At 40.1% G+C, this 122,994-nt stretch overlaps 2 protein-coding genes across 3 annotated transcripts; one reads left to right on the top strand and one right to left on the bottom strand.

The window, feature by feature from the left end:
* The first annotated feature begins 3,993 nt into the window (after positions 1–3,993).
* Positions 3,994–61,341, top strand: WASHC4 (WASH complex subunit 4). 2 transcript variants are annotated; one of them, XM_046646197.1, is made up of 33 exons: positions 3,994–4,104; positions 6,921–7,060; positions 7,976–8,029; positions 8,126–8,191; positions 8,947–8,992; positions 9,450–9,517; positions 12,354–12,436; positions 14,010–14,052; positions 14,513–14,616; positions 16,409–16,529; positions 17,869–17,992; positions 18,099–18,226; positions 19,065–19,225; positions 23,209–23,335; positions 27,359–27,484; positions 29,627–29,734; positions 30,266–30,412; positions 30,542–30,621; positions 31,788–31,893; positions 32,459–32,575; positions 33,722–33,890; positions 34,167–34,321; positions 40,994–41,068; positions 41,349–41,453; positions 43,725–43,859; positions 45,501–45,609; positions 49,389–49,455; positions 49,922–50,008; positions 52,757–52,904; positions 55,223–55,319; positions 55,938–56,134; positions 56,742–56,841; positions 59,058–61,341. In XM_046646197.1, exons 1-33 carry the CDS (start codon positions 4,044–4,046, stop codon positions 59,123–59,125), a joined length of 3,522 nt encoding a protein of 1,173 aa, XP_046502153.1. In that variant the 5' UTR covers positions 3,994–4,043; the 3' UTR covers positions 59,126–61,341. The 2 variants fall into 2 exon arrangements, with proteins under 2 accessions (XP_046502153.1, XP_046502154.1); XM_046646198.1 differs by lacking the exons at positions 3,994–4,104; positions 6,921–7,060; positions 7,976–8,029; ... (1 more) ...; positions 8,947–8,992; positions 9,450–9,517 and having other exon boundaries at positions 12,377–12,436; positions 14,501–14,616.
* A 3,448-nt stretch (positions 61,342–64,789) lies between these two features.
* On the bottom strand, positions 64,790–118,788 carry APPL2 (adaptor protein, phosphotyrosine interacting with PH domain and leucine zipper 2). The gene is made up of 21 exons (XM_046646199.1): positions 118,568–118,788; positions 111,914–112,012; positions 101,210–101,269; positions 100,602–100,673; positions 96,253–96,340; positions 93,236–93,277; positions 93,032–93,108; positions 92,138–92,284; positions 86,819–86,901; positions 83,043–83,201; positions 81,390–81,578; positions 79,899–79,941; positions 79,760–79,816; positions 79,574–79,662; positions 74,657–74,815; positions 74,438–74,490; positions 72,653–72,827; positions 68,441–68,477; positions 68,100–68,240; positions 67,246–67,293; positions 64,790–65,930 (listed from the first exon to the last, which is right to left on the bottom strand). Exons 1-21 carry the CDS (start codon positions 118,619–118,621, stop codon positions 65,796–65,798), a joined length of 2,007 nt encoding a protein of 668 aa, XP_046502155.1. The 5' UTR covers positions 118,622–118,788; the 3' UTR covers positions 64,790–65,795.
* Positions 118,789–122,994: the final 4,206 nt, after the last annotated feature.

Raw genomic sequence — 122,994 nt, 5'->3', positions numbered from 1 at the left:
TTAAATCTTTAAAAAAAATTTTTTAAATATGGTGAAAAAACATAAAATTTACCCTCTTAACCATTTTTAAGTATATAGTTTAGTGGTATTAACTACACTCACATTGTTGTGGAACAGCTCTAGAGCTTTTTCATCTTGCAAAGCTGAAACTATACCTACCGATCAACTCCCCATTTCCCCCTTCCCTCAGCCCCTAGCAACCACCGTTCCACTTTCTTTTCCATGATTTTGACTACTCCAAATATCTCATGTAAGTGAAATCACAGAGTATTTGTACTTTTGTGACTGGCTTATTTCATTCAGCATAATGTCCTCAAGGTTCATCCATGTTCATGCATGACAGAATTTCCTTCTTTTTCTTTCTTTCTTTCTTTTTTTTGGTGAGGAAGATAGGCCCTGAGCTAACATCTGTGCCAATATTCCTCTATTTTATGTGGGATGCCACCACAGCATGGCTTGATGAGAGGTGCTAGGTCTCAGCCTGGGATCTGAACCTACAAACCCTGGGCTGCAGGAGCACAGTGCATGAACTTAACCACAATGCCACTGGGCCGGCCCAGAAATTCCTTCTTTTTAAAGGCTGAAAAATGTTCCATTGTACGTATATACATTTTCTTTATCCATTTATCTGTGGATGGACATTTGGGCTGCTTCTCCTCTTGGCTGCACTGAAAATGGGTGTGCAAATATCTCTTTGAGATGCTGCTTTCAATTCCTTTGGATATATACTCAGAAGTGGATTATATGGTAATTCTAATTTTAGTTTACTGAGGAACCTCCATATTGTTTTCCATAGAAGCTGCACCATCTTACATTCCCACCAGCAGTGTACAAGGGTTCCAATTTCTCCATATTCTTGCCAACACTTGTCATTTTCTTTGTTGTTTTTTTTTAACTTTTTATTAAGATTATGATAGTTTACAACCTTGTGAAATTTCAGTTGTACATTATTGTCAGTCATGTTGTAGGTGCCCCACTTCACCCTTTGTGCCCTACCCCCACTCCCCCTTTCCCCTGGTAACCACCAATCGGTTCTCTTGTCTATATGTTAACTTCCGCCTATGAGTGGAGTCATACAGAGTTGTCTTTCTCTATCTGGCTTATTTCACTTAACATAATACCCTCAAGGTCCATCCATGTTGTTGTGAATGGGACGATTTTATCCTTTTTTATGGCTGAGTAGTATTGTTGTTGTTTTTTTGATAGCAGCCATCCTAATGTAAGGTGATATCTCATTGTGATTTTGATTTACCTTGCTCTAATGATTAGTGATGTTGAGCATCTTTTCCTACGCCTGTTGGCAATTTGTGTATCTTTTTGGGAAAATACCTGTTCAGGTCCTTTGCCCATTTTTTTAAATGGGGTTACATTTTTTTAATGGTTGAATTGTAGGAGTTCTTTGTATATTCTGAATATTAACCCCTTTCTCCAGATATATGATTTACAATTATGTTTCTCCCATTCTGTAGGTTGCCTTTTCACTCTGTTGATTGTTTCCTTTAATGGGCAGAACTTTTAAAGTTTGGTGTAGTCTCATTTATCCATTTTTGCTTTTATTGATAAAAATTTTTTTTTTAAGATTTTATTTTTTCCTTTTTCTCCCCAAAGCCCCCCAGTACATAGTTGTATAATTCTTCGTTGTGGGTCCTTCTAGTTGCCGCATGTGGGACGCTGCCTCAGCGTGGTTTGATGAGCAGTGCCATGTCCGTGCCCAGGATTCGAACCATCGAAACACTGGGCTGCCTGCAGCAGAGCGCGCGAACTTAACCACTCGGCCACGGGGCCAGCCCCAATAAAAATATTTTTGAAGGCATTGAAGACCTAGGACACTGAGGATGTGAGGAACTGAGATTCAGGAGGGACGGTCCGGAGAGGTGAGCTTGACATTTGGCACCACATTTCACCTCAAGGCATTTGCTGATTCGTAAGTGGCAAACTGAGACTCTAAGAGGCTGAGTAGCAGAAGCCGTAGCTGAGAGGTTGAAAAGCCTAGCAGAGGTTTGGCAGGACCTGCCAAGCCCCCCTGCTGAGCTACACCGTAGGATTAATGTGATATGGAAATAGACCAGCCCTCACAGAGACAGAAACACAGCTTTGAATCAGAATAATCCGAGACTGGGTTGAAGAAATCTGCTCTAACAGCCTTCCGGAAGAAATGGTATCTTCCTCTCTGGATGAAGATAACATCATTCAGAGCCTTAACTTATCGCTATGATTTTTCATGCATGAAGACTAGGATGCACTAGAAAGTTTAGCAGGTATATCAGGAAACAAGACCCAGTGATGGAAAATCAAGAGAAAAAAACCAAAGCAGCCAATAGAAAACAGCCCCACAGGAGATCCAGGTATTGGAATTATCAGCAGACTTTCTGTATGTACAGGGCTGGGTAATAGGACCTCAAAGATGCCCATGTCCTGATCCTCAAAACCTACGAATATCTGACCTTCCATGTTTAAAGGGACTTTGACTATGTGATTAAATTAAGCATCTTGACATGTGGAGATTATCCTGGACTGTCTGAGTGGGCCCAGTGTCATTACAAGGGTTCTAATAAAAGGAAGTCAGGAGACTCAGAGTCAGTGGTAGATGTGATGACAAAAGCAAGAGGTTGGATAATGCATGAAAGCTGAAAAAGGCAGGGAGATGGGTTCTTCCCCGTGTCTCCAGGAGGATGCAGACCTACCAACACCTTGATTTTAGCCCAGTGAGATTCATCTTGGATCCAACTTTCTTGTCTGCCTGTTTTTTCATAATAATCTCTGCATCTAGCATGGTGCTGTGGTACCTAGTGGGCACTCAAATATATGACCTTCCGCAGATTCGTGGGCCTCAGGGAAGGCTCTTCAAGAGATCTTTTACCTGCTTTGATTAAGTTATTATTTTGGTTCCTTTTAAAGATTAGAGAAGTAAGATCTTAATAAATTCTCATTGTTAAAGATTAAAAAACACATAGGTACACACAACAAAACTTGAAAATCCACTTTCTAACCGCCAGCACATACTCCTTCCAGTTGACCACTGTCCTTAGTCCCATTTGAGTTCTCTTTCTATGCATTTACATGCACATATGTACATACACGTTTATATAAAAATATAAATGTAACCACAGATACCTATTATTCTGCAACTACTTCCCGTCACTTTCTCATGCCTCTATGAATCTATTTCATTTCTTTTAACAACTATCTAGTGTTTCATCGTATGGATGTATTAAACTTTATGTAATTATTCCTTGTTGATGCACCCCTAGATCATTTCCTGTTAGTACCTATTAAAAACCATGCAGCAATGAATATTGCTGTGCAAATATCCGTGTACACGTAGAATTACTGGGTAACACAGATCCCGATTCGCTGAAAAGCCAGTTCGCAGGTGGGAGCATTTTAGAACACTTAACCAGCGCTTCTTCCTTCCCCCTGGCTTTTTAAGAGGAGGGGGTGGAGAGCCGGTGAGCGCAGGGTAGGCAGAGCAGTAAAATTCCTCGCTGGGGTGTTCTTAAAGTAACTTCTCCTCTCTCACAGCGGTTTTTTTCTCAAGAACAATCCGCACAGGACGCGCAGGACGAGAGCGGCAGGCACTCCGATGGAAGCGACAGGGAGGGCAAGAAACACCGGCTTCTTGGAAGAAGCGCCTGGACAGCGACTTCCTCGAGGACCACGCCTTCCTGTTAAGCCCTCCCTCCATTAATTTTGTCCCTTGAGGCCAGACTGAGGAAGCAACACTCCAGGTATTAAAAATGGCCTCGAGACAGCAGGGCGAAATTGAAGCTATCGCTGTGGCATGAGAAGAGAAGTCAACAGTGGCGAGGCCCCAGCAGGAGCGGCGGACACGGCGAGAACAGCCATGGCGGCCGCCTCCGGCCACCGCGGAGGACTCGCTTTCCCAGCGGCCCCCGCGGCTCGCAGGGGCATTACGGTCAACCCGCCCTCGCGAGGGGAGGCGGGGGTGTGGCCGGAAGTCACGTGGTGTGACAGCCTCCGGGGTGAGGCGGCCGTCGTCGCCTGGGCTGGTTGGGGCTGTGACTGTGGGAGGCGCCGGGGTGATGGCGGTGGAGAATCTTTCGCCAGACTGGGAGTTCGACCGCGTTGACGACGGCTCACAGAGTAAGGGAGCGGCAGGGGTGGCCGCCCCCGGCCCGCCTGAGCCCCGGCAGCGCTCCTGCGGGAGGGCTCTGCGTCGCGGTGGCAGCTCAGCCGTCCGGGTCGGGACCCTTTCTGCCCCTTGCAGTGGGAGAGGGATGCGCTCTGGAGCGTGACTTTCGCGGATGCGGGGTCCCGCCAATGGCGGGTCAGGCTGGCCCGGTCAGGGCTCGGCGCTCGGGGCGGTGACTCTCCTGGGGAGCCCGCGGTCCCCGTGCGCGGCGTCCACTTTCCGCTGCGCGGAGGGAGGCCGGGCGGGGCGCGTCCATGGAGGCCGAGCAGCTCGGGGAGCTGAGGCCGGCCCAGCCCCTGGCCTCCTGGGGGCTTTCGCCAGATCCCTCGAGCGTTCAGTTCTAGAAGAGGCTGAGCTCCGGGTTCCTGTTTCGGTTTCCTGTTTTTCTTCTTTTCCTCCCAAACCAACTTTTGGAAGTTTGAGCGTGTTTTCCTTCCCGTTCTTAGTACCGTAGAAGATAGCGAAAGAGAACCCTTCACACGGTAAAAATAAACACGTGAATGTCATTTTATCTCCTTCCATGCCTTTTATTTGCGTTTAGTGGTATTTTTAGGGATGTCCTGTAGTTGCCATTGCAGCCAGAAAGGTTTCAAACAGTCCAACAGATCTGTTGCAAATTTTGCTTCAATAAATCGAATTGTCTGATTTTAACTTAGAAGTTCAGCCAAAAGAATCTAACAAGTTCAGTTCCACGCAGCAAAATTTAGAGGCCATCTAATTATTTTAGTGAAACTCTAAGATCAGTAGAAGTTGGCAATCTGTTTCTTATTTTTGGTGATATTAATCTGTATAAATGATATAAGAGATATTGGGATATACCGCTTGTGAATTAGTTTTTTTAGTGCGTTTTCTCCAAAAGCTGAATGTAATTTTGAAAAATCACATGTGAATTTTGCTGAATTTTACAAAGACAGACTCATGTACAAACTTACATGTAGTTAGGTTTTATTAGCCTCTCAAAGAAGTATGAGCTTAATTCAGAATGGTTTGTAGTTTTTCACAAAATGTTCCATGAGATAATAGCTCTTATGCAGCATAAAAAACAATCTTGGTGATGAGAAAATTCTTTAATTTTTTTTTTATGGAGAAGATTCTGTGTTTACTGTTATAAAGTGAACTGCACCTTATCATGTATGACGTTTAATGGACAAAGTCCCCCTACTCTAGTATCTTCAAAAAATTGGGATGTAAATATATTATTGGGTTTGAAAATGGTTCAACTTAGAGTAAAATGATCTGATTCACTCAACAGACGGAGCAGGCACCCTGCTAGGTATTAGAGATACGAAGATAAAACAAGGAATGCCGTGTGTTGGAAGAGAGAAGCATGTAAAGAGGTGTTTGGAATTTTACTCTTGAAGAATCTTACTCAAATCTCTTTATTTTAACTTTTACCAATTTTACACCGATTCATTATCTTATCAGCAAGGAACTTTGATGTTATTATGGATTATGTATTGCCTACTACTTTGTGAATTCTCAGACCAAATGAGTAATTTATTGGCGTGTTTTTCTAGTGTTGTCATTAAGAACTCATGTGACGGTTGAATGCAGCTTTCGTCATTTCCCACATAACTGAGAATTAGACATGTCCTTGGGATTCTGACAATGTTACGCGGTTTTTAATTTAAGCTGTAGAGAAGAGAAGACTTCTCTGTGTCTGGTTTTCATTAACTTTTGAACTAGACTGTTTTTCAGAATTGCCTGGATTAGTGCTATAATGAGATAGGAACACTGATCGACTAAACTGATCCACCTGGTTCAGAGCGTTAGCTGCAAACCAAGGCAGAATGGGGAGCTAGGTCTTTATCCTTAAAGAGTCAGAACGTACTGTGTTGTGGTGGCTTCGAATTACTAATTTGAGGAGAGTAAAATTTTACTTTTTTAAAGAAGGCAAAGATTGAAGAAAGTTATTCACATCAATAGAAGAAACTGAGTTGGAGTTGAATTTGCTGCCTTTGAAATAAGTAGGGAATTCTTATGTATAAGGTGGAGTGTTTACTTTCATTAATTTTGCTAAATAGGGCTACCTTTCTTGTCCAGTTTATTCTAAGGACTCTTTAGAGTCATCTGTTAATGTGTAAATTCTGTAAAGAACAGCACACTATTCTGTACTTAGTATTCTTTACTGGCTTTTCCAATTCTATTATGATAGTTAAATAATTAAAATCTTTGTAAATTTTGGGCAACAGAGGAATAGTATTCATTATGATGAAGTAAGTCTAAACCCACTTTAAAAACAATATTTAGGTGTATTTTTAAACGGTTTACTGTGTATAGAATTAAGAATTATGTTTTAAAACTTTACTTCTATGACAACATAGAATCTGTGTTCTGTGACAAGATTTTTGCACTTGATTCTGGTCTTGAGTCTTTTTTTTTTTTGCAAAAAAGTTGTTTATGACTAAAACAGAATCAGGACATCGAGTTGCATGAGGCATATTCAGGTTGTTTAAAAGCTCTAGATTATGGGGTAAATGGGATAGTGACTTTTTCGTAGTACTTTAAAGTTATAGTCTTAAGATGGTATCCCTGTGTGTGGTGACACCTACTGCTTTGAAAATTATTTCGTCTGTCTGGAAAAGATTGAAAGCTGAATTATTGTTTAACTTTGAAACTTTATTTTCAGGAAGTCCAGACATTCCAAAGTAATGCATTTAACAATGCTTACTATCTACTTTGCTGTGACTTTTGAGATTATTTGAAGTAAACATCCTGTAATTGATTACTTGTTCTTCTCACATGCTGTTTTAAAATTTAAATTTAGAAATTCATGCTGAAGTCCAACTGAAGAATTATGGGAAGTTTCTTGAGGAGTACACGTCTCATTTGAGAAGAATTGAGGACGCACTAGATGATTCAATTGGAGATGTTTGGGATTTCAATCTTGATCCTATAGCATTAAAGGTTTGCTTTTGTTTTTTAATTTTTGTATACATTTTCAGGACATACTGTATCTTGAAAACCTAATTGTTAAAAATGGAACATATGTTTTTATTATTTGGAATCTAGAAACTTAGAGAATAATTGCTAATTTTCTTTCCTCTAAGCCGTGCAGGTGTTTTTGCTTTTGAAGGAATGACACAAACTGAAAGCTGTTAGTGTCCAGGAATGACACAAACTCCAACTCTTTGAGCTAGCCTTTCTTTTTCATCATCAAGAACAAGAAGAGGGTTGGAATAGAATGTTCAGCCTTTATTTGTTTCTTATTGAGGTTGTTTTACATACAGTGAAATGCATAGATTTAAAATATACTGTTCAATGAGTTTTACCAAACACATATACCATGTAACTCTTATCGCAATCAAGATAAAGAATATTTCCATCATTTCCTAAAAGTTCGGTTATGCTATTTAGGGGATCTTAATGTGCGAGTAATTTTTTAATGTGTAAAGTAAGTCATCCTGCTCTCTTCCATTTTGAGGTAGTTCTGTCTTGTTTTATCTTTGAAACTGTTGCCTGTTACCACTTAAATAACTAATGTTTATTGAGCATTTATTATGTACTAGACACTGTCTTAAGTCACATATTGACTTTTAAATAAAAGCTGTCCTGAGATTCATTCACATAGCATACAATTCTTTGGTTTTAGTGTATTCACAGAATTGTGCAGCCATCACCAGAACCAAGTTTAGGACATTTTGCCACCCCAAAAAGAAATCCCATACCCGTTAGTAGTCACTCTCCGTCTGGGATGGAGCTAGTGCTGAGTACAGGGTCTAACACAAGTTCACATAGAATAGAGCTAGTCTCAATTTGTCTATTTAAAATTGCAAGGGTTTTTTTAAAATTAAAAAGTGTTCTTTTCCTTTGTTTCTATAGCTTTTGCCTTATGAACAGTCTTCCCTTTTGGAACTCATAAAGACTGAAAACAAGGTACAGATTCCTAAACCTAAAAATCCATTTTTTAAATGCTTTGGTTATTTGCTGTAATTTACTTTTCTCTTTTATGTTTTTTACTCATGAAACTAGGTCTTAAACAAAGTCATCACGGTTTATGCTGCACTTTGTTGTGAAATCAAGAAATTAAAATATGAGGTAATTATTTGTACTCTTAAGATGTTAAAAACATGATTTGAAAGCAAATAGGTGCTTACATGTGTACAATGTGTGTAAATATTTATTGAATGTTGAATGAATTATTTATTTAAAGTAATAGTGACTACCATTCACAGAGTACTTAACTATGTACCAAACACCATGCTAACTAACCCTCTTAATACTTCTAGCAGCCCAGGGAGGTACATGAAAAATAGATGAGGAAACTGAGGCTCAAAGGGGGTGTCACTTGCCTCACACTTTGCTAGTGGTAGTAGTTTGAGTCTGGGTCTGCATACCTTCGAAGTCTGTGTTACCTGCCATATATACTGAATGTCTAGTTATAACTGACTTTTGAAAAAAGCTTTGAATTTTTAATATATTTTGTGTTTCCTTACCCATGACCCATTAAAACTCTGGTGGATGTTGGTAAACTTCATTTTTTTCCTCTACCTTTTTGATATTATATGGTTGTTTCTTATTTCCCATGAACTAATGGGAGGATGTGAGACTATTACAGTGGTCAGATAACACAAAGTAAAGCCTAAAGAAATCAGGAAGTAACTTTGAGTATCTTTGGTACTCTAAAGATAAATTGAGTTTACCTGTATTGTAAGTAGTTTTGGAATTTAAATGAATTTGTATGTAAGTGATGTCGTCTTCTGCTTATTATTTAGTATGGATAACTAAGAGAGCTAAGGAATTTAAAAACAAAACAGCAACCTTTAAAATTACTTTATTTTTTTTTTGAACAGGCTGAAACTAAATTTTATAATGGCCTCTTATTTTATGGAGAAGGAGGTAAGTTTTACAATTTCACGTTGTAATGTTGTGATGGCTTTTTTAACATTGAAATGAACAAAAAGTTACCAGTTGTAGGACTACCATGGTTATATAATGTATTAGTGTGAGAAAATAAGCCTTCAGATTTTTTGTTGGTTTGGTAAACAGGTGAAAAAACCTGAGTGACAAAACAGTAGCAAATTCTCTAAAATCTATTTGTGATATTTTGGTAAGTTACAAAGCACTGTAGGTGGATGAGAATTTTCTTTGAATTCATTAAATGATGAAACAGATGGTTACTTCTAATTGTGTGATTAATGATTCTCGTTTTTCTCTTCAGTATAAAAATTCTGTTTTCAGTACTGTGGAGATTAAAGATGTACTAATGAATAAAAATGATTTAGTTTTCTTTTTTGGTGTTGATTGATTTTAAATTAAAAAATTGAAATATGATTCTTCATGTTGCCTTTTAAAGCTACAGATTCCAGCATGGTGGAAGGTGATTGCCAAATTCAAATGGGGAGATTTATTTCATTCTTACAGGTAACTGGTTTTTACTTTTTATTGAGATTTTTCTTTGAAAGGTTTGAGTAAATTACACATAATAATCATAATTAACAAGAATTCTTCAAATGCTAAGAATGGTACTGTGAGGGTAAGACACTTAGTTGGCACTGAATTACAGATAAGGAGATCATAGTTCCTACAAGATTTTTACAGCATTTTTAGAGAAATTAGGATCAAAGTAAGTTTCTTTGTATAACTTCATTTACGAACAGTTTGTCATCGTGCCTTTTGGAATAATTTAAACTTTGTGCTAGGTAGGAAAAGATAATTCATGTCAGCAAAGTTGTTGATGGAGATGATTAAGCTGTTAGTGAGCAATGATGAGGTTGTACGATATGACGAAGCAGAAATGGGAGATAAGGAAAAGGAATCCGTAATCCTGTCTGCCTTCTGATCATTGGGTATGAGATTTCATACATTTCACTGAATCAAGCATGCTGGTGTAGTGTTCAGATCTGTAATATCTTTACTACTTTTTTTGTCTACTTGACCTACTTGGGAGCAGTTTGTTGAAATCATCCTCCATTATGGTAGATGTCACTCGGTCCAGTCCAGAAAACAAATCACACAAGTTATTTCAAAAGAAGAGGCTTAATACAGAGAATGGGTTATGTGAGAGCTGGAGGAAAAACTTGGAGGAAAAAGGGGAGCAGTGAGGTCATCCAGAAGAAGCAGATTCCACCTCTACATCTAGGAAAAAAAGGGCAAAGGTTAGGGTTGCCAAAATCTGGGAGCTTGGAGGAGGAGCCCTGTGGAATTCAGTGCTCATACCTCTGAGGAAGCCATGCTGCCTGGCTGCTGCTGGTCCCTCCGAGAGGGCAATATGAGGCTGGTTCTGTAGTGTAGAAAGAAGCTGGAGGCTGGAGCAAAGTGCCCTTGCAGTCCTGCCTGGATCGTGTCGAGAAAAACAGGAAGGGGTAGAAACCATGTCCTTTTCCTGCCTTCTAGTCTCCTTTGAGTGCCACCTGTTGATAGAACCTGCCAGGAAGCCTGCTGGGCAGGAGTCTAAGAAATAGAATTTGTAGGGTCCCAATGAATGTGTCAGTTTCTTCCTCTAGTTTTATCAAATTTTGCATTTCTTATTTTGAGGATATTTTATTTGGTACATTCAAGTTTAGAATTGTTAATCATTTCTGATAAATTGGATCTTTTATCATTATTTGGTGACCTTCTTAAGCTATAATAATTATACGTATAACTATATAAATGTATATTTAACGTACAGTAATGCTAATAAAGTCTTTTTTGTCTGATATTAATATCACTGTCCCAGCTCTGTTTAACATTTTCTTGATTTATCTTCATTCTTTCAATCTTTTAGTGTCATTATGTTTTAGTTGTGTTTCTTTAAAACTTCGTATATCTGAATTTTGCTTTTTTTACAGTCTGAAAAGTCTGTGTTTTAATTGGTTAATTTATTCTATTTCTGTTTCTATCTTATATAAATAGTCTTATATATCTGGACTTGTTTTTGCCTTTTTATTTTGTGCTTTCTATTCTGCATTTTCTGTTGTTTTGTCTGCTTCTATTAAACTTTAGAAATTTAGTAAGTGTAAATCTAGAGCTGTTTAGGTAAAATTGAAATACATTTATTTTCATTTTCAAAAACCTTAAATTGGTTTTGGATTTCACTGACAGCTGCATAAAATTCCATTTGTAAACATTCAACAAATGTTTTATGAGCCTAGCGTGTGTTAAAAACTGTTCTTGGTGCTGGGGACATAGCAGTGCACAAAATCAACAGAAATTCCTGCTTTCATAGAGCTTAAAATTTAGAACAGCCATAGGTTTAATCAGGTTTTAAATATTTTAGGATGCCAGCTGTTTCTATAGATGTACAGGTGGAGAGCTTCTGCAAAGAAATTTTCAGGAGGTGTGGGATATGGTAGATGCAAGTTAATTATTTAGTGACAAACATATTGCTGAGATAATTTCACTTGCTGTGTGCCAAGCCTGTTTATAGATAAGGTTAAAGGTAATAAACATTTGAAGTTGTTTCAGAGTGACTTTGGGAGACCCCTTCCCCTCATTGTCATACTTTCTAAACTGGCAGCTTTTGAGCTTCTTCATTCATTCGGATGTTCATTCATTTATTCAGTTAATAGGACAGAGATTTATTGAGAAGTAGAGGGTTAGCTACCATACTAGGCAGTGGATATTTAAAGAAGGAATGAGACCGTCTCTGTCATTTAGGAATTATGTGAGTAACTAAAACCTAAGACTTAAAATAGATATTAAGATTAAAATATAAAAAATATGTAAAAAATATATAAAATATTTATTACAAAATATAAATAAATAGATATTAAGGGGCCGGCCCGGTGGCACAGCGGTTCAGTGCACACCTTCTTCTTCGGCAGCCTAGGGTTCGCCGGTTCGGATCCCAGGTGCGAACATGGCACCACTTGGCATGCTGTGGTAGGCCTCCCACATATAAAGTAGAGGAAGGTGGGCACGAATGTCAGCTCAGGGCCAGTCTTCCTCAGCAAAAAGAAGAGGATTGGCAGCAGTTAGCTCAGGGCTAATCTTCCTCAAAAAAAAAAAATAGATGTTAAGATTAAAATAAGATGTTAAGATTAAAATATAAATGAAATGCTGTGGGTCAAAGAGAGAGAAATGACCTTGGGATGCAGGAGCTGAGTTGAGAATTGATTGCTGGAGGGATGCTTAAAGTTGTCTGGTTGCAGGGTTAACTGGAGATTTTATTGGAAAACTATTTTGTTTTTGTTAAGCATTGTTACCATAAAGTTCAGTTAGAAATGGTGACGTTTTAAAAGCAACTTTCTAACATATACTCAACTTGTCGTTTCAGGAACTGTCTTGTTTTGTTACGAGGTGCTATGAAGTGGTGATGAATGTAGTCCATCAGTTGGCTGCCCTCTATATCAGTAACAAGTAATGGATTTTAGAAATAGTTTTGCATTTATAATAGAGATGCAGGAAATGTTTTTCTAAAACTAATTACCTGATTAGTTCTTTGTTTATTCATTCACTTATTCAGCATTCTTTGAACATTCATGGTCTTTCAAACACTACTTGATGTGTATGATACATAGGTTAAGATGACAGACTTTCTACTGTGGTGAATGAACTCATCATCTGTCTGAATGAGAATGTTGACAGAATAATCTTAAAGACATTTGATTATATAGAAAAAGGCTAATAAGGGATTCGTACGTGCACCGTGTTTCCTCTCCTAATTCCTTTCCTCTCTCCTTTACATTGAAGGTTCCCTGGCTCGTTAGAATCCCATGAGACTTTTCTTAAACTACAGAATCTTGGGGAGTGGGGCTAGGGAATCTTCATTGAAAAAATGTTGTGAGTAATTCTAATGATCTTCCAAGTTTGGGGACCACTCCCCTAAATCAAGAAAAATGATCAAATTTTCATAGAGCCCTTACTATTTTGACTACCATAAAGTGACATATCACATTTGATTAATACTTTATGCTTAAAATTTTCTCCATTTGCTATTATAACCTTACAATAATTTTGTTTAGGCATCTGACTAGGGATTCTCAATTATGAGATGAGATCACTGAGGCCCAGAGGAATATTTGCCTACATTCCATAGCAGTTTAGGTACCATTCTTTTGATCGCCAGTCCATTTATTGTTCTTCTTACTATACCATGCTGCATCTTAACTCTCTTTATAAACTGGAGGACTGTGTTAACTGTTTCTCATTCTCAGGTTTTTTCCCTTGGCCAGGTGTTTATTGATGTTCTGTCCTTGTACTGAAGGCTCTCCTCATGGCAGAAGGGAATGAGAGCATAGCTCCCCCAACCCCTGCAGTACCTGCCCGAGAAAGATGAACTTATTTGAATTTTGTGTTTAATTTTTAAAATATTTTATCCTGTAGAATATCTGTATGAGCTTTGATATACAAGTTCTATCTTAAATTATTTATTTACTGTTGAGTAAATTGAATCTCTAGGAAGTAAAATTGAATTATCCCAGGGCTTTTGACTTTGGTATAATCCTAGTTGTATGCATTATTTTTCAGTATGGGTGAGAACTTAGATATAAACCTGACTAAAGAGAAGACTAGTTCCAAAACACCAGTTTGGGTAGGAAACAAAGATTCTAGTAGGGAATTGAGAAATTCTAATAGTTTAGAGAAAAATGAATATCGGTTTTGTTACTTCTCTACCTCCGTCCGAAGCTAGATCCTTAGGTTTAAATGGCTAAGGTTATTCACGGGCCATATGTTGTCATAGTCCTACCCAGTGAGTTGGGTATAGGCAAGGATAGCCCAGACTTTGTGTGTGCAAATTAGTTCCCCTCTTGGGAAAGTGGAATATGGTGGTAATTCCTTGGTTCTCTCAAATTTTAGTGACTAAAGTCTAAATAAAGATAACCATTTTAAAATTCCAAGAGCTTCTACTGCTGTGTGTTTTCTTTAAAATAAAAATGAACTGTGACAGAAAGGAGAATTTTTTTTTAACTTGGGTGTTATTTTATTACAGGATTGCACCCAAAATTATAGAGACAACTGGAGTTCATTTTCAGGTAAAAGTAATTTAACTTGACCCGTAAAACTGTAATTTTTACTATATTTTAGTTTGGAGTTTGTATGATTGGAGAGTACAATTGTAGCAACTCTTAATGGATATACGTATATTTTTTTGCATTTATTCTCTTTCATCTGTGAAGTTGATGAGGCATTACTGACCCACTGTTGGTGTAACTCTTCGCTTTTCCCAGTCCTGGCCCGATGCGGCAAGTGGTCTCTTTGGAGAGTGGAACAGATACCACAATTAAGGATGAAATATTGGGCGAAGTGTTTCTCTATTAAAGGCTAATTTTTCCATCTGAGGATCAGTTATTTCATCTGTAGCTTAATACACTGATTTGCCCATTGCTTTAACTAATTTAGAAATTAGATCAAGTGTGTTTAACTTTAAAAATCCACATGAAGCTTAACTTCTAACTAGTGGTTAAATGATAATCATTAAAGGTTTTTTGACAGACAATGTATGAGCACTTGGGAGAGCTACTAACAGTTTTGCTTACCCTGGATGAAATTATTGATAATCATATCACATTGAAAGACCACTGGACTATGTACAAAAGGTGAGACAATTAAAATAGTTAAAATATTCTCTTACTTTGTGGTTAATTATTAGTAAAGAGTAAATAAATATAAAGAGTGCAGATTATTTAAAAGACTTGGAGATCTATATTTAGAAGGATCTCACGAGTGTTTTTACGGAGACAGTAACCATTCTTTAATTGCAGCTGGGTTTGTTTGAGAGTATGATATACAGAGCATCCTAATTCTTAAAGTGTAGTCGAGTGTTAGTTTGAATACCTTAGGGTTCAGATTTATTTTTTTCTTGGGTTCTGTTCATGTAACAGTTGTTTTTCCTGAGCTTGGTTTTATTTCATTGTATACTCCAAGACTTTTAAGTCAAGATGTTTTATTTTAGTCAATTATAAGTATTTATTAAATGTATCTAGAGAGAACCAGGTATCTGAATTTAAGATGATATAAAGGGGCATGATTAGAAAATTAAATATATCAAGATTGTTTTTGTTCAAACTTTCAAACGTGTACAGCCAAACAAGAAATACGAACATAAAATTTTGATTTCTGGGAAAATTTTTTTTTTAATTATTATTGTTTTTTATTGAGTTATTGATAGGTTACAATCTTGTGAAATTTCAGTTGTACATTAATGTTTGTCAGTCATGTTGTAGGTGTACCACTTCACCCTTTGTGCCCACCCCCCACCCCACCTTTCCCCTGGTATCCACTAAACTGTTCTTGGTCCATAGTTTTAAATTCCTCATGAGTGGAGTCATACACAGATTATCTTTCTCTCGCTGGCTTATTTCACTTAACATAATTCTCTCAAGGTCCATCCATGTTATTGCAAATGGAATGATTTTGTTCTGTTTTGCAGCTGAGTAGTATTCCATTGTATATATGTACCACATCTTCTTTATCCATTCGTCTGTTGATGGGCACTTAGGTTGCTTCCACGTCTTGGCTATTGTAAACAGTGCTGGAATAAACATTGGGGTGCATAGGACTTTTGGGATTGCTGACTTCAGGCTCTTTGGATAAATACCCAGTAGTGGGATGGCTGGATCGTATGGTAGTTCTATTTTTAGTTTTTTGAGGAATCTCCATACTGTTTTCCATAGTGGCTGCACCAGTTTGCATTCCCACCAGCAGTGTATGAGGGTTCCTTTTTCTCCGCAACCTCTCCAACATTTGTTGCTATTAGTTTTAGATATTTTTGTCATTCTAACGGGTGTAAGGTGATATCTTAGTGTAGTTTTGATTTGCATTTCCCTGATGATCAGCGATGATGAGCATCTTTTCATGTGCCTATTGGCCATCAGTATATCTTCTTTGGAGAAATGTCTGTTCATGTCTCCAGCCCATTTTTTGATTGGGTTGTTTGATGTTTTGTGGTTGAGTTGCGAGAGTTCTTTATATATTAAGGATATTAAGCCTTTGTCAGATATATGACTTGCAAATATTTTATCCCAGTTAGTGGGTTGTTTTTTTGTTTCAATCCTGTTTTCATTTGCCTTGAAGAAGCTCTTTAATCTGATGAAGTCCCATTTGTTTATTCTTTCTATTGTTTCCCTTCTCTGAGAAGGCATGGTGTCTGAAAAGATCCTTTTAATACTGATGTCAAAGAGTGTACTGCCTACGTTTTCTTCCAGAAGCCTTATGGTTTCAGGTCTCACCTTTAGGTCTTTAATCCATTTTGAGTTTATTTTGGTGAATGGTGAAAAAGAATGGTCAATTTTCATTCTTTTACATGTGGCTTTCCAGTTTTTCTGGGAAAATTTTTAATTTAAGAATTTATTAGGCAGACTTACGATCTTTCTCCTGATCTTCCACAAGGTTGCTGAAATCTGTCCATCACAATCCTTCCAAATTTGGAATTCAGGAAGAAAAACTGAAGCCATTTGAAAAGTTCTTGCTGAAGTTAGAAGGACAGTTACTTGATGGAACGATATTTCAGGTGTGAGAGCTGCATCGGGCTATCATAAATGGGCGTATGTTAACATGTTCACCGGTTTATGGCATACTGTTGAATATGTTTTTGTTTAAAAGTGCTGTGGCTTAACACATTGTTGTGTACTAAAATATAATTATTTCAGCATCTAGTAGCAAACAAAATAGTGTAGTAGTTTTATTTGGGGTAAGAGTTTTTTTTTTAATTATGTAACAAGATAAAACTATTCAAGGATTAAGATCTAAGCAGTCGTGTTAAATATCGTGTTTGTTGTTTTTGCCCTCTGCTTTGGCAGCCCGGGGTTCACAGGTTCAGATCCTGGGCGTGGACCTATGCACTGCTCATCAAGCCATGCTGTGGCAGCATCCCACATACAAAATAGAGGGAGATTGGCAAAGATGTTAGCTCAGGGCCAATCTTCCTCATTAAAAAAAAAAAAAAAACAACTCTATTTAGTTCGTCTAGGCTCAGGGAATATAATCTGGATCTGCACAGTCCAGGTAGCTTCTAACTGTGTTTGGCTGTTTAAATTTAAATTAATTAAAATAAAATAAAAAATTCACTTCCTCTGCCACACTAGCAACATTTCAAGTGCTTAATAGCCACATGTAGTCTAATCATTATACTGTACACCTTAAGTTTACCTGTGTTATATGTCAGTAATATCCCAATAAAGCTGGGGGAAAAATAGCCACATGTAGTTTGTGGCCAACCATCATATCAGCACAGATGTAGAACATTTCCATCATTCCTGAAAGTTCTGTTGGACAGCACTGCTTTGGGTCGTATCCACCAGAAATTGCATTATATTCCATGTAAAATCTGCTTCAAGGTCACCTTTATATTTTACGTGATCATGGTTTTTGCAGATTGATCCCAACTCTTGTTTATATTAACTATTAGTCCATTAGATTCAAAGGGTAATGTTTTTTGTCACTGATTCCTTTTCCAGGAGACATTTCTACACATGCTGTAATCAAATGCTAGGAAAGTAATTGTAAACAGAAAAAGTAAATTCTACTCTCAGAAGTGCAAAGTAAAATAATAAAACATGTTTTCCAGTGCTTCATCACATGTGTCTTCTATATGTCGCTGAGCATCACTGTGTGTACCTCTTCCTGTAGAATTATAGATTTTTGGTTCAGTTTGATTACTTTCACATAACTGATAGTCAAATATGTGAGTACGTAGACATTTTCCATTCAGAAGGATTTAGATATGAGAGCTTCAGTGTTAGTAAAATTAAAATGATGAATGTAGAAGTTTATCACGTACTCTAGATTTAAAGCTGTTTATTAGCTTATTACTGAGAGTCTAAATTTCCCTTTAAATGTTTCCTGTCTAGGCCTGTATAGAACAGCAGTTTGATTCTCTCAATGGAGGAGTGTCTGTGTCAAAAAATAGCACTTTTGCTGAAGAATTTGCACATAGTATTCGCTCAATTTTTGCTAATGTAGAAGCCAGACTTGGTAATGTAAAATGCATTCTTTTGTTTTTGTTTATAAAATTTGCGTTTCCTTAAAAGCAGAATTTTACGTGTATTTGTTCTGTTTCTCTCTCATGTTATTGTCTCAGGAGAACCGTCTGAGATAGACCAGAGAGACAAGTATGTAGGGATCTGTGGACTCTTCGTGCTGCACTTTCAGATTTTCCGAACTGTTGATAAAAAGTTTTATAAGTCTTTATTGGACATTTGTAAGAAGGTAAGAACCTGGAACTTTCATTTTTTTCAGTTGCATAGAGTAAAAAGATTTTGGATAAAACTGGATATTTTAAAATGTAGTTATTCCTGCTTACAAAAATAATTTTTGTAATACTAATATTTTGTAACAATAATCACAAAAATAATATCATTATATTCATTTTTTAAGTCCAAGCATTCCAGAAATAAGTAGCCCAGTAAATGAAAATACCGTATACTTCCACGTCATATAAACCTGTATTAGTGGATGTTTTCCCAGGTTTTTTCCTATATGTTAACTTTCTATTACTGTTACTACTTTTTCCTCTTTTTCTTTCTCTTCTATTCTTTCTCCTCTTCTCCCCATTCATTCTCATTATTGAAGTAGAAAAAATTTAAAATTTTTGAATTCACATCCATGATGTGGCACCTGATTTCAAAATTGAAAATTTAGTTTCTAGAATCAAGTGATATGTGACTATGAGAATCCAGCCATTTTTGGTATTTGTTTTTTTACTAACATAGAATGAAAGTCAATGTCATGAAGATTCAAGTTTCTATTTGCTTTTTGCGTATTTTTATTCATCTGAAAAGCCATGAGAGTGTGTAAATGTGTGTGTATGCATGTGTGTGTGTTGTTTAATATTTAGGCAGAATAAAATTATCGTCGTGCTCCACACCAGATATAGAAATGCCTTAACTCTGTGCCACAGTAAGATAATTTGTCCCATAATATATTAGTATTTTTTATGATTATTTTTTCTTGAAATAGTCTTCCATTTTGTACTGTAGAACTATCAAACAGCTTATTGTTTGGCCTGCATTTAATGATTTCCCTCTCCTTATGTTCACTATTTCAGGTACCAGCCATCACTCTAACTGCTAATATTATTTGGTTTCCTGATAATTTTTTAATCCAGAAAATGCCAGCAGCTGCCAAACTTCTAGACAGAAAAAGTCTTCAAGCCATTAAAATACACAGAGAGACTTTCCTCCAGCAGAAAGCTCAGTCACTTACCAAGTAGGTTTTATAAGCACCCATAATGAAAATATTTAGATATTTTGTATTTTCAAATCTATACTGATTCTAAATATATGGGAAGCATTTGAATGATAAGATCAAATGTACTTACTCACTACCAAAGAAAAGATTGGACAATCTCTAGGAAATTTGTTTTCTAGGAGCTTTTTTTGTTTTTTAATGTTTTAGGCTTAAACTCAATTTAAGGTTTAGGCAAATTATACCTTTTGGAGATATATATGCACACATATACACTTACTTTTTATCAGATACATTAAATATTTTTTGTCTAAAGTAAAGTCTTTGCAGTAGATGTCATTTGATGACGTTAAAAACATTGTGTGTCCACGATTCACTGATGATTTTTGGAGGAGTTGACTTTAATTTGATGCACTCCTTTCTTTTCCTTTATTTTTGTTTCTATGAAAGCAGTGTTTGCACATAGTTAAAAAGTCAAAAAGTGCTAAAGGTTTAAAGGGAAAAATAATTGTCCCCTAATTTCCCCGCTGTACCTCAGTCCTCCCTAAAAGAACGCTTTTAACTCTTAATTTATTTTGCTATTTACATCCTTATTTTTTGTTTAACTCTTATTATGTAAATTTTCAAATATACACAAAAGAGAGAAAGTAGTATGAAAAGCCACAATGTTGCATCACCTAGCATCGACAATTCAATTTATTGCACATTCTTACTTGAGTACACTGCTAAAATCACATGGTGATCTGGGTGAAGATTTTAAGTGAAATGACTCAGGATTCTGCCACTGACCCTGTGCTAGACACAGTTTTTATCTGTGACATGGTTAAAGGGTAATAGAATACTTGCCGCCTTCTGTTGATCTTTACTTTCGAGGGGAAGTTGGACCAATGCTACATGGCGGGGGAAGGAAAAATATGTCTGTAGGAGATCCCCTCAGGCATCTCTTAGGCCTCTCAAGTGCTGTGATTAAAGTCAGTGGAAAAGGACGGCTCGGTTCAGGCAGGACTACTCACGGCAGAGACTTCAGAGATCTCTAATCCATTCTGAAACAGAGTTGAGGAGGGATAAAGATGGAAGTTTGCATGTAGGTTGAAGAGTTGAATTCAGTAAACAGGGATCAGGTTTAGTAGTGATAATTAAAAAAAGATGTGGATATTTTAGTTATCAGAGGCATAATATTCTTTCACAGTGTGATACAGTTGCTAAAAATGCCAGTATCTACTTAGATTACATTAGTAACGATACCCAGGTTATGGAAGCTAATACTTAGAACATCTAGCCATGGAAATTGGTAGTTCCATTGAATTCTTATTGGTCAGGTCATAGTTGATGTTTGATGGTACCACTTTTTAAGAGAGCTACAATCTGTAGCATCCCTAGCTGAAGCTGAACAGGATGTCAGAAGATCTGAGAACTCTGCCCTTTGAAGACTCACTGAGGAGTCTCTGTATAGTTTGGCCTTTAAAAGAGAAATCTGAGGAATGTTATGGTGGGTTTCTTTAAATATTTGAGGGGCATTCAGGTTGAAGACGGAACTAATGTCTAACATTTGTCTAATATTTGAGAAGTTGCGGGAGTGACTGAGAACTGTCCCAGTGAGGCCTGAGTTCATGATAGAAGTGAAAAGGAGGCCATATGGCACAGTTTCCCTGTACCCACACTACTCACTAGACCCCAAGTGGCCAAGTGCCCCAGCTGCCTCCTGACTCGGGTCCAAGGTTTGTAGGTTGCTGCATTTTTCTTTCCATTCACAACCATTTTGATGCTGGAAATACTAACTTTAGAGGATAGAGGTGTGAACCTTTGTTTCAAACCCCCCAGTTGACTTAGAAGTGTTGGCACTGTTAAATGCTTTGTATTGGTGCAGGAGATTTTTTTTCCCTTAATGTTTTTTCTGTGCTTTGAAATGAAGCTGACAATCTGACGACCCTTGGCCATTTTTGGACTTTCTTTGCCAATTAACTTGATTTTTAAAACTTGAAGCAGTTTCGTTTTTATGTATTTACAAGAGACGAAGATTGTCTGGTGTCTGGAAGTAGGAGTGATGAGTGGAGTGACAGACAGGCCGTTGCTTTATCTTGCATAGTCTGATCTAAAACTGAGGGGATTCTCTTGACCGTGTATTAGCCTTCTTCATAATGTTGTCGACATGATTGCCATCAGGGTGCTCTGTATTCTACGCCTCTTCCTTCTGTCCTTGCTCAGGACCTTTCTGTCCCCTTCTGTACATCGTATCCTTGCTGAGTCCTGATCGCAGTCACCTCCTCAAAAGTGGAGGTGTTACCCTAGGACCACGCTCTTTCTCTGTGTTTCAGACTTTTAAATGGAATCATCCACAAGTCAGATAATGCGTTTTAGCACCATTCAAAGTGAAGCCAAAAGTACAACTATTGATGTCTTCTGTCTAATGGAATCCTGGCTCAGCAGAAATTATTTTTCTCAGATTTGATGCTTGGGTTTCACCTCCTGAAACACGTTTATTAAAGATTTTGGCATAATCCCTCTTCAGACTGAGTTCTTGAGATTGTCAGATTGATGGCAGTGTGGCTAGCCAATAAACCACCTCAGTGTGGGATTCTAATCTTAGTCAAGTGGGTCTCTTCAGTCCGTTGCCCTGAAGAGCTATCCTGTAGCTGATTCTGACCAGCAATAATGGGACATTTCTCTACCCTGTCTAACTGAAGAAGGTTTTTTAAAAAGAGTTGGTAACATCAGATCCCACAAGGGGAATTGTCCATTTTTTTCTTATGGGCTAAAAGTTCCCATTTTGAGTGATTTGAGACGCATTGATAGAGTGGTTTAGTGTTTGTAATCAGCCTGCATAGTAGAATTATATTATTAATTTAGTCTTTCCGGGTGGGAGAGCTTCCTAGATTTGGGCCTGAATCTTGACTTGGCTGCATACTAGTTGTATGATCTTGGGCACAATACTTAACTTTCCCTGTGTCGGTTTCCTCTTCTGTGAAATGAAGATCATAATACCGACGTCAGAGGTTAATGTGAGGATTGAAGGAGGTACTTTGTGTAAAGTGCTTAGAACAGTGGCTGGTATATAGAAAGCTGTTCAATAAATGTTGGCTTTTGTATTCAGATTCTGACCACTTTCATTCTCCCATTCTAGTTCAAGCTGTCAATCTCTTTCTTCTGCTTTATCATAGTAGCTTCCTAAGTGGTTATCCTGTTTTTATCATTGTCCCCTTTATAGTTTATTTTTAACATATCAGCCAAAGTGATATTGATCCTCTTCAAAGTTAGATCAAATAACACTGCTCAAATCCTCCAGTGGCTGTACACTGAAGTCTTTAACTTCCTACAAGGCCTTACACAAATTCCTTCCCCACTCCCTACCTTTCATACTCTCCCACTCCCTCACCCCTGCATCTCTCTGATGTGCTTTTCTCTTCTCATCCCTTCTTTCTCTGCTGCAGTCATACTGACTTCTTTGTTATTACTTGAATATGCCAGACGCACTTCCTGTTTTAGGATGTTTGCACTTGTTATTTGCTTTCCTAGAATTCTCTTCTATTACGTATTTTCATGGATTACTCATTCATCTTCAAATATTAACTCAAAATCACCTTTTCCGTGAGCCAGCTTTGATCACTGTGTTTAAAATTGTACGCACCGCCTAGTCTTTATTTCTTTTCCCTGCTATGTTTTCCATAGCACCTATCATCTGACATTTTACAGGTTTTAATTACTGATTTCTTTATTATACAGCTCTCCTTTCTAGGATGTAAGCTTCATGGGGACAGGCATACTTGTCTATTTTGTTTACTGCTGGTTTTTGTTTTCAGTACTGAGAATCAGTGCCTAGCCTATATAGGCATTCAGTAAATATTTATTGAATGAGTAAATTGTATATGGATATATGATACCTGTATTTTGAAAACCAGAAAGGTGAAAAATGCTGCTGCAAGGAAACATTTTATCCCCACCAATACGAAGAAATGGAAGGAAATTTCGTTCCCATGCTGAGTAACCCCAATATTTTCCTTTGTTAGAGATGTACAGTCTTACTACGTCTTTGTGAGCTCGTGGATGATGAAAATGGAGTCTATTTTATCTAAAGAGCAGAGGATGGATAAATTTGCTGAAGACCTCACCAATAGATGTAATGTTTTTATACAGGTAGTTGCATCTTCTTACTTAGAATATTTTGGGAGCCATTTCTTTGTTAATCCAATGTTCAAAAGTTACGCTTTGAAAAAACAGGGAAGGATAGGATATGTTTTTGTTTTTAAAACTGAAATTGATTTGGTTATGTTTGGATCTATGTGCTTATTAATTTAGATTTTCTAATATATGCATTTAAATCCTACATTCTCTTCAAAGCATAACTTTTTTGTTATATCCCATAAATTTTGATATGGTTTATTTCCATTATCCTTTAGTTCAAAATATTTTAAAATTTTTATTGTGATTTCTTCTTTGGTCTATGGGTTATTTGGAAAGATATTTCTTAATTTCTAAATATATGAGGATTTCCTAGTTATCTTGTTATTAATTTCGAGCAACACTAAAATAATTTCGGTATTTTGAAATTTGTTGAGATTTGCATTATGGCCCAGCCTATGGTCAATATTGGTAAACATTTCATGTACACTTGAAAAGATTGTGTAGTTTGCATTTGTTGGTTGTAGTATTCCGTATATGTCAAGTAGGTCATGTTTATTAATGATTTTGTCTGCATATTCTATCAGTTACTGAGAGGATTGGGTTAGAATCTCCCACTATTGTGAATTTGTCTGTTTGTCCTTGTAATTCTGTCAGTTTTTATTTTATATATTTTGAGACTGAGTGTGTAACATTTAGACTTGTTATATCTTCCTGGTGAATCAAACCTTTTATCATTATGAAATGCCCCTTTTTATCTCTAGTAATGCTTTTTGTCATAGGTCTCTTGCATGATATTACTATAGCTATACCAGTTTTCTTTTAGAAAGGGCTACCTGGTATATCTTTTTTGATCCTTTTACTCACCACCTGTTTGGCTCCTTGTATTGAATGTGTGTCTCCTGTAGGCAGCATACATTTTCTTCCAATCTGATAATCTGTGTTTTATCATTAAACTGTTTTCTGTGTATGTCATTACTGATGTCTTTGGATTTAAAACTACCTGACTAGTTGCTTCCTATTTGTCTCACTTGTTCTCTGTCCCTTTTCTTTTCCTTTCTTGCTCTCTTTTGAATTGGAATACTGTTTTTTTTAGTGGCTACTCTAGAGATTTTAAGATGCATCATTTACTCATTCAATTCCAAGATAAATTAGTAGTTTTATCACTTTCCAGGCAGTGTAAGCTTCTTAAACTCCTTTAATTCTGTTTATCCCCCTCTCAACTGTGCTGCTGTAGTGCGTTTTGATTCTCTGTGTGTTTTAAACCTCACAGGCGCTATTATTGCTCTTGTTTTTCCAGTCAGTCTTCATTTAGGTTTACCCTCATGTGTACCCATTCTGTTGCTTTCATCCTTCCTGCATCTCTTCATCCTTCTAGTTGTGGAATGCCTATTAGTATTTCATTTAAAAGGACTTTCTTTTGATGAATTAGCACAGTTTTTGTCTGAATATGTCTTCATTTCAACTTCGTTTTGAAGGCAGTTTTACTGCATATAGGATTCTAGGTTGTCAGAATTCCACCCCCCTACCAAGCTTTTAAAGGTGCCATTTTATTTTCTTCTGACTTCCTCTGTTTCCGTTGAGAAATGACTGTCAGTGTTGTTTCTTTTTCTGTGTGTCTGTCTGTAATTGCTTATAAGAATTACTTTTTGGTTTGTAGCAATATTACTTTGATGCACTTAGGTGTGCTTTTCTTTGTGTTCGTGCTGTTTCTGGAATTTGTGGAAAATTCTCAGCCATTACCTCTTCAAGTACTGTTTCTGTTCCATTCTCTCTCTCTCTGTTCTAATTCTTTTTTCAGCTATGTCTAAATCTACTGTTAAACCTATCTATTGAGCTCTTAATTTTAATTATTTTACTTTCCAATTTCTTTTTTTAAGTTTCCAGTTCGCTTCTGAAATAATTTTTATTTCCTTTAACATATTCAGCAGAATTATTTTGAAGCCCATGTCTACTAATTTCATTGTCTGGATGTTTCTATTATCTATTATTTCTCTTGTTTTTGGATATGTTGTCTTTTGTATGCCTGGTTATTTTTTAGAGAGTGCTGCACATTGTATATGAAAACTGTAGGTATGATTTGAAGATCTGGATGTTATTTTTATTCCTCCAGAGAGGATTTATCTTTGCCTTTGGTATTCAGCTAGTCTAGAACAACTGGTAACACAGATCACCTCAACCCAGTCATGGATTGAGATGACGTGAAGGGGGACCTAAATCCTGTGATGGCTGGCATTTTCTGGCTCACCTTTCCTTTTTAGGGGGTGTGTTTTCAGAATCCAGACCCAGAGCCTAGGTGTCGCACCAGGACTCCCTCCCCTCCTTGAGGGGCCATGAACTCTTATTTTTATCCCTCTTCCCTTCCTGTGAGTTGTTGAAAGATATGTTTGGCTTCTGTCTTTAGTCTCCTCTTTTGGAATTGGGCAGATGCCTCTAAGGGAAAGCAGCCTCAAATGCCGGACTCTCTTCTCTGGGATTCTGTCTTCTTCCAGATCTTGGCCTTATGTTTACTTACTCTTTTTAGCTCTTTGATGCCTTCCAAGAGATTTAAAAAATGTACTGCACAGATTTTCTGGCTGTTCTCAGTGGGATGATCGGACCAAATTATTTATTCTGCCATTAACAGAAAGAGACCCCAACCTGCATCTTCCCTATTTAGATTTTTAAAATACATCCTTCATAAATTACTGACTATCTGGGAATGATGTGATATTGGCCCATGAGTTCTGTACCCACCCTCCCTTCCCCCCCCAAAAAGAAACTGCCTCTTTCTGCGTGTCTTAGAGTTACTCCTTTGCTCGTCTTTGTTCCTGCTTTTTAACTTTTCCCATTGCTGTGCTAGGGCCGAGTCTGGGGTAACAGTCTGTAGCTGACAAGGTAAGACTGTGGCTCTTTCCTGAATTTATGCCCCAAGCTTTGGTCTTATTGTCACTTTTCTTAGGATGCTACCCTCTGTCTCTCGATTCTCTTAATTTAGCACATCTCTTTACCATGGAAGTTTTATTGGTCCAGAGAAATTCCCACCTCCCACCCCACATTGAGTGTCACTCTTGTAGTGAGCCACTATTACTGATGGGAGAATACTTTCTCTCTCCCCTCTGGTAGGGCAGGAGAACAGGGCTGAGAACCACTGGCACGTATCTTCAGCCCCAGCTCCTTGGATGTGTCCACAGTAGCGTAGGTTAGGGTCGTCTCTAAACTGTACGGCTCTAAACTGTATCGTTCTTTGGTCTTTTGTAAACCAAAGGCTCTCTATCATTATCTTTGAGTTTCCAAAAAGGAGCTAAATGAGAAAACATTTGAGAGGTAGTATCCTTTTTCCTGTTTTCTTATTCCATACTGTTTCCCTGGGTTTAATAGCACTAACATTTTTTTTCAAACTTCATAAGACCCGAGTGCTTCCTTCATGAATAGAAGGGTGGCCGAGAATCTGTTCTTATTGGGCTGGAAGGAGGAAAAGTCTGATTAGTACCAGTGTAGGCAGAGGACATGCCAGCAGATGGACAGTGGGTTTTGGCCTAGCTGAAAAGGAAAGGGATTGGCTTGACTGAGAAAAACCTTTGGATATCTGTACTGGCCGGAGAGCAGCTCTCTTTCTCCTCAGTTTTTAGTTCCTAGTTCCTGAGTGCTTTGCTCTTGTCTTAGGCTGCAGCAGGTATAGGAGTCTTATTCTCTTGCCTCGCAGGTAAGATAAGGATGAATAGATGCCTTCCTGATAGCCAAATCATTTCTCTGAAGGTTTTCTTTTTTTTATGGAACGATTCCTTAACTATGATTATACACTATAATTTCAACAGTACTAAACTTTTGGTATCCAGTCGCTTAAATAAACTTAAGGGCTGCTTAGAAACTTAACTGCTGTATATAACATTGTGTGAGGGAGAGTATTCAAAATCTTAAGAGCTGACTTTAAAAATGAACTTTAGAAACACTAGTTATTGGCGAGTTGAGGAATAATTATTATTACCCAGAGATAGAAATTTTGAAGAAATGGAACCTCTTCTTGTGATCATAATCAGTTTTATTTTGTTTTTATAGGGCTTCTTATATGCATATAGCATTAGTACCATTATTAAAACCACCATGAATCTCTACATGTCCATGCAAAAGCCAATGACCAAGACCTCAGTGAAGGCATTATGCAGGCTTGTCGAGCTTCTCAAGGTAAGTTTTAGATTGTTTTACCTTGCCATTATAATTGAGAAATGACCCGGGCTTAAGTTAGGATGGTCTTGTAAGATTTGACTTCTTGATTATATGGGAATAAAAAAATTATGAGAGGGCCCGGCCCCATGGCCAAGTGGTTAAAGTTCACGTGCTCCACTTTGGTGGCCCAGGTTTGCAGGTTTGGATCCTGGGTGCTGACCTACTCCACTCAGCAGCCATACTGTGGCAATGTCCCACATAGAAAGTAGAGGAAGATTGGCACAGATGTTAGTGCACAGCTAATCTTCCTCAAGCAAAAAAAGAGGAAGATTGGCAACGGATGTTAGCTGAGGGCAAATCTTCCTCGGGGGAAAAAAAATTATGGGAGAGTGTACTTATCTCTCAGTTAGATAAAGGAACTAGCTGTTGAAAGAAATTTCTGAGTGGCTTTCTATGAATGGCCAATATATTTAAACCTTATCAAAAGCTAACATGTAGTGAGAGAGAAAAGAAGGAAAATGAAAAGGTTAGCCTAAGTATTAGTGAAGTTTTACTCATGGAATTTTTAAGCGTGTTAAATGAGTTTTAAAAAAATAACCATGCCACATTATCTATTATTTTATGGTGTTCAAATGCATATGAAGCTAGTCAACATGAGACTATTTATTTTGTAATTTAGACAAAGTGCTGTAATCTTGTGGTTTGAATAGTAGGCTACTTTTAGGAATGGTCAAATAAATTAACCAGAGTATACTTCTGGAAATATGGTAAAATGTTTCTTAGCATACTCTGTGTAAATTAAAAAAATAAAAACCCTTGTAGGCAGGAGAGACCACTGAACCTTTTTAAAAAATTGAAATTAAGATTTGTTACTAAATTTCTGCTAATAAGAGCTTTTAGATTTGCTTGGGAAATAAAGATTTTTTGGAAAGTGTGCCTTTGGATTTTTAGCCTTTTTTTCTTTACGATGTATTATCACTTACATTTATTTTTTATGAAATATAAATGCAGAAGTGTATATGTATAGATGCAAATATATCTAAAGTGTAAGCATAAGTTAAAAAAATAATAATAAACACTTAAAAACCCACCATCCCACTTGAGAAATAGAAGGTTCCCTCTATCTTCAAAGCCCCCTGTGTTGTCCCTCTTGGTTGCATCTTGTCCTGCCCTGTCAGAAGAAACCACTGTGCTGAGTTTTAAGCTTACCACTTCATTGTTTTTCCTTTTTAGTTTATCACATATGGAGGAATCTATAAACCATTTGCTGTTTAGTTATATATGTTTTTGAAGTTTATGTTAATGGAGTAATACTTCATGTATTCTTTGACTTGCCTTTTTCTTTTTTTACTCAAAATTTTGTACTTGAACTTCTCCATGCTGGGATGAGCGGTTGTAGTTCATTCATTTGCATTGCTGTGTAGCTTTCCCGTGGATGGAGTTTGGGTCGTTTTGGGTTTTGGCACTGTAGACAGTGTTGCCATTCTCGTACATGTTTCTTGTACTTGTGCAAGAGTTTTTCTGAGGTATTGTATACTTAAGAGTGCATTGCTGGGTTGTGTGTTACGTACACGTTCAACTTTCAAAATGATGCCAGATTGTTTTCCAAAGCAGTTATCAGTTTACATATGTCTTACAATATTTTAGACTTCCTGTTGTTCCCCATCTGGCCAACATTGGTATTATCAAGTTTCTTTTTTTGTTTGTGCAAATAATTAGGTGTGAATGGTTTTGGTTATAATTTTTAGCGTTCGTTTCCCTGATGGTTAATGATGGTATCTTTTCAAATATTTATTAACTGTGTCCTTTTGTGAACAACCTGTTCATGTCTTGTATTCAGTTTTCTATTGGATTATTTGCCTTTTTAAAAAAATCTTTCATTCATTTGGCATCTTTATATATTCTGAATACTAATCCCTTCTGTGTGTCAGATATTTTCTCATACATTGGCTTGCCTTTTAATTTTCTTTATAGTGGCTTTTGATGAACAGAAATTCTTAATTTTAATAGAGTTGAATTTACTAATCTTATCTTTTATAGTAGTGCTTTTTGCATCTCATTTACAAATTCCTTACCTAGTGCAGGGTCATAAAGATATCCTATAATTTTGTCTAAAAATTTTCAGTTGACTCTCACAGAATTACTTCTGATTCTCTTTAGGCAATAGAGCATATGTTCTACAGAAGAAGCATGGTTGTGGCTGATTCAGTTTCACATATAACACAGCACCTTCAACATCAGGCTCTTAATTCTATTTCTGTGGCCAAGGTATGAAGGTTATTATGTATTCAGCTTAATTATATTATCTTTTTAGTTTGCTCTTCTGTTGTTTTGTATATGTTTTCTAGTTCAGCCTCTTTACTCCATTCCTTCAAACAATATTCTTGCTCATTTATCTTTGTGGTATTTTATAATTTTTGCTTAGAAGGATCGAGGTTATCTTTACACTGAACTTTCAGCATGTAGTACATTAATGCACCTTTCTTATAAAAGGACATTATATGTAAATCACATTAAGAAATGTGATGCATCTTTTTTTCAGAAGTGGTTTCCTTATTAAATTAATATGGAAATTTTAAAGTATGCCTGATACATTTGCTGTCCCTGACAGTGCGAAGCAATAATGTTACAGAAGTAACGCACATCACATCTGAAGCTCGATGGGGAAAGTGTTTGTCTGATAAGCTTTATTAAATTGAATCCTGGAAAAGAGAACCATGAGGCTTTTCTCCTCACTCTTTTGTTATTGCCTCAGAAATAAAGCTAATATTTCTTGTTTTCTCTTCTTTTATCTTTAAGAAAAGAGTAATTTCTGACAAAAAATATAGTGAGCAGCGTCTTGATGTGCTCTCTGCTCTAGTTTTGGCTGAAAACACTCTAAATGGACCAAGCACAAAGCAACGACGACTTATTGTGTCCCTGGCACTAAGTGTTGGCACGCAAATGGTAAGGGTGTTGCTATTACTTATAGACTAAAAAGGAGACCTGAGGGGTCACAGTTCCCTTGTTACTGACCCAAGAAACCTGTTCTTGCTTTGCCTGCAACTTCTCTGCCCTTTTTCCTCTCCCTGATAGAAAACATTTAAAGATGAAGAACTCTTTCCACTTCAAGTAGTCATGAAAAAACTGGATCTTATCAGTGAACTTAGAGAAAGGTAAGTAGAGAGATGTAATGATACTCAAAAGATATGGCTAATAGGAACATTGCGGTTCTTTTTAGCATAGCGAGAAAACAAATGTAATCCAGATGGACTCTCAGTTCTTCCCTAACTCCTTTAGCATGACCAAAATGAGACTGTGACTAGGGATCGTATTTCTGTAGCTTTGCGTCTACAGTAAGGATGTAGCTTCTGGAAGAACTAACATGAGAAAACACGATGTAGCCCTGAGAGCATCAGGCAGACCCTGATGCTTATTGTGATTTTGTGTTGGTTATCTCTAGCGGACTTTTAAATTGCTACTTTCTAGCAAGGCCTCACCTATTTGTGAGAGACTTACACATCCATGTCACGTAGTCTTCTGTAACTTAATTTTGAGGTATGAATCTGAATTACATTGTTGGTGGCCAGTCACTAAGATGAATTAGTTTTTAGAAGGCTTATTTTTGTAGCTCCTTATGGTTTTATTGTTTTCTTTTTATTGAGTTAGCAGTAAATTTCTTGAAGAGAAAATGAGTCTTCTGAATTTTGATTCCAGCTGAATTAAGGTTACAGCACAGTTTTCATTTAATGCTCATATTTATAACTTAGTTTTTGTTTTGAGAAGCTGAGATTTCTGTAGTTAGTGGTATTTTCACTTTCTATCCTTGGAAGAAATGCTGAGCCTTCTTCATCATAAGATATTTAATGATCATTTTGTTGCCCCATAAAGTGTAAAATAGTCACTTGCAAAGATCATAGATGAATTCAGTGTGACTGGTTTTCTTTTTGGTTACACTTTTTTAAAAGATTCTGCTTTTCAACTTTGAGAAGAGTAAAATGGTGCATCTGATGCAAGTATTGAGTCTAATATCAAATAATATTAAAATAAATTTATTGTAAACTCCTCTATTTAAAAGTTATGTTGTTTTTCAAGGATGCTTTAAAACTAAAGCATATGTACAGAATTCTGACGATGTCAGGTATTTGAGTATTTTGTTACCATGATTCACTTTAAAGAGTATTTATTTTGTGGCTTTTCTATACTAATTTTGAGTTAAGTAATGTAGGAAATGCAAAAATGACTTAGAGCTCTCTCCCTAATGGTGTATAATGTCGTTCTTTGTATTCTTTTTTGGGGTTGCTTCATTTTTGGTCCCACTCATTGCTACTTTACATTGTAGAATCCGAACACAGTGTGACTGTTGTTTCCTGTACTGGCATCGAGCCGTCTTCCCAATTTACTTAGACGACGTGTATGAGAGCGCTGTTGATGCCGCCAGACTGCATGTAAGTAAAGAACCTAGAAAGAGCAAACTCATTTTTTATTCATTGAACACACCTTTCTAATTAGTTTGATTGAAAAAAACCACTGTAATATTGACTCCTAATGCTGTTTTGTACAATGCTATGCATATTCGGCAAGCATTTATTCAGTCTGTAGTTAAATTTTATATTAATGTCAGTGACTTAATTTTAATATATTTAACCCTTCCCCTCATATTCCTCATCATTCTCACTTCACTTGATTTTAGTTTATATCACCGTATTCTCACATTTGTGTGTCAGCAAGGTAGATGTTCTTCAGATCTTTCTGTTTCTTTATGGAGATAAGTGTATTTCAGTGCTCAAGATAGAAAAGGATTAGTGAATGGGAATTTTTTGTATATTTAAAGTATATGCTTTAGACAATAAAATTGGACTCTTATTTAGGGAAAGTAAGACAATAGTGTTAAAAACAATTCACTTTCAGATTGAGGTTTTGTCTTTCAAGATGATAATTAACCTTTGTAATATTACTGAGATTAGAGATGTGGTTTTTCTAAATTCACGTACATTCTCATTTTCTCCTTAGTACATGTTCAGTGCTTTACGTGACTGTGTTCCAGCTATGATGCATGCAAGGCATTTAGAGTCCTATGAAATACTTCTGGATAGCTATGACAAGGAAATTACGGAAATTTTAAATGAGGTAACATCATATTTGAGATTGAAAAGCTTAAAACGTGTGTTTGGAAGCTAATGTTTGGAAAAACTCTTTGGATTGAAGCAGGCTTTCACTAATTTAAAAGTATTACTTATAAATCACTGTGTAGAACAAAGGAACTATTTTTAGTCACAATATCACCTTTGTGCTAAATTGGCCTTTAATTCCTAATTTTTATATCAAAATCCAGTCTAGGAATTTGGAAGTTTTTTTACTTTAGTAAATATTTGAATTAAAGTTCTGTTTATTAGGAAAATGCAAGTGCGTCATTGGTTTGAATATTGCGTGCTGCTAATGGTAATATGATTAAGGCAACTTAACTATAATATTTTATTGAATTTCATTTGGAGAGCTACTAACTAAAGAAAAAGTTATATATTTGAAAGAAACAATTTGAATGCAGTATAATACTTCCCTCCCTGTTTTAATGAAGTGTATATTATAAACACCAATATCTTTCAAATTAATTTTCCATCTAGCAATATTTTTATTTGGAGGGAGGAATGGAAAATGAATAAACTTCATAGAATAAGCCTGTTCAATTGTGATAAAATTATGAAAAATGTTATATAATTTCTTGTATTAAGTATTCTTATTTAGTAAATAAGATATGTATCTGGCCCATATTTAGAACTCCATGATAAACCAGCAAAGATGATTAATTTCATTACCTTTTTAGTTCAATGATTTTTGTGATTTTTAATGATTGTTACAAGGAAGCTTTTTTAATTACCTCTCTCGCATGCTCTCAGGACCTTTCCTCCTTTGTTGCTGGTTCCCATGTTTTATACTGTATATTGTATATTCATGTTCCTTGTAATTAAGTCGTCAGATATTAGTTTTCAATTTTCTTTTCAAAGGTATTAAAGTATTAATGAAAATCAAAGCTTAGAACTTATCTAACTGCTCCTTGGTCAAAAAATAATTGGTTAAATGGAGAGCAAAGTAATTTTCACTTTCCCAATAAAATATTTTACCATAGAGTATTTATTTAGACTCTTAAACAGGTTTGACAAATCTTTTCATCATTGCACTGATTAAAAACTAAAGGTCAAAGCATAGACATCTACAGAAACAATTCAATTGGAATAGTATTTTGAAAAATTAAGGTATCAATTGTTTTGTGAACAGCATTTGCTGGACAAGTTGTGCAAAGAAATAGAGAAGGATCTGCGGCTTTCTGTGCATACTCATTTAAAGCTGGATGACCGAAACCCTTTCAAAGTCGGCATGAAAGACCTGGCCCTTTTTTTCTCTCTGAATCCAATTCGATTTTTTGATCGTTTCATTGACATTCGGGGTGAGTGTTCTGCTTTCCTTCGTAGAGTCATATTCTCTATCTTTTTGCCCTAACTATTAAAGAACAAAAAACAAAAATGAAACTTGGAGGGTATCTTTTTTTTGTATTAGTTCATTTATTCTTAAGTCCTTTTTGTTTCTTCTTTTTTAATTTGCCAGCACCTTATTTTAAAGGAAGAAATTTAATGTTCAGAGACAAGCTGTTTCCTTTTTAGTTTCATTTCTCTTCTTTTTGTACTATTATATGAATCAAAAATTTTTTGGATTTCTTTTGTAGCTTATGTAACTCACTACCTAGACAAGACTTTCTACAATCTGACAACAGTAGCTCTTCATGACTGGGCCACCTACAGTGAAATGAGAAATTTAGCTACTCAGCGTTATGGATTGGTTATGACAGAGGCACATCTTCCTAGTCAGACTCTGGAACAGGTAGAGTATAAAATGTTTCCAGCACAGTGATTGTAGCATACAGTATTTCTTTAAGAAATCTTTTTCTTTTTACTTTATTTAGGATATGTTTATTTTTTTATTTTATTGAGGTCATGATAGCTTATAACATTGTGAAATTTCAGTTGTACGTTATTATTTGTCAGTCACCATGTAAATATGCCCCTTTACACCTTATACCCCCCCAACCCCCTTCCCCTCTGATAACCACCAGTCTGTTCTCTTTGTCTGTGTATTTGTTTATCTTCCACATATGGGTGAAATCATATGGTGTTTGTCTTTCTCTGTCTGGCTTATTTTGCTTAACATAATACATTCAAGGTCCATCCATGTTGTTGCAAATGGGACGATTTTGGTTTTTTAATAACTGAATAGTATTCCATTGTATATATTTACCACATCTTCTTTATCCATTCATCAGTCGATGGGCACTTGGGTTGCTTCCATGTCTTGGCTGTTGTCAGTAATGCTGCAGTGAACATAGGGGTGCATAAGTCTCTCTCTGTGTTATTGATTTCAAGTTCTTTGGATAAATACCCTGAGTGGGACAGCTGGGTCATGTGGTATTTCTCTTTTTAATTTTTTGAGAACTCTCCATACTGTTTTCTGTAGTGGCTGCACCAGTTTGCATTCCCACCAGCAGTGTATGAGAGCTCCCTTTTCTCCACAGTCTCGCCAACATTTGCTGTTTTTTGGTAATTATATGGTAATTATAGCCATTCTAACAAGTGTAAGGTGTTATCTCATTATAGTTTTGATTTGCATTTCCCTGATGATTAGTGATATTGAACATCTTTTCGTGTGCCTGTTGGCCATCTGTAGATCTTTGGAAAAATGTGTATTCGTATCCTCTGCCCATTTTTTGATTGGATTGTTTTGTTGTTGTTGTTGTTGAGTTGTATGAGATCTTTATATATTTTGGAGATTAACTCCTTGTTGGATATATGATTTGAAAATATTTTCTCCCAAGTGGTAGGTTGTCTTTTCGTTTTGTTCCTGATTTCTTTTGCCTTGCAGAAGCTCTTTAGTTTGATGAAGTTCCATTTGTTTATTTTTTCTTTTGTTTCCCCTGCCCAAGTAGACATGGTATTAGAAAAGATCCTTCTAAGACCAATGTCAAAGAGTGTACTGCCTGTATTTTTTTCTAGGAAGTTATATGGTTTCAGGTCTTACCTTCAAGTGTTTAATTCATTTTGAGTTAATTTTTGTGTATGGCAAAAGACAATGGTCTACTTCCATTCTTTTGCATGTAGCTGCCCAGTTTTCCCAGCACCATTTGTTGAAGAGACTTTCCTTTCTCCATTCTATGTGCTCCTTTGTTGAAGATTAGCTGTCTGCAGATGTGTGGTTTTCTTTCTGGGCTTTCAATTCTGTTCCATTGATCTTGTGCCTGTTTTTGTATCAGTACCATGCTGTTTTGATTACGATAGCTTTGAAGTGTGTTTTGAAGTCAGGGATTGTGATGCCTCCAGCTTTGTTCTTTTTTCTCAGAATTGCTTTAGCTATTCGGAGTCTTTTGTTGCCCCATATGAATTTTAGGGTTCTTTGTTCTATTTCCGTGAAGAATGTCATTGGGATTCTGACTGAAATTGCGTTGAATCTGTAGATTGCTTTAGGTAGTACGGACATTTTAACTATGTTTATTTTTCCAATCCACACGCATGGAATATCTTCCATTTCTTTATGTTGTCCTCGAGTTCTTTCAATAATGTCTTATAGTTTTTATTGTATAGGTCTTTCACCTCCTTGGTTAAATTTATTCCTAGATTTTTTTTATTTGAGTTCATAATAGTTTACATCATTGTGAAATTTCAGTTGTACATTATTTCTTGTCTGTCACCACGTAAGTGGTGTGGTGTATTTTCATTTGTCTCCAGATATTTTTTGATTTCTCCTTAATTTCTTCAGTGATCCTTGGTTGTTAGTAGCATCTTGTTTAGTCTCCACATACTTGTCACTTTCCCAGCTTTTTTCTTGTGGTTGATTTCTAGTTTTGTAGCATTGCGGTCAGAAAAAATGCTTGATATGATTTCAGTCTTCTTAAATTTATTGAGGTTTATCTTGTTTCTCAATATACAGTCTATGTTTGAGAATGTTACGTGTGTACTTGAGAAGAATGTGTATTCTGCTGTTTGTGGATGGAGTGTCCTATATACATATATATATATATATATATAAAGTCCATCTGGTCTAGTTTTTCATTTAGTTCCACCATTTCCTTGTTGACTTTCTGGTTGATATATCCATTGACGACAGTGGGGTGTTAAGGTCCCCTACTATTGTGTTGCTGTTAATGTCTCCTTTTAGGTCAATTAATAGTTGCTTTATGTACTTTGGTGCTTCTGTGTTGGGAGGAGCATATATGCTGTGCATATATTTTTATGTTATGTCCTCTTGGTGGACTGTCCCTTTTATCATTATATACTGCCCCTCTTTGTCTCTCATTGCCTGTTTTATCTTGAAGTCTACTTTGTCTGATATAAGTATGGCAACACCTGCTTTCTTTTGTTTGCCGTTAGCTTGGAGTATCATCTTCCATCCCTTCTCTCTAAGCCTGTGTTTTTCTTTAGAGCTGAGATGGGTTTCATGGAGGCATCATATTGTTAGGTCTTGTTTTTTAATCCATCCAGCCACACTGTGTCTTTTCATTGGAGAACTCAATCCTTCTACACTGAGAGTGATTATTGATATAGGAGGGCTTGATGCGGCCATTTTATCACATGTTTTCCGGTGCTTCTGTTTTTCCCTTGTTTCTTGTCCTGTGTATTTTGGACTGCCAGTTCAGTTTGGTGGCTCTCTGTGATGGTTTTGTCATTATTTGTCATTTGTGTCTCTGTTCTGATTTTTTGTTTAGTGGTTACTGTGAAGTGTGTATAAAAGATGTTGTAAATGAGGTAGTCCATATTCGGATAGCCTGTTATTTCCTTAGTCTAAGCAGTTTCCGTGCCTTTCATCTTACCCATCTAAGTTATTGTTGTCACAACTTACTCTGTTTTGTATTGTGAGTTTGTGGTTAAATGAAGTGATCATATTTATTCTTGATGTTTTCTTTCCCTTTATCTTTAATGTTATAATTGTTTGCTAACCTATTCTGATAGAGAGTTACAATTTTCTGATTTTGTCTGCCTATTTATCTCCTTGCTCAAGCCTTTGTAAGCTCTTTCTTTCTTTCTTTTTTTTTTTTTTTCAGGTAAGAGGGCCTTCTTGATCATTTCTTGGGGGGGGGGGGGGGGGGGCGTGCATCTTGTGGTGATGAACTCCCTCAGCCTTTTTTGATCTGGGAAAGTTTTTATTTCTCCAGCCTATCTGAAGGGTATTTTGCTAGATAGAGTATTCTTGGCTGAAGGTTTTTGTCTTTGAGAATTTCCAATATATCAGTCCACTCTCTCCTAGCCTGTAAAGTTTCTGCTGAGGAATCCACTGAAAGCCTGATAGGAGTTCCTTTGTAGTTTATTTTCTTTTGCCTTGCTGCCCTTAATAGTTGTTTTTTGTCATTGACTCTTGCCAGTTTTACTAATACATGCCTTGGAGAAGGTCTTTTTATATTGATGTAATTACAAGTTCTTTTAGCTTCTTTTACTTGTAATTACAGCTTCTTCCCCAGGTTTGGGAAATCTCAGCTATTATTTCTTTGAACAAGCTCTCTGCTCCTTAATCTCTTACTTCTCCCTCTGGAATATCTATAATCCTTATGTTGCATTTCCTAATTGGGTAGGATATTTCTCAGAGAATTTCTTCCTTCCTTTTTAGTCTTAGTTCTCTCTCCTCCTCCAGCTAAAGCATGTCTACATTTCCATTTTCTAAATTGCTAATTCTGTCCTCCATAATATCAGCTCTGTTATTTAAGGACTCTAGATTTTTCTTTATCTCATTCATTGTATTTTTCATCTCCAGCATTTCTGATTAGTTTTCCTTTATAGTTTCAGTCTCTTTTGTGAAGAGTTTCCTCTGTTCGTTAATTTTATTCCTGATTTCATTGAACCGTCTTTTTGCGTTTTTTTGTAACTCATTGAGTTTTTTTATGATAGCTACTTTGAGTTGTCTGTCTTTTAGATTGTAAATTTCTATGCTTTCAGGATTGATTTCTGGATGTTTGTCTTTTTTCTTCTGGTCTGGAGTATTAATATACCTCTTCATACCATTTGATAGGGTGGATTTGTACCTCTGAATAGTGATAGTATGTGGTTGCAGGTTCCACCTGCTACCATTGGGGGCGGGGTGGCACAGGAGCTGGGTGTTCTGAACCTGCCACAATCCCTGTCAACTGTGCCTATCCAAGCCTGGGCCACTCCTTGGGACTGCAGGGGCCCTGTGGGCTCTCCCACGAAATGGGAAAGTGATCATGCAGGGGTGCAGAGCTGCCACTGCCTGCTCCCACAGTCCCGCTGAGGCATGCTCCCACCTTCGGGGCCGCAGTGGTAGTATAGGCGTCCTCAGCAGCTTGGAAGGCATTCGTGAAGGTCCTCTGCCGCCTCTTCCTATGTCACACCAGCCATTGTTCTTGGTGGGCGGGGCACCCCCTTTGTTTCCAAGCCTGGGCCTCTCTCTGGGGACTGCGGTGGCACTGTGGGCTCTCCCACTGGATGGGAAAGTGATCATGTGGAGGTTCAGAGCTGTGCTGTCTGCTCCCACAGTCCCGCCAAGATGTGCTCCCCGCTTCCAGGGCCACAGCGGTACTGTGGGTATTTACGGCAGCTGGAAAGTCATCTGCCTGGGTGCACAGATCCACCACTGCTGCCTACTAGCTCCTACCAGCCGTTGTGCTTGGTGGGCAGGGCCTTCCCACTGGGTCCAATCCTGGGTCTCTCCCTGGGACTGTGGCAGCACTCTGGGCTCTTCCACCACGTGGGAAAGCAATCGTGCGGGGGCCTGGGCTGCTGTCCCCTGTTCCTGCAGTTGTGCCAAGGCACACTCCCGCCGTCGGGGTTGCAGTGGCGCTGTGGGCACTCTAGCTGGGAGAGCAATCACATGCTGCCCGGGGCTGCTGGGGAGCCGGAGAGTGCTTGCCTGTCTCCACTGCCTTCCCAGGGGTAGTCCCTCCACCGTCAGATGTAGAGCTGCGTGGGTCTCTCAGGCATGCTGATGTGCTGTGTGGGTATCCTGTGTTGATCAATGAATGTTTGTTTAGTTGTAGTTCGAAGGGGAAAAGATAAAGGGAAGAGCTTACTCTGCCATGTTGCTCACATCACTCTCAGTATCTGTTTATTTTTTGAGGAAACACTTGCTGTATAAACCTCATACTTGACATAAAAAATTTGACCATGCTGATTTGCTTTTTGAAAGAATTTACCACAGGCTTCCTGTTTACACTTCACCATTTGTTGAATGTTTGAAATATATGTAGATTTAGATAAAGCTTTTCAGAAACATTGGGATAGTACGGTGACTCCTGCAGAATTGTGATAAGTTTAGTTGAGGTCACAGTTAAGGATTTTAAACCTACATTTAATACATAAACTGTAATATCTTAGGAAAAATGGCTAAATTTATGTGATTATAAATGTATTTCTTCTCAAAATGAGTACAAAGAAGCATTTAGCTTTCACTAATTCAGTGAGCTAATTTACAATGTGGCAGTATTTCATGAGTCCAAAAGTTTGTTTTCAGTTAATTTGTATGTAATTCATTCTAAGATAATCCAGATAATGTTTGCCAAAAAACTTTTATTCAGTTTCAAAATCTGAGGATCCTAATTTTTCCTTCATCTTGCTGCATATAGGGACCATTTCTGGGATCAGTTTGTATATCCTTTCGTTCACTTCTTTATACATTTAATGGTTACTGAAAACATGCTGGGCACTGAACTATGTTTCGGGATACAGAAATAAATAGAAACAGTCTCAGCTCAGGTACTTATTAGCTTATTGGGAGAAAAAATGAGGAAACACATTTTTAGATTAAAACACAAGAAAAACTATAATAAAAACGTAATCAAAGGGGTATTGTGATGCTCCTTTGAGCCCCAATTAGAAAAGCTGTGGAACAATTTATACGATACCATTAGGTATTAGAGTAATAACTGCAGAGTGAAGGATTCTTAATAGGTAACCTGCACGTTGTAGGTGGTTTAGTGCAGTTGAAGGCAGCGTCAGGACAGGAGTTAGATTCTAAAATCACTGGGTTCTGCCTCTTCAGAGTTGGACCTTGGAGAACTCCCTTAGCTTCATTTTCTTCATCTGTGGAATTTAGAAGAATAATGCCTCATTTTTTGAGAATTACATATAAGGCACTTTGCACAGCACCTGAAAAGTAGTATGTATTTTATAAATCTCACCACATATCTTGACTACTTTTTGGAATCTGGCCCTTAGTTTACTTTGTAAGAAAAACAGAGACGATCCTTGGGAAGACAGACAGACATATTCACAGGGGTAGTGGGGAAATCATGATGAGTCATGGATCTTTGAATAGTTAAACTTAACTGTTCCTGTCTACACAGAAGGGATAAGATGACAAGCAGCCAGGAGGTGGTCCTGATTGTACACCTCAGAAAGGCTATTTGAACCTTTGATGTCATACCTTTTGTAGAGTTCTTTAAAATAATTAAAAAATACCGAGAAACTTAATATAGTGACTTACTGCTTATATGAATACAAGTCTAACTGATTGTCTGAAACTAATAATAATAGAACTTATGTATGGATTGTTTTGTAGGGCCTGGATGTTTTGGAAATTATGAGAAACATTCATATATTTGTGTCTCGATACCTCTATAATCTCAACAATCAGGTGAGTGAGTTTTAGACTTTTTTTTCATGTGGCTAGATATATAGTAGGAAGGCTGAGGGGCAAACAGTTGATTCTCAATAATGAAAATTAGTAAACCAAAGCAAAAAATAATTGTTTAGAGATCATCTTGCTAATTCTTTTGCTTTGATGGTATTATCTTCTTGAATGACTTTCCAGTTAAATTATCTTTAATGAAACAGATTCTAAAATTTTTTTGGGTAACTGACCAATGTTTGCTATGGGTTATGTTGTTATTTAGCCTAAGTTTGTTTCATTGCAGATTTTTATTGAACGAACAAGCAATAACAAACATTTGAACACTATTAATATTCGGCATATTGCTAATTCAATTCGAACACATGGCACAGGAATCATGAATACAACAGTAAGAACCTTTTTCGGGTTTGGGTGGGTAATAGACTCCTGTTTAATTTGGTATTTTGGGAAATAGTTTTCTCATAGAATGTTCTGGTAAATGTACACTACTACCTGTTTATACCTGAATTTCCATTTTTCTGGTTGATATAATTAAAATGCCTGGCACTAAAATTGTGTTGGATGTGATGGAAGCTCTGTGATACAAAAAGCACTTTAGAATATCTTACCATAAATAGTATTGGAGATTTGAGGACATCAGTATAAAGATAGATATCTGTGTGGGTTGTCTGATATTCTCTGAAAATTGCTTTTGAAAGCAAATCATTGATAGCAGTTCTTTTTTGGGGGGGCTTACTAATTATTTGATATCCATAAAAATAGCTTACTAAAATTATTTTGAATCTTCTTAGAAATAGGCATTCAGTCACTTGAGGGAATCACTTGAATGCTCTTTTTCCTTCTATGGGAAAAGAGAAGTCTTTGAATTTATCTGGTTTTCAGGACACACTTCTCAGAAAGAACAATGTGAATGCTTAAATAGTAAAATATTATGAAGCATGTTTTGGAGCAAGGAAATAGGGAGAAGTTACGTGACTGGAGAGTCACACAGGGACCATTTTTGTATACAGTGAGGGAGCCAGTGAAGTATTTGCGCTAAGTGATGTGATTGGAGCTGTATTTTAGTAGTTAGCAATATAGAAATTAGAGACGGAGGGAGTCAACGTTTCATATTTAAAATAGGGAGTCACCTGTGTAGGGATCATGTCTGAACCTTTCAGGATAAATAAACTCTCCTTTGACCTCATCTATCAGACACTCATTCATATAACAGGTATAATTATGAATGTATTTTATGTGTCTCAGGCACTGTGCTGGGCACTTGGGTGAGAAAAGCAGACATTTCCCGCTCTGATAGTAATTACTCTCTGGCAGGGGATATAGTTGTTAGTCACACTAATGAATGTAAATTCCTGGTGTCTGAGGATGAGAAAAGTGAGCACAGATGAACAAGATCAGAGGCCGGTAGAGTTACCCACTGTTAAGAGTGGGAAGGATAAAGAAGAGATACTGTTACTAGGAGATCAAGAAAAAGCGGTGTTTACACCACAAAAAAAGTTCTGAGAAAGCGCTCATTCTGTAAGTGGGTAAATGAAGACTGCTAAAAAGGGCATGCATTTGCCAAAGCAGTTAGTCACATTTGAGGGTGTGGGGATGGAATTTAGTGCAGGGCCTCTGTCTGTAGTTCAGAATTAATCTTATTCATGTTATTTTGGCTTTAATCTCAGCCGAAATCCTACTTTTTTGGGGTTTTCTGAGTCTGGGTCAGGGCCTTTGTTATTCATTCTCGGAGCACCCACACTTCTCACTTTAGAAATTATTGCAGTTGAGGTTTAATTTTATTGAACATAACTTGTTTAAAATGTCTGTCCCTCCTGCTAGAATATAAACTTCACGATGACAAGGACCATGTCTAGCATGAGAGCAGGGACATTGCCTTGCACGTCAGAGGTGCCCAAAATATTTGTGGATAATAATTGAGTGTTTACTGTCTTCCTTCAGGAGAGTTCAAAGAGCAGCATGTTTCTTACTTGAGTATCACCTGGACACGTGGATTAGTACTAAGTAATCTTACAGATGGAGGAACGTAGAAACTTCTGACTGTGGTTTATGGCTTAAAAGTAGGGTGTTGAATCTGGTTTCGTGATTCTCACTACAGCATGTGGTCTATTATGAGACTATTTGCTATTTTTTTCTTTCTCTTTTTCCTTTTGTAATAAAAATATTTGAGGGGAGTTTATAGAAAGTTCTGTAAACTTGGGCAGTGGGGAACTTCATTTATTTAAGTATTTCTGGTCCAATATGAATTATTTATTTATTTATTTATTTAAAGATTGGCACCTGAGCTAACAACTGTTGCCTATCTTTTTTTTCTTCTGCATTATCTCCCCAAATGCCCGCCGGTATATAGTTGTGTATCTTAGTTGCAGGTCCTTCTAGTTGTGGCATGTGGGATGCCACCTCAACATGGCCTGATGAGCGGTGCCAGGTCTGCACCCAGGATCCAAACTGGCAAAACCCTGGGCCACTGCAGTGGAGCATGCAAACTTAACCGCTCGGCTACGGGGCCGACTCCAACATGAATTATTTATGAGTATTAGACTTTTTAAAGTCTCATATAAATTAGACTTTATTTAAATAGATAATTATTATTCAGTAACATTGATATAAATTAATTTTTATGTTAACTTTTCCAATTTTTTTACTTTTACTTTTATAGGTTAATTTTACCTACCAGTTTTTGAAGAAGAAGTTCTATATATTTAGCCAATTTATGTATGATGAACATATCAAATCCAGATTGATTAAAGATATTCGGTTTTTCAGGGAAATCAAGGACCAAAATGATCATAAGGTATTTTACACATTTTTTTAAGGTAGTTTGATTCAAGTTTTGAGTATATAGCAAATGTTTATATTAAAATTCATTATGAGGATGTCTGCTGGGGTTTTAGTTTTCTTTATTATATTTCACATCATGTCTCCTAGATCTGGCCTACAAGTTCCTTATATTTTCCCTTAGAGTTTCTTACTCATCACATCCTCTGTAGGCTAAGTGTAAGGGAAAATTGAATGATCCATGTAGCCAAGTGTTCCTTGTCTTTCTTTATTTTAAAATAGTACAAAAGCAATACATGCTCATTTTGAAACATTTAAACAATATAGAGTGCATCGAATGTCCTCCTTCGTTTCTCTTTCCTCCCATTTCCATTTTCTGGAGGCAATTGCTGTTAAAAATGTAATGTGATGCCTTTCAGATCATGTGATAAGCATAGGTATTTGCACATACGTATTGCTTTTTTCCTAATAAAAATGGAGTAATACTATGTATACTGTTTGGCAGTGTGTTGATCATGTCAGTACATACAGACGCCCCTCATTCTTTTTGTGAGCTGATGGTAAGGATGTATACCGTAACTTACGTAACCTTCTCCTGCTGACGGGCATTTAGGTTTTCCTGATTTTCAGTGGTACAAACAGTGCCACAGGTAATATCCTTGCACATTTGGCTTTGTGTATTTAAAATTAGGATACATACTGCCAAGTGCTCTAAAAATACTGCACCAGTTGACATTCCCAACTATAATTGATGAGAATGCTGATTTTCCTTCACCCTCCAGGCTGAGTTTTCGCCTAGAGAAGTGAAGAACTGTCAGTGGTAACAGACAGAGGCCCGTAGCCATGTGGGTAGAGAACCAGCAGGCTTAGGTGGGTTTCGTATTTGATTTGCCACATCTAGAACTATTTTAATTACCCTTCTTAAGTGTCACCTAGTTCTAATCTTCTTGTATACCAATCGGTAGTTCTCTTCAACGTCAGAGCAGCAGAATATTACTTTCTAGTAAAATAATTAAGAAAATTATAGAATTACCGTTGTCAGTAGAGAATTGTATTAACTACCTCATTTTTATTGGAACAAATTAGTAGTATTCAGGTAAATAAATAATCATACTATTGTTGTGTAAGAATTGTTTCCATTTTTATTAATGTAAAATGAGTAATTTCCTAAGTCATTTAATCAGCTGAGACTTGAAAAATCTTTTTTTTTTGGTCATGGCAACTAAAAATTGTAGCTCTGCTGATGTGTGTTATTTGGGAAGGAGTGTGTTTGTGTAAGTCCCTATTACCTGTTCAGCCCACGGAAATGTGCTCGCACATCTCTGAGCAAATGTTTCTAGGAGGAATTGGTTTCTTTTGTCTGTCTGATAGAATAGGTGGGTGTTGGGAGACTAATAATGGTGATGGGAATCTTAACTTTGTTGGCATTAACAATTATTCCCCTTAGCTAATGTCAAAAAGAAATTTAATTTATATTGACCTTGAACATTGGTGGGTTTTGTGCAGTAAATTTTTTGTCATTAGACTTGAGTGATTTTTTTTAAGCGTAATGGAAATACAAAATTAGGAAAGTGGTAGTGGCGTGCTTGATTTGGTGTGCATTTTATGCTTTAGGAAGTCTTTATTAACAAAGGTAGTCTTTAAATTATCTCTCTAGTATCCTTTTGAAAGAGCAGAAAAATTCAATCGAGGCATCAGAAAACTTGGAATAACCCCAGAGGGACAAAGCTACCTTGATCAGTTCAGGCAGCTCATCAGTCAAATCGGTGAGTTATTATGAAAGTGTTGGGAGATAAAGTACAAATCTCGATACTCTGTCTCATATTAAATATCTCATATGAATAAACAACTTCGTATGTGAGTGTCTGAGTTCAACTTTATTCCACTAGAGTAGTTTTCTTACCAAAAGTTTTTCAAATGTGAGTAGACTCTTCGTGCAGAAATAATTGATAGACTATGGACTAATATAAGTTAAGTAAAACCTCTTAAATTAAAAATATATTTAATAACTAACTCATCTCAAAGACTATAGTCATAAAAAATAGTCAACTGGTAACTATTTATTGGGTACCTACTCTGTTCTCAGTACTGTTTTGGGCTTTTAAAAGATGTTCTTTCAAGTTATAGCCTAAACGCAGAGGTATAAAATATTTATGTGAAAAGTTAATTAGTATTAGTTAATAAGTTACATATAAATTTAAAGATGAAATATTAAACATTATAGTTTTTCTATGATATATCATTTCATATTTCTATATAATTTCTTGATTTTTCCTTCTGCCTTACAAGTAGAACTTGTCTTCTGAAATGTGTTATATTTAAAAGCAAGAATGCAGTTAAGAATAATCATAGATTAACAAAACTTTATACATGTTAGAGCTTTCCACATGCATTCTCTCTATTAGTGTCCTCACAACAGCCCCCTGAGAGAGCGTGTAATCACCACTTTAAAGATGGAAAAAGAGAGACTCAGAGAAATGAGTAGTGTTGCTCGCACTTAAACCAGGGTTTTCACCTCGGAGTCCAAAGGTGGTGTAAATTCTTCACAGTTGTAGACACCAAGCAATTAGTAAATTCTTCTTGAGTATAATTTGGTAAAACTATGCCTCCTGAGATTCGTTCGTTCATTTATCAAACATTTGCTAAGAATCTATTAGACAAATATTCTCCTAGATGTTGAGGATACAAATAGCCTTTGTTTTCAAGGGGCTTTGAATTTCCTCGTAGGAAAGGTTATAAGCATTGAGTTCTGGAGTCCAGTCATTGAACACTAGCTTAAGTTTTATAAATTAATTGGTTTACATAGAAGACATTTTTATTATGTGTTAGTACAAGAACTTAGCTTTACCTTTGTAAATTTTTTATTTTAAACGATTTAATAATGAGGTATTGTCAAATCAGTACTATTTACTTCATGGAGACATGTGATGTCATATTACATTGTAAACTTCTGGAGCAACAGTTCTTAACCCTTTTTTGAGAATCTGATGAAAACTGTGGGTTAATTCCCCCAGAACAGTGCCCTTATGCACACACATACATGATTTTGCATATAATATACTGGAATTCAGGTGCTTAAAGTTAGAGTCCATGGACCTCAGATTAAGAGCTGTTTTCTAGAGCGTTGTTGCTTAAAACTTTATTTATTCGCATTCACAATATTAGAGTTGTTTCCTCTTATGAATACTGCCTGTACTATTGTTTCATGTTTTTATATTTTTTACAAATACAATAATCAGTAAATCATGAGTTTAGTATGCCTGCCATTTTTCCCATAATACACATCAAGATACACATTTTCCCCCTAATAGACAAAAGATTATAATGTCGCTTCAGTTGCCACCAGGATGCATTCTACAATTGGAGAATGTTGTCCTTTTCACTTTGTTCCGGCATTTTATTCTTTATTCTTTTCTTAGAAAATATAAATTCTTTATCTCTGCTTATAAAACAGTGTAATGTGCTCTTGAGTCTGTTGAATATCTTGAGAAAAGAAGTAAGGAATTCGGAGCAAAGTGAGAAGCCCTTCTGTCTAATAACCTGCCTGCTGGGAGAAGCATAGCCACACCAGCATTACTGAGCGTTGACTGTGTGCCAGGGCTGTCTGGGTGCTTTCTGTGCTCTAACTCATGTACAACTCACGGTGCCGGGAAGGAAGTAGTATTGCCATTCATCCATCCCACAGGTGTTTACTGAGGACAACAAATGTGGTGATATGTATGACAGTAAACAAAGTCTCTGCTCCTTTAGAGCTCAATTTAACAGATGAGGGGACTGAGATAAAAAGTTTATAAGTTGGCATAGGTCTTACAACTAAACAGTGGCAGAGTCCAGATTTGCACCCGAGTTGTCTGGCTTCAGAGATTTTGCTCTTAAGTGCTGCTCTGTGCTTGGCCTCTCATTAGCACATTTTGGTCGGCCAGATATTGGACTAACAGTTTGGAGGACAACAACGAAACTAGATAATTGAATTTTTTAAAAATGCATATTAAAGAAACATTTTACCATCATCTCTCATATTGGGACAGACCTTAAAATAGATTCAGTGATACCTACCATGAGGGTTGTTAAAAACATCAGATAAGATAATGTATGTAAAACATATATTACTGTAATGATTGTGAAATGTTAACTGCTTCTTACCTTTTGTCTGTTCTTTCTCCCAAGTAATTTCAATTCCGTTGAGCAATATATGTTGGAATTCCTGTTATGTGCCAGAACATGTTAGCTCTCGGGATTATCATGGGCCTTGCATTGTTTAGTTGGAGGGAGACGCAAATGAAGAGATGTATGATATGTCAGTGATAAGTGCTGGGTAAGGAGATGAAATGGGGCTGGGCAGTGCTATTCAGTGATGCTCAGGGAAAGCTGTAAGGAGGTGACATTTGAGCAAGGACCTAAATAACTTGAGGGAATAAGCCATGTGTATATCCAGGGAAAGAGTATTCCAGACAAAGGCAACAGTAAGTGCAAAAGCCCTGAGTTGGCTTAGCATTCTTGGGAGTAGTCAGGGGCTAGAATGGAATTAGTGAACACCTGAGTGGTAGGGTATGATAGCAGAACGGCAGCAAGGGGTGCGATCGGACAAGGCTATGCTGACCATGTAAGGAGTTTGGATTTTATTCTGTGGTGGAAAGCCATTGTAGAGTTTTCAGAAAAGGAATGATAAGCTCCAACTTAGTTTTAAAAGAACCACCAGCTGCTACGTAGATAAAAGATTAAGGGGTTGGGATGCTGGAGGTGAAAGGAGGGAAATCAGGAGGCCATTGTGTATTGCAGTGGTCTGGGCCAGAGATGGTGGAGGTTTGGAATAGGATAATAGCTATGAAGGTGGTGGAAAGCGGTTGGATTCTGGCTATATTTTGAAGACAGAGCCAACATAATTTGTCCATTGATTAGACAGAAAGTGTGAGAGAAAGAAAGGCTTGAAGTCAGAGATGACTTCAAGGCATTTGGCCTGAGCAACTGGAAGGATGGACTCAGTTTCTGAGATAGGAAATAGAATTGGGAGTGAAGATCGTGAGTTTGACTTGAACATATTAAATTAAAAATTCTTCCTAGTTGTATAGGTTTAGGCATTGGATAAAACCTAGAGGAGTAGTCCAGGATGGAGACAGATATAAATTTAGGAGGCATCAAATAAAGACTTTTTGATATCACTTTCAGCTTTGTGTGTGTGTGTGTGTGTGTGTCAGAGAGAGAGAGACAGACAGACTAACACTCAGTGTGAGAGGGAAGAAATTATTGATATAGCAATTTTAAAATGTTTGATTTTTTAAATGTAGTCAGCATTTAATGAATTTAGTTTATGAAATGAAAGTTAGATTTTTTTAAATATTTACTATAGATGTATATAAGTATGTACATTTATATTTTAAGCACACAAATATTTTTATGGAGCAAGAACTGAAGTAAAGTACAGCAGAATCTTTTGGTACTTAGGAGTGGAACTTGGTAACTGACTGCTATATATAACGGTATTCCTGATTATTAGAGTTTAGAGTTACTTGTATAAATATCTGATTTTTTTTGTGTGCTTTTTAAGGTAATGCTATGGGCTATGTACGAATGATAAGATCTGGTGGCCTTCATTGTAGCAGCAATGCCATTAGGTATGGATGCAAACATTTTTGCCTTGTTACGCCTTTTAAAAATTTTATGTTATGTAAATCTGTCTTCATTGTAAGTAATATTGTAGAGAAGGTTATTTTTCTTATTGCTATATTTTGAGATAAAATATGGAAGAAAACTATTCTACTAGTTAAGTTTTTTTCTCCTTAAATTTTAAGACTACAGTAGACCTTTGAAAGTCTTTATTTCTCTTAAACTTATAGTTAATTCATCAGTATGTTTGTGAATGGTTCTAAAGATCACATGATTTTAAAGGTTAAAATTTGTTATTCATATCTAAAATTATCTTTTAGAACTAAAATGGTGATACTAATAATATAACTGAAATGCAAATTCTTTCCAAATATAGAGTTGAAAAATTTAGAGTCCTACGTACCACTTTCATGTGTGTGTCAATTGCACATAGTTAACTTGCCTTAATTATTTCCTTCCCAAATTCTTATGTAGATTTGTTCCTGATCTTGAAGATATTGTAAATTTTGAAGAACTAGTAAAAGAAGAAGGTCTTGCAGAAGAAACATTAAAAGCAGCAAGGTAATCTAAGTTTGGAGATTTGAAAAGTGTATGTTTATATAAAACATTAAAGAGAAGGCTAGAGGGTAATATATAAACTTATATGTCAGTGTTTTTATTATACAAGTTACGGTTTCAGTTTATGAAATATAATTTTTTTTTAAGACTACAGTATTCTGAGATCTTTCCAAGTTCACCAAAAAGGGATCTTCTAGAACATGCTGTCTAATATAGTAGCCCCTAGCCACATGTGGCTTTTGGGCACCTGAAATATGTGTGGCTGGTCCAAATTGAAATGTGCTAATCTGTGAAGTGCATAACTGATTTTGAGGATTTAGTATTAAAAAATGAATACCAGACATCATTAATAAAATTTATTCCACTTGTTTCTGTTTACTTTTTTTATATTTCTGCTTGCCAACCTTGTTCTATAATACCAGTCCTTCATTTCACGTAATCTGGAGCAGCGCTGTCCAGGAGGGTAGCCACCACCACGTGTAGCTGTTGAACACTTGAAACGGGGACTGAATTTCAAGTTTTATTTCTTTAAATTTAAATAGCTAATGGCTCTCTTATTGGACAATGCAGATCTACAGATTTGAGTCAGTAGTGATCTTGGAACATAATTGAAAACTTGAGAGAGGTATGCAGAATTGTTAAGAAATTCTTTAGAAAACTCAGTTTTATTATTAGTAATTATAGCAGTTGTTGAGTCAGGCATGCAGAGGCACCCTGGACACAGTAGAGACTATGTGAATATCAAAAAGAATAATGGTAGACGTCAGTTATAGTATAGTGAATAAAACAAGACCCTCGAGTCATTATTGATAATAAGAAAGGTTGGAGGAGCAGAGGGAAAGTCCCTTTTTACAGGAGCTGATAAGTATAGAAGCGATGAGAAATTTCGGAAAAAAAAAAAAGTCACTGCTCTGTAACCACCATTATAATACTTGAAATCAGACAGAAACCATCAATGGATTCTAAAACATTTTTGGAGAACAGAGTATTTGTTCACTATCAAAAATATTATCCCACAAATTGCTTATTAATCACAAAGGGAGAAACTATACTCACGCTGGAAAGATAAGTGATCAAACTTAGCATCACCGGTAACAGGGCATACTGACATTATGTGGCCTCCTGATGCAATCTGATGGCAAGTGCCTATATTGTATTCTTGCCAGAAATGTTTACTCTGAATTTTTGTGAGGAAACCATCTGAGACATCCAGAATGTGGGCATTCTATGAAACACCCAGCCTAGATGCTTAAAAAAACGTCATGTGAAAGACAAAAAAGGCAAGGAGACTACTCTAGATTAGGAGACTAAAGAGAGCTAAACCAAATGCAATGGTTGATCCTTAATCATATGCTAGATAAGGAAAAAATTAGCTATAAGGGACATTGAGGGGATAATTCGGGAAATTTGAACATGTATATTAGATAATACTATATTTTATTTTTGGGTGTAATGTACTGTGACTTTAGGAAAATGTCTTGGTTCTTAATAGATTCATACTAAAGTATTTATGGGCTAAATGACATGACATCTGCAACTGTTAAAGGTTTCAGGAAAAAAGAAAACAAATGTGGCAAAATGTTAAAAGGTGAATCTAGCTGAAGGATAAATGGGTGGTCATTATACTGTATTTTAACTTTTCAATAGGCTGGGAATTTTTTAAAATGAGAAAATGAAATATACTGGAAAATGTGTGTGTACGTTTTTATGAGACTAAGGCCCCAACACAGATGATTTGTTCTGAAATATCCTCTTAGAGAGCTTAGTTCTTTGCCAAATAGAGAAGCTGTGTGCAGTCAATAAGCTATTTGAAATCAAGGTGCCCTGAAACGATTAAAATAGTTTGTGGCTTGTATATCAAAGGAGAAAATCAGACCTCTTATTAAATGATGTCATTCATTTAAAAATTGATGACCTTGAAAAAATATTTTGAAGCGGTTCAAGGAGGTCAGAGAGTGGGTTAAGATCTCCAGGGCGAAGCTGTCTGTGCTAATCGCGAGGTCCAAATTTGTGCGAGGGAATGGATGCCTGACATCAAGTGGAGGAAAGTTCATGGCAGGTGAAGTGAAGGAGTTGTGGCGTTACGATGATGAATTGATTATCTAAATACTGAAGACTGAAGTGAGTCTTCCAGAATCATGGGGGAGAACTGGAGCAGGTGTCATAGTCTAGGTCACTGAACATGGCAGTGGTTAAGAAGGGTAGGAGACGCCTTCCTTGAGGGGCGCTTGGGCAGTGGGATCGTGAGTCTCGAGGGAGAGAGTTCTCCGTTGCAGTGGTGGGGGGTAATAATTCGAAAGTGGCGGTAGCCGTACATGAGGGACAAGGAAGGAAAAGCAGCTCATGTTTCTGGAGGTTGAGCAGGAGGCTAAGTTCTTTACATGTAAAGAGCCAGGTTTCAGTTGATGTAAAGAGGTGTAGAAGCAGCGTTAGTGAAGAGATTTAAGATGAAGAGGAGTTTATTTACAATGAAATGGAGTTCTGCAGGGCTCACTGCGGGAAGAAGCAGCAACAAAACTCTTACTTTCAGTTCCAAGATGCCCTACGATTCTGTTTTAAGGCCTAAGTTGTATTGATCAGCTCCCGTTCACAAGAAAATGAGTTCATGATGAACTCCAGGGAAATTTACTTAGAAATGTCTTATAATATTTCGTACTTTTGAGTGCTCTCATCTCAGCCGATGAGAGATGGATTTTAAAAACCATACATTTTTTTGAGAAAGGAACTCAATAAATAATTTTTGCATTTTAGGCATCTGGATTCAGTCCTCAGCGATCACACAAGAAATTCTGCCGAAGGCACAGAGTATTTCAAAATGCTGGTCGATGTTTTTGCTCCAGAATTTCGAAGGCCAAAGAATATACATCTCCGAAATTTCTATATCATTGTTCCCCCTCTGGTGAGTATTTTTAGTACCCAAAATGAATTTTTTAAAAAAGGTATTAAACATATCCAATTTCTTTTCAGCAGGAAATGCACACAGACTATATTACTGACTTTCTGGTTATAGATAAAACTAAATGTGGACTCAGTGAATATGGTCCAGAATTTTTACCTCTTAGCTATGCAGAATGAGACTTACTTATAGTTAAGATAGATGTTTACTTGTTAGTAACTTCCAGAGAAATCCTAGTGTGATTTAAATTACTCAAGTATACACTATTTTATTTTATGTATATGTGTATACACACACACACGTATACACACATAGGCATATACGTATACATGCACACCATATAATCTTCAGGCTGCATTATACCATATAATCATTTTAAGTGATTCCTGTAGGCTGCCTTCAACTGTTAGAGTACAGTTATTCCTAACACATCTCTGATAAGCATACTGTTGGAGGACAACTCCTCTCTACTCAGCAGTAAGTACTCACAGCTAGACTAAATTGTTAGTGCTTTCCCATTATAGTATGTAGTGTTCTCTGCTCTCATTCTGTAGTTGCCATCTAAGAATAGCTCAAGTTACCCAAAATTGCATTATAAAAACAACTGTTACAGTGGAGAAAAAAGAGTTAAGAAATTAGAGAAGTATATACTAGTGATGTTATTTTTCCCTAAAAGTTTCTGTAATAAAGCTGTTTTTTAAAACATTTGTAAATAGACAACTTTAAAATCTAAATATCACTGAGTAGATGAAACTGTTGATTACATCACACTTTCATCAGGAGTAATAACCTTTCGTATTGCTGCCTGAATTGTTAACACATATCTTCTTACATATTATAATCATTATTATCCATAGAAAGTAGCTGATGGTCTATAGACAGCTTTTTTCTGTGTGAATTTTCTTTTCTCCTGTTTTTTAAATAGATTTATTGTTAATGCTCTGTCATCATAAGTGTCATAACTATGATGTAGCAAAAATGTCCATATTCATCTGGTAAGCATTATCTTTTCATCTTCAGACAGTGTTAAACTGGAGCCCGTCTGTCTTAGTTACACTCTCATAACAGTGTAGTGAACTTAGGGTGAGTTCTCCTCCTGTTTCTGTAATTTGAAGGGCGGTGTACTCAAGCCATAGTGCACAGCAGCAGGGAGGCGTTTGTGAGTTTGGGGAAGAGGGGAGTTTTGCAGGGCAGCTGTCAGAATTCAGTGAGTGATGGAGAAAACAAGATGGATTAAGAGCACTTCAAAGAAGTATAGGACACTATTCTTGTGCTTGAGTTTAGATCTAATTCCAGAAAAAAGACAAGCATAAAGGAAATATCTAAAAAATATTTCAGTAACAGTTGATAAAGATGTCACAAATATGTGATTAAATTGCCAGGGATGTTTTGTAGGCAGTAAAAGTGAAACTTGATCTCTTGGTACTTACCATACGGTATCATCGTTATTTTTAAACAGGTCTCTTTTCCCTCGAGAGCTGTGCTATCCATATGTAGCCACAAGTGGCTACTTAAATTAATTAAAATTTTATAAAATAAAAATCCAGTTCCTCAGTTTTACTAGCCCATTTCAAGTACGCAGTGGCTTTTTGTGGCTAGTGGCCGTATTGGACAGTAAGGTACACAGCATTTCTATCATTGCTGAGGATGCCGCTCTAGAGTGTGAACTCTTTGATGGTATTCATTTTTTTATTGTAATTACTTAGTAGTGCCTGGATATAGTAAGCTTCAGTAAATCTTTGTTGAATAATGATATGATTAGATAAAGTATTTTGGAGGAGCTGAATTTTTAGGGATGCGATTTTTTGGGGGAATTCATTTATCCGAATGACTACTAAGCATTTTTAACCAAGAATATGATAAATAGTATTTTAGAATGAATTGGGTGGGCGGAAGTAAGGACTGCCATGCTTAAGAGCACTTCTGCCTAAAGTAAAAAGGTAGCAGGCCTACTTTTCTGACTCCAGCTTTCACTTAGAGTATGGCTTTGGGCAAGTTGCTGAACTGCAAGGCTCGGTGTCCTCATCTGTAAAATGTGCATATTTTATAATGAACTGTGTGCAAGGCGCTGTGCTTGGGTGAAGTGGCGGTTGAGGGCGTGCTCATACTTAAAGGACTTGGAAGGAAGACCCATTAAGAGACACTTGTACAGATTGTGACCTCGCCAAGAGCCTATTTAGATGAGGCGAGTGTTTCAAATCAAAAGGACGGGAACCTAGAAGAGATCCTATTTATAATTTTTGAAATATCTGTTTTAGAAACTAGATTCTGAAGAGTTTTTAGCAAAGTCGTTTCTCTAATATGTTGTTATGTCTTTTTAGACCCTCAACTTTGTAGAGCATTCCATTAGTTGCAAGGAGAAATTGAATAAAAAGAATAAAATTGGAGCTGCTTTTACTGACGATGGCTTTGCCATGGGTAAGCTTCATGGAATTGTTTCCCCATTAGTGTTATGTTGACCTTTTAATGGACTTTTAGAACCGTGGTTGAGAAGAGGGCTGTGTGGTCTGGGTAGGTTTGGTTCTCCTGAGCAGCGCTTGCTCAGCAAGTTGTATCTTTTAGCTGGGTCATCTCATTGGTACACTTGTTTTCCTTCATTTGTAACCATCATTCACGGCCCCTTGGTGAGGCGACTCACTTAGTCTAGTTGGACCTAACATTCAGGCTTTGTTTTGCTTGTGTTTTACGGTTTGAGCATCTGTGTTTAGTTTCCCTGTAGCTTCCTCAGTTGCTGTCTGTGTAGCAGCGGAGGTTTTTCCCCACCCTCACAGCCATATGTTATCTCCGGGTGATTTCTATGTTATTTTTTTTCCTTCTTAATTGGCTTATTTTTAGCTCTTTATAGTTTCCTATGTTTTTTCTTTTTTTCTTTTAAGGAGGAATTAAACCATGTTGCTAAGCTTAACATTCCTTTATGCTGTAAAGTCTAATTTGAAAGAAGATTCATTAAAAATGGTTAGCTTAATGTTAGGAGTTATTGGTGGAGTAACTTCTGTACTCATCGTAATTTAGCTTTGGTTTTGCTAATGACTGCAGGCGTGGCTTACATTCTGAAGCTTCTGGATCAGTACCAGGAATTTGACTCACTCCACTGGTTCCAGTCTGTTAGAGAGAAGTACCTGAAGGAGATGAGAGCAGTTGCTAAGCAACAGAATGTGCAGTCAGCTAGTCAAGATGAAAAACTTCTACAGACCATGAATCTCACTCAGAAGCGACTGGACGTCTATCTCCAGGTTAGAGGATAGTAACAGTTAAATCTGCGTTGACTTTTTGATATCCATTACTTCTTGAAATCTGAAAAAACGTAAATCATATGGAAACTCTCATTTTAACAAGTGAGATGAATAGTGGTAATGAGACCATTTTTTAAAAAATTTATTTATTTTTTTGCTGGGAAAGATTCACCCTGAGCTAAACATCTGTTGCCAGTCTTCCTCTCTCTCTCTCGTTTTTTGCCCTCCCCAAAGCCCCAGGACGTAGTTTTGTATGTGCTGGTTGTAGGTCCTTCTAGTTCTTCATGTGAGCTCCTGCCCCAGGATGGCTACTGACAGACAAGTGGTCTGGTTCTGTGCCCAGGAACTGAACCCCGGCCACCGAAGCAGAGCATGCCGGACTTGAACCGCTAGACCATCAGGGCTGGCTCAAGAGCATATTTTAAAATGAATGCTATTTGGAAGCTGTTTGACTCAGATCTTAAAAATGGATGGATTACTTTATTCAGTTTCTGATTTAAGATTTCCAGTAGAGCTTGTTAGAAATAATGAAAAAGACATTAAATATGATTTTTATGTTTTGCTATAATACTTTCATCTTTTATTTCAAATTTTTTTATTTACTTAGGAATTTGAATTGCTCTATTTCTCACTGAGCAGTGCAAGAATTTTCTTCAGAGCTGACAAGACTGCTGCCGAAGAAAACCAAGAAAAGAAAGAGAAAGAAGGTCAGTGAGTGGCTTAAATTTGGAAAGACCAATAAATTTTTAATAGTAGGCACAAATGCCTCATTTTACCTGATCAGACTTCCAGCTTCCTTTCCTTTTTGAAAAATAATACAGATCTAGAAATGTCTTTTTAAAGAAGTAAAGCCTGTGTGGATTATTTGTAAAACGGAAAAGAGATTGACATAGTTTCTGCATTTCCTTCTGGGGTAACGTTCAGTTTCATCTTCCTAATTTAGATACAATTTAACAAGCGGAGTTCTTTTTCTTTCACCCTCGGCCTGTATCAGATAAGAAGGAACAGATTAGAGGAGGAACAGTAAATGTTGCTGAAGGCAGAGCTGCTGATGACTAGACTTTGACTGAATGAGATGGGAGGGGATGAAGGCAGCGTGAGAAAGTAGGGGCTGTGTAAGTGTCCTAGGAACCAGCTCCTGCCCTGCTTCCCGGCCAGGCCTGCAGAATCAGTGCAATGCAGCCATAACTGATGGCCCTGCGCATGGACTGGAGTCATTAAGGAAAGGATCTGTCCATTGTATTCTGCGTGTAAATTGCTCAGCCTTTCATACTTAAGGGCTCCCGTGATACATTTCTCTCAGATTTGAAATTTAGGAACAGTCATCTTCCCTGTGAGGAACAGAGGTTTCCTTTTTGCTGTTGTGGAAATTTTGTAACTTAGGTTTTCCTCCTCGCTTGGAAGCTCAAAACTAGGGAAGGCAACTAAGTTGACACTTTTTATGTTTGCTCTTTTTATTTTAAAGATTGGCACCTGAGCTAACATCTGTTGCCAATATTTTTTTTCCCTTCTTCTCCCCAAAGCCCCCCAGTACATAGCTGTATAGTCTCGATGTAGGTCCTTCTGGTTGTGCTGTATGGGACGCCGCCTCAGAATGGCTTGACGAGCGGTGCTAGGTCTGCGCCCAGGATCCGAACCGGTGAAAGCCTGGGCCGCCAGAGCAGAGCGCAAACTTAATCACTTGGCCACGGGGCCGGCCCCATGTTTGCTCTTTTTTAGTTATATTTCACAAATCAAGACATAAAACTTAAATTTTATAAAACAAAATGTTTTTATTAATCTTGTCAGTTAAATTTTAAAATACTTTTTTTACAGTGTTGAACAGAGGTGATTCATTTGGGTAGACCACTTCTATCAGCTACTTGATTCCCTGATCCTGTTGCATAAATTAAATATTACTTATTAGTTAGGAGCATATGCAGGCATCTTTGGAATCTACACTGAGAAAGTAATTGTGTACTTGGAAAAGGATTTCAGACTGTTGTCTGGAAGATATTCAGTATTTATTAAATGAAAATATGTATATATTATGTTTGGGTTCATTTTTAAGGCTAAGATAATATTTAGCAAAGCCACTTGGAAGAATTTGAGTTGGTATAATCTAAATTGTGAAGAAACTCAAGTTGTTGCTTAGGTTCTGCTCAGGCATTTCATGATGCCAGAACCTTGTCTCCAGCCCAGGTGCCTGGAAATACTCTGCAGGTGGATTGGGTACTTACTTTAAGGCCTGCAGCGTTAAGACAAAACAGACCCACCTTTCAGAACCCCTTGCTTTGGACCACTGTTCTTAAGGAACTCTCTGGGGTTCTGGTTGATGTTTATCACCCACATCCCTGGGTTCTTCTGTTTTAGGACTCTATTGTAGCTAAAGTTTTCTCAGAGATGTAGTCAGAGTTTCTAGATACCTTAGTCAAATAATTTTTCTCTGTTAATGAAATATGTGCATGTGAAATTTTCCACAAAAAACCAGGAAGTCATTGTATGACAATCATAGTAAAAGCTGTTTTTCAAAATAAATAGAAATGGGAAGTTTTTATGGGCAGTTTTATATGTGAATTTGGAGCCACGTTTCATGGTAAGAGCAGTGCACTTTAACAGTGATTTCCTGGCCCGGCTGGGGAACTGGCTTAGGGGGAGAATATGTCACACGTGCACCGTGAAACCCCACCCCAGATGCAGTTCTGATCTCTCACAATTCTACACCCCAATTAAGAACCAGTCACAACATTACATTTGCAATATTTAGATTTTTAAAAAATTAAGTAAACTAGATATAATTTGTGATATGAGAGAAATATTGGTTAGATGCAGCATTTTCTTAATTTGAAATTTAGCAATACAGCTCTTAATTTTTTTTTCTTCTTAATTCATTTTTTTAAATGAACATAAACATGTCTATTGTTATTTTCACTCATGCTTCCAGAAGAGACTAAAGCAAGCAATGGAGACCTGTCCGACAGCACTGTGTCTGCAGATCCTGTGGTCAAATGATAGTGATGGTATGCGTTGCCCCTATGAAATCATCACAACTGTGTCAGTACTATTGCCAGTGAAATGGATGTTAGTAAGCTATGATGAAGTGTTTCCTAGGCCACATCTCTGGAAATATTTAGATGTTGCATCTCTTTAGGGCAGTGCTCGAAAGTTAAGTCCATTCTTCTTCCAAAGGCTTTACTTTTCAAAGGTTGAGAGTGAGATTTTAAAACTGGATTTTCCCCCGGACTTTAGGCCAGAAGATGGGCGTGAAAACACTGATTTGAAGTGAAGTGAAATTATAAAAGGGCCAATCCAGACTCCTAAACTGCCACCTCAGATCTCTTGTATTCTACAGGAATGTTTATAATTTGTATTTGCATAGGTCTTTGGTCTCTATTTGTGTCAGTCTTTGGAAATTCAATGCATATACTGTGTAGAGCCAGTAAATGTATGTTTAAACAAAAGGATTGAGCCTGAAATTCATGAAGCATACATATCAATATTCTTATAAAAGGAATATATGAAGATGGTTTTGGTTCTAGAGGCACGAGCGTGTTCTGTACCCTCCATGTACAGGATGAGCTGACTCACTGTCAATTTCACGTGACTCACGAGGGCTGCTGCTGTCTTCGCTGAGACGTTCTGTAACTAGTTTACATTGCTTCGAGAGCATTTAACCTCCAACCGTTGCTTTAAACTTAAGATTTACTTAGTACTCGAGATGAAAGAAAATTCAGATAAAGCCATAGAGTCCTGCTTGAAGCTTCATTTTTGGTTGAAGGCACTATGTATGATATCAAAGAAAATTGAATGAATTCCTATTTCTACATCCAAACTCAGGTTTCTTCTACATTAGGTTGAATTGAAATCTTGGTGATGGTTCTGGCAGACTTCTTCCTTAAACCAAGTATAATCTAAGACATCAGATTAAGCACTGTGCAGCCTTTTAAAAAAAGACCACTGTGAGAATAAAGTGCTAAAATAAACTAAATCATTCACTGATTTAAAAAGTACAGAAAGATTTTGAGTAAATTTAGTTCCCAGCAAGCTGCTAGCTTTATTTTTGTAAAGATTATGTCAGTTAAGAGTTAAATGGTTAATCATAGCCTATAAACTTTTAATATAATACAATGATACTTTTACAGTGAAGACAAGAAAATTTAAAACTGTCCGTGTAATACTTACATCATTTTGGGAAATACTTGATTTTTCCATTGCACTCACCTATTAAGCTTTTCTTTGGGGAAATCCTGCAAATAATTCTAACACTGTCGTTTGATTTCCAGCTTTGGGAATGGGTGTACAGTGCCCTGTGTGTGTTCCTGGGTAACGCTCAGGGTAACTTCCCCAGCCCAAGGTAAACACTTTCACTGTTGAAAGTCAGAAGAAACAGGATAGGGAGGAAATGTTTGTTTATTATGTAAACATGACTTAGAGAATTCTGGACAATGGATGGATTAAAGGCATTTAATATTTGTAATTCAGACTAACTGTAGAATTGGCCCTAAAGCATGCTGCAGAATTAATAATTTATATCTTCATTATTATAAATGTTGATATTAATGATCTTGCATTTGATTGTGTCAAATTCGTCACCATTTCATAGCAACAGTATTGTTTTTTGTTTTTCTTCTCTAACTTCCCTAAAATCACCTCCTTTAATAGGGATAGAAATTATAATTAGAATCAGCTATCTCTTTTATCCCCACACATCAATTATTTTATCAATACTAGATAAGCATTCACATGATGACTTCATGGATACCTACAACTGAGAAGAAAGTGACAGAAGATTATTTTGACTTTAGTTCAAATCATGTTCCTCAGTCTGGGTAAATGATACTAAATTCACATATTTGAAATAAAATCTCTGAAAAGATTAAGCATGTTGAAATGCTATGAAAGTGGAGAGCAACAGCGCTTGAGTGTTTCACACTGAAGTTAATGTACACATCTGGATGATGGTTTTCCTTGCTAAATAACATACTGTTAATATTTTCACTTTTTTCAGACATACTGTAATTTAAAATTACTATGAGCACTTGTAAATTCACAGAAAACTTAATGTTCAAATCTCAGGAATTAAAGAGTAACCATAGCATTGTCAGTTCTAATTAAATTTTGTAAATGGCAAGTTTGTTACCTCACTTGAGTGGGGCTTCCCTCTCCCCAATTCTAAGAGAACACAATATGTATAATAAAACATTAATAAATACAATTTCAAAAATTTACTCCCCCTGTATGCTTATGTTCAAAATTGAATGTCTTAAACTGGTAGTTCTTAACATTAACCTTTTTGGAGTTCCCTTTAATAAAATATATGGAATTTATTTTTAAAAAATACTTGCATGCACATAGGCAAAAATTTCAAGTATAACATTGGTATTGGCTCCTCTCCATGTATCCCAGTTGAAGAACTTTTGTTTTCTTTCCTTTGTACATTCTTGATCTTTCTATTGCTTGCTATTTTTAAATAAAAAGAAACCAGATGAATGTTTAATTTTAAATCCTAATCCTGGGATCATTAGTTTGCAGTGTTAAGTATTAGAAACAACTGTAATGCCATTTGAAAACATGAGTTGAACTGAAACAATCATCATCATAAGTGAGACCCTTTTAAATATCACACTGAAGAGACATGAGCCTTTAAATATTACACATTGTTCTTGGTGCAGTCTAGTTGCTGCTCCTCTCTCCTGAGGTAGTAAAATTCTAGGTGTGTGGGAAAGATGAGTTAATCCCATCACATACATCAACATGTTACTCATTTATGCTGGGTTGGCTAAATGTAAAAGGTAGACTTTAGCCAATTTTAGTAATTTTAGTTCTTTTTTCAGCTAAAGTTGCAGAAGTTTCCGACTGACAGTATTCCTTATCCTAAGGAAGTTTTAATGCTATAATTTTTTTTTTTAATTTTAGGGACAGTTTAACAGGTTGTCAAAGATTTCAGTTATAAAAAATCCAGAATAAGTGGAAATCTATCTAGAGAGATTAAGTGAAGTCATAAGACTAAGCAGTCAACTCAGAGATGGTGATGGCAAAGTTAGAATTTAGTTTATACAAAAAGTTCTTATATATACTATATAAAAAGTTGGTTTGGGCAAGTATATGGATATTTTCCTCTATTTTTAATAGTTTGGCTTTTTGTAGCACCTGCCTTACCTGATAGCTCCACTTGTTCCTATAGTGGAGACGTACTCAGGAAAGTAGATGAAATGTATCTTCCAATCATGGTAGATCTGAGGTCATAACTCTGGGATCATCTTTAAGACTGTACATTCTATAATGTATCTAAGATGTGTGTACTGAAGAGTTCGTTAGTAAAGCCCTCATTATCATTAAAGAGAGGGGAAAGAAGTTAACACTTTTATACCCAGAAGCACCTATCTATATCAGATTATTACAGTAGTTAGTCACTTCAGAATCTACACAAAAGGTAACACAGCATTAAAGATGCACTTTGATATAATTACTGAATATCAGGATGATCTTAAAAGGTGAATGTATTGAGAGAAGCAGTGGAGATTGCTTTGTCTCTGGTTTGCTCTCTGTGCTTTACATATAGCACATAATGGTTAGAAGCATAGACTCTGGGGCCAGACTGTGATCTGAATCCTGATTTGCTGCTTACCAGGTTCCTTAACCTCTCTTTGCTTCATTTCCTCAGGCATAAAATGACGTAATAGTATATAGCTCATAGATTGTTTGAGGATTGAGTTAATTTGTGTAAGGCATTTTATTAGGAAACAGCAACTGCTATAAATATTAGCTCTTATTACAATTACTCTCATAGGCTTAAATGTACTCGGCATATAATTGTTAGCTGTTCACTAGTACTACTTTTTTAGGTAGAAAATTTTGAAGATAGTCTGTGTTTGACTCTGAGTGGGTCCCCTAAAAACGATTCCCTTTTAAATGCCTCAGCTAAGTGTAGACAATGTAAGGCAGGTCCTGCTCGCCCCTAAAGACGGTGGTCTGACAGGTGGCCAAACAACCAAAGGCAACGCTTGGCAGTGAAAATTGGTGAGGAGAGCTGGCTAAGGTGGTGGTCCCATTTTCCGCCCTCCCACCTTTCATTTCCGTGGCGCTTGGTAACTTTTCAGGGTGCTTTCATTGTATTAACACACATTTCAGGAAGCTGAGAGGAAGGGCAAATCACCCACTGTTTCTGAATTTAAAAATTATTTAAAAGTATACAACACATGTGAAAGGGTGTAGGATGTGCACTAGAGAATAAAAATACAACACTTGGGTCGCCACCACGGAGGTTCAGCCTATTCCTACCATCTTAGATGCTCCCTTTTCCACCCGAGGAAACCACAATGCAGAATTTTGGTGGTAGCTATTCCTTGCTTTTCTCTAGTGTTACAACCTATCTATATTTTTCTAAATAATATATTGTTTTGCATGTTTTTTCAAGTTAATATAAATGGACTCTTACCATATGCTTTATGAGTTCTTTAATTGAGTGCTTTTCAAGTTCATTCATGTTGATATATATAGCGTAGCTGATCTAGTTTTCCTTCTCTAGTATTACATGAATACAGAGATATTTTATCTCTTCTGTTGATGACACTGGGGCTCTTTCCCAGTTTGGGATACTGTGAAGAGTGCTGCTGTAATCGTTACTGTGCATGTCTCTGAGTATGTGTGTTCAGAGCTTCCCCAGGGTGTGTCCCCACAAGTGAATCTGCTAGGTGGCAGGGACTACAAGCTCACTGGGCAGGATGCCAGCCTGTCCTCCCTCCCAGCAGTGGGCCAGAGTCCTCACTGTTCCCTCTCGGCCAGCAGTCTGGTGAAATCTAGTATCTCAGTGTGGTTTTCATCTGCATTTCCTTGATTATTAATTATATGAGATTGAATATATTTCTGTTTAAGAGCTCTTTTTATTTTTTAGTCTATGAAAGGCCATCATGACTTTTTCTATTTTTTTTTCAATTTATCTTTTTCTGATTGTGGGAATATTTTCTATATTCTGGATACTAATTTTTGTTGGTCATGTGTGCTTGCTAATATACTATGCTCAATTTTGTGTTTCCATTCTTGTGTTTTTTTGAAGTCGGTTTCAGTGTATTGGATTTTTTTATTTTTCTTATGATTTGCATGCTTTGTGGCTTAGTTAAGCTACACATTTTTAATGAAAAATTTAATTTTTAAAAAAGTTGATTTCAGTTTGCAATAATATTGTTCATGACTTGAGATTCTTCCCTTCTCACCCTGAACAATTCTAAACAAGAATATGAAATGCATGGGACTTTGGCTCTTACAGATGTCAGAGAACTTATTGAGCTAATATTATGACATACAAATTTCTAAGGCATTAGTTAACACTGAACTAGTAATTTTATGGTGTACCATCTCATACAGGCTTAGAACAGCTCACTGTCTCTCTGATGGTGTACATATTATAGAGTGGATTCCTCACATGGGCCCTGTTACATTAACCTAATTTGGGGTTGCAGAAGTTGTTTTAGTAATCTTTAAAAGCAACCACTTTTAAAAACTTGGCATTGAGATCACATTATTCTACTCATGTTGAATAGAGGCACTTTTTATAGTGTATCTTTTCTGCTGTGATTTCATTATGCCCTAGTTTTTTGGAAATTAACTATTAAAGCCACAGAACTGACTTTAGTTTTCTTCCAGGGATATTCTAGAAAATAATCACAGAAAGCAAAAGAAACAGAATGATAGTTTTTATTTGCTAGCATTTACTGCTAGGTTAATTTATGACAGAGACAGTGATATTCTGTTGTACTTGGTTACAATTAAACATTGTACCAATTCAAGATCATTATACTTATTTCAGGGGTAGGACAGCATGGTGGAGTGGGCTGGCATGCCAGGAACTGGATGTGTCAGTGTGGAAACGGGAACTTTAGACCAGGCCCCAGGACCAGCTGTGCTTCAAGTGAGTTTTAAAATTAATTGGTCCCTTCCTTGAGGAGGGTCTGGCTCAGAGAAACAGGAACTGGTGGAGCTGCACCCTGTCCATGGTGACCCACCACTGGAAAGCGTATCGTCTAGAGGACCATAAACTTAGGAAGGCTGCTTCATTACGATGACTAAGTTAAACAGCTGCGTTACTCGTCCGCTAGTCTTGTTACTGCGTGATGTCTGGAGTGCGCCTCAAAACTAGACCTGCACATCTGCTAGCGCGCGAGCCTCGGAGGGCTCGTCACCTGACTGTGCCAATTAATGCCTTCAGGTCCAATTATGAGATAAGCTTGATTATAAATACACAGTTTTCAGAATGACAGGCACTTAAAGCTGAAGTAAAATACAAAAATAGATTATATTAATAGGAAATATTTAGTGTTTATCAAGTTATAAATCTAGGCTTTTGCCATTTTTAAAAAAGGATACTGGAAACTGAAGAAATGACATTTAAATAAAGTGAACAATGTATTTTTTCATAATTTCATTCTGAAGGCTGAACAATGCAATCTAAGAATAGGACTTACCACAAAGCACCTAAAATAACATTTGTAGATGGGTAGGAATGTTGTCAACCATTTCTTACTGTTGCCCTCCCAAGTCTCAGTATCAAGGCATCGAGGGGACATCCCATGAGCGACTGTCAGCATTCTGAAACCAGGGCGTGTGCCTGCATATCAGAGAAGTTGAGACCCTTAAGGAGGCAGCTCTCCTTGTGGGGTGCTCTTCCCCCGAAGGGGCAAGAGAGTTAGGCTTCAGATTCTGCGCCTCTGTTTTCACTTGGGCTTCCATCAGTGTCATCTGGTGGATGGTTTAACAGTACATATTTTCCATCATTGGTTAGTGGTATGGAGAGCATTAACCGAGCCAATGCTTCTGGATCCTGAAGTTACGGGAGTTTAAGAAGGAAAAAAGAAAACGCTTAAAATGCACTTAAAACCCCTTTGGCGTGGCTTTCATTATGTGCTGTAATCTAGCTTCATGCCTTCTGACTCTGTCTATGCTGCCTTCAGGTGGGTCTCCTTGTTTCTCTGAGAAAACAACTGCATAACCTCTCCTAGAACCCAGGCCAAGGTTTTCCTGAGCCAGAATATCATTTACATAGCCAAGTCATAATCATCTGCCCAGAGAGGGTCCAGAGAGGAACTTCTTTACACCCCCTTTGTCTCCTATGTCTTCAAACGCCTGTCTTTTCTCTCAGTCTATACCGAGAGTTGGCCAACTGGGGCTCTTTGGCTCACCACTTGTTTCTGTACATAGTTTTATTGGAGCACAGCCATGCGCATTCATTTACGTACTGTCTATGTAATGTCTGTGGCTGCTTTTGTGTTCTAACAGCAAGGCTGAGTAGTTGCAACAGAGGTGGTAAGCCTAAAATGTTTACTGTCTGGCCCTTTACAGAAAAAGTTTGCCAGCTCCTGATCTGTATCCTGGCTTGCAGTGCCTGCCGTTATTTCCGGTCTTAGTCCTTGCTCCTGTGCCCTCCTCGACAGACTAGAACTGCACTAACGTGGTACCCACTAGCTACATGTTACTATTTAAATTTAACTTAAGATGAAATTAAATGAAATTTAAAAGTCTAGTTCCTCAGTCATACTAGCCACGTTCAATCTGCATATTAAACAGTGCAGCTGTAGACCATTTCCATTATTGCAGAAAGTTCTACTGGACAGTGCTGAATTAGAAGCCCCCTGGGGCAGGAACTGTATCTGCATCTGTCTTGCTCACTGCTATAACCCCAGGGTTTTTCTTATACAAACTTGGCTCTCAAAAATTTGTTGGGTGAATGACAGATCGCAAGCTGCTCTAAGACAGGGAGGTCTGAGAGTCTAGTTGGCAGCTGACGTCTGTCAGTGCTGCTGGGCCTGGGCCCGCTCGGAGGAGGAAGGGCTCAGAGCACAGGGGACGCACTAAGTTTGTACCATCTTCATTTGAAGAAGGAAATCTAGCCAACAATAACAAGCAAAAAAACTGATAAAGTAGGAGCTGCACAGTGATATTTATTAAGAGCTCCATATTTGTTACCATGACTGTGGAAGTAGCTGATCAAAACTGTCTGGTGGTTGGAAGGCTTAAGAGGAAATCCTAACCTTGGCCACACTGCCCAGTGAGCACCATTTCTCTTTCTGAGAGAAATCTTAGTATGTGTACAGGTATCTTTTGAGTAGTCGTTAAACCAGCACTAAAATGCACCTTACCTTCTGAACCTCAATGATTTCTTTTCCCAAATTAATAGCATAACATATCTGCAAAAGACAAGAAAAGTAGTGTTTGGCAAAGGTAGAAAAGGATAAAGAACCTCAGAAAAAACGTGATTATGGAAGTACAATGAGGTCACTGTCTGCTCACATCAACATGGGGACAGAGGACCTGGCTGTAGCAGACTCATCGCTCGGGGCTCTGAACATTGGCGTCCATCTGTCCTGGTCTCCTGTTGCCAATGTGTGTACAAAAGACCCCCAGGTAAGTGACAACTGGACTTATTCCAGTGTTTCAAATTCTGCACGGGACATTTTTCCCTTCTCTCTTAACTGTATTTAGGCACGAAGTGTTCATACACACAGTGGCAAACAGGCACTTCCTGAAAGAAGGGTTGATGAATTTGATGAATTCTAAGTAGTGAATGCAGTCAGTTTTTCGTTTTAAACCAAAGACCACCTCAGATGTACCTTCCTGACGTCTGCCACCTTGGTTTACTCTCTTAGACTAGATTTTCTCCACTGTAACTTTTGCTTTAAAAGATTTTCTAAGAAGAAAACATTTGAGGGGAACTGCTTTTAACATTTCCTGCTATCTCTACTAAACAAGCGTATCTCAGCACTAAACAACTTCTGATCTATTCTGGGTGGTATGTATTTTCCACAGGGAAATTTTACTCCAGTCAGTTTTCTTTCAGTGGGGCCTTCCCAGAAGGTGGTATTATCTAAACTCCTTGATGGGGACATGCAGAATGGTAAGCTAGTATCCAGGGGGGTGGTGTAGAAAACTCCTGTAAATATCTCTGTTTGGACTGAGATATTGTGGAATCTTAAGATGAAAAAAATGTCAAGACCTTTTCCCCTTCTGAGTTGCTTTCAAAAATGTACGTGCTCAGAGACTCTCCACCTGTGGATTCGGGCATGCGGACCACAAAGCCCACCAGTCTCTTGTTTTCTTGATGAGCAGCAAACTGGGTGACACTGCTAAGTTCAAACTGGAAAAGATAGGAATAGATTGAATATCAGACAACAGGAATTAAACAAAGTCATTCGCCATGGAAAAAGTCATGAAAAAAGTGCATTAGTTACCAAATCATGGCAGATAAAATTTATGAAGTGCCTACTTTGCATTTAAGGTGGCTGCAAAGGTGAGTTACGGAGTGCTCACTAAAATAGCATGCATGAGGGTACTTACATTGGCCCTTGTTACTTGAGTCTGAGGATCTATCAACCTGAAATTTGAAGAGATTCATTAAATCACATCTGTTGGATAACCTTATATTGTTAGAAGAATTTGTGCAAGTTCAGAATGAAATCACACAAATACCCTCCCAATACGAAAACATAAGGCCTGGGTGAGGCGAGGCAAGAACTCCAGGTGACCATCCACAGGGAGCATTTGCCATGTTTCTGCCTTTGTTGAACCTGTGTGGTTAAAGCTCAAGGTGTCTAATGGAAGAGTATAGCCAATAGAGAATTAATTTTGCAGTATTTTAATGCTTTGTAATTCTCAGTCGTTCTGCTGTATAACATGGACGGGTCCTATTCTGTATGGCCGCCTCCTCAACCAACATTCACTGACTACTGTCTTCTTTCCCTGAAGTGCTAGGGTGACTGATTCTTCCAAGAAATTTTTTTTTTTTTTGAAATAATGGAGTAGGGGTGAGAGAATAGTGAAGGGATTTTAACAAAACTCCATCAGTTCGGGTGTAGGAGGAGTATGTTTAACAACATTTTAAGCATCATCTAATAATTAGGTTGATGTATATTGGAAAATAAACTGGATTAGATAATTTAATGCTATCTTAGATATAAATTTCTACTTTCTAACACATGGTTTAGGTAAGTTATTACTGATTTGCTATAATTTTTATAAGCGAAAGCAAAAAAATCTATTTTTTTTAAAAAATGGGTTATTCCATTTAATTAAATGTCCAGAATAGGCAAATCTATAGAGACAGTAAGCTTAGTGGTTAGTGGCTGCCTAGGGCTGGGTGGGCTGCAAGGAAAAAGGGCATGCCTGCTAATGGAGAAGGGTTTCTGGGGTCGGAGCGTGGGGTTGTGATGAAAATGTTCTCAAACTGGTGATGGCTGCACAACTCTGAATATACTAAAAACATTTTAAATGGGTGAATTGTATGTCATGGAAGTCATATCTCAATAAAGCTGCTGCCCCCCAAAATGGTTACAATTTGAAATACGTGCAATTATACTTATTAAAGCATGGGATTTACAATCAGAGGGCTCGAGATTGAGTTCTAACCTGGCTACTCGCTTTATGATCTAGTTGTGCAAGTCACCCTGACTTCTCTCAGCTGCTGTGTCTGTAAAACTGGGATGAGAAACCCCACTTCGAAGAGATGGTTCAGACAATGAGAAAATGTGTGTGGAATTTTAACTACAAAGCTAAATAAATGTTATTTTTATTTATATCCCTATTAATAGGTATGAATTTAATGATTTTTAAAATACACATCATAAACAATTTCCCTCACGGGATAATTTTCTTTACTTAGGTATTTTGTAAAAATTTTCTGTAAGTGAAAACTTACAACATGCGTATCATATTTTCTAAGTAACTCTTAAAAGTTTGCTGTCTAAATCAGACAACCTGGATTTTCCTCTGAGATCTGATTTTCTGCGTGACTTCTAAATAGTGTTAAAACCTATGAATTCCACAATGGGGGCTGTGTGTGTGCGTGTGTACTGTGATGAAATACACCTAACATAAAATAGACCATTATTGGCATTTAGTCCATTCACAACACTGTACAAACATCACTAGTGGTGGAAGATCTTCATCCCCTCAGAAGGACACTCCAGACCCATTAGCAGTCACTCCCCATTCCTCCTTCCTCTTAGCTTTCGGCAACTACTAATCTGCTTTCTGTCTCTGTGGATTTGCCTATTCTCAATATTTCGTGTAACTGATCATACACTATGTGGCCACGTGTCTGTCTGTCTGTCAGCATAATGTTTTCAAGGTTCATCCATGTTGTAGCATGTACTTCATTCCTTTTTAAGGCTGAATAGTATTCAGGTATGGATAGACCACATTTTCTTTATTCATTTGTTGATGGCTAGCTGGATTGTCCCCACCTTTGACCTCTTGTGAATAGTGCTGTTCTGAGCGTTGGTGTGAAGTTGTTGTTTGAACGCTTGTTCTCAGTTCTCTTGGGTCTCCACCGAGGAGTGGGATTCTACGGTCAGCTTACGGAGGAACTGCCAAACTGCCAGATCCACACATACATTTACCTGACCTTCCCACAGTGACTGAATATTTTACATTCCCACCAGCAATGGGTTCCAATTTCTTCACATCCTGGCTAACACTTATTTTCCTTTAGAAAAAAAAAAATTATAGCCATCCTAGTCGGTGTGAAGTGGTGTCTCCCTGTGGATATGATTTGCATTTCCCTAATGATACTGAGCATCTTTTCATGTGCTTGTTGGCCATTTGTATATCTTCTCTGGAGAAACGTCCAAGTTCTTCATCCATTTTTTAAATTTTTTTTGTCTTTTTGTTGATTTGTAAGAGTTCTTTATAAATTCTGGATACTACACCTTTATTAGATACATGATTTACAAATGTTTTCTTCCTTGCTCTGGGTTGTCTTTGCACTTTTTTTCATAGTGTTCTTTGATGCACTGCAGTTTTTCAGTGCTTTTACGTTTATTTACTCTGATCTTTTTAGTGGCGATTATAAGAACAATGAGCCAAGGGCTATAAAGGTCCAGGACATATTTGGAGAAAAGCTTTAAATAATTATAAGGTTTTATTCATAAGAACCCAATTCTCAGTATAAGGTTTATAACAAATGAAAAGTCTGTTTTAATGAATGGAATAAACTATATTCTGCTTTCTGCCAAAGTCCTAGTTAACCTTTTTGAAGCTAACATTTATTGAATACTTTCTCTGTGCCACTCGTGGGTGTAAATATTTTACATGCATTAACTCACTTATTCCTCATGACAACACTATGGGTATGGATACAGTTATTTTCATATTACAGTTGAAGAAACCAAGGCACAGAGGTTAAATAACTTGCCCAAGGTCATACAACTAGTAAATGCCAAAGCGGGGAATAAACCTAGGCATTGTGATTCTAAAGCAGTGCTGCTGCCCCACAGAAATAGAGTGTAAGCCTCATACATAATTTAAATTTTTCTAGCAGCCACATTAAAAAAAGTGAAAAGAGGGGCCGGCCCTGTGGCTGAGTGGTTAAGTTCACACGCTCTGCTACAGTGGCCCAGGGTTTCGCTGGTTCGCATCCTGGGTGCGGACATGGCACCACTCATCAGGCCACACTGAGGCGGCATCCCATGTGCCACAACTAGAAGGACCCACAATTAAAATATACAACTATGTACTGGGGGGATTTGGGGAGAAAAAGAAAGAAAAAAGAAAAGAAAAAGAATATTGGCAACAGTTGTTAGCTCAGGTGCCAATCTTTAAAAAAAAAGTGAAAAGAAACAGGTAAAATTAATTTAATATCTTTGTTTAGGGGCCAGCCCAGTGGCGCAGCAGTTAAGTGTGCACGTTACGCTTCAGCGGCCCGGGGTTTGCCAGTTCGGATCCTGGGTGCAGACATGGCACCGCTTGGCAAGCTGTGCTGTGGTAGGCGTCCTACATACAAAGTAGAGGAAGATGAGCATGGATGTTAGCTCAGGGCCAGTCTTCCTCAGCAAAAAAAACCAGGAGGATTGGCAGCAGATGTTAACTCAGGGCTAATCTTCCTCAAAAAAAAAGGTCTTTGTTTAATCTAATAGATCTAAAATATTACCAGCTAGGCATGTTATTAAATATAAAAATGAGATATTTTGCATTCTTTTTGGGGGGTAGTATGAGATCTTAGACATTTGGCATGTATTTTCCATGTAAAACATCTCAATTCAGACTAGTTATGTTTCAAGTGCTAGCAACTCTTACTAAAGCCTGTGCTAACCATGGCTGGACAGCCGTTCGCCATCATTCATAGACATCTCATCACCTGAGACCCCAAATCATGGAGTTGACATCACTTGGTTTCTTTATTTTGACGCCAGCAAATATTAATCAGATTTTCCCTGTGGCGGTCTAGTTATCTCAGGCAGGTTCCTGTTCTGTTTTCACAACTCTCAGAAATGAAAAACAAAAAACCTTCCATTTTTAAGTTCTGAGATACAGAGAGCAACTCTAGAGTGGTGGCATCTTTATGAATAGCATTCAGTCACTACTAAATTTCTAAAATTCTTATCTTTAAGGGAGCATCTTCTATCCTTCTTATAAAATCAAAACGTAGAAAGAAGTAGGGCAGAAACAAGAGCAGCATTTTCATTTACTCCAATCAAATATTCTTGCATGAACATTCTTAAAAGGGGAATCACACGAAGCTGTAAGAAAGTGTGGAAATGAAAGTGAGCGCACCTCAGAGTTTGGCTGGTGACCATCAGGTGGGTTTCCGTCATACGGAAGATGTTGTGAATGGCCCGAGCAGCCAGCACTTGTCTCATCGCTTCATAAATCACTTCCGCAGTGCTGTCGGTGTTAACTGCCATCGAGCCCAGAAACCGGACTATAAACATCTGCTGCAAGAGAGAATCTGCAAAGGGCATTTTATGCTGAGGATCACAGTCACCTCCTGCCTGCTGCTGACCTGCACACCGGCAACAGGTGCTGGTCTGAGAACAGGCTGAAGACCTCAGGTTGGCTTTGCTCTCTATGGAGCGCTTTCTACCAAAATTTCTCAAAACTCCGCTTTCACAAACCCCAAAGTGCCAAAGCTCGGAATCTGTTTGGAACTACTTCGTTAGACTAGCAAAGCCCCTCTTTTTCTTCCTTTATAAAGTGAAACGGGGGCAGATGAACATCCTTCTGGCACTAAAACTCTAGGTAACTTCATGTAGCTGGCAGTATATGCATCTTATATTTTCTCTGAAAATAAGAGCTTTTCCACCAGACAAAAGAAAATTCATTACTTTGGCCCACTGATAAAGTCCTCTTCCAGAGGAAAATTTATTTGAAGAAAGTCAGACTTGATGTTGGATCTCGTTCAATTCATACATGTCATTTATTACTGAAGGGCAGTGATGGTATTCCATAAACTGATGGAGATCTCAAACTAAAATAAGTTGCTTATTTGATTCTAATCAATTTCCAGTATTGGTTTCTTGGTAATGGCAGATAACCTGCTAAAAATGAATAACAGCAACCATAATTGGAAGATCATGAAGGTTTAAAGCTTTTTTCCTATAAGAACAATAATTCACTTATCCACCATTTTAAACTAAGAGGCCTACTTTTTCCTCTCTTGCCCTCGTTAGTATCCTTGTCCCTAAGAATAAGGGTTAAAAAATTTCTGAGGAAAATATAACTGATCGAATGTTATAAATGGTTACTCCCATGTGAAGACAGATTTCCCAGTTTGAAAGTTTATGGTATAGACTGTTTACAAACAGTGTGGACAGTATGAAAAGTCAGCTAGATACAAGTGGAGAGTCAGATTTGAGACACAGCCTATTAACATATTTTTTTTTTGCCTAAAGCTATAAGGAGTGCCAATTCTTAAGTCCCACTTTTAAACTTAAATAAGTGCCATTTCTTTCTAATGATACTCTTAGGCTCTAGTCATGAAACTATTAAAATGAGGTCCTGGCAGCACGTCTAGCTGCTAAGTTGCCTCGGCTGGAAACTCAAGCTCTGCTCTGGGAGCAGGAGGCCTACTGGGTGTGTGCTTGTGCACCTTAAGAATAGAAACCAAACATTAAAAAGCTGAGTATGAACAAATTAAATACCATTTATTCAAGTCGTCCTCAAATTCAAGAATGAGTTGTGTTTTTGGTTTTGTAGAATGAGATAGCATATTTATGACTTACCCGAACTGTATTTTAATGTGATGATTTTATCCTCTTTGAATCTGTTTTGTAGTAGTTTGACACCAGATTTAGATGTGGCATCATTTCTACACAGGAGCTACAAAAGGGTATGGACGTGGCTAATGATACAACACTTGTAGAAATCTGTCAGTTTATCCAAGACTTGCCCTAACTGCACATGTCCTAATGGTTTTCACAGAGAACAACAAATATGTGGGTCATGATTTCAGTTCAAATTTCAAGTCACAAATCTCTAAAACATGACCTCACATCTTATTCGAAGGCCCTGGTCATTTTGTGTGGAGGAAAGAATAAGCACACCCAGCGAGCCGCTTACCTTCTGCTTCTGGAAACGTGTCATCCTCAGTTTCACCGAAAGGGTTGACCCGCCTAGGGCAAGAAGCAGAGTCAAACCATCCTGAAAGTTTCAGCTCAAAGGACACTTAAAACTTGAACTCTAAGTCAGGATGGCAGCAGTCTTTGGAGGCGGGTGGGGACAAAAAAGACGTCAAATTTCATTTCATTTCTCCCAGTGGTAAGCTCCCCTAGCCCATACCTGCCCCCTCTGTTCTGGTCCAGGAATTCTGTAGCAGGAAGCACAATATCAAATTGAATAGGTGTTCCAGGTGCAATTAGTTGTTCAGGTTCAGGTACATTAACTGTTGTTTTGGGAACAATCTTGTCATTTTCCATCTCTGAATTTTTCAGGTTTTGGCTGGAGTACAAAATAGGAGGGGAAAAAAAAAATCAAATCCCTCTTAACCTATGCCTTAAAATCAAATGACCACATGTTGAATGCTGATGTGACTTTTACAAACAGACAAGGGAGAAGATTTCAATCCTTCAACCCATTCTACAAATAAATCTTCGAAAAATGTCATTCACATCGTTGGTTATAAAATCCTTCAGATCTCCCCACTTCCTACAGTCACTCTGCGGCACAGCATTCTGCATCGTGTTCGACTACTTACTCCATTATCTACTGGTTTGCTGTTTGTATCTTGCATTTATGAGGGCAGGGGCTAGATCGTACTTATTACTTGGGACGTAGCAGGCATTGAAAACGTTAGCTGAACGAATGCGCCATCCTGGCCTAGCGTTGTCGCCACCTGCTCTGGTTTCTCCTGAGCCCCTCCCTCCCCACTCCCCCAGTGCGCCCTCCACTCGAGCGACACCAAACACATGGCACACCGTTCCTCGTGTCTCCATCTCAGTCCCGCTGCTTACCCAGTCTCCCGTGGTTCGAACGCCACCTCCAGTTCCTCTTCGCCCCTAAGCCTTTCAAGCCAGTCTGACCCTCTCCCTCCTCCGACTCCAGTGGTTCCTCTCAGTAAGTCACAGGGCCAGTCTGTACCCTATGTGTCTCCTGAACTCAGCACTGTGCCCACACACATTGCTACTGAGATGGTGGCACATGAAAGTAGAGCACCATCTGTATCGTGATTCATCACGTGCCACCGTGTTTCTCTCTTCGAGGGTCAGAATGACGTACTTTAACTTCGCACATTTTTATCATCTTTTCTCCCCAGCTAGAATGTAAACTCCTTTGAGGGGCAAAGAATGTCACAGTATTTTGATTTCTTGCATTGTGTGGACTATTAAAAGGCTCTCAGTATCCTTCTGTTCATCTGATATTTTGTGTATCAGTATTTTCATATCCTCAGGTAGGCCAATAACTAAATAGATTACATGAAACTACTTTATAGTGCCATTTGACAAATGAGCATACTAAATGGAAAGTGGACAGAAACATAGGCTGGGAGACAGTCACTGCAAGGAGAGACCATTCAGTCTAACCTCCATCATTAACAGAGAAGGAAACAGGTCTCTAGAGAAACAGTAATTCTGAAGGCACGCAGTTAACTGGTGTGTGAGTAGATTAAGAACTGAGGTCTCCTGACTGCCAGTATAGTACCTTCCCGTGATGCCACACTGCCTCAGTAATCCAAAATGGCAGACTCACATCTGTATTTGATCCAACTTTAAGGGAGGAGTATGATTTAGTAAGTGGTAAGCACTGGAGGAAGGGATGAGTAGAAGCTTAAAGGGGAGGAAGCAAGTCCAAATTTTGACTCCCCAGAGGGTCTAAGGGGAGATAACAAAGATAGGATGGGCCAGGTTGTAGAGGGCCATGGCACCATCAGGTGGGGTCTGAACTTGACTCTATGGTATAGGGAGCCACCGAAGATTCTTAACAGAGGCGTGACATGATGTAAAGCATCACCTGTGATCTCTATGTCACCAACTCTAATGGACACTTTGTGATCATCATCCTACTTGATCTCACAAAGCATCTAACATAAGTGACCTCTCCTTAAGACTCTTCTTGGTTTCTGCTGATGCCACCACTTTTCTTGATGTTTCTCAGTATCCTTTTCAGGCTCCTCCTCCTCTACTCCAAACGCTGGCGTTCTTTAGGATCCTGTCCTAGGCCCCACTCTTCTCCCTCTCCCTAGATGACCTCTTCCACTGCCACTGTCGTGGGAGTTCTCGATTCATATATGCAGCCCCGACACTTTCTTTGTACTCCAGACTTGTGTCAGTTGACTACTTAACATGCTGGAATGTTTTACAGGCCTCTCAAACTCATCATGTCCAAAAGTGAACTCTTGATACCCACTGCCAACTCTTCCATCTCTTTAAATACCACCACCATCTGCCCACATGCTCAACTCAGACTGTGGTCATCCTTTGATTTGTGTTTTTCTCCCACTCCACATCTCAGATATCACAAGTCCTACAGATTCTGCCTCCAAAATAAGTCCCAAATCCATCGACTCTGTCTCCTCTGCCGTGGTCCTAGTTTAAGACGCCATCCTCTTCGCCTGGATGCTGCCACAGGCTCCTCCCTGGATACGTACATGCGCAGCTCTGTGTTCTGTGTCCTCCACAGTAGCCAGAGCCGACCCTGGAAAATCAAGTGGATCATCTCTCTCTCTGACACACGCGCCTACGTGCCTCTCAGAACCCTTCCACAGCTCCCCAGGCTCCTGACCATGACTTCCTTCATGATCTGTCCCTGTCACCCTCCCTCCCCAACCTCATCCTGCTCCAGCTCTCCCTTTACCCACCATTGTCTAGTTATCCTGGTCTTTCAGCATCTCAAATACGCTCTTTTCTGCCTTAGAGCTCCCATAATTGCTACCAGGAATGCACTGCCTCTGGCTGTTTGCAAGAGTGGCTACTTCTCAACTTTTACTTCTCAATTTAAATATTATCTCCACAGACAGGCCCTACATAGGTCTCTCTTTACTCTCCACAACACCCCCCTTGTCTTGAACATAATAGCACTTTCCTCAATTTCAACTAAATATTTGTTTACATTTTGCCTGTCTTCCCCCACAAGTCTGTAAGTTTCATGACCTAGCCCATGCCTGGGCACCTAGCGGATATCGACAAACATGTGCTGAATAGCAGGATAAATGAATGAATATTAGATAGGTAATGCCTGAAGAATGAGGGAAGGCCACACATATTTGCTTAGAAGTGAATGGCAATTTGTTCCCAAGAACACAGTTTCTTTGCTGCTTTCCCCACTGTCATCAAAACATTTTTTTATTCTTAATGAGTTGACTCTAAGAAAGAGAGTACCCCTCCCCCCCAGAGATCTGGGACCATCTGGCAGCCACATCTGTCACTCTTCCAATATCTGGGTTGATTCAGTTGGCTGGCCAGAGTCATTCTTTTTTTCAGGGATTCTTCTGTGTCCCTTCTGTGGGATCCTTTCTGTCTAAGAATGCGACTTACTCATTCTAGAACAAGGAGAAAAATCCGTTACTGAATAATTAGATCTGAGCTGCAAATTATTTTTTAGAAAACCAATCACACCTCCTAATTACTAACACTAAACTATACATTGGCACCCTAGAAAGACAGCATATTAAAGCTGGAAGGGGCCTTAGAGGTTGTCTAGTTTCTCATCTTCTTATGTCACAAAGTTAGGAGACAGAGGCCCAGAAAGTTGACTGACTCAACTCAAGGACATCTAGCTGTGTTCAAGGCAGAGCTATTATCCGAACGTCTCTTAACTCTGAGTCTAGTTTTCTCCACAGGGCCCATCTACCATTCTTGTGGCTTTACAAAGAGGAGACAGACACATTTACCCAGGACAAAGCTCAGAGATTAGCGCCGCTGGCTGATCTTTATTCCCATTTCCATTCATATAGTGCTTTCCTTAGAGCCGTGCTTCAGAAGCACGCGCTGTGTGAACTGTGAAACCCTTACATCACAGCACTGAAGTTTTCTCAGACGTGTTGTGTCTTTCCCATTTTTATTACCCTTGCTCAGGTTCTCAGGTTCTATTTCACAGCTACTATTACAACAACCTCCTGTCGGGTCTCTTTGCCTTTCCCTCATCCCCGCACGCCCCATCCAGTCTATCCTATATAGTGCTGCAGAACCACCTTTCCGCTCTGGTTCTGATTATGCCACCCCTTGGCCTAAAGCCCTCAGTCCTCCTCCATGCCTGTAACTCCTAAGCAGAGCACCTAGTTCTTTCACAATCAGACTCAAACCTAGCTTCTGGCCTTAGCTTCTGCTGCTGCTTCTGTGAACCCACGGCAGGTGTGTGAACACTGGCTCCACACTGCACAGCACTGAGACCCTCAGAAGTCATTTAACCACCCTGAGCTCTCCAATGGCTTTCTTCTGGACTCAGTAGATAGTATCTGTAAAACAATTCACGGGGTTCTTTCTACACTGAAAAAGAGACACCAAATATAGTCATAATTTTAATTTACCCTTTGATGCCATGCTTTCATTAGCATGAAAAGTAATACAACCCTCTATTATTTAACCAAATGGAAACTCCCATTAAGACAAAAGGTAGGATTCCTGGAATAAATCCTAAAGCAGTATTCAAAACAAAAGAAAAGCCACATGGATGAAAATGTTTACAATAAATGATAACAGCAAACAAAGGAAGGGAGACAACCTAAATATTCACTAGCTAAAAATAATAAATGATGGAATAGTGTGTATAGTCATTAAAAGGAATAATCATAAAAAAACTAAAAATATAAAAAATATATATGTGAAAATGCAAAATAAGCACAGTATGTGTGCAGATAAGGCCTGGGCAGTAACACAGACATATAAAGGGTGATTTGGTTCCTTATTTTAAAAATTTTTGTTTTGATTCCCTAATTTTGTTGATGCTGACAGAAAATGTGAGGAAAACCCCTGACTAGCAAGCCCCTCGATGCAAGTCCTGTTTGCTCAGACTGCACAGCACGGCCCAGTGGGAAGGATGTGGATGCTGAAATGGACAGCTTTGAATCCTGGCTCTGCCCCTCATCTGTGGTATGAACATGGGCAAAATATTCACCCTTTCACAGCCGTAGTTACGGCGTCTGTAGAACAGAGCTGAACAGTACCCCTGGGTGGTTTGTGAGGATGAAATAACAGCTGGTGTCAAACTCCTAATACATAGTTGGGCTCCAGAAAAACTAGTTCTCCAGTGTCCTTTAGTTACCTGGGGCGCGAGCTTTCTTGCTTTTTTCCATAACTTGTAATGGGAGTCACTGCTTGGAGAGCTGTCTGATTCAACTTGATGGCGACTGCCTAGAAATCCACAGGCAACATGCTCAGTCCCAGGAGGCGCCTGCTTACCTTTCAGACTGAGCACGGGGCTGAGGCAGGGAAGGCAGCTGTGCATTACCTCTGGGTTGTCGGTCAGGTAGATCTGTCTGGAGATGTTGTTTATCGCACATATCCACTGCAGAGGACATTAAAAAACCTGCTGAATCCCCAAGTCACCCACTCTACTAGGAAAGAAGTGCAACAAACAAAACCTTTACCTCTTCATTTTCCTTCCTGCTTTCTGCCTGGAGGATTATTCCCCTGAAATAAAGTGCATCTAAGTAAGTGCTTCTCAATCTCAGCGACTAAGGATTACTCTACACAAACTGAACTTGGCTGGTGTCCCGAAGGGAAAGGGTCAGGAAGGTGGCATGATGGGAAGGAAAGAAATGGGGGTTCTGGCTCTGCCGCTCATTTACTGTATGATCGTGGACAAACACTTCCTTCCCCTGGGGCTCAGCTTTCTCAACTATCAAATGAGCAGGCTGGACTCAGATCTAGGAGCCCAAGTAGGTGATTCTACAGTGTGGACCATCTTGTTGGCCCTCTTAGATGATCCAAGGCAGCCAGGGCGCCGGCCCAGCCGCTCTCTCAACCACAGCCAAAGAAGGAATTAGCAGCCCTTACACTCCTCCCCGAGAACTCAAAACTCTGCCCATGGAGGGCAGGGAATGGGGTTGGAGACAAATACTACTGCCTGACCTTTGCAAAGGCTTAGCTCTGAAGGGGCTCCACAGCTGCTAGTTCCTTTGCTCCTCGTTTCTGCAGCAGGGGGAACATGGGTCTGACCCCTGTCTTATATCTGAGGAAACCGAGGCCCAGAGGAGTGACGTAACTGCCTGGGAGCATGACTAGAATCCAGGCATCTTCATTCCCACCTCTTCTCCCATCGCCTGGGAGGAAGGATGACGTCTAAAACTGCTCTGCCAATCTGCCAACACAATACCAACACTGCCGCCACCTCTCCTGAATGTGCTATTGTTCAAATCAAATCTCGACTCAGAACCCCAATGTAGAGAGCAAATGCAAGTAACAGCTCACTGTAGGACTCTCCCCCAGGCAGGTGAACCCTGGAGCACCTCATGGGGCTCTGAACTCCTTGGAGCACAGTTTGAAACCACTGCTCTAAGTGACGGGGGATCCCACTGGGATGGCATCTACTGTGAAAGACCCAAGGCTGCTACTTCAAAAGCATGAGCTCCTCTGGGCCCCTGAGGGTCACGGGATATGTGGGGACAGCATGCTAACCAATGACACTGCTAGCTGAATGCATGGTTCACATCTCCTGCCTCAGCTGGAACGACGGGCTCCTCAGGCAGCTTCCTTACCTACTCCCCCCTCACCCCTGCTCCACCATACTACAAACACAAATGCTTGTTTAGCAACAGGCAAGGAGGAGCCACAGCGTTCTCTCTGAGAATCTGTGTGGACAAACAGCTCCTTCTACTGCCATCTTACACACATAGGTCACCTCTTCTCCGAAGCCCCAGACAAATCCTCCCTGGGACTCCTGAAATAAGGCAGGTTGGATCCCATACAGGTCACGTGTGATTGCTTAAAGAGAACATAAAAACATCCTCCCGAAGGTCAACAGTACCGGATGGAGCCTCTCCCATGGAGGGCTGGCACGGAGGAATGAGCTACGAGGCCCTTGGCAGGGTGGAGGCACTACACTTGTTCTCCTCCCCAATAAAACCCGGGTGGCATACGATTTCCCATTAGGCGTGGTGATCTGGAAGCAGTAGCGTCGGTCTTCACAATCCACTGCCATCACTGAGCAGTTGTCCAGGTCCTGGATCAAACCTCCGGCCACGGCTCCCCTGGGCTGACACATGAGGTTCCCGCCTTGCGTGAAGAAGTAAAGTCTCTCCCAAGTGGTGGTGACCAGCCCTGTTTTACTGTAAGAAGTGTGTTTTTAAAAGGCCCATTAGTACTAGAAAGCGGCACCTCAACATCTTGCTGCCTCTTTATGGGTATTGGTGGCATTTTCGAAATAATTCCCTTATATTAAAGCAAAACTGCTTTGAAAACAATTCAAGTACAAAGAGTAGCAGAAGAGGTCCAATTTAGCTTAAATGATCTGGGAGATTCTGGGATCTGCTCACACGGGAGACACCAGTCCCACAGCCAACTCCCACGTGTGGGCAGGATGTGCCTACCTCCAGTGAACCAGACTCTGGCTTCTACCTGATATCTGGAAACAGAATTAGTCCATCATCATTACGAATGGAAAACATGGAAGATCATTTCTCTAAGACATGGAGCTGAACTGCTCTAAATCTTATCAGAGGCCCTAGGATCACCGTGGCCACAGCACAGAATCCTGGGGGCGTTTACGAGATTCAGTTTTGCTCAGCTGGATGTTATTCTTGTTTTGTGAGCTGCTTACAAGAGGAAAATCCAGTAACTGGCAAATAACACCAGAACCTGGTGGAGTTTTGTCTCTGTACAGAACGAAAGGAGACATTTGGCTTGTGATCTCAACAAGCTTACAGCTCTTTGAAGAGCTCTACCCTGGGAAGAAAGCAGCTGGCAATTCCTCTTACAGATCCTCTATTTGGGGGATACCAAATATATCTACTTCAGTCAGTATTTACTGAGTACCAACTATGTGCAAGGCACTAGATTTCCCACCTCACTAATTACAATAATTTCCAAAAATAGTAATAGCTACCATTTGAGTGCTTACTACCTGCTAGGAATTACCTCATTCAATCCTTGCAACAGCTTTATGAAGCAGGTGCAATTACCAGCTCTAGTTTATGGCCATGCAATCGAGGCCCAGCCAGGGGGTCTGACTGACACTGAAGCCGAGTCTTCACCAGCCCTGAAAGCAGCCTCCCTCTGCTCTTAGATGCAACTGAACCTGATCATCCCTTTAATTCAAAATGGACGTTTAAAGACCTGAATGTTAAATATGTGATTCAGTCTATATGAATCCAGATGACTCTGAAAGCTTCCCAGCCCTCAGACCCTGGCCTTGATGGCTCCCACCTGTCAGGGGCCTGGGGCAAGGGGAGGGGCAAGATGATAACTCTCAACGGTCCAGGAGGATGACAGTGAAGAGCAGTCTGCCTGCAAATGGCCACGGTGACCTGGGACGTGGGTGGCCTGCCCCTTGGAGTTCATGCACTGGGTTCTTACTCACGTGATTGTTTCAAGCCCATCTCTCAGTGCTTGGGGACCTGGGCCCAGAGGCTTCCTGTGTCCCAGGCAGAAGGGGTGCTGGGGTGCTGTGGTGGGCGTTCTTCCCGCAGCTCAGCCACCCCTACCCTTTAATGGGGCGCTTCGCTTAGCAGATGCTCTCTAGCCACTCCTGGGGAAAACAAATTTGAGAAAGAGGGCGGCAATGGCATTCTTACTTTCTAAGATTAAGGTAACCAGCCTTCTGGATGAGGTTCCTGTTGATCTGTGGTGTAGACACATCAAAGTCTGGAGTGTAAACAGATTCATCAACAGAAAGTAATTCTTGCTGGGACACACGCGTCTTTTCCGCTTCAGCTTCCTGTTCCACCTGAATGCTTAAGACAGAAGGTGACAGGTCAGTCACTCATCACTGGCCGACCCAGCACTGCTGAGCAGCAGATGGCAGCACCGTCTCCCACCGCTTCCTGCCTTAGGAACGGAGCTGCAGCCTGCACTGGAGCCACGACTCTCCACTTTATCTAACTTCCGCCCTGAAAGCTGGGATCATGGGGGCTCAAGTGTGCACTACCAGAAGTGTTTATGTGACTGTTCTTTTAAATAAGAAATACCACTAGACAACGCCTGAACCCAGTCAAACAATTTCTCTGCTGACAAAGTGGTAAACGTGCTCAGAAGTCTTGAAGCAAATTTTAAGAGAAAAACAATGAGGAGCCCATCCTCAGGGGCTGCATGTGCAGGTGGCCTGTGAGGAGGCTGGAAAGGAAGGAAGGAGGGAACAGCAGTCATTCCTGCCGCGACCCCGCCCCTTGGTGGAGACGGCCACCGGAGGGAGGAAAGTGACCAGGAGGTGGTACCAAGATGTAACACAAAGCCTAGGGCAATGCTTTTCCTTTGACGACAGCCACACAATGGCCCCAAGACTGCAGGGGCTGGCTAGCCAAGGGCTGCCCACGCACGTACGGGGGTAAGTGGGCCAAGATCTGGGCTTTTGTGTGTGCGCGCGCTGAGGTGTGGAAAACCCGGAAGCTTCAGCTTGAAATAAGCAGCTGCCCTTTCTCCCTACAAATTGAGGCCTCAATAGCCACCCCCTGCCAGTGGTGACAGTCTCGGTTATAAAGTCCTGAACACACGGCCCATCCATGTGAAAGAGCAAACTTTAGAGGCATTGCTCCACTTCTGCACTGTGTTAAAGGAGAGAAGGCTGAATGACAAATTTAAAATCAGAGGAAACCCTGGGGGCCAGCTAGTCCACAGTTTCACAGAGTGAGCTCCTCAGGATTTTCTCTCAAAAGGCTTCTTTAATTACATAAGTTTGAGCTTGTACATTCCATATTCTCCTCTTGGAGAGTCACAATGCACACTGCTGGTATCTTGTTTAATGCAGCTCCATGCAAGCAGTCAATCTAAGTTAATTTGGCTTTTCTGACATTGGAATGGAATGACTGGGCACTTCACCACTGGTGGCCTTTGGAGAGGCAAGCTGGAGCACAAACCTCACGAGCTTAACCTGCTTGTCACTGCCAAGACTGAGAGAATGGAAAGAGAGAAAAACGTTAAGCAGGACAGGAGGTGGAAGGAGGGAGCCCAAAGTATACCAAACCACTGAAGCTTTCGTGGGGGAGAAACCTCCGAGGACCTGATGAAAGGTAAGGACTGTCTCCCCTAGAAAAAGACTTAGATGCATCTCGCTCACAACTTCAGGGAGCTTTCAGTCACTGCCTCTCCCTCCCCTCCCCAACCGTACAGACTCAGCTTCAAAAACTCCGAGCTAGTCCAAGGCTCCCGAGAACTCAAGGAACAGGGTAGAAAAGTGACTGCTTTCAAATGGTTCTCTTTGAAGATTAAAAAAAAAAAAGCATGTTTCATGTAATTAAAAAAAGGAATATATATGTATATAAAAAAAGAATATATATATGTGTGTGTATATATATATCCCCCCATATACATATATGGGAGCAGCAGCAGGAGCCAAGAAAAAAGGCAGAAGTGTATCACTGTAGGGTTAGGAACTGGAAAAAGAGCCAGTTCCTGGCTCTGGGGGTGGTGGCAACGGCCTTGCCTGGGTTTAGGCTGCCTCTGAATCCGCTCACATCTTGCTACAGTAGAGCACGGGGCACGCCCCTCCTAGGGCAGGGAGTGCAGGGCTCTGGAGCCACCAGTGGACACTGTTCCTTGGCCTCTCTGCACTGGCTGGCTGCTGACGCGTGGCAGTGTGGCAGCAAAAGCACCTCGTGGATGGAGAAGAGCGGCAGTCCTTATCTATCACCAATATAAACCTGCAGTGACAGGACAATTAGAATTCTTACACTGAATGCTTTAGTGTTTGAACCAGGAGGTTAAGTGCCCCCAGGCTCCTCTGGGAGCCCCGCCTGCTGTCTGTTGTCCCCGTAATGAAATACGCCTTGTCAAGCAGCAGAGCGACCTCACACACCTGGACCCAGCCCTCGAGAGAAGGCTGTGCAGCCAGGACCTTAACGCCCGGAAGTGTTAGAATGGCTGGTGCCCCACTTTGGTTGGCCTAGTAACCACTCACAGAAATGCGACAAGGAAAGAGGAAATAGGCTCTAGGATCTGCAGAAAGAATACACCATAGCATCTCAAAAACAAGCATAAATGACCCACCTCCATTAATAAAAAAATCTAATACATAAAAAAAATTTGAAGCACAGATGGTTCTCCCAGAACCATGGAAAAGCATGGAATTCTGAGTTAAAGCAGGATAAGAAAGAGACAGTGAGAGATTAGGGACAGAGGGCTATGAGAGAAACTGAACAGGCTCCCTTCTTTCACTCTCTCCTAACATTCCCAGGGCTAAGGATCAAATCAAAAGCAGGAAACTGAACTCGGACCCCACAGACGGCTTTCTAGCGTAGTTCCAAATCCAGCCCGCATCCCTCACTGCGGCCGGTGGCCAGAAGGAAATGGCTCAGTGATGCTCAGGAGGGAGTGTATGCTTTCATAAAGTACAGCCCCCCCCCAACTTTGTATGAACGCTCAGCACTGGTTTTCCATGGGATTCATTCTTTATTTTCAGCATTTTAGGTAGACTTCTGCCTAAATAAATTCCATTGGTTTGCCTTCTTAAGGTATTGTGAAATGCACATTCTAAAGAAAATAAGCAACTTTCTCTTCATTTTTCCACACAAGATAATATACTCATATTTCCGTTTTGTATATTTACTTATATATACATGCACACATACAGAGAGACATATTTCTCTACTTCAAAAATCCTAACCAGCACTCAAGGAACTGCAGGTCTGTGGTTTAATGAAAAACGCCTGGCACTGGGGGGCCTGGGAACCTCTTCCGGGCTCACCACCATGGAGGCGGACGGCAGGCGGCACAGGGAGTCAGAGCAGCCAAAGCATCAATTACACGGTGGGCAGGACAATCTGAAGAGATGATCTTGTATTTTTTTTAAAAAAGCACTTGCCAGGCTGAACTGCAGTTTGTTAAATTAATTCAAAGAAGGCTTTATGCCTCATTTATCTATTCTAAATGTGATGGTGAGCATTTCCTGAAAAGTTGCAGCATTGCTGGCTGCCAACCCATTAGCTTTCAAAGATAAAGCTCTTCTGAAGCCTCTTCTAAATCCACAGCAAGTCTAAACCGGACTCATAGGCTTCTAACATGTGAAACCTGACTAGACAAAAGGAGACCCAAAGAACACGAACTTGGACATAATGGGAAAGTAGCCCTGTGGACATTTTCACCTTTGATTTATACATAATCTTTTCCCATAGTGGGGAGGACTCTGAGCTCCATACAAGTTGGGAACTGCAGAAATCATTATTTTTCAACCACAGTATTCACAAATACTGACACATTCATTGGCAGCTAAGAGGAGGGTGCTGCTTCTGAGAGTTTATGGAGTGAACAGGGGCTCTGGGGGACCCTGGGCAGTCAGAACCCTCCCCACCGCCCGGAGAGGCTGATTCAGCAGGAAGGGCAAAAGGCACACAAGATCCAAAGTGGAGGGCAGCATTACCTTTGAACCATGTCTGCAACGGAGGATAAAAAGCTGTCCATACTTTGGTTAAACATCTCTGCTCCCCTCTTAAAAAAGTTAATCTGAAAGATATAATTGTGATATTCTGAAAATCATCTAGGAAAGGAGATCGATGAATGCATTAAATGTGAGACTGACAGCATGGGGGCGGCCCACACTGGCTGGCTGGCCCCTCCTTGCTTGCAGCACTCACCACATCCCTACTGAGCCCCCTCCACACCCCAAGGCTGAGAGCTACTCCCAAAGCCCCAAGTGCATCTGTGGCAGGTGGATGGCGAGACCCAGCTATCGAGCTGAAAGGCCGTCAATAGCAGGAATAACGTAAGTTAACTGCTTGGTACATACCAGGTGCATCAATAATGACTAGTGATCACTATTTTTTTTTTTGAGGAAGATCAGCCCTGAGCTAACATCTGCCGCCAATCCTCCTCTTTTTGCTGAGGAAGACTGGCCCTGAGCTAACATCCGTGCCCACCTTCCTCTAGTTTATATGTGGGATGCCTGCCACAGCATGGCTTGCCAAGCGGTGCCATGTCTGCACCCGGGATCCGAACCAGCGAACCCTGGGCCACCAAAGTGGAACATGTGCACTTAACCGCTGCGCCACCGGGCCGGCCACTCACTATTTTTGACATTATCATCATCAGCTTTTTTTCTGTGTGAATTCTATATAGTAAGTTTCTTAAGAGCAAGGATTAGGCCTTATTCATGTTTGCATCTCCAGAGGCTAGATGGGTGTGTGACACATGACACGCACAGCATCAGTAAGACACTGACAAGCTCAAAATGGATCAAAGACCTAAAGGTGAGACCTGAAACCATAAGGCTTCTGGAAGAAAACGTAGGCAGTACACTCTTTGACATCAGTATTAAAAGGATCTTTTCGGACACCATGCCTTCTCAGAGAAGGGAAACAATAGAAAGAATAAACAAATGGGACTTCATCAGATTAAAGAGCTTCTTCAAGGCAAATGAAAACAGGATTGAAACAAAAAAACAACCCACTAACTGGGATAAAATATTTGCAAGTCATATATCTGACAAAGGCTTAATATCCATAATATATAAAGAACTCTCGCAACTCAACCACGAAACATCAAACAACCCAATCAAAAAATGGGCTGGAGACATGAACAGACATTTCTCCAAAGAAGATATACTGATGGCCAATAGGCACATGAAAAGATGCTCATCATCGCTGATCATCAGGGAAATGCAAATCAAAACTACACTAAGATATCACCTTACACCCGTTAGAATGACAAAAATATCTAAAACTAATAGTAACAAATGTTGGAGAGGTTGCGGAGAAAAAGGAACCCTCATACACTGCTGGTGGGAATGCAAACTGGTGCAGCCACTATGGAAAACAGTATGGAGATTCCTCAAAAAATTAAAAATAGAAATACCATACGATCCAGCCATCCCACTACTGGGTATTTATCCAAAGAGCCTGAAGTCAGCAATCCCAAAAGTCCTATGCACCCCAATGTTTATTGCAGCACTGTTTACAATAGCCAAGACAGGGAAGCAACCTAAGTGCCCAGCAACAGATGAATGGATAAAGAAGATGTGGTACATATATACAATGGAATACTACTCAGCTGTAAAACAGAACAAAATCATTCCATTTGCAATAACATGGATGGACCTTGACGGAATTATGTTAAGTGAAATAAGCCAGCAAGAGAAGGATAATCTGTGTATGACTCCACTCATATGAGGAATTTAAAATTATGGACTAAGAACAGTTTAGTGGATACCAGGGGAAAGGTGGGGTGGGGGGTGGGCACAAAGGGTGAAGTGGTGCACCTACAACATGACTGACAAACATTAATGTACAACTGAAATTTCACAAGATTGTAACCTATCATTAACTCAATAAAAAAAAGAAAGAAACTGACAAGCACTTGACGCAGCCCGCAGGACATTCTCCAAAGTGAAGCCTACACTGAAGGCCACCATCTGACTGACTCCATTCACCGAGCCTTCTGTGGCTCTGAACGCAGCCTGGACAGATGGTGACGTGGCTGAGATATCGCAGAGGGAAATGGGCTAAAGACCCCTACAAAGCTCTTCCAACCCTGCTATCAACTTAAAGGGGATTGTGTATGTGAAGGACACAGCAGGGCCCTGGCACTGCAAAGGTGCTCGACACAGGTGAGGTCCCTTCCTGTTCCCCAGGGTTCTCTGATGGCCACTCTCTGCCCAGGGGAGAGTGGCCCTAGGAGATCTGAGGGCTATACAGTTCGAAAATGAAAACTGCAGTGGCTGGCTTTGTGGGGACCGACAGAAGGAATTCCTTACTTCCAGGACTCCCATGTATTCACTTCCCAGAAAGTCTGGGTCCCCTGACAAACCCTGAAGGGCGGGGCATGGGAAGGAGAGGAAGAAGACCATTTCTGTGCATTACTGACATCTGCAACCACCCCACCCTGGCAAGCTCAAGGTTCCATTTCTTCTATATAAAAACCAGGATTTAAAAACCCTGAGTCTTGGGTAGGAACTGCTCCATTTTACACGCCTGAGTGTAGAGAGGTATCAGTTGCAAGCTTAGGTCATGAACAAAAGAGAGAAAACATTCCGCTGGGTCACGAGTAATCTCTCACGCATTACCCCAGCTCGGCTCTGATCTGGATGCAGCCCTTGCCTTGGGCGGCGGGTGCAGAAGTCCACCTCTCACCCCGAGGAGGCTAGTATGTTATCAACACGGTGCTGACATCCTTACTTCTGTTCCCCAGATACCCTGGGAAGTACGTACACCAATGTCCTTAGTTTTCACAACACCAAACAGACGATGATCATGATTATCCTAATGCAAGGTAACACAAGCAGGGAGATATTCTGGCCCCATGATCTTGGAATCACACAGAGCTCAACACTGTCAATGCCATTTTGAATCCCTGAAACGTTAAATATCAAAGTCTGTTAAATGAGGACTCTGTATGTCTTAGGGCACAACATCATGCTGGCTTTTCCTCTCCTTCTCCTCCCTGGACTCCTTGGAATTTATACTCGAAGTATATGTCTTAGCCCTTCTACTATTCTGTAAGCTTCTTGGGCAGGGGCTCATGCAGTCTCTAAAAGACCTGACGAATGAATGAATGGAATGAAGGGATAAGATACTGCCTTCTACAGCCACATTTCATAGAACTTACCCTGTAAATACTACACTAGAGTTCGCTTCTGTGTTCTCATAAACCTGTAAACACATTACAAAACCTCAGTCTGTTTGCAGCACAAGGACTGAATCAGGATTTCATTGAAAACCTGTTTAACGAGGGCTAGGTAAGGCAGAAATGGAGTCAAACCACCTCCACCACGGTGGGTGGTGCTGAGACGCCTGACTCAGTGGAACATCATCCAAAGACCAAAGTTCATGTGCCTCTGGGAAGAGGAGGCAGTACCAGGGCCATATGACCATCAGCCAACAAAGGCGGATGCCCAACGAACATTGATTTAAAGGGGCGGATGAGGCAGAAGGAGAGCAAATGCTTTGGAATCATCCAAAAGACTCACGGGTCAGACACCACATGGTCTAAGAGAAGGGACCACAGTTTTCATCAGGATTTGCAAAGTCTGCAGGGTGAGGGACTATTTGGTCTTGTGTTTTGAAATCTGAATACCTTTCACATGAAAAATGAAACACGCCATCCTCGGTCCTCAAAAATGCTGCTGCTGCCTAACAACGACGGTGTGCTCTGCTCTGCTTTCCCAGGCCTGGGGCTGCATCTATGCTACTGCGCCCACGGTCTCCTCTTCTCCCGCGGCCAGCATTCACTTACAAAGTCCGTGCTGGGAGAAGTGGGGTAGTCCCTGACCACGAAGGAGTGAAACCAGCCAGGATCAAGCCCGTCCTTTAGGCCTTGTGAGGACCTCCTCTAACCAACAGGGCTCCCTAAGCACTGACCGAGCAGGCCTACAGCTGCTCATCTTTCTGAGACTCTAAGTCTGCAACCCTCCCTGACCCTGGGCTTCTAATGAGCAGAGATTACTGCTCCAAAGGCAAGGACTGTCCATCCAGGCAGCACAGACAGACAGGAGGTATTCTCTAACAAAGCTAGGATATCCGCCAGGTCAGGGGTGTGTTACTTCACGGAAGGAGAGAGGAGGGCAACAGAGAGCAAGCGAGTACACACCTGTGGGCACAAGTGCGCGGAAGCTGGATGGCTCCCAAGGATCTGCTGCGGACTGGAGCCCACAGCTGGAGAGTGCTAGTTTTTGGTTTAACCCAGCTTTACTCAGATGACACAGAAAGATTACACTGCTCTACTTAAACATGACCTCTGACGGCAGAAGCTGACCTTAGCGTCCTCACCATTCAACAACAGAACAGCCATATTAAGAAGACAGACAGTTGAGCATGGATGTTTAAAGGGCCTCTCTTGTTCTCCTTTTCCCTGAATCAAACTGATGTTGTGTTTTTTGAAATTTAAGTATTTTTAAAATGTATTATAAAAATAATAGACGCTCACGTTTGTGGTTTTAAAAAAGTCACCTTTTTTCTTCTCAACATTTTGCTTCCTTCCATCACTTCCTGTTCCTAGACTGCCACTGAGAGAAGGGTCCTGGCTGCGTTTCTCACATGTCAGAGTGAGGTTCTGGAGTCCACAGAAGCGGGGCTAACACAGGGCAGGGATGAGGGTGAGGGGTGGTGACATTCGCCTCACGTGCACACTCATCCTGTCCCTACCAGGCTGCTGCCATGCAGTCAAGGCCCCTTCCTGAAACTGGAGCCTCCCTGCAGATGAATGTTCCGGAGACCACTAAACGGGGCAAGAAGGCAAACACACACTCTGCAGAGACTTCATCAAGCAGTGGAACATCCTCCCACGCCCCAGATGCCACAGAGCTGGCAATCCCCTCGGCAATGCACGATGTGAGAACCACGCAGCTGAGGGTGACCTTCACCACAGAGAGCAGCGGAGGGCTGTGCGGAGTCCTCGGCCGGAAGCCTAGCTCTACCAACCTGGGCAGTCGGCCGCTTCTCAGAAACTGGGACAGGCCTGGCTTTCATTTGGATCAGAGACAGAGGGCCATGGCGGCTCCTTGCCACAGGAGGCTTGGGACTAAGGCCATCATTTCCCGCACATACAGCCTAACAAGTCCAGCTCACGATGATCCAGCCCACCTGGAAGCTGTCCAAGTGCTGAATCCAGAAAGTTTCCAGGGAGGTGGTGCATCTGTGTTTCTTTCTCTGATGATGTTTCAGTTCCTCCTAAATTACCTCAGCAGAATGCCATGCTGTTCTCCAGAGCTAGCGTTAGGGCTCACCCTCTGGGGAAGGGACTACCCTACCTGTCCGTGGGCAAAGCCTATCATGGGCTCCATCATGGCCACACGCTTTCGGTACTGCAGCGCGTTGAGGGCACAGTAGTACTGAAGGGAAGAAAGATGCTGTTTCCGCCGTGCAGCTGCCACCTCTTTGACAACTTCAGTCTTCACCTGATGAAGAGGTGAAAGGAAAACTTCATGTTGTCTAATGGACATGGCAATTCTGTAAGAGCATGCAACTTCAGAGCACGTTTGTTTACTCATCAGAACCATTTTTGTGACAAATGTAATAAAACACAGATAAGGTTCCATCTCAGGTTTTAAAAAATCCAAAGTAACAGCATCTCTGCTTGTGAGGCTGCACTGGGGTGAAGCCAACACTTTCTGCTGGTAGCACGACAAAGCGCTACAGTCCTTCAGCAAAACAGGGCACGTGCACTGAAAGCCACCGACAGTTTAGTTCACTCACAAGACTGTATTCCAAGGAAATAATTTAGCCCAAGGAAACCAGGGAAGAGAAGTAAAAAGTTACATGCATGAAAACTGTCAATATTATCTATGGTAGCAAAAAAGCAAGAGTTAAAGAATCAGAGGCAACACCCAGGGCAGGCAGTTCAAGTGACCAAGTGTGTATGAGTCAGATATGCAGTACCAAGCTCAAGCTGAAATCACTGTGTGATTATAATTTTACAATGGTTCCAAGCTGGCATTTAATAAACCACTTTGAAAAGCTAGAATAGAGAAGCAGAAGTCTACTTACGAGATTTAAAATAAATAATTTAAAAATCCATGTATAGGAAAAAAAAAAAAGAAAAAATTCATCAAGACACCCTCAATGTCATGAATTCACAACAGGAAGATACAAAAGGAGCTTAAGTAAATGAGATGAAAAACAACATATAAGATAGGTATTCTTACCTTTTCATTCTCCTTTTTTTTAGGAAGTTTGCTATATTTTGCCATTGAGTGGTCATGCTCTAAAAATAAAGAGAGATTTTAGCACCCAGACAGGTTGAAAGCCAGGAACATTCACAGACAGGCTGAAAGGCAAGAACATTCATTCAGCATCTCCACCCACACACATCAATAAATCCACACACCAAGAATGGAGAAGATGCTTACCACTGCTGGCAAGTCCAAAAAGATCCTTTAAAGTGCTTACTTCTGAACAAGAGAAAAGAAACATTTTAGAGCAAAAAAAAACCAAAATATGCCAACCCAGTGCTCTGTGCTTTCCCAAGAAAATAAAAGTCTATGCACAGAAGGGGAAGGTTCTGCCAGCGGCCCCTCAGGTCCTCTGCTCTCGTGGGGTCCCAGCCTGGTGGCTGGGAATCCTGCTCTGAGTTTGTGGCCTCAACTGCACCCCATACTCAGTGACCCTAACTGCCCACAGAGCCATTCCTCTCCAGAGAACGCTTGGGGATGTGGGCTGGAGTGCGTGGTAGCCAAGTACTATTCATGCAGATGGCAGTGTAGACGTAAGGTCTGATTCTTTAGCTCTCCAAAAAAGTTTTAACACATCAGAATCAGAATGCCCCGACTATACCCAGAACCTAGAAATTTCCTGTTGTTGCCATTCTAACATCTGGCAAAGTCACCACTGACAAAGGAATGTGAGGCGCTTGGTTTTTTTTTTGAGGAAAATTAGCCCTGAGCTAACTACTGCCAATCCTCCTCTTTTTGCTGAGGAAGACTGGCCCTGAGCTAACATCCATGCCCATCTTCCTCTACTTTGTATGTGGGACGCCTACCACAGAATGGCTTTTGCCAAGTGGTGCCATGTCTGCACCTGGGATCCGAACCGGCGAACCCTGGGCCACCAAGAAGCGGAACGTGCCAACTTAACCACTGTGCCACAGGCCGGCCCCTGGGGTGCTTGTTTTAATGAAAAAATCGGAAGCCATCTTGTATATCAAACCCGCAACAAGTCAACACCATAACTATCCCCCCATGTGGGTGCTCCACTCATCATGCACAAAGGCAGCTTCACAAAGTCCGAGACCAAAAACCGAAAAAGGTCAATGAGAGCGATGACAGTCCAAGGTTAAAAATTCAAAAACAGATATCTCAAAGAAAGTGATACTTTCGACAATTCTCAAACAATCCATTTTTGATTGTCAAACAAAGCAAAGCACTTTCACATCTTCTACCTTTTTAATTTGCCTCAAAATTGCCTCTAGCTTTTAAATTTCTCTTCACGTTATTCTTACTCTTTTCGATATCAGGCTGCTTTCTGCCTTTGTTGTCTTGCATTTTTCTTTCTTTCTCTCTCACCCTTTACTTCCTATTGGAGCAGAGTTTTAGGGCTTTTTCTATATAAATTTTACATAGCTTCCTTAATATCTTTTGTGTTGTCTTCATTCAGATTATGTACTTGTATTGACGGGTAAATGAAAAAGGCAGAAAATGTAAGATAAAATGCCACTAAGCAGAGGGGATACCAGATTCTAATTTGGCTCTGACGTTGATTCAAGTATGAGCTGGGCCAAACACTTCAAATTTATGTCTTGGTGTCATCAGAAAAAGATACTTTTGATTAATTGTTTTCATAGGTACTAAGAGGCTTCTCTTTTTACTACTACTACACAGTTTTATTCTCTTAAGAAAAATCTCCCCTGGGCAAATACTCCTAACCCGCAGTGGAGGCCTCCCGGATTAAGCAGACCGCCATCACTCACGCCGCCGGGCACGCTGCACCCCAGGCTGCCCCCGCCTGGAAGACACACCTCTGACAACGCGGGTCTTAGGGTGTGCTCCTTTTTTCTCCTGAAAGACTTGGAATCTGTTTTAAAATGATATCCCCACACATTTCTGATGATTTTATTCAGAGACAATCTTTTTTAAAAATGCGCTCCATGAGGCTTTTAGTTAGTACAGGGTAATCAGCACACGACTACATTTGGGTGTGGGATTTACATGCAATTAGAGATGAGCAACAATAAAAAACACTGAAAATCCTCCTCAATCAAGGTCTTTATACAAGCTAACTAACATATATTTGTTATTCTTTCTTTATCACGTTTTAGTGCTGTCAGACTGCGCTTGGTACTTTGTGGCCAGCTCTGCCACAGCCCCCTCCCTACAGCCTCAGGTGACATGACCACAGGGAATCTCAGAGTGAGGGGAAAACATCGTCTTTAAGATTTAGCCTTTGATTTACTGCATCTTTTCTGCCTGAAAAACTTTTTAATTTTAAGGTGTTATATTTTTAAAGAAGAAGTATTATATTGAACAGATCGATCTTTCAGTACTCAAGTTTAGACTTTTTTAGTCAGCAATTTTTTATATCAGTGTTTTAAAAGTACAATTCTTTAATCTCTAAGCAATGAATATTTTCAATGAAATAACAAAAGGACTAGAAAATTTGGGTTCTTTTTTGAAACATCAACTAAATTTTTTCAAGATTATTTGTTCTTTCGTATAGTCATTTTTTGATTACCTCGATTTCTAGGAGATATAAAATTATTCTAAAGTTTTATTTTAGTTAAAGAACCAAAATTAGTCCAAAAGGCCAACTAGGTTCTCTGAACTAGTCACAGACACCCGCCTCAGTAAATGTGTGCTCCAGGAGAAGAGGGACCCCGGCTGTGTGGCTTGTTCACAGCTGCCCCTGCAGAGTCCAGCAGGGATAAAGCATGGTCCCCCCCATCCCTTTCTCCTCGACCCACCCTCTCTGCATCCCAAAGCATTCGTGGCTCCCAAGAACAGCATGCCTTTACGTATGCTCCCAATCTGTAATATAAGCCTTGACATCTTTGTCCACTTGGTAAACTCTTATTCATCTTTCAAAACCCAGCTCAAGAGCACCTTCTCCAGGAAGCCTTCCCTGGCACCCTATCCTCAAAAGAGTAATCATGCCTTTCTGTGTGCTGTTTCTATTCCTTGTACATCTCAGTCTGCTGCCCTCATCACATGATAATATAATTGTCTGCTTCCAAGTCTGTTTCCTTATTAGCCTGTGAGCTTTAGGTGAGCCAAGGACACAATGGGAATTCAATAACAGCTAGCTAAATCGAATTGCTCAAAAAAAGGGGATATTTCTTAATGATCCACACGTTTAAAGAAATTAATGCAGTAAGAATTATTATTAAAAGAATTAATATCTTGAAGGTAATTGACACTGAACTCAGTTACTTTACCTGTAAGATCCTTTTCTCGAAATTGTATAATAGGTAAGACCATTGTGTCTGCCAACTGTTTAGCCAGCTCTGTATGGAGAAAATTAAGCTGAAAGAAAGAGAAATTTTACTGAAGAAGATTATATTCCCGACACTGTCTTATTTCACCAAGGGATCACACTGAACACTTCCGTGGTTAAGGAGCTTAGGCAGACTTCCTTAGCAAACAAACGCCCTTCGTAAGACAGTAAATGATAGAGGCCAAGAGGTATTAAAAACTAAATGCAAGGTGCCTACTGACGAGGCCGTCAGTGAAGTTTGCTAAAGGAGTCTCCAAGCCCATAGCTATTGTTTGTTTACTGTGCAAACTCTGGTTCTGTGCTCTCAATCCGAGCCACACCCACCTGGAGCAGCAGGCTTTGATGTGCTTGCAGTGAACACAGGTAACCGCGAGAGCTCGGCACAGTCACTCCACCCGCCGCCGGGAGCTCTCGCACTCTCTGAGGGGGCTGAAGTCAACCTGAAAGACAGGCCGCTGGGAACCTACTAACCCTAAACCGCAGCCCGCCGTGGGCCTGGCAATGGCTCTGGAGAAAGAAGGCTCCCTACTGAAAGAACTCAGTCAGATTTCAGGCCTCTGCTCTGCAGAAAAGGATCTTTCTAAGGACAGGAAGACTGTATTCAAATGTGATCTTCCTCACCAGATAATTCCAACAGCTCTGGATTCTTTCTCCCCTTCTACCTTGTCAAGGCCTTTCTAAAGCCTGTCATTGTAAACGGTCTAAGAGAAACAAACATTACCCCCATCAGCACCACCACTTCTGAGTACTTTTTATGTGTCAGCTTTATACACTTTATTCCATTAGTTCTGACCCACTCTGTGAATTATCATTATCCCCATTTGGGCAAATAACTCCAAATCCAGAGAGTAAATTAGGGGCACGGCTGGGATTTTCATCCCGGGCTATTGGGATCTAAAATCCATGCTCTTCCCACTACACTGTCCTGGATACAGAGTTTATCTTTCACGATCACAAAGCTGCCAAAACTTCAAATGTCTGGTAGTCTAGACACCAACAAGGAACACAGCGGAAGGGATTCTTCCACGGAGCCCCAGGCTTCCAGATGTTATTGAGGACGCTCCGGGATTCCTGCTGGATGAATCAGGGGAAATCAGCCACCAATCATGTTCTCAAGTAAACATTTGGCACAGTTTCTTTCAGCAGTGATGGCAGTCACATACATGAACCCCACTTCTGCACACAGATCTCCTCCCAACAGATCTGCCTTGTCTACGGAGGTTGCTTTGATAAGCTTAAACACTTCCCTAAGGTCAACCATTCACCAGGCAAGGGAGCTATCAGCCAAGCAGTTAATGTTCCCCCATCTTTCTTTCTTTTTCTTTCTTTCTTTCTTTTGGTGAGGAAGATTGGCCCTGAGCTGACATCTGTGGTGATCTTTCTCTATTTTGTATGTGGGATGCTGCCAGAGCATGGCTTGATGAGCAGTGTATATGTCTGCACCCAGGATCCAAACCTGCAAACCCCAGGCTGCCAAAGCGGAGCACACGAACTTAACCACTACACCATCAGGCTGGCTCTCTCTTGTTTTTTTAATTGCAGTCACACTGGTTTATAACTATATAAATTTCAGGTTTACATCATTATTATCGTGCACATGTGCCCAGTCACCCCTTTTGTCCTCCTCCCTCCTTGTTTCCCCTCTGGTACCCACCAATCTGATCTCGGTCACTAGGTGTTTATTTGTTGTTGTTGTAATGTTCCCCCTGTCTTTCAGTCAAGCCAAAGCACGGCTGCTTTATTCTGCTGGGAATACATGAAGATAGCCATGCCAATAAATACCATCAGGACAGAATGTGTTAGCTATTTTTCCTGAATAACTTCAACAAGAAATTTACTGTTTTTTACTAACAGTTAACTGAATGAAAGCCAACAAGTATGCCTACTATGTGCCTGGCTCTGTGCTCAGTGCTCTGATATACATTGTTTAATTTACTCTTTATAACAGCCCAATTAAGTGGCTTTCCTGCTACTGCCATTTACAGATGAAAAAACCAAAACTCAAGGAGATTAAGTGGCTTTCCAATGGCTACGCACTTCACGAATGGCAAATTTCCTAGCTACCTATTTTCCTCCTCATTTTTCTTAAGGACCAAAGGATTTGTCTCATCGACTTTTTGCCTTGGGGCTTGAGAGGTAGGGGACAACCACTTCTAAAGACAGTGCCTTTGCTGAGGAGAGTGGAAAGAGCATGGACCACTTCTTGGTGCATCACTATCATCACAGAGAAAATGGGATAACACCATCTTCCTTGCATGGCTATTGTGAGGATAAAATAGTAACACAGACAGAAAACACTGAGAGCAGAGGGCCTGACAGACACTCAGTAAATGTGATCTGTAATGACGATTCCTGTCTCAGGCACACTCCAAGGAAGTCATCTAGAAACCTTGCTTTTGGGGAAATCACCAGGGACAGAAATCTCTGTATGCCTATGACATGAAAGATCTGGTTCCAAGGCATTCTATTAAATATAAGCCACGCAAATCTCTACTTTTAGTTGGATTTTTCCTTAATTTCTGAATCAAACTACTTGTCTTGAAAAATTTTCAACATGGTTGAGGCCCAGATAGAGAGAACCACCTCAAAAGCTGTCCCCTGAGCTAAGTGCTTTCACCTGCTTAGGGATCTGCATCAGAGGATGGCTGAAACTCCTTACACGCAGAGCCTCTGGGAGGCTGTGAACCTCCCTGTAAGAGCACACTTCCAGGCTGCCATCCTTTGGGAATGATTCACTCCCCACTCAAAGAATCATCATTCCTCTGCCCATGAAAATATGGTTGTGCGTAAACATCTTAAACTGGAAGTCTTGGTTCTGGGGTTTGGACAATTAACCACATTTCCTTAGCAACTCTCTTCTAGTCAAGGAAACACACAACTTCAGTGGGTGCTGTCTACTGCTGTCCCCTGGGTTATCTATTCACTGTTATATAGAAACATTCTTCTCACTTCACCAAAAAAAAAAAAAAAACTTTTTGTTCCTCTCTAAGTACATTTTCCATTCATTCTCCTCTGCTTCTGGAATGGATATCTATCCATTTTAACATACATTTTGAAGAGAGTCACAGTAGAGGGATAGAGAAAGCTCAAAAAGAACGGGATGACTTGTTCTCTGTTATATCCCCAGTGTCTAGAACAGCATCTACTAAATAGTAGGTGGTCAATAAATGTTTGTTGAACAAATGAAGACTTGTTGGGCTGATTTGTTGAATGAATGAAAATGCAACCAGTACAATTTTATATTAATGTTAGTTTTTCATTTTATAAACTAAAAACAGCATCTGCTTCAATGATTGAACACTTAAATGATATTTGCATATTCTCTTTTTTGTTTATTCTTTACCATGATTTTCTATTATAAGTATTGCAAACTCCTTGAAAGACGAAACAGTTTATACCTACCTAATTTTGCAGAGAGTTCTGCCCAGCACCAGCAGCATTTGAGCTTTTACGTTTTTTACAATTAGGATTTATGCACTTTTCCTATAACAATACTTGTTTTTCATAAATATTCCAAATGTATTATACAATACAGCTACAAAAAGAATTGCATTAAACCCACTGTAGAGGTGTGAATCCTTCCCCCTCAAAAAAGAAATGTCCACCTAGAACATGCAAATATTTGGAAAAAAGGTCTTTGCAGGCGTAATGAGGGATCTCGAAATGAGATCATCCTGGATTATCCAGGTGAGCCCTAAATCCAATGACAAGTGTCCTTCTAAGAAGAGAAGACACAGACAAAAAAGGAAAACACGGGGGTGGGATGGAGCAGGGAGAGGAGGGCACATGAAGTCAGAGGTGGAGACTGGAGTGATGCAGCCACAAGCCAAGGAATGCCTGGAGCCACCAGGAGCCAGAGGAGGCAAGGAAGGACTCTCCCTTAGAGCCTTTGGAGGGAGCATGGCCCTGCCAACAACTTGATTTCACACTTCTGGCCTCCAGAACTGTGAGAAAATACATTTCTATTATATTTTTTTTATTTATGTTTTAAGCCACCTACTTGTAATTTATTACAAGAGCCCTGAGAAACTAATACATACTCCTCATGAAACTGAATTCTTAGAAATCTTTCTTTTGGTCTATTGTTCACATATATCAAAGCCTTTCCCCTCACACCAGAAACAAACATAATAGTATACACCCTCTCTTATGAAGTGAACCTTGGAAGATCAACAAGTTGAGATACCTTCTCAGATATTTAAGTAAATACATAAAACTGGAAAGAGGGCCAACATAAAGAAGTAAGTTCAAAAAAGAATCAAATAAAATTTTGCCATGTTGCTATCTTACCTCATCCACCACTTTGGAAAAATAGTGGAGTGTAGAAATCACTTCTTCATCGCCTTTGCCAAGAGCAAAATTCTAGACCAAAGAATAAAAGAGCCAGGTGTTAAGTGAATGCTTGGGAATCCAGCACCACAGCATCACCCACAACACACTGCCCTCCACGTCAACTTCCTTTCTTCTCCCAGGAGCACGTCATGTCAGTGTCTAAGTGCAGAAAAGCAGAGCTCTCGCCTTGCCCGCCCCAGCGAAACATTCAACCGCCCCTCTCCGACTCTTCCTTCATTGTTCATCACCCTTCTGTCTGGACGTAACGGTATCTTTGAGTTTATTTCCTGGAATTGTTAGTCCCTCGGAGACTATGAACGCTCAAGGCAGCTGATTACTTCTGTAGGCTAATTAGAATACATCATGAAGACTTTGGGATAATCACCAGTTAGAATTTATCAGTGGAAAGGAAAAGGTAAGACAAAAGGAAAAATGGAAATGGACTATGGAAAAAGAGAAAGAAAGAAATGAAAGTCTCTCAAAGAGGCCTCAGAGAATTCCTCAAAAGAACTCCACTTCAGAGAGCCCCGAGCACAGCATCACAGGCCACACACACCTCGAGTTACCTGTTTTTCGTATGCCAGCAATTGCTTAGAAAGCTGCTGAGTGGCCAGGCACATTTCATTCTGTAGGGGAAGAGCAAAGCAGGTAAGATCTGTCCAATACATACAATCACCGAAAAATGCCACCTCAGAGAATCCTGTAAAAATACTACTGTGTGAGTGTCTGTAAAATAAAAAAATATTTTGTTCAGAAATTATTTGGAAAACAAGACCAAAACAAATTAAAAGGTTAAAGCTTGCTTCCCCCCTCCCCCCAGCATTTACAAATTACTGCTCCTTCTGATCATTCAGTCAGTAAACAAGTGTAGTGAGCAGTTATAATGTGACAAACATCCAACAAAGACGTGGTCCCTGTCCTCATGGGGTTTAATGGAGAAGCAGACATCAAAAAATAGTTACAAGCATGATGAGAACCACAGAGGAAACACTGAATTGTTAGGAGGCTCTGACAGGAGGACCTAGATGGTCTCTAGGGAAGAGATGTTTCAAGCAGACCCCTGAAGAAAGACTAGGAGTTAGCCATGGGGACGAGCTTGCCAAGAGGAACCTGTTTGAAGAGCTGCAAAGCACAGAGTAGCTGCAGCCAGGGCTGCAGGGCGTGGAGGAGAGACAAGGCTGGCGATGCAGGCAGAGAGGGGGCAGGCACGACTCCACAGCCGATTTAGACTTTATTCTAAGAGCAATAGGAATCTAAGCAGCACTGTGACACGATCAGATTCTATGAACTCAGCGCCAGGTCGGTAAAGATGGATAGGAACACGGAAGCACAGCTGCGGTGGCCAGGGAGGCCCGTTCTGTGCTGATTTTCACTCGCCAATACTGCCCACTTTCCTCTTCTCTTATTTAATCCCTCTAACCTCCGGTCACACAGCAGTTTTGCCCTCCTATCCCCCCACCATTAACGCACTCAACCCAGAAGACGTGCGTGGCTTTCTGAAGCGCAGTGAAGGCTCTTCCTGAGGTTCAGGGCAAACTCCTAAGAGAGGGGCAGAGCCGCAGGTGGGACCTGGAGTGGATGGGGAGGGCAGCGAGCGGCCCCGGCCTCTGCTCTCTTTCTAATTCTCCTGGGTCTGCTGCTCCTTTAGGGGTCAGGCCCGAGCTCTGCAGGAGCTTGTTTTACTTCTCGTGGTCCTCCTTTGCAAGACCCATCAGAGCCTATTCCCACTTTTTTTGGCCCTGTTGGCAGACAACGAGCCAATCTGTTCCCTGACTTCCTTCATCTGCCCCAAGGAAGAGACATCAATAGACTCTGAAACGTGGGTCTTTCCCTTTTCCCCCAGAACAGTCAAGTTCCTGAATATAATGAAAGTCCTTGGCTTTGGCATCCTACTGGGGTGCTACTCCTTTCAAAACTAACTGGAGCTGGCAGTCATGTAGCCAAGAGGAAGGCAAGCGCACAAATCAATGAGCACTACGTCCTGCACTTAGACAGGGACATGCAACAGTTCCTAGCACAGGGCAGGCTCTTGACAAAGCTTTGATGGATGGATGAATGAACAAGGTCAGAAGATTCATGTAAATCCCAAGTTTAAACACAATACCTGGAATCAGGGTGTGAGGGGAAAAATACTCCCTAACTCTAGAAGGCAACATCACAAATGGGGGCAATAAAATACAAAGACTGGACAGGGATGAAGCCATCGGCCAGGAGGCACCCTGCTGACCATCTTCAGCAGTGCTGTACTGAAGCCCAGAGGGCCCGGGAACAAGGGTCTCGGCCTACTCACTGGGCCAACGCCCTGCTGTATCAGAAAGCACCCTGCCCCTCCTTCTGAGTTAGCAGCAGTGGGCTTAAGATGGATTTATTCAAGCTACCTTGGCATCTGCCTGGGGGCAGGACCATGTGGACCATGATTTGGAGATGCACAGAACCATCCTCCTAACGATAGCAGCTAAGATTTACAGAGCATTTAATTCATGCCAGACGCCACACTAAGTGCATTCCATGCATTACCTCATTTAATTCTGACAACCCTGTAGGGCAGGTTCTAATTGTTAACTCAGTTTTACAGATGAAGAAACTAAGGCACACAGAGGTTAAGCCACTTGCCCAAGGTCACACAGCTAGTTAGCAGCTGGGCCCGGATGTGCATCCTCTGTGTGATTCTAAAATCCACACTCTTAAACACTACTCTCTAAGATCCCAGGTCCTGCTAAGAGTATGAGCTGAAAAGTCCTATGCTTTAGACTAGAGTTGACAAATTGTTCCTGTAAAGGGCCAGATACTAATTATTTTTGGCTTGTGAGACATATGGTCTCTGTCACAACTACTCAGCTCTGCTGCTGTGGAACGAAAGCAGCCATAAACAATACATAAATGAATGAGTGTGATTCATTCAGTTAAACGTTATTTACAAAAATAAGAGGCCGGCCCAAGGGCTGTAATTGCTGATCCTGCTTAGACAGTAAAAGTCTCCACAGACCCACTCTTCCACCACACCTCCCTCAGAGGGCTCCCCATTAGGCCACAGTATTTCAGATGCAAGGACCATTTTCTACTCTTCTAAGCCATTCTTTTCTCTATTTTAGAGAAGTCTAAAACTTTTCTTCTCCATATCTGTATCCTTTAGAGACTGGTCAACAGGTATGATAACCACCTCCACGCCTTCAAACAAAAAGAACCACAGGCTACTTGAATTCTCTTCTCTAGGGCTTACCGGAAACTGCTCTCAAAGTAATGGAAGATCCTGCCAGGGAGCTGGCCGCGTCAGACTGCACCCAGGAGCTGCTCACACACCTCCACCGCAGCCCAGGACGAGGCGGCACAGCACATAGCAGCTGCTTCCCAAACAGCTTCCCAAACAGCGGACAGCCGGCCTCTGACAGGCCTCCCCCGGAAATACCTTATGAAAATGCTGGGTATTTTCACATGAGTGTGATTTCAGGCTGCAAGACTCTGTTCTACTGGTATGAGGCCATTGGGAACAAACCATACGTACAAAATGGTCTGTCACCTGCCCTGAAAGGAAACGAACCTCTCCTGTACAGAGCATATTACAGGAAAAGGCTTTTGAACTATACCAACTTTAATCTCATACTTAATCTACTGTACACAAAGGTTTTATGAAATGCTTTACCAACATCAGCTAATTAATCCACACCCTGTGAGGTAAGCCCACATAATTATCTCTGCAACAAGACTTGCAAAACTGGAGCATGGGTGAAGAGTAAATACTAGTAATAACAATTACAAAGACCGCTGCTAATATTTATTGTCTGTTCTAGGCACTTGATACATTTTAGTTAACTCTGATATTTGCTGAAGGCTATAATAAAGGTATTTTGGGTTGAGCATAAGAATGTTCTTCCTCCAACAAGTAAACTTCTGAAAATTTAAGTTTAGAATTAGTGGAAACTGTTCATTTGGTAACCAAGGTATTTTCTAAGGTGTAAAGCCAGCTAAGAAAATGCCTTAATTTGGAAACAAAAATAAAAACGTTAAGTGCTGTTTATCTATTATCACATTTTATCCTTACAATGTACCTATGGGGTAGGTACTATTATCCTCATTTTGCAAATGAGGAGACAAAGGTTCACGAAGGACCCTAACTTTCTAAAATCACACAGCTAGTAACTGGCAGGCAAAGACTCAACTCGGATCTGCCAGACTCACAACCTAAAGCCCAAGTTCTTACCACTATGCTATTCCGATCCAAAGACCAAAACTGTACCCACTTAGTACCCCGCAGGGCCTGCACACAGGAACAGAAATCCCACACTTTTCTAGCTGTAGTCCAGCGGAAGAGGTGGCCTAAAATTCAGATTCTAAATGGAGTTTTGTGAGCAAGATTCCTTTGACACTCTGGAACAGCTCTCTGACTACTATCTACGCTATTTGATGCCTCATAAGAATCCTTAAAAAAGATAACCTGACAAAGGGTTTACTGACAGCATCTCCTATGTTAAACAGAACCTCCAAGGCTGTTGCCAAAACCCGAAAGGAAAACTGAGCTTTTGGCAGAGGAATGTTTATCTTACTGTGGCACAGAGCGCTTACTAACTGCGACTGTCACCTGAAACCATCCCAAGGCCTCTGCGGGCGGCACCATCCATGGTGAAGAGGCCATGGCATGGAGAGGCTGGAAGCAGGGACAGAGGAAATCTGCTAGAGTCAAAGTCACAATGTAGGCATTTGCTTCGATTTATACCAAGTATACAGTCAGAAATGTTGCCTAAAGCCAAGCAGGTGAAAGCCTCGTCCATCACAGGGCTCCCACAAAGCTGGGGTCATGGGTGGCACTAGTTGAGGAGCCCTTGAAATGGGGTGCACATAGACAGCAGTGAGGAGAGCAGAAGGAACGAAGGATAGAAAGCTGTGCTTGGGGCGGGCCACAAGGGGAGGCCTGCTGAGGCCTTTGACATTATTCTGGGGGCAAGGAGGAAGTCCTGAGGCTCTTGGGCAGGAGAATGACAACATCAGACATTAGGAGAAGAAAAACCATGTGTGGCTGTGGTGGAAGGGAAATACCAAAGCGAGAGAATGGCAGGAGGGTCAGGAAACCATTTGTAGAAGTCAAGTGAGAGATAAAAAAGGGTCTGAGCCTGAAGCAGAAAGTGGAGAAGCTGGCAGAGATCTGTGAGGTATTCCCGAGGTAAAAACAGCAATATGCAATGAGTGAGGGAGGAGGAGGAGCAAGGAAAACCGGCTCTAGCCTGGAGGACCGGACGGAGGACCGTGCCTTAGCTAAGGAACTGAGCAGGGGACACAGACTTGAGAATGACAATGAGGCATACAGCTGGGACGTGCTGATGGTTAGTGGAGATGTCCCGAATCCAGTCCTTCACTTAACACCTATGTATTAAACACTCAACAGGGCCAGGCAGGGTGCTGGGCATTGGAGACAAAGAGAATCTGCTCTCAGAGCTCACAGTCCACAGAGGGACAAGAAACCCCACTCACTACACCTTCAGTGCTCTGACCACGTGTACAGGGCATGTGGGCACTGGGGTGAAGGGCGCCTTGGTCAGGAAGGGAGAGAGGGGAGAAAGGAAAGATGTCAGAGACACCTTCTCAGACGTGAGTCAGTCTTAAAGCCAGGAAGGCCATTTGGCAGGGCAAGGGGTTGACGGGGATTCCTGGCAGCGGAACAGTACAGCAGTCCTGAGATGTGTAGGGGGCCTGGCACATTCTGGAAGAGACAAAGATGAGGTTAGAGAACCAGGCTGACGCTGGTGTGTGTGCCCTGCTGGGGAGTTTCAACCTCTGCCTTGTGGTTACAAGGAGCCACAGAAGCGTCTGAAGACAGGGAGGGAAGGGGGGTTTGGACGTGCTTGGTTTGGCTACAAGGTGGAGGAGGGACTCAAGGGGGAAGAGACTGCCCTGCAGACAGCAAGACGGATGAGGAAAGGATGCAACAGCTCAGGAAAGAGCTGAGAACTCACTCTCCACAGCAACAACAGGCCAAAGTCATTTGAAATAAAGACCTAGAGACAAGGGCTAGAACAGATTCTGAAATGGCCAGGCTTTGCTGAAGTGATCTTGTCCACGGGACAAACAGAGACTAACCAAAGGAGGATTCCAGCGGAATTTTAGGGAATGCCAAGACTTAAGGAGCCAGCAAAAGAGTGCCAGGAAAGGAGAACCAAGAACGCTGGGCAGAGACTAGGGGGAGACCTGGGAGAGATCTTGGCATGGAACCAAAGGAAGATAGTCAAGGGGGCATTGTGAGAGGAGTCAGGTGTGGTCTAGGGGCAGAGGGTGGAGAGAGGTTGCGACCGAGGCACTAAGCAGCCCCTGCTGCGCAGTGGGGAGGGAGCCTAGACTGGGGTGGCTCAAGGAGTGGGTATCAAATACCCAGCCAGGAACTGAAGAAAGCAAGTAAGAAAGTCAGGATCAGAGGCCCAAGCTTTTATTTAATCCAAATAATAGTCCCAGTGTACTGCGCCACCGTAACTGTTATTATCTGTCTCAGAAGATGGTTACGTTAACACCAAGGGCACTTCATGCCAGGGACTGATTTCAGCACTTTACAGGTATTTAACCCTCACGACACCTATGAAATGGTTGCTATAATGGCCTCTGTTTAACTGATAAGGAAACTCAGACAATCAAGTGACTTGCCCAGAGTCTCACAGCAAGTGGCCTAGCCAAGACTGGAACTCAGATCTGATGAGTCCAAGGTCACACACTTAACTCCTAGACCTAAGCGAATGAGCCTAGCCCAGAATAACCTTTCATACCAACTTGAAAGCCTTGAATGCCAGCACAAGGAAAAGCTGTAGATCCCACATGCAAACCAAGCGCAGGAACCCAGGCCTCTGAAGGTGTTTCCAGAAACCACTGAGGCTCTCACTCCTTAAGTTACATACATATTTCTTCCCAGTCCGTCATATAAAACTCAATTTGACCAGTTCAGGGCTGTTAAAATGCACTGATTAAAACAATTATGGATAAAAACTAATTAAACAGAGAAGTTACTCTGGGACACAGAAAGGAATTGGCTCCTACCTCTAACATACTATACAAAGCTGCTGGGCTGATAAATGGGGGTTGTTCTATAGTGACAAGAACAACCTGTGAAAGCTCCTACTTCCTTGGCCTCTGCTGCCGTTTCTGGAGACCAGTATGTCAAGACTACAGCACAGTGGTTCAGAGAGAGTGCAGGTTTTGGAGTCAAAAATCTGAGTTCAAATTCTGGTTCTGTCACTCATCAGCTGTGTGACCACAGGCAAGCTGCATAACCTCTCTGAGTCTTAGCTTCCCCATCTGTAAACACATATATACTATAATAATACCTCTCCTTTGTTGTGAAAGCTAAATGAGACCATACACAGGAGATGCTTAGCCTGGTGTGTGATACATTTATGTGCCTAACAAATGGAGGCTGTTTTTATTATTTTTATTATTAAAATATATAGTTCTGCCTCCATCGGCCTCCCATATCCTTCTCCCTCCCCATCACAAGCTCACGCTCCCAGATGCCCATGACTCTCATTTTGTTTCCCAATAGGTACATTAACTCACTTAGTTTGCTATCTATATATATCATTGTTTCTAAAGAAAATATTTTCTTCTTTATAATACCAAATTTATGAATATCTTCCCTTTGAAGTATTTTACTCATATCCCCTCCCACTGTCTCACCCCAATTTGCGAAGATACTATTCCCACCTCCAGTGTGGGCATTTCATTTAGGATTAGTAGTTCTGTACTCCAAAAGGTTTGGGGGAGAAGAGTTGCAGAGATGGGATTACGTTTGAGTATGCCTGCTTTGCTGAAGGACAGAGAAAGAGCCTTAACCATGGTTCTCACTTCAAAGAATTCCATCCAAAATGTACTTAAAAAAATAAGCAACCAAAACAAACAAAAATTCCAACCAGACTGAAGGCACCAACTACAGAGGCTTGTCATCTGTTGGAGGACAAAGACAGGTTCCAAGAGTTGGCAGGTTTCACTAACACTCCCGGGAACATCATTTGACCTGCCCGTTTTCTCAGTACAACACCTGAGAGGAGACGTAAGATTACCTGGTAAGTTTCATTGTAAGATCCTAATAAATCCATTTCTAAAAGATTTAAAAATTTTTAACCTCTCTAGGAAAGAAACAAAGTTATGGCAGATATACAGAATCAAAACAAGTACATCAAATGTATTAAACACAAAATTTGAGCAGATTTAACTGAGTATGTATACATACGCTTCTATTCAGACACTATGGAAGTTTTTAACGTCAATAGTTTGCAAGATAGCAGATCTAAGTAACTGGTCTCTGCTTTACTAACGCATGAGAAATGCGTACAGCTTCCTTCATTCAAATGACCCACAATGGAGCACTTGGTTCCCACCACGTGCAAAGGCACACCTGAGTTAAGAGACCAGACGTGACTCCACGACTGCTGTAAAATGCTGAAAACAGCTCATGGCCTATAGCTTCATTCTAGCACGTAAGCCAAATAAAATGTACAATTTCCTCAGAACCAGCTACAGTCAGCAAAACTGCTCACAGAACTTTCCTCTAGTCTTTCTCCCTCTTCCTCTTTCTAAAACTAACGTCCAAAAGACATTCACTAAATCAGAATCCAGAAATTTACATGTGGCCTCAGCTAAAATACCGTTTATGAACATTTATCATTTATCAGCAGCATAAACTTGGTTTTTAAAATCTAATAATGAAAATAAACACCTTGCTAAGTGCCTCTGTTTTTAAAAATGAAATTATAAAACTCTATTAATCTAATTCAACATGTCTAGGTATAAAATATTTAAGAAACAATGTAAAATAAAACCAAGAAAACATAACTTAGGGAAAAAAGTTGAATAAAAACATTGAGAAGTATTACTATATATACGTGTGAGTGTGTGTCTATCTATCTATCTATATATAGACAGACAGACACACACACATACATAAACATATGCACATATACATACATACACATGTATATATGTGTATACACACACATATAAACAAACTGAGCCAAAAGAGGTCAGAAAAGTTTTCTTTTTTAATTAAAAAGAAACAAAACACCTAAGCCTTCAAATAAACCTGAAAAACCAATTGACCCTGACCCAGCCGATCTGAATGCCACTGACCATGGCTGGAAAGTGTCGCTGAGTCTGGCAGCACTAACCAGACGTTCTCGCTTGCCTCTGCTGCAGCAAACGCCGAGGCAGGAGGAAGGGTTTCTGGCCAGTAGGAGAACCCATGTGATGATCATGTGGTGTGAATTAAAAGCCGTTACAGCCTCTTGGAATGCAAGACCCACTTAATTTTGGCAAAATGTAGTTTTCTGGCTCAAAAGAAAAAACACACAAGAGAGCGTTTGGACATCTCTAAGTAAATGAGTCTGACAGACATAAAAGGCAGAACAGTCTCTTAGGAGTGGCAGAGACACAGTCCCTAAGTCTTGGGACTCTTAAACCTTAAACAAGAGACAAACCATTTAATGACAATATTCAAATTACTGAATAGCAAGCAAGTTCAGCTATGAGCCCAGTAAAAAAAATTTCTATTTTCTTAAATTTTGAATATTTAGGGAAAAATACAAAAACATACAATATGAATAAATAGGGCTTAAAGTTGACAAAGTATGTCCCCTTCTCTGAATGTCTTATCAAAACAAGCAAAACCACAAATGAGCACCTGATTCTTTTGGTTGTTAAAATCAGTTCCAATTAATAAGTTATACTTGTATAACACAGTATATTTTGCAAATCTCTATCTACAGCCTGAACTCTGGATCTGAACTTTCAGCAAGATCTCTTTCTCCACTTGGATGTCTCATGAACACCTAAGAATCAGCCTTTCAAGAAAGAATTATGATTGGTGTCCCCACCATTACACATACACACATACAGACACACACCTCCCCACAACGATCCACCCTGATGTTCAACTTAAAAACCTAGGCGTCACTCCTGATTCATCCTTCACCCATCCAAGCCCTTCACATCCAATGAATCACCAATCCGCCTCCTAAATACCTCTGCAATTCATCCGCCTCTTTCCATTTGTACTGCCACTTCCCTACTTCAGGCCACCATCCCCATGCTTAGTAGTTAAGAGTTTAGGCTTTGGCTTCAGGCTGACTTGCTCTGCCATGTATTAATGGGTTAGACTGGGACAAGTTACTCATCATCAGAATCCTTAAGTCTCCTGACCTACAAAATGAGAACAATAACAATACCAACCTCAGAGTTCTGGGGGAATTTAAATGAAATGAACCACGTAAAAGCCCCTGAAACTATGCCTGGAACTGTGCCTGGAAGCTATGAAGTATTCAATAAATCTCAACGATCACAATCATCCTCCTGTGGATGCCCAGCACAATTCCTCTCGGTTAGGTGACCGCCCTCTCCTAGCACCTCTAACACTCTTTGGTAATTGTTTTGTCTGTCTCCCAACCCAACTGTAAGTTCCCTAATGGCAAAGACTGAGTCCTTTTCCCATATGTGGTATGAATGAATGACTAATAAAACAACGATGACAGTAAGTGATTATAAATGAATATTAAGAGCTATATAATAATAAATGACTATATGTGATTATTATTATTTTATACTAAATGTATTTCTTTAGAGATCAATGAAAAAAGAAACATATTAACACGCACAGACTTGTCAGCAAGGAATCAATAATGAAAAGTATCAGTTGCCATAATATTTTGACGTGTAATATAACGAATTTTAGTTTTAAGGAACTCAGAAGTCTTAGAAAGTATTACATGAGCACTTCCTGATCTTAAAAAGATTCACTTTTGCTATTCAGCAATTTATTTTCCATGTTTTGCAAGTCAGAGATATTTGTTCCTCAAAACAAAGAAGCCACCCAGTAGTTTCAGAACCGTGACTCAAGTCTTTTCAGAGGAAGCACTTGAAGCACCTCCAGCCGCCTCCACTGACATCGTAGACTGTCCATTTAGAGAAAGACAGAGCACGCCTCGGACACTGAACCCACTCAGTCACAAGTAGGAAGGGGAGACTTGAACGTTTCCCTTTGGGGTGGAATTTTTTTTAAAAATTAAAAACAGTTATGTGGTCCCTCTCTACTGGTTCTACTAGTTACAGGAAAATCATCCTCCTTCTTAAGCAATGAAAACAAACTGTTTTTTAAGGTGAACAGAAGTGAGAAAAACAATTGTGATCTTATTTCAAAATTTTAAATGATGTTGTTCTGACTCAAATCTCTCAACCTCCTGAGAGAAGTTCAAGATGAGGGCCCAGGGCCCCTACTCTGCTCCTCTCCCGGTGAGGGAACAGCGGGATACCTGGGCTCCGTAGACACGCTGCATGGCCTGGAGCAGCTGGTTGGTATAATCTGTGAGGGTGCCGGCATCTTCTTCAAATACGCTCAGTAAAGAGCGAGTCTGCAAAAAAACAAGAAAAGACGTCAGTTTTATTTCTGAGTGTAAAAGTTACAAAGGAGGTAGAAAACACACACGCACAGAAATGGGGAGCGAAGCTGCCTGTTCTCTAGCTTTATTATTTTATTGATAAACTAGTACAAGTTGATTCCAGGAGCTTTAATTTAGAACTCTTTTTCTAATTCTGTAGACTACAGTGCGAGGGCAAACTGAATACAATTTTAGGACTGAGGGCCGGAGAAGCAAAGCCAATTTTTAAAAGATTAACACTCAAGTGCTATTATTTGTCTCAACTTCAGCCTCTACCTAAGAACCAGGAAAGTCCATCCAATTAAAAAAAGCGTTAAAAGGGCAGCTTCTCCCTTCAAGCCCATAAACTGATGTCAGAGTCGGCCTGTATGTGTACCTGAGGTGTGGTCACCCAGCACGGCACCATCTCAGCAGTTAACCATCTGTCTGGTTTTCTGCAATCCTGGACGTCTTATAAGAGTGTATCATTCTTTCCTCTTAAGATACTACAGTCAATTTCCGTGTCTTTCGTCATATTTTATTCAACCAATTTTCAAACTCGTGGCCAGGAAATTTCACATACCCTGGGCCCAGTGGCAGTAGTTCTGGACACAAAACTAAAAAAGCAACTTAACAAGAATGCGAGCTCAGTTCCTTTGGGAAGACTAACTACTCAGTGCTCTGAGACCAGCTGAGCCATGTCATTAGATGAAAGGTATTTCCTATCACTTTCGTGCATAGTGCCTGACACACGCAGAGCACTAAAGAAATATCTATACATTGGATGGTGTGTGGAGAAGTATCAAGGCATCGCATAAGAAACCAAACCTACTCAAGGGACTTTCGTTAACGTGTCCAGCACAGTGGGAATTAAAAATACTACATTAATGATAATGGGATCTCTATTTCAGGAAATAAACCATTAGGCACAGAAGGAAGAATAAGCTACAGAAACACCTTTAATAAGGTAATACCAAAGCATTTTACAAAGAACAATCAACTACGGCTCATTATTTTCCTGGAGATGAATTTCAACTCCTTCTTTTTCTTACCTATCTCAGGTAAGAGCAATAACCGACCCCAAAGCACCCCCACAAACTGGCACAGGAACCGAGGCATTTGGATCATTCCACCCCTGACTTTATTCTGCCAACTCTGGTGCACTTCATAGCAATACATGCTTATCCTGGCTTTGCCAGAGGTCTTTAAGGCTAAAATACCTGCTCTTGAGACTAATGTACTCTCTTCAGTACCAATTCTCATCAAGAGAAGGACTAGAATGTAAACAAAACAAAAATCATAGTTGTCACCCACTGGATCTCATAATCCACTAATGGATTAGTGGCTGTCAACCAGTAGGTGAAAAACACTGGTTTAGAATTCCTCATTACATCTCTTTAAAATACACTATTTATTTGGGAAAAAAAAAAAAAGATGATTAAAAGACATTCTCAGAAACTATACTGGGTGATCTATCAGTTTATATTCATTCATTCATGTATGCATCTCTGCCTTCATCCAATAACTGATGAAACACTGTGCTGGGAACTGAGACCGAAAGGTGATGAGAACTGACTCTGTTCACCAGGAGCTTACAGTCCACTGGGCCTCTCAAAGGATCTGGGATCATCTTGGGACCATGTCAGTCCAGGGTTCAAATTCAGGCTCTAACACTAATTTGCAAATAACACTGGAGATAAGGAATGTACATAAAGTTCCTACCAGTGCCTGACATATAGTGATAACAGATGATACTGATAATGAAGATAATGAACTTTGCTTATTATATACCAGCACTAACGGCTTTACATGTATGATTTTATTTCAATACCACAGCAACACTCTTATCTATACAGTTATCTATAAATGTCATCTAATAGTAGAGGACCTTTTTGTATTCATGGTGCCAATGCTGCAGGAGCCCACCAATGTTTATTACGATTCTTCTGCTTTTCTTTGCTATAACTAATATATCCAGGAGAAAGGGCAGGAAAGAGTGATACAACTGGATTGAGGATATTTAAGTTTTGTAAATACTACTGATGTCCACTTAGTCAAGTCCTATTTATTGTTCTTAATATTCTTAGGAATAAAATGGAATGGAAAATGAGAAGCTGAAAAGGGCTCATGTAAATGTCCTCTACAAAGAGAATAGAAAGAAAACTAAAACTACCATTTACTCTGTACCTCCTATGTGTCAGATACTATGCTGAGCACTAAATATTTATTTCATTTAATTCTTCCAACAACTTTATGAGGTGGACACCATGGAGACATTAACCCCATTTTACAGCAGATGAAACTGAGGTTCATCAAGGTTAAAGAAACTTGCTCAATCTCTCATGACTGGGAAGCAGCAGAGCTGGGAGGTAAAGCCAGGTCTGGGTGGCACCAATGGTCATGCCTCCTCCACTGCAGGAGGCTGCACTCGTCACCCAGCAGGGTGAGTTTTATCAGTGGGCACGTTTTTGGTCCACAGCCCACAGTCCTGGAGCTGGCTTCTCTTTGGTCATCCTACTGTCATGCTCTCACTTCTGACAACTGCCACAGAATGACATCACCAGTGTTGGTTCATTTTCCTTCTTTACACTCTGGACATGTTTACCATGACACTCATTAGAACTGACTAGAAAACTCTAGTCATCCCCTTCTAATTTAACTAGGCCATGATCACCCCTGAAAAAAATGTACCCTGCTATCTCAGACACTTTTTTGATATCCAAATTTGTCACCTCCACATCTGCTTAAACTTATATTTGGAACAACAGGCATATTCTGAGACATAAAGCAGGAATGAGACCAAGCACCAGGCAAAGGTACACCAGCTGCTCAAAAATTCTACAAAAAAGTCAGAAAGACATTGGTGCACATTACTTACAAAGACAATAACAGCAATCATTTATGGAGTTACTATGACATGCAGGTAAGAAGACACTTCACATGTTATTTACTCTTCATAAAAATTCCATTAAGTAACTATTTCTATTCTAATTTTACACATATGGAAACACAAGCTCAGACAGATTGAGTAACTTGCCTAAGGTAACAGTGGCAGAATCATTGGAATTTGAATTCTATTCTTTTTCTAGTACCTGACACCCTCAAGAGTATACCTGGACAGAAAAACAAAACTAAACACCCTACAGATAGAGCCTCAGCTCCACATCGTCTTTCTAGCTTAAAGAAACTGGGTGTTACTTAATAAAATAGTCTGAGACATTTTTTACTCTCAAGAATAGCATCTAATTATATAATGACACAATTTTAATAGCTCTGATTGTAAAATACATATGTGTATTTAAAATGTATATAACATATATGTTTTAGATATATACATGTATATATATGAGATAAATATATCATTTTTAAGGGAAAAACAATTAAAGTTCTTACACCCACAGTTTGGCGGAAGGAGAGAAATGTCTCAGAAGAACCACGTCTGCAGAATGGAAAAACGTATTATACACCAAGAGAACCGCAGGACAAAACCCCTCCACAATGAAAACCACCACCAGGTCAGGTTTTGAGGCATCTTGCTTGAGTAATGAAAGGCCTGCTTTGGTGGAGAGGGCTGTTCCAGCTGGACCACTCATTGCATAATCTCACAACTAAGTCTTCAATTTCTCTGTGCTTTAGTTATGCCAACTGCAAAGGCAACAAACAAACAAAAGACAAAAATCAAAACAAAACAGCAAGCAATAGTACTGTTGTCTTCACCTTCTCTCAGAAGCATGCTACTCACAGACAAGGGAAGAAGGCCCTGAAGTATGAGCTGCAGCAGCTCCAAGTCGCATTTGTGTTCCTACCACAGCAGTATTCCCACAGTACCGAACTGCCGCTCTCCTTATCTGTCTCCGCTCTCCTTATCTGTCTCCGGGACTAGACTGTGACCCAGTGGAGGGCAGGCACTCTTATTTGTCACTACATTCCCAGCACCTAGCAGTGCCTGGCCAGGAGCAGACAGCAATGGAGAGAAGCATCTCAAGCCTCAAAACATTCTGCCTCTCATAGCTCAAAGGTAACCAGAAATAATACATGTACGCACATGGACTAGTCTTACAATACATCGTGCAGTACTAAAACGGAAGAAACGAACGAACAGATGTGTCTAAGGTCAGTCAAGCGCTATTCAGCTCTTCTTGGGTCACTGAGTTCAAACAAAAGCTTTTGTGTTCATTTAATGAATCCTGTGCAACCAGGTTACTGGAGCAACCCTCATAACTACTCTACATAAAACTAGAGGAAACAAACAATAGACGGTTTCTTAGGATCTTTTCCTTTAGTGAAACATTTTAAGTCACCAATGACAGAAAAGCCAGGTGCTAGGTAGCTGGGCTAACTTGAACAACACAGGCAGACCGCCTGGGTTCCAATCCTGGCTCTGCCACTTTACAGTGTACAACCCTGGCCAGCTGTTTAACTTCTCTGCTCTTTGTAATTTTAATAGAGGACCTACTTCATAAGATTGTTGGGAGGATTAAGTGAGTTAATGAAGGTAAAACATTTAGAACAGTTCCTGGCACATAAAATGCATGCGTGATATAGGTGTTTGCTATTGTTTTTACTTTTTACTCGTTTAAACTAAGGAGTTGGGTTAGATTCCTTCCAGGTCCAAGGCTGAGTCTCCTTAGGAGTAAAGCCACAGTAGGCACATGCCCCATACAAGAATGTTAAATAAATATGCTCTGACGATCATCAAAGACCTTCTTGAAAGTTAGCTTCCATTTAACAAGCTCACCAAGAACCCTTGTTGGGTAACATCCAGGTCTTGAAAGCACTGACAAATTCCTTACATTAAGAGGAAGGTTAAATAGGAATGACAATGCTTCTAAACATCCTCTTCCACACACAAGCTCATAAACCATGCAGATATGATAGAATTTTAAAGACCCTTGAAGATCATCTGCTCCATGTCCTTCATTCTGCAGAGACGAAAACTGAGTCAGTCACAGAGTGGGGATAAGTGACTTGTCCAAATCACATGATAAGTTAGAGTTAGAGCCAGAATTAGGACCCAGGTCTCCTGACTTGCTTGCCAGTCCTCCTTCCGCTTCCTCACAGCTGAGAAAATCCTGTAAACCACTCAGAAACAGTGCGTATTCATTTACGGGAGAGCCAAAAATTCAGAATGGGACTTATTGGTGAGGGCAACGTGGAGAATCAGTGCAACCTCTCCAACCTGGCTCAGCCATCGCCACATTCAGTTAAGAAAGCAATACATCTTTGCACCTCAATTTCTCCAACTACAAAGCAAATGGAAATCCTCATTCAAAATGATATCGTTAGCAATTCTACATTATTATCTTCAGATCCCATACAATATACGCGAGGATGGACCAGGATGGGTGAGAAAAATGACTTCTACCAAGGGTTTTGGTCTGTTTAAAATGCCAGTAGTCTAGAGACTTAAAAAAGTCCTTTGAAAAGTCAATCAGACCAGCAGATACCAATTAAAAAAAAAAAACCACAGTTTGCTTACTCTTTCTAACTTGCATACGTGTAAGGAAGAACACAAAGAAACCCGCTCAAGGCTACTGAGCACACAGCCCTTCTGACTACTTATTCTGAACTGGAAAGATGCAGAGTGGGCATAGGATCATCCTGGGAGGACAATCACTAAGAAGAAAAAGGAAAAGAACCAAAAAGAGAAAAGAAACCCTGAAAGGAAACAGGTTAATCTCATTCTAATTTTTCAAGAGTTGAGACACTGGGGAATAAAGAGATTTATTGAAATTAACCCAGGGATGCAGAACCAGGACAGCAGATAGGAAGCTGAGGAGATGTTAATGAAGGAGAACAAAGGTCCCCCGGGGAAAGGTGCACCGAATTATGAACTAAAGTCACTCTGCACTCATTTGCTATATTTACACACCAGCTTTCATCCACAGAGCTCAAAGGACTCCACTCTCATCTTGAGCGTGCTAATGAAGTTCTCCTGGGCGATAAACGGGGCAGGTATTGTAATTTTCCCTTCACAAATGGGAAAACAGGGCCAAAGGGAGGCCTGGTACCGCTGGGAAGGAGATCCAGGCTCTACCTCCCATTCTGGCCCTAAACCCACCCGGTCCCATCACATCAGTAGCGGTAGGAATAATAAAAATAAGATTAACACCTTACTCTGTTATCAGACATTGTCCGCTAACAACTTTATTGGCATTTCCTTACTTCATTCTAACAACTCTAAGAGGCAGGTACAGATATTATCCCTATTTTACAGATGACAACACTGAGGCACCAAAAGGTTTAAACTACGTGCCAGAGGCACTGAGCTGGTCAGCGGCAGAGCCCGAGTCGAGGCCGGGGAGCCTCAGCTTCAGCTGCTGGGAAAGAGGTCAGGACACAAAGGCTCCGGCCGCGGGGGCTGTCCCGGGTCCCCCGGCTCTGCCTGAGGGATGTCCCCTCGCGGAGGGTCCCGGGCGCAGGACAGGGCCGGGCCCGCCCCCTCCGCGCCCCCTCGGGCTCCGGCGTGCCCCCGGCCTCCCCCCGGGGCTGGAGGGGCCTCCTCGGCCTCACGCCCGCGGGCGAGAGGGAGCGGCGCGGCGGAGGTACCTGGGGGCTGTCCTGCAACGCCTCCTCTAGCAGGAGCTTGTCCACGGCAGGCATGGTGCCGCGCAGCGGGGCCGAGGGCCGGGTGGAAGGGCGGAGGGCGGGAGGTGCAGCCGCCGAGGCTGCTCCGGGCTCGAGCGACGAGAGGGACGCTCTGTGCCCCTGGCGGCCCGGCACGCGCTCACGCCTGGCCAGTGGCCGCCGCCGCCCGCCCGTCGGCCCTCCTCTCAGCCCTGCCCTCAGGATCAACAGGAAGTGTGGCGAGCACCCGGGCCGACCACAGGAAGTGTGGCGAGCCCACTTCCGGCGCGCCCACGCCTACGGGCCGCCGCAGACCCTCCCGGCCCACCCCGCGGCTCCTTGAGTGCCTGGGTTGTCAGGTTCCATGGTCAGGGAACTCGGACGCTCGTGCCCGTCGATTCAAAGAAAACCCAAGAAGGGGACCTCGAGGGCGGGAAGATAATATTTTATCTATTTGTGGCTCCCCAGAAAACTTTTGAAGCGAAGGAGATAGGAGCGAACTCTGGCCACTTTTCTTATGGAAGGAAAACCCTGTATTTCCCACACTACTTTTTCTAGATAAATCTCAGCGCCCCCAGAACAGCCCAGAGAGCAGAAAGGTCACCTAATGCTGGAAAAAAATATGGATCACTGAGTCATCCGTGATATTCAGAAGTAACCATTTTGGAAACCACAGCTATTTGTTTGAGGCAGTATAATTAGGTCTTATCCCCGTGGTATGTTGTGTTTTGTCATTTCGGAAGATTTCATAATCAGGTTTTTAGATTGCAAGGGATAGATGATCTAGTTCAGTGTTATCATTTAGAGATAAGAAAATGGGACCCAGGGAGTGGAGTGATTTGGTCAGGCTCAGACAGTTAATGAAAGCCAGAAGAGAAGGAAGGGGGAGGGATGGGAATACTGCCTTTTATACCAACGGCAAAGTTACAGAAATTCCTTCTCTAGGAATCACTAAGATTTGTTCAGTAGGGTGTGTCACCAAAATCAACAGGCAGGATATCATAAAATTATACAAATTCTATATGCTATAAAAACACCTAAGTATATTAAGGCACAATCTCAATTGCAAACACGTCTGAAAGTCTGATCGCAGGCTGCCTTATCGCTTGAAAACTCCAAGGGCATTGTTCCCAATTGACTCTAGCCAGAACCAACCTTTCCTGAACCATTGTATGACCTTCATGTGGAAATCATCCAGCATCCTTTTCCCCACCATATTCTTTCTTCTTGGATAGAATCATGCTCACATGTTTCATCCTTTTCCTTTATTTCCTTTTCCTGTATTTTCTTTCAAGTAATATTTCAGTTAATTTCACCTCATACAGTCTCCCAACTCTCTCCTGTCTGAAATCCTTTTCCACAAGACCAGATGCAAGCCCTTCCTTCCTTCTTCCTGACCCCAAAGATCACTCCCTCTTCTGAACAGCTGTGGCCTTGTTTGTCACCCAACACACCTTACCCAGTAGTGCTTTTTCTTTCTATGCGTAGGTCTTACTCCCTCTGTAAATAGTAAGCTTTTCAAGAGCATAGCACATCACCTTCCTTTTATTCTGAATACTGTGACACAACATAACAAATACATGTTTGCTGTTTGTGACACGATCATCTGTTGCAACTCTTTTATAATTTCTTAAAAGAAATTTTTCCCACCCTTCCATACAATTGGGAATACGACAGTTATTGATTGCCTACCAGGCAAACAATAGTTCTTGCTGATTATAAGAATAGTATGAGGTTGTACCAAGGGAAAGAAATGCATACATTTTAATTTGAAAATAGATGTAGAAAGGAGACAGTGCCCTCCAGAAGCTTGGAGGGGCTTAGAAGTCCCTTTGGGAATTGCCACACTTTTCATGTGCCACCTCATCTTCTAATTAAAGTTACTTTCTCTCAAATATCAGTGTTCAAAATTGTTTAAACCATGTTCTTACACAATACCATTACTTTTCTGCATTTTACTGCTATATTACAGGCTGAACAGCCTTCGTGGGATTTCTTGGCACTTAAGTATCATTTACAACATTGTTTCTTTTGGAAGATGCATCCCAAATTCAAAACAACTAAGTTACAAAACCAACTCTGAGAATACAACACATTTGCAAATTGTTAATTTATTTCATTCATTAATTCATCCAATCACTCATTCATTTAATAAATATGGACTGCTCAGTGTTAAGCACTGTCTCCTACTTATTTTGCTATCTTTATTATGACTCGTTTAAATTCTAAAGCCAAATGTCCTCTTCAACAGACAATCTGTGAGAAACTATGTAAGAGGAATTTTTACGTAAACATGAGAAAACTTTTAAATGTTTCGTTAAAAATTATCTGCCCCTATTAAAGTATTATGAGGGTGGGTTTTAAACATCCGCTCAACTGTATCTGAAATCCCTGGACAGCTGTGAGGTTGGGCACAAGAAGTAAAAAGATGAACAATTTAGAGTTGCCAGGTCCTCTGGAGAGAGAAAGGATGAACTCTCTGGCTGTAACCTTTTACCCACTGAAGACCGACTGGGAGAAAGACAGTGAAAAACAAACAGGTACCTGGCGGAGTCGGGTCCAAGAAAGCCTGGGGCTCTGGGAGAGAAAAGTAGGAATGAGGAAGGCACCTGTTTTGAGAAGATGCTTAGCAAACCATATAGTAGAGTACCCGCATTGCACCCACATTGTTTGTATTCTTTCCTCTGCTCAGGATGCCCTTTCTCCTGCTTCTCTGTCTGATAAGTTCAACCACAACCTTCAAATCACACTTAATGTGACTTTTTCATGAAGGCTCCATTCGTTCCTGTACTCCCAAGCAAAATAAATCTTCCTTTCCTTCAGTATGCTTAGATAGCCCTCGGATAGATCATTCTAGAATAACATCTATATTTGTTCCCACCCTCGACCTTCCAGCTAGAGTGAGCAGGAACTTTGTCTTATTTATTTCTATAATTATAGTGACTAGTACATTACCTAGAACAAAAGAAGCTGCTTGACAAATGCTGATTAAAATATAATGTATGTCAGTATAGCTTACACATTAGTACTCCAGAATTTAAAAAGTGATTTCACGAATCTCATTTCATGTGGTACCATAATGCTCTGAGCTTTTTCAGGCATTCATGCACTATTTAGCACCTACTACATGCAAGACACTCTTCTAGAAGTTGAGAATATAGCCTGAAGCAGACAGAAGTCCCTGCCCTAGTGGAGTTTATATTCAAATAGGGGAAAGAACAATAAACAAATACAAATTGATAAGAATATGATAAGGTTCAGTAAAGGAAGAGAGGATGCTGGGAAGTGGGAATAATCAGGAAGGATTCTGGGAGGTAGCCAACATTTGAGCTAAGAATTGAATAAGGTAAGCAAGCAAGTCAAGCCTGAAGGGCAGAGCAAGGGTAAAGGCCCTGAGGCAGGCGTAAGCTCACTAGTTTGAGGAAGAGCAGAAAGGCCAGTGTGGCTGGAGTAGAATGAGGCAGGGAAGGAGGAGACAAGTTTGAAGAGGTGCCAAGCGCCAGATCCCAGAGAACCTTGAGTCCATGAGAGGGACTTTGGACGTTGTTCTAGATATAGCAGGAAGCCATTCTAAATATGATCAGCTGAGTGACAGAGTTTGACTTACGTTTTTAAAGACTCTTTCTCCATTCTGAGGAAACTATTGCAATCACTTGAGCAAGAGATTTCGAGGTCGAGGTTAAGGTGTAGAGTAGTGGTAGAAATGGCGAGAAGTAGTTGAAATCTGGACATATTTTTAACATAGACTTGACAGAATATGCTGAATGTAGGGTGTGAGAGAAAGAGAAAAAGCGTGTGGGTAAATGGGCCTGTGATTTATTGAGTTGGGAAACACTGGGGGAGGAGCAGGTTGTTGGTGGTGGCATCAACCATTCGGTTTGGGCCATTGTGTTTGAGATGCTTTTTAGACATCCAAGTGTAGAGGTGTCATCTGAGTACTTAAATACACCCCTCTGGAGTTCAGGGGAGAGACAGAGGCTGGAAGTTCACCAGCAAGTGAATGATACTTAAACCATAAGAGTGGATGCAGTTTCTTAGGGGTTGAGTACAGATAGGAAAGAGGAGAGGTTGGAGGACTGATCCCCAAGAAAGTTCCAGCAGCTAATGAAGTCTGAGCAAAATCAGGAGACTATTAAACCATCCTAGAAGCCCAAGGAGTAGGAAAATCAGAGGCAATACCATCCTAAAACTAAGGCAAGTAAACTGTTTTGAAAAGGATTGATCCACTATGTCAAATGCAGCTGAGGGATCGAGTAAGACTGGGGATCGACCTTCCAGCTAGTAGGTTGGAGAAAGCAACAGGGACATGTTTCCACCAGAAATGAAACATACCACTTCTGCTTACATCCCATCCTATAAGCCAGAACTTAGCCATATGGCTGCAATAGCTACAAGGGAAGCTGGAAAGT

Source organism: Equus quagga, chromosome 19, assembly GCF_021613505.1.
Source record: "Equus quagga isolate Etosha38 chromosome 19, UCLA_HA_Equagga_1.0, whole genome shotgun sequence".
In the NCBI taxonomy this organism is placed as follows: Eukaryota; Metazoa; Chordata; class Mammalia; order Perissodactyla; family Equidae; genus Equus; species Equus quagga.
Note: the sequence above shows the minus strand (reverse complement) of the source record. Positions and strands in the feature narration are given on the sequence as shown.

What these genes read in the sequence shown, in the direction of transcription:
- WASHC4 (XM_046646197.1), top strand. Translation starts at nt 4,044, where the DNA reads ATGGCGGTGGAGAATCTTTCGCCAGACTGGGAGTTCGACCGCGTTGAC. An exon ending in ATATCATTGTTCCCCCTCTG is followed by an intron (nt 52,905 to 55,222) that starts GTGAGTATTTTT and finishes ATGTCTTTTTAG; the next exon opens with ACCCTCAACTTTGTAGAGCA. An exon ending in AGAAAAGAAAGAGAAAGAAG is followed by an intron (nt 56,842 to 59,057) that starts GTCAGTGAGTGG and finishes TCATGCTTCCAG; the next exon opens with AAGAGACTAAAGCAAGCAAT.
- APPL2 (XM_046646199.1), bottom strand. Translation starts at nt 118,621, where the DNA reads ATGCCTGCCGTGGACAAGCTCCTGCTAGAGGAGGCGTTGCAGGACAGC. An exon ending in GCAGGAAGGAAAATGAAGAG is followed by an intron (nt 79,817 to 79,898) that starts GTAAAGGTTTTG and finishes TGTCCTCTGCAG; the next exon opens with TGGATATGTGCGATAAACAA. An exon ending in CACGTTTCCAGAAGCAGAAG is followed by an intron (nt 72,828 to 74,437) that starts GTAAGCGGCTCG and finishes TGCCCTTTGCAG; the next exon opens with ATTCTCTCTTGCAGCAGATG.